We start from the raw sequence: 144,179 nt of genomic DNA, 5'->3' as shown, positions 1-144,179 counted from the left end.
ACCGGCACAGTACGACTCTGCGGGCGGGTGCCGTCCCAACCGCCAGGGTCGGACCTGGCGGGAGGAATGGCACCCGCCGCAGAGTTTCACGGAAGCACCGGCACCGTTGTACATGGTGCTGGTGCTTCCATGGTCCCCATTGCCATGGAGTTCTATGGGATTCCATGGAATGAGGACTTACATATTTACCGGTGGCTGACTTCCTGGCCCGCCGGGGTCGTAATACCCCGGTGTTACCGGGAAGTCAGGGGCTAGTAACATTTGCAAGTCCGGCAGCAACCTGATGGTTTTACTTGCATGGTTACCGCCGGACTTGTGATGAGGCCCATAGCGTTTCAGTGTTTCTTTGGACCATATGTGTATTACAATTTCTTTGTACTGATTCTACAGCCCTCTCTCCTGCCTAAGATAAGCCTGGCTGCTCTGTCTACGCTACCCTGAACTCGGGTGGTACAGCTTTACACTAAGAGTGGAGTTTTGTACTGTCTCCAGTGGTCAAAGAGTATGCAAATAAGTAATGGAACAATGTTCCCTGCTGACCTGCACCCGCTCCCCACAAACCCTATTAGCACGACCCTCCAACGCGCAATCCAAACATCCAAACAAACACACCTGCTGTTAAAGGGAATGTTGAGTGCACTGCACTGAAGTTCAAGTTTTAGCTTCTTTCTGCACTTTTATTTTAAAACTAAACCATTACAGAACGGTTTCTTTTTAAAATAAAAGTATTTTAAAAAGTAGAGGAGCACCGCTCCCGCCCAATTTGACCACTGACTGTCTTACTAAACCCTTAGTTGGACTTCAGACAAACTGTCCTAACACTGCCTGTCGGGAAACATATGGGCATTAAGAGCTCTAGGCAAGTCAGAGTGGCCAGGAGGAGAGAAGCAGGAGGAGACGGAAGAGGAGGAGAAAAGCAGGATAATGGGAGAACACAAGAGGGGGAACAAGAGGATGAATAGGTGATGAAAGCAAAGGATGGCAGAGGAGGATGAACCTCTCAGGAGGAGGAGGGGACTGAGAAGCAAGGAATGAAAAGATGGTTGGAGGAACATCAAAGATGGAGAAAAAAGGAAGAGGTGCCAGAGATACATAGAGAGGAGGAGGAGGAGGAGGCGGAGGAGGAGAGAACATCAATGAGAGAGAAATTGGTATAAGTGGTAAAGGTGTAAATTAGGAGGGGAAGAGAACAACGAAGAAAGAGAGAGGAGAAACTAGCAGAGGAGCCAAGTTAAGTGTCTGTAGGGTGGATAGTGGAGAGAGTGAAAAAGAGGAGACAAGTGAGGTGCAGAAGAACATCAAAGAGGAGGTAGAAAGAAGCGAGGAGCAGAGGGGAATGAAGAGAAAGCGACAGAGTAGCGAAATGGGGAGAGATGAAATTCACTCTAGAGTGTGGTGAATTGTTTAGGAAAGGATGGAGACCGTCCGTAGTGACAAAGATGGTGTAGAGAGAAGAGGGCTGGTTCGGAGCTGAGTTTGTGAGAAGACTCCTACGCTAATGGAGGAGGCTGAGTTCAGAGGGTCTGTGACAGGCCAAGAAGGTATTAAGACCAATAATCCAAAGGCCCAATGCGTTCCTGAGAAGGATCTTAAAAGATTGGATGAATGGTCCAGTCCTGACAATGCAAGGCTCAACAGTGGGGGGTGTCCAACGTTTGGAGAGAAGTAGACTAAAGTCATCCTTAAAAGAAAACATTTCAGCCAAGAAGAAAGTGCGGGGCACGTAAAGACCCAGAGAATGAGTGACTTTATTTCACGCCATGGAGGTGAAGTCTGAAAAAGAGTCGTAATGAGGACCAACGTTCTTAAAGGATTTTTGATTTGTGTTGTTCCAACACAGAGGTAGGTGTGCCAAGTTTGTTTTTTTCTGCACCAAAGAATCCCAGTCAGGCCTAATCCCTTAGGTTTCTGTTTTCTGGCTTAGAAGTGTCTGTTGATCCTTATTCAGGGAAACCAGCTTCACTCCTAACATTCTACATTTCATCACATTACAGGTTCATTTCAAAGGCATCCTTCTTCAATACGTCCAAGACAAGACACAACAGCTCCTTTCACAGACATGCAGGACAGGACATCACATCTCCTCTCATCCTACATGCAGGACAGCACAAATTGCTGTATCTGCCAAAACATTTAACGCATGAACAAGAATGTGTGAGGCCCAGTGCAATTAAATGTCCATTGTTGTAATATCTATTCGGCAAAACGTGTGCCTTTCTCCAGCATGATCATATTTCCATAAAGCATGTGCAATAAATGTCTCTGTAATGATGTATATCTATAAAGTTAGCTACTTTGATTTATTAAAACATTTGCCTCATTCAAAGAGTACATCCACTATTTCACACGCAAATGAGACATTCGGACAACAACCACACTTCAAACGTGCCATACAATATATGTTACGTACACACTTTTAACAAATTGCTTAAGATACATTTTACTTATAACAAGACATAAAGGGAAAAGACGAAGACAAAAGGGTGGCAAAATGCAGAATACATTTAGGATTAATTATTTTGCTTTAGGCTGTCCCGTCTTCTTGCACATTGCTCTCAATACATTCCATTGGTGGAATGCAATATGGGAACTCTACATTGTATTGCATCATAAAACACTGCTGCATTCTCTGTACCTGGCCCAGACATCACTCTGTCACGGAGATGGAAACAGATCAGCTCGAATCATCCTGAGAAGATTCATAAAAACAAGGTACTTCTGAAATCCACAAACATTGTATTACTTTAAACATATGTTCTGCGTGCTATTTTAATGTTTAGTTATTGTTTTGAACATGGAACATGGTTCTTTGCAGCAACGAGAGCACTCAGCGCTGCAAGAGCAGGAACCGTCCAATTTCTTTTCTTTTTTTTGTTGTATATGGTTAAAGCAATTTCAACCTTTATAACAATATAAAATCATTAATAGTGTTAATACAAATTATTACAATTTCCACAGATAACATGATAAAATCAACAGCATTAATTCTTATTTTCTTTCTATTAGCCTTCCATGCTGTATACATTTGAAATGTTTAGGAAATCTAATACCGCTAAACAGACTGAAGTGGGTTGACCACTCAAACGTCTTAACCATAAAGAATCAGTCATTTGACATATCTTTAGGTACCAATTTCCTGAAATATAAAGTGTGAGGTGCGTTAAGTGGATTGCAGTGAACCAGCAGGTGCTTTAACGTTTTGAACTCCTTATTAATTTTACAGAAATGACAAAAGGCACATTCCTCAGATCAATTTGTGCCTCAACAGTATCTCCCTAGTAGGAAAGAGATTCCACCAAAACAAATAAATTCTTCTCGGGAATAGCGATTAGGACAAATATTCAGGTACGGTGCGACACATATCCAAGCTTTTTATGTTCATGATTCAGGTGGGACAGAGAGACATACCCATGAAACACATCACTAGTGTTGTACCAGTCTCGTTGATAAAGAGCTGTTTTAAGACTCCCAGGGGGCTCCCAAAGATCTATTAATTCTTCCCACATTCTAGAAACAAGCGTTCGCACTGTTCCCTGAACATTGATAGTGAGAGCTCTGTTCAAATTCATAGCACCCGCCAAAAGGGAAAGCTATGCTTTGGAAAAAAAATAACCTTCTCTTTACTCTCACCTAGAGAGACTGGAATAATACCATTACTGCACCACCAGAACTGCAACTCTCTTTGGTGCAACTCTCTATAGTGTAAAAGGGATCAAAATAAAGTCTGCATTTTCGAGGTTGCATTAATGGTGGTCGTAGTAATGATAGATTTGAGATACTTAAGTCCCAACTTGTATCGTATGGCTGACACCGGAACTGCATTTGATACTTTGAAAGCTTTATGCCAAACTAGCGCTTCCAATTTGTCCAAATGTTCCAGGGACGTAACAATTCTACTCCATAGATTAATACAGGAATTGCTTTTTCTTCATAAAAACGTGATAATGGCTTCAGAGAGAACCTTCCATACTTTCGATTCACTCTGACCGTCTGATTAGCAATGGCTTTTGCTTTAAAACTCAAAACAGCACTAATCTCTACATTCTGGGGTTGGCAACAAATGGTATTTCCCAAATAAGCCAAGCTGTCTACTGGCACCAGGTTATCATTCTCCAAGCACCACTTAAATGTAGACTTTCTTTTACTCTTGGAGAATCTTATTCTTTCCAGTATTAATGACCAGGGTGTTATGCAAAACTTGAGAATGCACAAAAGAGTCTCTGAATGCCAATTGGGGTGCTGTCACATAATAAAAGCTCATCAGTGTAAGCCAAGCATATAATACTCAGCTGGCCCAGTTTTGTTGGCACAAATGAGACCAGGTCTACATATTCCCACACATCGCAGACATATAAATTAAAAAGGAAAGGGGCCAAAACGCACCCCTGCCTCAGACTGGACCTTGTTTCTATTTAGCGGGAAAGAGCCTTCATGGTTCAGATAAACTTGTATTGCAGAATGTTCGTGTAAACCAATAATTAGCCTCACTAGACCATCCAGAATATCCCTTCTCACTAACTTGGACCATAAATGATGTCTTTTGACTCTGTCAAAGGCGGCAGAAAGATCGATCTAGGCCACATAGATCGAAGAATACTTTTTAGACCAAGCCATTTCTTGCAAACTGTTGACAACAAAGCCTTTGGCATTGGTACTGTGGCTTCTTCTGAATCCAGTTTGGTAATGGTTCAGCCTACCCACACTTTGAGCCCAATTTTCGAGCATACGCATCCATGATGGAAATTAGTTGATAGTTCTTAGGATCGGTCCTTGCACCCCCTCATATATCAGAATAACATAACCATTTCTTTAAATAATATGGAAAGCATGGTGGCCCGGGAGATGGGGTCTCCTTTAACCTATTTGAGAGCAAATTTGGACATGGGGCCCTGGAATTACTGATTGAATTAGTCACCTCCCAGACTACCTCCAGATGGATTTCTATTTCCCAATGCGAAACATCTCCCAAAGGCCTACAACACAAACTCTTGTTTGACAGGACTAGTTGAATACAAAGCCTCAAAGTGGGCAATCCAGTCGGCCTCTGCCACTGAGTTCATTTGGGTGGATATTTGCCAAGATTCAAGAGCATTACCTCCCAAAAGCTACTGATGTTCTTTTTTTCTGAGGATCCCAGACATAAGTTCTGCATCCTTTCGAAGCAAAATGGAGCATTGTTGCTTTTTCCAGTTGATATAACCTTGCTTAATCTTCTTATCTGCTGTATTTTAGCATCCACACTTATTCCCAACCCATTAATGTCCCTTACTTTAGAGCGCTTCCTTTTAGCTAAGGCAATTTCATGATCATAAGAATGTTGATGGGGCCTTGCCTTAACCTTCAACTTGTGATTTACCTTTTCTCTTTAAAACACTTCTCTTATATCTGCCTTATATTTCTTGTAACAGAGGACCGGGGGTTCGCACCACAAATCACAATTTAGCAGAGTACCCAGGGCCAATCGAACCCTCCTCTGGCAATGACGGCGGACTGAGCCATGGGGCAAAGCAGAACTTTCTTTTATTTTCCAAACAGACAGGGATCATACAAGAAATATCTCTAACCCTTCCCCAGAAACCTAAGAGCACGCTCTATTAGGTAAATCGGGTAATAACACAAATACGTCAAGACACACTTATTTAACTTGGAATAATTTCCTGACCCATTTCTCCTTTTTCCACTTTTCTTGTTTGTCCTCGCCTTGTTTTTGTTCTGTGTGCGCCCTGAGGCCCATGGGCATGTTGGCGCGTTACAAAAATTAAAATAAATAAATAAATAAATATGGATATCCTTTATATGATTTGTCTAACTGGTCCTTCCATGTCAGGTGTGGTTCCCTAAGACTTCCCCAAAAACTATCTGTCACATTGTTGCAGGACTACCATTGGCCCTTGCCCCATTACACAACACCCCAGGATTTGTGCCCCCTCATTGGCTGGAGCAGCTCTCCTCAGGCCTGGGACCCTGCTCTGTTCACAGCGCTCAGTGTTCCTTTTCAAAGTAATGAGAAAGACTGTCTCTCCCTTTTGTTGCCACTGGTATAGCCACCTAGCCTGGGAGAGTGCCTACAGGTTGCAGTGTTCAGTGGGCAACACATGTAACAATTATGTCTGTCTTTGCTGGAAATCGCTTCTCTTCCCACCGCAGGTAAATGGCCATTGTTTGGCTAGGCTGAGTCATATGAGTGAGGACTGCAAAACTGGGCTATTCGGTCTGCAATTAGTGAGGATTTATTCTGTTACTTTGCAGGTGGCTCCCTGCACCGGGAGCCAGGAATGTTCCACCCGCCCTTGTCCTTGGCTGCGAGCACTGGCCCTGTGCTTCGCGCTGCAGAATCTGCATCTCTTTGTCCCTTATTCTGAGGCTGTGGCTTCATGTGAATCACTAGTGTCATTCTATGATTTTCCTACATATATATAATGTATTATTCTCCTTAGGGGTTAGTAATATTTGGCTCTTCCAGGTTCCTTATGTCCCTGTACTTTCATATGGTTAGTTGCAATAAAGCGATTGCAAGCCTGCTCTGTGTTAATTTTGCTTTCTTGAATTTCTGCATTTGGCTAGTGAAAAGGAAAGGCTTCTAATAGTATGTATATGTATCTGTCCTCTATTTACGAGCTGTGTATGCATGTTCTTTGTGTGTGCATGTGTGTGTCTCCATAGCTTCGTCGAGGGATGCGAGTTTACTTTGTGACTAACGTTACTATGTAGTGTTGTCGCTAATGACGTCGGCACAGCTGGATATTTATCATTAGTCAACCTGGTCCAGTGATGGGGCACCTCTATCCGCGACGACATCAGCTGGATAGGGTTTGAACGGTTGACTAAGAGAATATCTGCTTACATACGTGGAATTAACCGGTCCACCTGGGGGTTGGCCAAACAGCGACTGGCATCTGTCATTTCCCGTGTAACGCTCACCTGATTCCCGTAGAGGCGCCGGTCTTGACTGGGCGTATACCGTATCTTCAAAGGTGATGTGTAACACACGGCTGGCTCTTTGGGCTGGACCTCTGTGCACTGTATGTCTGACTCGAAGGGTAAGATGTCTGCAGATAGAAAATATGGGATTAAGGAACTGGGTTATTGAATGTCTCTCTCTTCTTCCCTTTCTCTTCTCCTGTAGAACCCCAAAGGTTAACGCTCTCACCTTAGGTAAGTGAACGCCGTGCTCTCCATCTGCCTCGGGGTAGGGTGCTGTAACCAGTTTCTTCACTGGATAAGGGGAGCAGGCCTCTTGACTTCAGAGGACTGCTGTCCGTCGTTTACTGCACGAACGGTAAGTTTCGAGTAATTCTAATGTCTTTAAAGTCTTTAGTAATGATGTTTCTTGTTTTGCAGGGTTCCGGCGATGGCGGATGACGGGCTGAAGTGAGTTGAAGATGGAGCCCGTGTGATGAATAGAAGCGCCTGGAAGCACGTAAGTAAGCGCTTGTTGCCTGCTTCACGATGCGCTCTAACTGTCTTTTTATTTTGCAGGTACAAGTTCGGAGCGGCTGCAGGGTGCCGGAATACCCACTGGGTTAGATGTGGAAAGGAGTAATGGCACGTGAGTATTAAAGTTCCCCAATGTCTTTAAACGCACCTTGTTTTGTCTTTCAGATGCGGGATGCAGCGCCGAAGGCCTCCGGAGCGTGCGAAGAGTTGGTAAGCTTTTGTCTTTCAGATGCCGGAATGCAGTGTGAAGACCTCCGGAGCGCACGAAGAGTTGGTAAGCTTTTGTCTTTCAGATGCCGGAATGCAGCGCGAGGCGTTGGTGACAGCCGATGGACCAGGTAAGTGAAGAGCTGTCACTGAAGACCGTAATGCTAACCTGTTCTTTCTTGTCTTTATAGGTGTTGCTGAAGACTGGATTCAGGATGGTAAGCCTTTTTCCTTAGGCCCAGGATCAGATGCAGAAGACACGATGAGCGTTCTGCTGCAGAGGATGCAGAATAACGCAAAGCAAGATTCATCCATCGGGTGTGGTTTAAATAGCCTCCTGTAGTGCTTAGGTGTCTCCTTCCACAGCCACGCCTAGGTAAGAAAAGAGTTCCTGCTTTCCAGAAGAGTTCCAGTGTTCTGAATCTAGGGAGTGGCTCCTGCCCCACCCAAGAGGAAAAGTAGTTCCAAACAGAAGAGGATCAGAGGCTCAACTGGCAGGCAAATAAGCAGCATGGTCTGCTGCAGGTAAGTCCACCCAAGCATTATGAGCCCGGCGCTTCCAGCGCTGGGACTGGGCATATTTATGAGCCTGGTGCCACTGGCGCCAGGACTGGGTCCAAAAGGTCCCAATTGGGACTGGTTGGCACTCGGAACCTGGGTTATGGATCTGCTTCCAAGGGAGTTGGGAAAACCCTGACCTTTTGGAAGCAGAGATCATGACATCCCGTCCTTTGGACAGTTATGCGAATAGGGGACATGAGGGCCATTCCAGGGACCCTCTCTTCAGTCCCCCCTCTGGTCGACCTGTCGACCACTTCTCCAAACCTTTTCACCTTTGCCCTTGACAGCCAAATCTTCATCACTCCTGTCAGGTGTCCATAGAACCTTCATGATCATCTAAACTCCATGTCATGTAACAGTAGTCTACTTCCAAGTTGCGCCATGCCCATTTTCCCCAGCATTCCTTGTAGTTATTGGGATCTTCAAACACTATTCCAGTCGGGAACAGTAGTAGTACTATCTTATCTTCTTCAGCAGTTGTTCTACTAATACCTTCATCCCCACAGTTTTCTCTGTCGTCTTTCGGCATTGTGTGATGCATATTCTGATGACACACAGCATCAGTAGTACTGGTATTAGTGCTGCTAGCAAGAATATGTATGACAGCCAACCTTCATCTTTACCTGCACCTGTTGCTTCTTCCTCCATTTTGACATGCATTTGCAACAATCTGGTGACTGCCTCAGTAAGAGTCCTGTTATCTTCATTGTTTTCTGGAATGAAAGTACAGCAAGATGATCTGATCTTGGCGCAAACTCCTCCTTCCACTGCTGTGACGAGGTCTAGCACATACCTGTTCTGGTGGGCCATCGCCCTTACTGCTTAGAGATCTTCTTTTATGGTGTTGAAGCCGTTGACAGTTGAGTTTGTTTGCATCAGCTCCCACCTCGTAATCTCGAGCCATTTTGCATTTGTGTATGTCTGGAACTACAGATGCGAAGAACATCTCTGTTCTGCTGAACAAGCGGTTCTCAGGTGGTATGTCGTCCAGAGAATCTTCCATTGTTAATGAAATGCAGTTCCCTCTCTTCACCCTAGTTAATTCTACTGACCCCTTCTTTCTTCTGTCAGAATCCATTTTAGGGAAGCCGTCTGTTTTGATGTCTTTCTGTGGAGCTACTATTGCTGGCATGTGCCAGTGAACATACTCCTCCACAGTTGGGTGGCAGCTTCTCGTATGCCTTGGATTTGCAGGCTCAGTAATGATCCATTAATACTGCTGTCCCAACCTTCATGCCTGGAACCTTTACTCTCTGCTTACATTCTTTTTCTCCAACTTTTACTGCTGCGTCATTCTGAAAACATAATGCTGCTTTCTTCAGTGGTATCATGGGCATTGGTCCAGCTTCATTCTACACCCAGGTCAGTAACTTCGCACTTGCTTTCCATTCCTTTAGGCATTCCTCATTTTTTTCTTGAACTGTACGACTGGAACTGTTAGGAGCGTGTGCACCTTGCTCCCCACTACTCCTTCTTTTCATCCTTCGGCTGTGTTTACTTGACCATATACACGCATTTGTGGGCTTTCCCAGCATCCTGGTTCTCCTCCCATCTCTATTCGCCCTTCCTTAGGACATTGTCATTCTTTCAATGTTGTTGTTTTTGTCTCTCCTTTCTCTGGGCTGTCAGTAATATATTGTATAGCCTGGTCTTTCTTCCAATAACTGTCCATCATGGGAACATTTTCTGAACCAGGAATTTTGCTGCCCTAATAGCATCAGGATGGGAACAGGGACCGGCTTTGATCCACCAGGAAAATGGGCACACAACCACTATCATGTAGCGGTAGCCCTTGCATACTTGGAGCATTTCCACATAATCAACATGAAGGTGTTGGAATGGACCCATTGGTTGAATTATGGCCCCTCTCACTACCCTTCGAGTATGGCCTGCTGTAAATTGCTTGAAATGAGGCAATTACTCATACGGGACGTGGCACATCCCCATCTCAACCATAATTACTTTTCTTCTTTAGGCGCTCCCTGCAATTCTATTATTTGTCTTACTGGTAGTCTTAAACCCTCCTTCAACACCATTGTTCGTATATGGTTACGTGCCTTGGATGGGGTGTCCATTTCTAAGATGTCATTAAAATATGCGGCACATTTTGCTTCCGTGCCTGCTGCCTCATTGCCCCTGGAGATGGGGTCGTCCCCTCTCGTGTGGGCTTGGCACTTCGCAATCTCTATGCACAGTTGGAGTGCTTCTGTCAGTCTGCCCAATAGGAGTGTGTGCTGCACTGGTGACCTGTCAGCATGTCCAAAGCCCCTCTTTAGCCGGCATGACAGCCCACAATACACTGTAGACGTCACGTAGGCTGAGTCTGAATGTATTGTCACTTCCTGGTTCTTCCTTCGCACCAGCGCCAGTATTAGAGCTACTAACTCAGCAGCTTGTGCTGAAAAATATGACGGTAAGCATGCGCTTACTACCACCTCACTTGTTCCGTCCTCTTTTGGCTTCACTACTGCCATCCCATTATGTCTTTCTCCTGTGGTCTGGTCTATTGTGAATGACCCGTCAATATAAAGTACTCCTCCCCCCTCAAGTGCATCCTCCTTTACATTTGGGATGTCGTCATAGCTTTCTATGTTTGTGGTGCAGTCGTGTACATAGTCGCCCTCTATGGGCTCGGTGATGAACATCGGCGGGTTCACAAGTCGGCACCGCACTACCTTGATAGTTGGATTTGACAGTATCACCTCATATCCAGAAGCCCTTTGTGTTCTCAGTGTACTTTTTGGTTGCTCTAGTTTTGTGAAGAGAGCATGCGCCACAAAAAGAGTTGTGCTGCATCCCATAGTAATACCTGCTGATTTCTCCACTGCAAATGCGGTAGCAGCTAGTACCTGCTTGCAAGCATATTGCACTCTCATTAGTGGGTCTAATTTACCACTGTAGTATGCTAATGGTTTGTGACCCATGGTTGTTTTCTTCGTCAGTGCTGCAGTCATCACTACTCCGGTGGAGTGTGGTGTGAGAAACCAGAAGGTGTCTCACCCGCTAGTCCCCGGGGATCTCTCATCCAGGTGGCCAGGATACGGCCACTGCTTTTGGATCCAGCTCCTGTGGGTGGACCAGTGCGGGAGAATCACCTGGAGTGGGACACCGGATGGTGAGACACGGTATCCCATTCCCTCTACCCTCCTCCCCTTTACAACACAAACACTTTCTCATGGACAGCCCGCTATGAGAAAAAACGGACTAACACCCAAGCCATGTACCTGACATGTCCCAATACTATGGTCAGGTAATTATCGACTATCACTTACCCCTACTTCCATTATGCTTCCCCACAATGATAAAAGGCGGAGCACAAGAGCACACTCTGAGCGAGGCAAAGCACATGAGGAAACAGCAGTTCCAAGATGGCAGTTTAACAAGAGGAGAAAGATGGCAAAACAGAAGGGGATCGCAAGGAGGGAAGTTCTGTTGACTTTTCGACAAGGAACCATTGCTTTCATGAGCCCTCGAGATTGGAAAGTGTAAGACCAGGAGAACAGGCTGAAGAATCCTGCATTGTGTGCCGGAGATACCGGGGCCCTCGCGCGTCAATAATCAAGGTAGGAAGAATCACCAGCTGTCGTGGTTCTGTCCTTGGCTCCAAGAACAAAGCACTGTCGGTGAAATCAACACAGCCGGTGAGTTGGGGAGACCGAAACAAGACTGGTCTGTGTTGAAGCCAAGGTTGTAACCGGCAACATTGTATGGCGAGCTTTGAAATGAACATTGTTTGAATACGTGTGTTAAAACGCAAGTAAAGTTGAACTGCTGATGAGTGATTGATCTTTGAAACCAAGATACAAGACCTTTCACAGAGTGGTCCGGCACCGCATATGCGCTCAATCGAAGGTCTCTGTAAGGTTTCGAGCTGAAAAGTGAAAGAATGTACAGAATTGTGAATCGAATGGTCCTGCAACAGGTCAAGCAAAATCCTGCACGCAATCGAAAGTCTTCGATGTTGATAGAGTAAAGACAGTTTGCGGCAAAGTAGATAAAGTTGGTCCAAGCCCGGCAGAGGGAGATCAATTAAAAGCTTTGTATTAAAGTGGGTATGAGCCCAGTGGAGGGGGGCCCGGGGTGAAGTGAAAATCACCCAAGAATTTGTATGTGTGAAATCCTAAGAAGAAAGTAACTTTGATGTTTGTCGGGTTGCATCAGGTCCTCTGAAAAAGAGACTTTGTATGGCAAAGAGACTTTTGCACAGAAGGCCATGATGCTGAAGTTTTGAATTTCCCCCTCATGCTAGAGAAGCCAGAGACTGTGCGAAGCTCGAGTGTGCCGCCTTGGCACGTGCTGAAAACTTGAGGAAGGGAAGCCAACAGCTTGAATATCCTGATATATAATTTCTTGAACACTTTTCTTTTGCATAACTTTATTTCCCACACTATTTGTATTTAGAAGTGAGGATTGGTAATAGGTAAGTATAGGCCCTTTTTTTTCACAGACAACACTAGGACTGTGTTATTATTTGATGGTTTTAGCTTGCTCCCATATTAAGATTCAGATAGGCGGTTTTCAAACCCAATTGGAGTTCAATAAACACCCTTGAACTGTGATCACTTGTCTGTGTTACTGTTTGATACCATTCCTTCCTTACAGTGAGAATAAGTAACATTTGCTTCGATAATCTGGAATCCCTATTACTGGAGCTGTGCATATTGCCATTTTCAACTCCTCTAATCCCCCAGTCATTTCTTCTGTCCATTGCAATGTACCATCCCCTCTTTGTGCTTCTTCCACTGCGCTCAACAAGGGTCTGGTGTATGTTCTGTAGTTGAACACCCATGCCCTGCAGTAATTACAGAGTCCTAGAAATTGCTGCATTTGTCTTATGGTCGTGGGTTTTAGGGTTTTATGAATTGCCTCTACCCTTTGTGGTGTCATTTTACGTCCCTCTTGTGGTATCAGTTGCCCAATGTATACTACGTGTTCCTGGCAATGTTGTTGTTGGCCTGGTCTACCTTGTACCCCTTTTATGCTAATGCAGTCAACATGTGCACTGAGTAATTTCTACACCGTGCTTCTGTTTTGCTGCAAATCAAGATGTTGTCTACGTATTATATAACAACACTTTCTAACTGCACGTTGCATAGGTCCATCTGGAGGACCCTATTGAATATAGACAGGGACTCGCAGTACCCTTGTGAAAGAAGTGTGTTTCCACTTCTTTCTGTATAGGAATGAAGTCAAGTCTGGATGAAGTGGCATAGAGAAGGCATTTTTCAAATCTATAACCGTGAAATGGGTAGCTTTCGTAGCATTTACCCCTTCCATTGCATACTTGGACAACTTCTTCTGCACTAACGTTGGCTTCCTTTCCTCATTCTTTTTCCTCGCCTTTTCTTACATTAGCAGGCAATAGTGTACTATAGTCAGTTGAATTCTGACCACGGTTTTGCCTCTATCCCCACTAACCTCTTGAGTTGCTTTTGCACCTGCTCCGGCAACCCTTCACATAATATATGGTAAAATAATGCCACTGTTTTGTCCCATGGTTCTCACATTTCAAGTCTCCATTTCTCTTGAATGGCTTGAATATACTGCAAGTAGTCTTCGTCTTCCCTCATTTGAATGCCATGATCGTGCTAATGTCTGAAGCGTCTGGTTACTGCACTTGTAGAGAGCGCTCCACAAGGCCACTTGGGAGTTGTTAAACAACGACCTGTCGTGCGCCCTGTTCTGGGCGGTTACTCCTGGGTAGCCAGCACTTTTCCATATATCATCGGCAACCTCTCCGAGAATTGCCAAAAGTAAACCTTTCATGTCCCCCACTGCTAGTGTTGTGCCTGCTGTTAGTCTTCCTATCTCATATATCCATTACCCTGCACCCACAGTTGACAAAGTTAACTTACACCTCAAGTTGTCTTTGCCAATCTGTTGCCATGGTATGTATTAAGGTTGCTCCCCTCCCTTTTCCAATCAGGCGAATCGCGTCATTACACTCTTCCCACCCTGTCTCCCTGTGTCCTTGGTGGTGGTGAACGCTCTTGCCAATTCTCCCCTCCTCCCTGAGCCTCTGGGTATATGGAGTAACGATATCTGCACTGCACGATAAAGCACTAGAGCGATGTATCCTCTCATCCTTGTCACCCCGTAGTTCACCCATGTCCATGTCAGTTTCCCATATCGTGTCTCAGTCTGAGCTCTTCCCTGTAGACCGCTGAGCAGGTCGCCCCACCTCCTCGTCCTCACTCCCTACTAAGTCACCGTCTGACCCAGTGTCTCCACCATCGCTATCAATGTTATCTTGGAAGCTTAGCCTTCTTAACACTGCGCCTGCCCGCTGCCCTTCTCCTAAGTCCATCACGCTCCTGCACTCCCCCCTCACAGAGGGCCCTGTGTTGTCTCTGTCTGGCAGCGTGGCTGCCCTACCATCTCCCGTACCTTGGTCTCGCTCTCCTTGCTCCTCATTGTCACAAAAACATACTAAACCCAACTTTACTCGTACTTCCCTCACAGCAAGCTCATCCTCTTACCCGCGCTGTCGCTCTCTAATGAGCCATTCCACTTCTAACTTCTTCTTTTGAAGTTGCTTTTTCCTCTCTTCTGCCCTTTTCCTTGTCATATCCTCGATCTCTCTGCCGCACGCTTCTGCCTTCTGTTTTTCCTTTGCATTCTTTCGCTTTTCTCCTTTTCTTGTTCTTCTACTTCTTCCATTATCGCTGTCCACTTCTTTGCTTCACTGGTGTCCTTACAACCCATTGCTTCCTTATTGGGACCTCCAGCTTCTCCCACTACCTTCCCATCTAGTTTAAGCAGTATTTGTCTGCCTACCCATTCTCTGGTCCTTCCCGTCTCCCTTCCCTCCGATGTTACTCCCTTTTATGTGTGTCTGGATCTCGCTGTGCTCTTTTTTTGCATCCTGCAATTCCTGCTCCCTCTACTACCTGTCCAGCCTCGCTCTGCCCCTCCCTCCTGCTGTAAGCTGGAGGTGCAAATATTGGATTTGTGTACCCTGACGCTGCTTTCAATTCCCTCGCTGAGTATTACCCCTGGACTCCCACTGTTGCGCCTTTGCCTTCCGGTTCAGGAGGAGGAGGGGTGGGGGCCGAGGGGTTTTCGCCCGCAGTCTCCTGTTGGTTCAGCATCCCGTGATGCTGCGCCATATCTCCTCCATCGTCCTGGAACATTTTCCACAAATCGAATATTGCCATTCGGGTATTCAATTTCTTCCCCTTGTAAGCGTTGTGTCTATGTGCATGTAATGGTTGCTGCACACATTTGGAGAAGCGCCCACCTTTTGGCCATGGATTAAGCAGTTTGCATTCTGTGCTTCGTATCCATGCTGCACTATATTTACAAATGTTGTCCTGATAACGTGAAAGGGACCTGCACAGATGCTGTAGAGGTGTGTCCCCCACATTGCACCCATGATACATTACTTTGATACTTATTTGACCCCAACTCTGGGCTTTCAACGCTTCTGCTGTTATGAAACAAATGCACTTTACTTTATGTCAACATCAACTTTTCCAATAACTGTTCAATATACAAAGTCACATGCCTCTTTGGCTCTCAATCATTGTTCCCGGAGTGCTCAGTGCACCACCCTTCTGCAATTCTCCACCTTCTTAGCCACACCCACCAATCTTGCACATGCGCCTTCCACGCACTGCCTCAAAAATCACGTCTTCAGACCTTGATCGTCAAACAAAGTTCTGCACCACCTCATGCTTTCAGAGTCCTATACACAAACCTCCCTGGTGACGTCACCTCTATAATGTGTAAGTGAAGAACACACAAATCGCTGATACCGCCTGCTCACAACATTGCCCAAAACATTTCCCAATGACAGAGACTTTGACAAATACAAAAAACATATATCCACGTCCATCTTCCTGCCTAACAGTCGATACCATTATTTCACGTGCTCAATCTGTGCTTATTACGTCGCCTTGTAGATAAAACGCCTCCATGAGACTTAACCTTAAGAACACCTTCCGTAATTGAAGCTAGCTTCAGTTGCTAAGCCCTATACACGGGGATACCATCATCTATGACCTGAGCTACAACGCCCAACTCACAGGAAATCCAATATTTATATAACTTCTGTTATCCGTACCCTTGAGTTGATTGTCTAAGCCACCTGCCGCAACTATCACCTCGAGATCGAATGTCCCCTAAACATAGATAACTAACATCCATCTCTGCTTTGTACCACCCAATGCTCAACAATACTTCAACAATGCTCAACGATACTCAACACCACCCCGCACCCAATTGTTATTCGCCACTTCCCTTATTTGCTGTATGGCTGAGTCAATACTTACATACCGGGAACCACTGATGCCGCTCAGCTACCGGCTCTCCCCAAATCTGCCACTCTGCCCTTCTGGTCTGCTGGGTGTCCCACAGACTGTGGGCAGGATTTTCTCCAAGGCGACTCCTTCACGGGGTGCACTCTCCTTGTGATCCTTGTTTTCCGTGGCTCACCTCACAGCCCTGTAGGCGTTGCAACGAAAGACGGCTCTGTGCCGATCGAATTTAGCGACCCGCCTCTGCTACCAATTTGTAAGGCAGTCCAGAGGACAGGGGGTTCGCACCACAAATCACAGCTTAGCAGAATACTCTGGGCTCATCAAACCCTCCACTGGCAATGACAGAGGACTCAGCCATGGGGCAAAGCAGACTGTCTTTTATTTTCCAAACAGATAGGGATCATACAGTAAACACAAAAATCTCCAGCAATCGCAGCTCCTGAGCCTGTGTCAAAAGCTTCTATCCCGTTATGACGTCACAATCTCTAACCCTTCACCAAAAACCTAACAGCCCGCTTTATTGGGTAGCTCGGGTAATAACACCTATGGATGTCCCTTATGTGATTTGTCTCGCTGGTCCTTCCATGTTAGGTGGGTACACCTGAGACTTCCCCAAAAATGATCTATTACACTTTTGCAAGGTCGCAGGACTACCATTGGCACTTGCCCCATTACACACCACCCCAGGATTTGTGCTCCCTGATTGAATGGAGCGGGTACCCTCAGGCCTGGGACTCTGCTCTGTTCACAGCGCTCAGTGTACCATTTCAAGGTAATGAGGAAGAAAAGACTGTGTGTCACTATTGTTGTCACTAGTATGGCCACCTAACCTGGGAGAGTACCTGCAGGTTGCAATGTGCGGTGGAAAACATATGTAACAATTCTGTCTGTCTTTGCTGGGAACTGCTTCACTTCCCACCACGGGTAAATGGCCATTGTTCGGCTTGGCTGAGTCACGTGATGAGGACTGCAAAACTGAGCTTTTCGGTCTGCAATTAGTGAGGATTTATTCTGTTATTTTGCAGGTGACTCCCTGCCCCAGGAGCTAGGAATGTTCCACCCCCGCCCCCTCAACTTGTCCTTGGCTGCGAGCACTGGCCCTGTGCTTCGTGCTGCAGAATGTGCATCTCTTCGTCCCTTATTCTGAGGCCTGGGGCTTCATGTGAATTCACTACAGTCATTCTATAGTTTCACTACATATATATCTACATATATACTGTATTATTCTCCTTAGAGGTTAGTAGTATTCGACTCTTCAAGGTTCCTTATATGTCCCTGTAGTTCCATATGGATAGTTGTAATAAAGCGGTTGCAAGCCTGCTCTTTGTGACTTTTACTTTCTTGCATGTCTGCATTTGGCTAGTGAAAAGGAAAGGCTTCTAACAGTATGTATTTGTATATGTCCTCTATCTGCAGAGCGGTGTATACATGTTCTTCATGTGTGCACATGTGTGTCTGCGTAGCTTCGTGCAGGGATGCGAGGTTTCTTCGTGACTAACGTTACTATGTCGTTTTGTCGCTAATGACACCAACACAGCTGGATCTTTATCATTAGCCAACCTAGTCCAGTGATGGGGCCCATGTATGCGCAAACACATCAGATGAATAGAATTTGGACCGTTGCCCAAAAGAATATCTGCTTACATAGGTGGAATGGACCGGTCCATCTGGGGGTTGGCCATACAGCGACTGGAATCTATAATTTCTCGTCCTTCGGGCAGTCATGCGAATAGGGGACACAAGGGCCATTCCAGAGACCCTCTCTTCATTCTCATAGTTACATAAGTTGAAGGTAAGCATCTTCCATTCGTAAGTAGTTTGATCTGATAAAGCTGCTACTTTCTCATTAAAGCGGATACCAGTCTCATTTTTCCATGTTGATCTGGATCTACCTGAATTGATGAGACTTGTTGGTGCCCCTTCTTCAGATGTTCACATATACATTCGCATTCAGTATGTAATGATCACTCAAGGACGTTTTCTCAACCTGCATTTGAGTACAACGCTCAAATAAGAGCTGGTCAGTGTAAATATAATCTAACATGGATGCACAGGTCCCTCTATGCTATGTAAATTGGCTCAGGGAATCCCCTGGTATGGCACTGTAGCCCATTGCCCCATGGGGCCCGGTTAGTGCAGCTACATGCTTGTCCTTGGAGAGAATACATAGGAAGAAAGACGCAGACACCAGGGTAATAAAGGTTTATTTAAAATTATGCAGTGTAGGTTTTAGTTATGTGTTCTGTGTGCATCTTTGTTTGGGAGAAACCATACAGCCCACCATGGGGCTGGATGAAATGTCAGTAGAAGATAAAGAATAAAAGAACAATAGGCAAGAACTCCTCTGGCCAAGAATGGACTGGGCAGGGGAGAGAAGAATCCAAAGAGGATTTAAAAAAAAAAGGCCAGTTTGAAAAAAAGAAAGCAGGGAGAGAGAGTGGAGAGGCGGAGAGACCTGGGGGGGTCGCTGCCTCGAGTGGCCCCCTGGGGCCTGAATTCCCTGATTAGCCTCAGGCAGTGAATGGGGGAGCCCCTAGAGACTGTTTCCAATGGGACTGAGCTGCTGTGCCAGGGGCAGTTCAGCTGTCCTGGGGCTGTGATGCCTTTCGGACACCCGGGGCCCAGACCAGGTGGGCCCAGAGACATGTGTGGCCGAAGCAGCGTGACGGTGGCTACCTGGGCCCATTAAGAACAACCCAGCCAGGGCTGCGTGTGGTGTGCAGCCCCGTCCTGGCTACCTGGCCATGCCCCAAAGCCCACCTCGTGGCCAGCAAGACGGGCCCATCATCAGTAAAGTCCTCCGGGGTTTTGTGTGCCAGGAGCAGCACGGTAGGTGAAGCAGAGTGGCACAGCGGAAGCCTGCTCCACCCCATAGGGTGGATCGCTGAAGATCTAAGTCCCGGGTTGGTCTTGGCAGCCAACCCGGGAGAAGAGGAGGCGGTGAAGTCCTGGGTCACTCCATTGAGCGGGCCGGGTGAAGAAAGCCCCAGGACTGCCCAGCGGTGCGGCCCAGGTGAAGACACATCCTGCCCCTGCGTTCCACAATGCTTTGCTGAGGGAGGCGGACCAGGAGGAAGCTGCAAAGTGTGGCGATGAGTGTGTCGGTGTCCCCACAGCAACGGGTACGCCACCTTAATGCGGCAGTCATGTCGGGTGGGCCACCCAGCCAATGGGGCCCACCCTGAAGGTAAAGAAAGGGAAGCGGGTTGCACAATGAACATGGGTGGTTCCCCATGCACGCAGGGGGCCGCCCAGGACTAGTTGCAAGCGTGGCTGTGCAGTGAGTGTGGGGGCCGCACATGGCGGATGGGCCACCCTGAAAGCATATGAGGGACCAGGCCCCAGGCAACCACTATGGAATAAAGCCTCAGCCTCCAGCAAGACCTTCCAGTCAGCCGTGCCCTGAGGAGCAGCCCTGTACCCTTGCTCAGTGCCAGCCCCCATGGACAGACCTCAGGGTACTGTGAAGGGGTGACAACCTGTAGCAGTCACCCCACTGTGATATAGCATTTTATGTTGTATATATGTTGTGAGTCTACATATATATGTATAAGTTGTTAGGTTTATATATTTATGTCATTAATACTATGTAGGGTAAATGTTAAGAAGTGGGAAGTAGAGCGTTCGGTTGTTAGGGGGTATGTTAAGTAGAGTAAAAGTTAAGTAGCGGTAGGTTGTAAAGATGGCCATGGATTTGAGTATGGGGCAGAGGGGAGGTACTCTGGCGTGAGGTAGCGGGATAGAGCGGCGGCCTGCCTAGAAAGATGGGATCACCCACAGAGGCCATCCTCTGGTCTCACTCTCCATGTGGGTGGTGCCAGAGGTTCGGAAGGGGATTGGTTGTGGCAGGCTCATCTTAAGGGTCACTAAGGGAACCAGTACAAAAGGAGTTGGTGTTTTATTTAATCAAAAGGGGTGCCCCTTGGGACCCCTTTAAAAAAATGTACTCTGGTGTCTGCCAATTAGTCATCTAAGAACTCCGGGTGTAGCCCATCTCCTGTAAACAGCCATTTTTATTTGGCAGGTGCAGCGCCCCTGCCTATCGAGGTGGAATGGTGGATGGAGGCAGTGGTATTCATAGGAACTGTCCCTGCTCCGGGAAGGGGTTGGGGGGGGTACACCCTTGCATGGACCAGGTCCGGGTAACAATTTCTACAGTACCATTTAGCATTTACAGTCCCCTAAAGGATAGACAAGATGACCATTTCGTGCCATTTACATCTTTAACTACTTTGCTTTCAGAGCAGAGAACAAGGCATAGATCTTCATCCAACCCCACTGCATGACATTGTGAATTAAGATCCCCAGCCAATAACACTGATCCTTTATCATACTTTTCCCAGCCCAGGTAAACTTTGACAATTCGTCCAAGATAATATCAATATCACAAATACCACTGTGCCAGTATACATTTACTAAGAGAACATGTCTTAAAAGATTCAGCCCTCCTATGTCACATCCACCAACAGAACTCCAGCAAGAGAGACCTTCACACTATTAACTATGATGCCCACACCAGACTTAATAGCAGACAGCAAGCCGCCAGAAGTGCAGTGTCGTGGCCTGCATAGTTTTGTTTATGTTCAGTGAGTGGGCTGAGAGGCTGCATGGAATGGTACGATGCATGTGGAACGCAGTGTGCTGAAGTGACTGTTGGTACACTTGGAGAGAGACAGAGGAACCTGCATCTGAGCTACACCTGTAACCAAGACTTAATAAAGAAACATTTCTTTTGTACTATCCTGGTCTGGAGTGGTTCCTTCTTCATCTATTGCTTACCGTAAGAAAGAGGAAATAGAGTGTCATAGTGATTTCTGCACGTTTAAGTATTTTAAAATGTTTGAGATACATATCTGAATTAAATGACATTTTTTACATGTCTATAGTGCAGGTTGAACAACCCTTAATGATAACATCTTTAAGCATACAAGGACATTTAAGTCAAAGCGTAGCATGTTAAAGTTTTTGCACTGCGAAATGGAGGGTTCAGCGGGGTTAAACCGCCCTGTTTAAGAATACGATGTGCAGGAGAGGGTGGGGTGGGGATCACCTTGCGGGCTGCAAGAAAGTGATATTTCTGCATTTTAAAGCCAACACAAAAACAGCCGAAATAAATCGTTCTTTATTTTGTTCGGTCTTTAAAATGCAGAAATATCACAGAACCGAACTATACATTGGGATGAATTATGGATTACATGTTTAATGACAACTGGTGCATACGAATGGATGTGAAACGTACAGTTAGTGGTGCATACATTTGAGTTATTGATTTGTTATTTTGAATCTTTGGAAATGGCCAACCCAATAATAAGAAATTAAAATACCTAAATTGTTCCAGTGTTAAGGTGATAAGGAAGTCTGGAATGATAGTACAATTATTCCAGCATTTAAGGTGAATGGAAAGGGTAGCACATTTAGGCGATAAAGAAGTCTGGAAAGAGAAGTGCAGTTAATGTATGTGTTCCAGCATTGAAAGTTTTATAATGGGCAGACGAACGCTCAATTTGGGATAATGGTCAATGCAGTGGGAGAAGCGGACTGGGTATCCTACTTTGAAGCACTGTACGCCCGAGTTGAATCCACCATGTCAAGTCTTAGAGGCCGATTCATGGAATGAATGTGCGCTGACATTTTCGGCACAAGCGTGCGAATCGCAGTGCATGTGCGAAAATCACAGCAAAACCCACGCACAGCGATTCATGATAGTCCGTGCGCGTGTAAATCCCTGGATGTGTGCCAAAATTCAGCGTGGCGCATGCGTCTCCAAACAGCGTGCGCTAAGCACATATAGCGCTAAGCACACAACAAAAGTAGGCGGAACAGGGGTCGTAACACGCGGAATGGGGAACAACGCGTGAAAATGTGGGGAAGTACAGGAGGCAAATGCGCGGAAGGCCCACACGCGCGTCTACAACACGTATTCATGGAATTGAACGGGGCTACTGCGTGTGCCAAAAAAGACGCGCTAATACGGAAACACGTACGCCAGCAGGAAGCAGGCGTACGTGGACCCGCGCAGCATGAAAGTGCGCGCAAACAACAAACAAGCCCAGGCGCCAAGATGAATATACCGTTCCTAACAGCAGTGGTCGTGGGATACCGCAGGAGGAGGAGGATAGTCAGGTCCAGAATTTTTACACCCAGAACCAGCCTTTTTGGGATGCCTGATGATCAGGTGTATGGGAGGTACAGGTTTCCACCTCACATAATACTCGACCTGGTGAGTGAGTGGGAGGATGACCTCACATCACCCACCCTGTGCTCCCAAGCACTCAGCCCCCTGGAGAAGGTCCTCGATGTACTGCACTTCTTGGCCACTGGATCATTTCAGCGGACAAGTGCTATAGTGGGGGGGGTGGGGTGTCACAGGCCACGCAGTCACGCTGCCTACACCAGGTGTTGGGCATCATGACTGCACGCCCATCAGTCCACAGGCACATATACCTGCCCAGAACACCTTCAGAAAGGCAGGCTGCCGTACAGGATTTCTATGGGGTGGCACAATTCCCCAAAGTGCTAGGTGCCAATGATTGCACCCATGTGGCTCTACGTCCCCCCAGGGCATCTGAGCACATCTATATAAACTGCAAGCATTGGCATTCCATCAACGTGCAGGTAGTATGTGATGCCAAGGGAATCATCACCTCAGTATATGCCAACTATCCAGGGTCCACCCATGACAGTTTCATTTACAGAATGTCAACCCTAAACCGGGACCTAGAAGCTGGGCGGCGTGGCGATACATGGCTGCTTGGTGAGTATAAATGCCACTGCACATGCATGCATGCATGTCAGATACTGAGTAATGTCACAACCCCACTAATGATACCCATCACCACCTCCCCAGGGGACAGTGCCTACCCTCTGAGCACCCACATGATGACGCCAATTCGGATCCCCACCACGCCACCCGAGGTAAGATACAACACAGCCTATATTGCAACCCGGGGCATAGTGGAGCGCACATTCGGAGTGCTCAAGTCACGCTTTCGCTCCCTTGACCGCTCTGGTGGGCAGCTGTTATATGCTCCCCCAGTAGTGTGCAGGATCATAGTGGCAGCATGTGTCCTGCACAACGTTGCAACACGCCGGGGCCTGCCGGTGGACATGGTGGTGCCCCCACATCGCCAACCACATGCACGTCCGCAGCCCATGGAAGGGGAAAGGGCATGTGGTGAGGCAGCCCGTACGCAGCTGGTGGCTAATTACTTCACCTAAAATCACACCCCTGTGGAGTGCACACAGCCCTGGCACATACCAGCTGACAATCAATGATGATGACATAAGGGACACTCAACTGTCACAACCATACCATCCTGAGATTGGTCACCTGGAAGTGTTACATTGTGTGCATCCCTACCTACCCAAACACCACCATGCTGTATCATCAAAAGACATACATCTATGCTGCGAAATTCATTACCCCCTTGCTAAATACAACATGAGAACAGCGCCATGTCACCCAACCCCTCCACCAAACACACCATGGCATGCACAAGACCTGACACAAGTGTCACAAAGTACACTGTCCCTAATGGGAACTGCCCACACACAATATGCTCCCAATAATGTATAACTAACAGCACACATTACCAAATACTTAACACCAACACAATGCTGCAACACACCATGGAAAAATGCAAAAACATGACAGTACTAAGTTCAAGTAGTGGTAGTCTTACAACCTGAATACGCCAGCACATCGACCCCTTACAATTGTAGAGTGTTGCTGCCATGCAAATGTCTGTGTACTGCATACAACATGAACTGCATCTGCAAAGTAGACGGCCTTGTGAAGACATGAGGAAGGAACCTGCAGATTAGGAGGAAGACATGGATGCACAAGCACATATCAATACACCATGCAGTGTACAATACTACAACAATATCCACTAGGGATGTCTAAACAGTATTGACTACAGACTGCCCACACAGCTCATGGGAGCCCAACGTCACTGTGTAATTCACTGTCGGTTGGTCACACCCTTTGCAAGCCCATCGAAACGGGAAGCAGGAGGGGTGTGTGTCTCACGAACCCAAGCATCTAACCCAAACTCAGGACAAGCCTGCATGTGCCCAGCCGGAATACAGTGGATGCCCACGGGAGCCAGGCAACACACTGTAAAAAAAAAATCAAAAATGGACATGTGGGGGCCAGAGGGGGTGGCGGAGGCCACCCAGGAGGTTGGAGGACAGGGTGCACACCAACACCCACCTGCGTGGAAGTTACGGAAAAAAAATACCTCCTTGGGCTCATGGCCTGCACGGCTATGCCATTGTGGGAGAACTGCTGTCGCTCTGCTCATCCTCTGCTGCTGCATCAGGAGGCGGTGGCACTATGGGAGGCAGCCCATGCAAAGCCCTGGTATGGTCCTCCATGGCAGCAAGCATGCGGTCTGGAAGGTCTGATTCTGGAGGATTAAAGTGTGGAGATCCCCATGCAGCACATCACGGGTTGTCTGCATTTCTGCATGCATGGCCTCGCGTGATGCCCGGATCTCCTCACGTGTTGTATGCAGCTCAGCTGAGAGCGAACGTGTGAGCTGCTCCAGCTGCTGTTCTGCCCTAACATTTCGGGAAGCCTCAAGTTCAAGCAGACTCTGCCTGAGGTTATGGAGTTCTACCCTCAGCTCTTCCCTGTGGCCCTGGGACTCTATTGATATGGATTCGCGCAGAGTCTCCAGTGCTGCCCGTCGGTCCCTGTTGGACGCCAACATGTCTTCCCTGTGTGATTGGCAAATGGAGTCTGTTGCCTGCTGTTGTTGCTCCATCTGCCTTTCAGGGGGGATAATGGAAGTGGCCACCCTCTCCATTGCCTGAGCCATCATTTCTACTGATGCTGCCTGTTGGGTTGCCATACCGTACATGGAGTTTTCCCATACAGTATTGCCTGGTGGCGCACGGCCACCGCATCGACGGGCACCACACCTGTTTGGGGCAAGGCGATCTGCACCTTGCTGTGCTGGCACTGCCTGAGGCTGCAGGACTGCATTCTCCCTCTGATCTGCTGGCCCAGGAACAGGATCAGATGCTGTGGAGTGTGACCATGCATCCGTAACCGCCAAAGGCGGACCTACCAACACTGACATCCCCATAGAGGGTTCTACCCCTGGTCCAGGTGGGTTGGACAGAACAGAATCCCTGCCAGAAACACTTACCTACAACTGCACATAAGTCTCATCATCCGACTCAGCACCTGAATAGAGGTCTGGGGAGGTGCGCCCAGAGGCACCCCTGGACAGTATGGTCTGCAGTAACATTGGGTTTTCACCCACCACCACACCACGTCCCCCACTGGTGCCCGGTCGTGCCTGAGATTCCTCCTGGGTCTGCACCATCTCCTCAACCTCAACAGCACCAAGTGCGTCATCGCCTGCAAAAACATGAAAGACAACAAATGGAAACAGGCATGAGCACCATATCACACACACAGGCCGTGACAAGCCAGAGATCCAGTACATGAATTACACATGTCCCACATTACTATAACCCTGCCATGCATGCACTGTCAAAGAGTTGGAAGTGGAGTCAAAAAGGCAGACGCTGGGGAGAGCAAGATGGATATGCAACACATTTGCAGCATGTTGGGTAGCACTGGCATCACACATCAGGCTGTGAGTGGCATGTCCAATACACATACATGACACATGCCACCACACAGATGTCATGTAGCATAGCCACGGTAAATTACAAAACTACAGCAATATGTCAGTGAATGAGAACTGTCACACATCCATGTCACATCGACATGATGCGAAGATTGATGCTGAATAGTGTTGCAAAATATGCATGTGCCACACACTGAAACACATCCAATGTCCAATAACACAGTCATTGTGGGCTGATCAATGGTTGGTCACTTTAACATTACAGGAAACACATGTCATCTTCCACATGCAAACGGGCCATAATAAAAACTTTCTGCAGCCCAATACTCCATCGGCCTGAATGGTGTAATCATTAACATAACCAGGTAAAAGTAGTAGCCCAGTGTGGGCTGTAAACAATGACCGAAGCATATCACATATGTTGCAATAGGGCAGAATAATGTGTACTAAAAATGGGAGAGTGGAAACAATCGGCCTGAATGAACACTTACTAAATCTGACCAATGTAGTTGCAAGATGACAGTTCAAGGTAAAGTGCACTAATCTGGGCGTAATTGGCAACTGTGGGCAGAAGGGATACAGTCCTACCCAAATCCAAGGCACGTGAATGTATGGGAGGATGCAAATGGGTTCATCATTGAACTACTTAAACTCATCTTACATAATAGCTACTTTCGATTCCAAAAGACCTTCTACAATCAAATATCCGGCACATCCATGGGCTCTGCTATGGCACCTATCTATGCAAACTCATTTATGTATAGATTTGAAACAGAACACGTCTTAGATAATCAAATATGGTAATGTAATCATACTGTGGAAACGATTCATAGACGATATATTTGGAATCTGGTGCGGCACAAGAACTGAATTGGACGAGTTTTTACTCTACATGAACACAGTACACCCAAAAATCAAATTCACGATGGACGTTGGAGAACCAGACCTCCACTTTTTAGATGTCAGCTTGAAGATCTATGAAGGAAAGGTAGTGACCACCATTTATCACAAACCCAGAGATACCAATAATCTCCTACACTTTACCAGCTTTCACCCGAAACCCATGCTAAAAAGTCTCCCTTACAGTCAGATATTGAGACTAAAAAGAATCATATCAGACCCAGCTGGCCTTGACATTGAATGCACTCAACTAATTGAGCGATTTGAGAAACGAGGATATCCTCAGGCCATTCTACAAGAAGCCAACGATAGATCGAACCATCTAACACAGAAAGACCTGTTAGCACCTAAGTCCAGAACTAATCCTACTCCATTGATGTATATTTCCAAATATTCACGTCAAAGTTTCCAGATTGGCAAATCTATAAGAAAGCACTGGTCTTTACTACAAAGTGATGAACATCTGAAAGAACTCTTCCCAAGAGTACCAATGATGGCATTTAGAAGGGGCCGCAACCTTAGGGACAGACTCGTGAAAGCTGAAAGACCAAATAAGGATAAACAGATGCTTTTACAGACTAAAAAAATGGGCACTTTTCCATGTCTTAATTGTACCAACTGCAACAATGTAATTAAGGGTAATACCATCTCTCACCCATCAACAGGTAAAAAGATAAAGATCAGAAGCTTCGCCACCTGTATAACAGCAGGCGTCATATACGCTCTGAAATGCCCTTGTGGCAAATTATACATTGGACAGACTACGAGGTCTTTGAAAGAACGAATATCAGAGCACAAGTCCACCATCCGGTGCCAAAACCAGAAATCACCAGTAGCCAGACATTTTATGGAAGCAAAACATAACATCAGTCAATTAAGATTCCAGGTCGTTGAAGTTGTAAGCAAACCACAGCGAGGTGGCAACTACATAAGACTATTGGCACAAAGAGAAAAATATTGGATATACCTTTTAGACACCAAATACCCAAGGGGTCTCAACGAGGAGACATCCTTGAACTGCTTCATTTAGATACGTTTTACTTTTTAGATATTTCTGTCCTGTAGACCCTGCACTCTCTACCATGCACCAATAATTCACTATGCTTTTGGATATGGGAAGGCAGCAACGTCCCCACAACTGACTGTCTAGTGAATGGGATAATTAATATCACAAGGGCACCCTATTGAAATAACTAGACATTTGATAGATCAGCAGCACTAATCAAGTGGTAATAGCCATTGAAGAACAGTCTTCACGCCACAGTACATATTATACATATTTTAATGCATTATTGCATGCTAGGACTTAGTATTGTTAGTCCTAGTATATGATGGAATTTACAGCAATGTACATTTGCCACTTGTAATATTGATCAAGTAAACAGTGTGCATAACCAAGAATGTGAGGACATCTGGTACCATGTATCAGATTGTCCAGCAAATTAGATAAAGGGATGTAAATGGACATATTGTGATGTTTGGATACACTCGAACGATACAGAAGTGCCATACGCATAAGTAGCACCACGTGTAGAAAATGTTTGGTAAAATAACTGTCTTTCGACCGCTGCTGTTATCATATTGTTCAAACTTATGCTACTCTTAATAGAATTTTGATTATGTTGTCAGAAGATGACTTGCAGAATTTTACACACGTAACCACCTTTACTAACAGGGTCCTTTTACATAGCTAAAGATGGCCGCCACATTCCCCGAACATCGGGTTAGTCCGTTGTTGATCTCTACCCCCAGAATCTAGCCCGCTAAATACTAGGCTGTTTGAACATGGTCCCTCGTTTCCATGGGCACCGTGCAAACAACGAGCAGAGAGAAGCACAACTGGATGTACATAGAGGCTGTACAGGTACGTGCTATGTATAGAATACTGTACACGTTTTTGACCGTGTGATCAATGATCCATATGATCTTGAATACTCACTAGCACCACACTGTCCTCCACAGAAAGCATTCGCACTTACGAGTTCCCGGATCTATCTGCACCCGTTCTTCCTGCAACGTTAGATGCAACACAGAGGAATCCTGCACGTCCGCCGTACATTGAACCCTGCCGCAACATACCCGCGTGCTCTACCGCACGAATTATAGCAGGTATATGGTCATTTCCTCACTAACGAACGCATTATTGTACTTGTGAATAGATATTTAGTCACACACAGTGACCCGTACATTAACATTGCTATCCACAGAGATTACCGGAAGTATTGAAGTACCTTTCTGTACCAAGAAAAAACCTAAATCGAGGTCTTGGCACTGCAAGCATGTCCACTTGGACTTATTTTTCGCCATAGATGGATTTTCTGCTACAACATTAAACCTCAATAGGTTAGTACTTTTTTTATGTAAAATATCCTCTTTGTGAAAAAAACCCTTCTTTGGTGTGTAGTTTGTATTTACCATGCTTAACAGTAAACCTACACTGGTTGAATATGCCCTTAAAATCGAATATGTTTCATTTGTTGAATTGAATTTTAGAAGCCTTCATTATAGCTTCCATTTTTAGATTACTAATGATATTCTATTTGGTTGGATTCCCATTAGAGGTGCACGGGATTATACTAGACAGTGTTTTGAATTTTTAAAAAAAACATGGCCAGATAGTTACTCTGGTCAAACTAAATTAAATGTTTGCACTGTTTAGCACACTACATGTAGATACTTAATTTGAATGAAGTAATGCTGCTTGTTGTTTATTTGGTTGACGAACTTACAAGTATACCTTCTGTTGATTTTTTTCCCTAAATGCATTTTGATTAGACAGTAGATCCACAGAGGCTTCTGAAGAAGAGGTATCATCTCGAAACGCGTCAAGCCATTGAGAGTGGAATTTCCATCAACTTTTGATTATGTTGACATTATAATGTTGTTATGCAATTTCTCCTGTCTTCACTACATTTTTATGTATAAATAAATGTGTTCACTTCATCCCTGTACACCTAAAATGCAGAAACCATTGTTCCTCTGTTTGATAATATAAATTTTGTCGAATCAATTCTCTAAAGAGTGCTTAAAAACGAATATTGCTAACTATATCCTTAAGAATCTATGCCCTTGTTGCGTAGTCCAAGAGTGTGCAGGGGACGGGAGGACTCGAACTTTGGGTCCTCTTCCCTTGCTCTTGTTTGCTATAGGGTTTTTGTGCCAAAACCCTCTTTTCCTCCTCTGCACCTCATAAAAGTATCGACACCACTCCTTGTGGTTTTCAAAATAATATTTTCAAACATCTCCTCTATGTGGGTGTGCACTCACTCCACCACTATACCAGGAAGCAAATGGGTGACCCATAACAATCAGGAGTACACACCCTCACCTGGCACCCAATCGGAACCCGTCACCCAAACAACATACACATGGATTACACACACACACCCATGGGCACTCTCCGGACAATGCCTCGTAATCAGGTAGTTCTCCCACACCTTGGATCTGTTCCTCTGTAACGAAGGTCCCAGCAACAGACTCATGTTCAGTGAGTTCGTTGTCCTCTTGTGGAGACCCACCGCCAGTCACCAGAGTAGCAGCATGATTTGAGGCCAGCTTGTTCTTTGCTGTGCGTTTCAGGTCATTCCACCGCTTGTAGCAATCATCAGCTGTGCGCCTCACAAATCCAAGGGCACGTATGCGGTCCGCGATGCTCTGCCAGTGTGCCCTACGTTGACCAAGTGTGGTCTTGCACCCTGCAGTCACCAACATTTCGTGGCTATGTGCCGACACATAGGTCACAAGTGCATCAAGTTCCGGGTCATTAAAGCTAGGCTTCCTTGACGTGCCGGAGTGTGTTGCCGTGTCTAGGGTCTCAGCCTGTTGTGCCAGAGCACCCTTCTTCCTCTTTTTCAAAGGTGGAGCGGAGCCTGAGTGGCTTAAGCCGCTCTGGTCAGTAGGGGCAGAAGCACCGGTGGACTGGGTAGTAGGAGTGTGTGAATGTACAATGACCACAGGCCTTGCTAAAGGCATTGGCAGAAGTGTGATGTTGGCAGGGGGAATGTCAGTTTGATGGACCTGAACCGACGCTGTCCTGGCTGGGAGACTCAGAGCTGTGGTGGATGGAGCTGCAGCTGCCCCTGCAGCCTCACCACCCTGCCTACTTGGGGCAGCAGATGACATAGCTGCCCCAGATCCACGTGGCTTGGTGACACCAACTTGCACCGCCACACGTGGCCTAGACTTGCTGACCTGGAAGTCAGCCTGGCAGTCATCCTGTGCCAGGTCAGGTGCCACAATGGGCTGGTCCAACAAGGGCTGAGCTGGGATGGTGTCGACCACGTTTCCCTCAACCATGGGGTGGGGGGGCATGGGTGTCCCTGATTGGTCCTCCACACATGGGGGTCTAGGGGCACCTTGCAAATCCCGGCCATGTCCCCTACCGCGCCCACCAATCCCACCTTTTGAAGGTCGGACACCTTTGCCTCCCTTACCGCTTGGCCGCCTCCCAACCATGGCACTGATGTTGTTGTGCGTATGGGAGTAGCAGTAAGCTATTGTCCTGGGCAATTGGGGGTGAAAGGGGTAGGGTACTCGATGGAATTCGTACCCTAGTGCTCTAATAAGGCTGTCTGTGACCCCTGGGGGAAGATGACGGGTCACACAACGCACAGGCAGCCCAAAATCAAAAAATAACGTGCACGCAACCCCTCGTAGACCACGTGCGTGAAAAAATGAACCCGCACTACGCTGTGGCACCCAGAAACACAAAAATAAGCGTACGCGTAATACATGCAGCCTACAATGACCTCTGAAGGGGGTATGCAACACACGGGGCAAGCACAGTTGGTAAATACGTGCACGACTCACCGTCTGCCTGGAAAAAGAACGTGAAAAAGACGCGCGTGTGCGCGTTGGCAACACCCCGCCGAAAGAAGAATTGTGAGGGGTCTGAAGAGACAGGATAAAAGAAGAAGTGAACGCTGTTTGAGGAAACGGGCCCAAAAAGAATGAAGAACGCTGTCAGAGGTAACAGGGAGTACGAACTTGAAACGCTGTGAAGTAATCGCATGTGAACTGACAAGAAGTACAGAATTCACCTACTCGCTCTCCACGAAAAGCACATACAAGGGAATGGGGTCCTACACGTACCTTTTAAAGCGGCCCACACGTACAGCGTCACTTATGCGTGTACGCGCTAAGGCCCTTTCCTCCAATTACACGAGCTGACACTCGGACATGCAGTTTTTGGACGTGTACGATGAACATGCACCCCTGTTGATGGAAACGCGCGCGTCACGTCACTTACCTGCGTAGGCCCTTTCCCTCGGATCACACGCATCCACACGCGGACGTGCAGTTTTTCCACACGCGCTGCCACATCACGAGGGAAACGCCGGCGCAAGTCACATCACAGAAGCGCTTACGCGCTAAGGGCCTTTGGTCCAATGAAACCGTACGTGTGCTGACGCGCGAAGGGCCTTTCCTCGAATTACACGCTGACGTGCAAGATTTTCATGTGCCAAATCACTCCGTATCAAGCTGGCCACACAACAACACACGGAAGACCACGCTCCTGCCCAGAAGGCCGAATTACTGCCCCCCCCAGAACCCCAAGCACGCTCCCACCTGCCATCTGCTACTGCCTGCTGCCCACGTGCCCTGCTATTTGCTGCCTGCACGTCAGCCAGGGGTGCAGTTGCTGTGACCACCCCTGCTGGAACCGAAGACAGCCGACTGGGATACCATTGCTCCACAGCCCAGCCCCAGGACCCAGTTGCCCACCCACTCCTGCCTCTGGGGTTGCCATGTCGGGCACAACACCATCTGGCACCACTGGCAACCCCAAGCCAGAGAGGCAGAGGGCCACCAGCTTCAGTGCTAGGGAAGTTCGTGTCCTGGTGGAGCAAGTCCTGGGGCAGTATGATGCCCTCTTTGGAAGTTCGCGCGCCCACAATGACGGATGGACCAGGATCTGGATGGACATCGGGACTGCCATCAACGTGGAGGGGGTGGCAGTCCGCGACTTACACCATGTCAAGAAGCGCTGGGAGGACTTCAGGTCCAGGACCCTAAACAAGGCCCGGCGCCTCTTGAAGGCAGCGGATGCCAAGGGGCGCCGGGGCCACCTGTCCGACCACCAGATGAGGGTCCTGGAACACGTATGCCCAGCGCTCCACGTCCAGGTCCTTGAGAGGCAGACCCGTCTGGAGTCGAGCAGTAAGTGTACATGCATACTGATTGGACGCTATGCGTGTGGTGGTGTGCCAGTAGTGTGCAGGTTGCACATGTGTTTTCGTAGGGCCAGGTAGGGATGTGTATGAACAGGGGCGTGAGGCTGCCACATGTGAGTCCTCTTAGGTGTGAGACACATCGATGGTGTATGTGTTGGTAAGCATGCTGTGCAAATGCAGGTGTGGTAGCACACATGTTTGAATTTCTGTGTATGTACGTTGGCATGGTTGTGGTGTCACACATGGATGGTGGTTCCTGCTGCATGTATCGACACTGTGTACATGTGCATGTATTTGACAAGTGTGCAACTGTGATGCAACATGGATGCACGTGACACTGATATGTAGAAGGCTGAATGCCAGATGTGACATGTATGGCGATCGCATCACTGCGACAGTTGGAGGAGATGTAGACATGCATGTAAGTGTGGTGGCGTGTGTGCGTGTCTAGTGCACTCCCTGTTTCTCATGGGATGTCAGGCTCACCTTCGGCTGTTCATGCTGTTGTATGTGTATGGATGTTGCTGCCTGATGCAATATTGCTGTGGAAATGCTCATGTGTGTGAGTTGAAATGACATGTGTGTCGTGGAGTGTGATGCCATGTCTGAAGTTTAACACTGCCACTCATGTGCAACTGTCATGTGTGTATCAGTCCATTGTACAGTGCCCTGATGTTTGTGTTTTATCTCTCCCTGTCTGCAGCGTCAACTGATGAAGAGGGCGGAGAGGTTTCTGTGGAGCACAGCGGCAGGGATCGCACCACCAGCCGGAGACAAAAGGCCCGGCTCCCCTCCCAGATTGTCATCTCGTCGGGGAGTGAGGAGTCTGGTGCCGCATCCCAGGCCGCAGCTGCCGAGGGTAGGTCCAAGAGGCAGAGGTCGGAGGTGGACTCCTCGGCAGCAGAAGGGGCAGCTGAGACCCCACAGGGTCCAATGGAGGAAGATAGCACAGAGTCATCCAGGTTGGTGGGGGGGTTTGGTGGAGGAGGAGGCCGCGGAAGGGACACACACGGGGTCTGGAGGTGGGGATTCCACTGGTGCTAGTGGTGCAGTGCAGGGGCAGGGACAGGAGGCAGCTCAGGCCGCCGCAGAGGTGCCTGTGTGTAATCCTGTCCCTGATCCTGTCACTGCATCATCTGGCACCAGCAGGGATGCCTACGTCCAGACCCGTTTTCAGGGAGGGGGTGAGCGCACAACAACTGGCCTTCCTCTCCCTGCAGACGTGGCTATCCGGGACCGTGTTGAGCCTATCCTGAGTGGGATAGCGTTGCGTCAACGGGGCATGCGAGGTGACCTGCAGTCTTTTCGTGGAGAGACTGCACGTCGTCTCGCATGCCTCTTAGACCACGTTGACCTACTGGGACGTGTCACCGGTGCTGGATTCCTCTGTGTGCTGGACCTTCTTGCGACCCCCCTCCTCACCTGAACCCCCTATGCGCCAGTCGTCCTCCATGCCATCTTCCCACCCATGTGTCACCTGGGTACCCTGTGGGGCTGCCCCTGACCCAGCGGCCAGGCTGGTGGAGGACACATCCCTGCCACAGTCGGGAGTCGGACGTCCAGCAGGGGTGGCCACCACGACAACTGCACCCCAGCCGGAGGAGGACGTGCAGGCAGCAAGAGCCAGGGCGCAGGCACAGGCACAGCAGCAGCAACATGGTGGGAGCAATGATGGCTCGGGGCCTTCAACCTCGGAGGGACAGGCATCGCCCATAGGGCAGAAGGACCCCGGATTTCAAATGTCTTCCGTGTGGCAGCGGTAGGACCACGCCATAGTTGCGGAGCGGCAGCGGGCGGAAGAGGCACGGCTCACAATGGTCAGGGCGGAGAACTCCAGGCGTAGGGCCCTGAGCCGGGCCGAGTGCCTCGAGGCAATTCACAGGGAGTTGGAGGTGAACATGTCGTTGTCCCTGCGAACCCTCAGGGCCATGGAAGAGGTGAGCCGTCGGACTAGCCGCTGCCATTGTAAATAGTTAGTGTTAGGTTTCCTTTCTGTTTTTGTTTATTTTGGGGCGATTGGACAATGCACCACGTTTTTGCATACAGTTCTTTATTAGGCAGTCTTTTTTGTAGGTTTCATTTCATTTGTTGGGCTCATGCACCCTGGATTGGTGATTTGTATATAGTTGAACAGTGGATTTTCTTTTTTTTTCTTTTCATTTCACCATGGAGCAATGGATTTCACTTATTTTTTTCCCTTGGATTTGCTTTGTTGGACTGAGACTTTGGACACATTTTCATTTGGATTTCTTTGGATTCTGATTTCATATTTTTCATTATTTTCTGGACATGCTGTGTTTTATTTCTTCTTCACATTATTGTGTTTTCTTTTCATTACATTCATTTTGGATTCAATACATTTTTGTTTCATACTTTGGTGTGTGGTATTCTCTCATTGATTTCATGCATGTCATGATGTGGTTTTCACATTCACTTGCACCCATTGTGTGTCTGTGACGGACATGTGTTCATTTACATACTTGCCATTCGGGTTGTATCATGTAATGGGCATTTCTATGTGGGTGGATGCAATACTTGGTTGGGTCTTTGGGCTGGGGTGGCATGGGGTGTGATGTGGCTGGCCATTAGGCCCATGATTGAGGATCGTCATGACGTGGGGGCAGGAGGACATGAGTGGGACATGAGTGGGGGCCTGCTGGCAGGTGCCCCTGACTGCTGGGGGGTGGGGGTGCTGGGGGACATGAGTGGGGGCCTGCTGGCAGGTGCCCCTGACTGCTGGGGGGTGGGGGTGCTGGGGGACATGAGTGGGACATGAGTGGGGGCCTGCTGGCAGGTGCCCCTGACTGCTGGGGGGTGTGGGTGCTGGGGGACATGAGTGGGGGCCCCTGACTGCTGGGGGTGGGGGTGCTGTCGGACATGAGTAGGGGCCTGCTGGCAGGTGCCCCTGACTGCTGGGGGGTGGGGGTGCTGGTGGACATGAGTGGGGGCCTGCTGGCAGGTGCCACTGACTGCTGGCTGGTGGGGGTGCTGGGGGACATGAGTGGGGGCCTGCTGGCAGGTGCCCCTGACTGCTGGGGGTGTGTGCAGGGGGACATGAGTGGGGGCCTGCTGGCAGGTGCCCCTGACTGCTGGCTGGTGGGGTGCTGGGGGACATGAGTGGGGGCCTGCTGGCAGGTGCCCCTGACTGCTGGGGGTGGGTGTGCAGGGGGACATGAGTGGGGGCCTGCTGGCAGGTGCCCCTGACTGCTGGGGGGTGGGGATGCTGGAGGACATGAGTGGGGGCCTGCTGGCAGGTGCCCCTGACTGCTGGGGGTGGTGGGGGACATGAGTGGGGGCCTGCTGGCAGGTGCCCCTGACTGCTGGGGGATGGGGGTGCTGGGGGATATGCGTGCGGGCCTGCTGGCAGTTGCCCCTGACTTCTGGAGGGCGGGGGTGCTGGGGGACATGAGTAGGGGCCTGCTGGCAGGTGCCCCTGACTGCTGGGGGTGCTGGGGGACATGAGTGGGACATAAGTGGGGGCCTGCTGGCAGGTGCCCCGACTGCTGGGGGTGCTGGGGGACATGAGTGGGACATGAGTGGGGGCCTGCTGGCAGGTGCCCCTGACTGCTGGGGGATATGCGTGGGGGCCTTCTGGCAGTTGCCCCTGACTTCTGGAGGGCGGGGGTGCTGGGGGACATGAGAAGGGGCCTGCTGGCAGGTGCCCCTGACTGCTGGGGGTGCTGTGGGACATGAGTGGGGCCTGCTGGCAGGTGCCCCTGACTGCTGGGGGGTGGGGGTGCTGGAGAACATGAGTGGGGGCCTGCTGGCAGGTGCCCCTGACTGCTGGGGGATGGGGGTACTGGGGGATATGCGTGCGGGCCTGCTGGCAGTTGCCCCTGACTTCTGGAGGGCGGGGGTGCTGGGGGACATGAGTAGGGGCCTGCTGGCAGGTGCCCCTGACTGCTGGGGGGTGCGGGTGCTGGGGGACATGAGTGGGGGCCTGCTGGCAGGTGCCCCTGACTGCTGGGGGTGCTGGGGGACATGAGTGGGACATGAGTGGGGGCCTGCTGGCAGGTGCCCCTGACTGCTGGGGGATATGCGTGGGGGCCTTCTGGCAGTTGCCCCTGACTTCTGGAGGGCGGGGGTGCTGGGGGACATGAGTAGGGGCCTGCTGGCAGGTGCCCCTGACTGCTGGGGGTGCTGTGGGACATGAGTGGGGCCTGCTGGCAGGTGCCCCTGACTGCTGGGGGGTGGGGGTGCTGGAGAACATGAGTGGGGGCCTGCTGGCAGGTGCCCCTGACTGCTGGCGTGTGGGGGTGCTGGTGGACATGAGTGGGACATGAGTGGGGGCCTGCTGGCAGGTGCCCCTGACTGCTAGGGAGTGGGGGTGCTGGTGGACATGAGTGGGTGCCTGCTGGCAGGTGCCCCTGACTGCTGGGGGTGCTGGGGGACATGAGTGGGGGCCTGCTGGCAGGTGCCACTGACTGCTGGGGGGTGGGGGTGCTGGGGGACATGAGTGGGGGCCTGCTGGCAGGTGCCCCTGACTGCTGGAGGGTGGGGGTGCTGGGGGACATGAGTTGGTGATCAGTAGTGCAAGGTGACGTGACTTGGCTGGGGGGCATGCCCATGGTGGATGGGCTGCCTGCGGGACATGAGCAGGGGTGCAGGGTAGTCCCCTGTGGTGTGGGCTGCCTGCAGGGGCCGTGGAGGGTGTAGAGGGAACACCTGGGAGGACCCACACTGCCAATTCACGGGTAGGACTCCCCGCGCATCCTGAAATTCACGTACCCCACTCTGACCGCAAAATCGCGTGTGAAACTTACTGCGCACCCCAGGAATACACGTACCCCACTCGCACAGGGCCAATCGCGTGTGGAACTTCCCGCGCACCCCCGATTTACACGTACCCCGCTCCAATCGCGTGTGAAACTTCCCGCGCACCCCAGGAATACACGTACCCCACTCGCACAGGGCCTATCGCTTGTGAAACGTCCCGCACACCCCAGGAATACACGTACCCCACTCGCACAGGGCCAATCACGTGTGAAACTTCCCGCGCACCCCAGGAATACACGTACCCCACTCGCACAGGGCCAATCGCGTGTGAAACTTCCCGCGCACCCAAGGAATACACGCACCCCACTCGCACAGGGCCAATCACGTGTGTAACTTCCCGTGCACCCCAGTTATAAACATACCCCACTCGCACAGGGCCTATCGCGTGTGAAACTTCCTGTGCAACCCCGATTTACACATACCCCGCTCCGATCGCGTGTGAAACCTCCCGCGCACCCCAGTTATACACGTAGCCCAATCGCACAGGGCCAATCGCATGTGAAACTTCCCGCGCACCCCCGAAATACACGTTACCCGCTTGCCGTGTGCGGCCCTGTATACTGGTACAGTGTTAGCGCAGCCCTTTGCGCTGGATTGAGGATTTCGATGGCTTTTCCTTGCGCGGGGTGTTCTTGGGGGCATAACTGGCGCTGCTGCAGGGTCGCTGCTCCACTGTGTCCCACGGCTGGTTTTGGTAGCTAAAATCCATGAATACGCTGTGCGCGGAAATGGATTTTAGCGCACGCGGCTGGCGCAGAAAGTCGCACGCGCACACTGTGCGCCAGCCGCGTGCGCCACTTGTGCGCTGAATTCGATGAATTACCCTGTTAGTCTTGGTAAACGTCCCCCAAAGGAGGAGGGGAAATAGAATTTAACCTTGAAGTTGTTCAGAAGGTCATCTTGGGTCTGAGCTCCTGGGCCTAACAAATAGTTTCATTTCAATCCAAGGCTGTGGTCTGAGGTACTTGCAGCCTGGTTTTTTGACATCAGGCTCACGTAATTCCAACATATATAAAAAGGGTGCAAGATCATCTCCCTGTAATTATCGCACAATTGTGTTGATGTATGCTGATTCCAAAGTATTTGCTTCTGTCCTCTTAGGGCATTTGGAGTAGTGGGGCACATCCACTGGGATCCTCGGCAAATGGCAAAAAGGATTCCGCCGGGTGATGGTACAATTTTGAAATGCATTCAGCATGAGCCAAAAGATGGAAATCCAGTTTATGTAGCCTCGGTTGACCGGACACATTCAATTGTCCATTGCTTTGGCAAAAACTGCAGTCGTGGGGCATTCCTGAGGGCCTGCTAAGATTGCTGGTAGGTTTGCATGAAGACTCCACTATTCAGGTGTGTTTAGATCGGCAAGACAAACTGTCCAGGCCCATAAGAATGGCCAGTGGCATTCTGCAAGGTTGTGTACTGGCTCTGTCTCTCTATAATTTATATATGCCAGACATTAACCGACATCTGCAACCTAGGGCCATGGTAACTTCAAAATTGCATCACCTTCAGCCCGTCTGGCTGTCCTATGCCAATGACTTTCTAATAATCAACAATACACTTATAGGTTTGCAACACCTACTAGAGAGTTTTCTTGATTTCGTGGAGGCACACACGCTAACTATTAGTGGTCCAAAGAGATCCAGTTTTCTAATACTAGGAAAAGATCTTCCTTCTTTTGGCATGCTCGAGGGTGCAGGGGGTGGATGCCCTTCTATATCTGTGCTTCCAGATTAACTCCCAAAAATTGGGCACAACTACCAAGAAATTGCTTCAATCTAAAGCTGCAGGGCTGGCTGATCAATTACAGGGAATAGACTCAACATTTGGGAAATTGTCTACTGCCCCTTGCATTCGTTTTTACGACTCAAAAATCGTCCTGAAAATCCTGTATGAGATTGAAGTCTAATTCTTAGTTATTTGCCAGTCCTGGAGGGACAGATGTGGAGGGGTGTCTTCCGACTGCCGCTCGCTTTTCCCCTGGCCATGGTCCGATATGATTTGGGCTTGACTTCTGTGTTGGCAAGAGCCCAATCGAAGCACCTGACATATCGGATGATTTTGGTTACGAAAGGTGCCTCACTTTATCCTGATCACAACTTGGTTATTCAGAACAAAGGCTCAAAAATCCTGACAAGGTGGGCAGACTACTGTAGCCAGCTTCTCTTAGACATGGGAAGTTCTCTGCAAGAGCTGGAAGGAATTCATTACCGGGTCAAGAAATCCTTGCTCAATTGGGATTGGATTCAAACAATTAATGCCTTTCATGGGTACCCCCCCATGACGCATGTCCTTGATTATCACAAGAAATGGGGCATTTTGGGCCCTTTGCTGGGGGATCTATCCTGACGGAGGAGTGCAGAACCAGTTTTCGCTGGAATATCTTGCATACCAAAGAACCTTACTATGTTATGTCCTCAAGAATACTGAAAATCTTTATTGTAGATTCTGTCAAATAAGGTCGCAGAGGGAAACATTAAAACACCTGCTGATAGAATGTGCAGTGTTAGGAAAACGGGCCAAGGCCTTCAGGAATCACATTGTTTGTTTTCAGAGAACAGGTACCGCGCATTTGTTGGCACTGTGTTTGGCTGGCCGTACTACTTCCATTGTGATAGCTGTGGTGAATTTTGTAAATGTTTTGAATTTATGAAAATGGATATGCCAAAAGGATATGAACTCATTAACAGTTGTGGGATAGCGAGGGTTTAACTTACGTAAGAAGTCTTGCATTCCTTTGTGTTATGTTTTGCTTTCTTTTGTTTTTTCTCTTTCTTGACTTTTTCCTTAGCTAATTGTTTTAGTAGTTTTGCTGCCAATTTTTATTTTTTTGCTACTGTTAATAACAAATTTGTTTTAGTCTATTGTTCAAGGTTATTTTCCTTGACCAATAAAACACTTAAAATAAATAGAACGTTTTTTTTTGCATTCTTTTTTATTAAAATGATGTGGTTCAAGCATTAAAACTTTCATCTTTAGTACATGCAGTATTTGGATTCGAACAAAAGTAAAAAATAAATGATTATTCTCTTTCTTTTTTTTCTGGTTTCTTCTAAAATCATGTTTAGAAAGCAAACAATAGTGAAGATTTCTTTCTTTGTTCCACCCTGAAGAAATTTGGCCCATCGATCTTCGGTTGGAAGTTGGGTTGCTGAAGATAAATACATATCTCTGACACGCAACTTTGTGTTAGTCAGGGCTGGGCAAGAGATGATAATATGCTGTAGAGTTTCAAGCTCATTTTCTTGTTTGCAGAATCTGCAGTAGGCCATGTCCTTTGATACGAATTTCCTAGTTAACAGTAGTTCTCGAATTGGTATCAAATTTAGCTGGAAGCGTAAAAAAAGTGTCTCTGACATGAGCAGTTGAGAAATGTTGTAGATATGATGGAAGGCAGTTTAATGGATGAGTATCAAATTTGCATTCTTGGTTAAGTTTTAATTGCGCTTTGGCCTCAATAGTCGCTATCCAATCGCTTTGGGCAATTTCTTTTTTTGCTTTTGCTGGACGATGAGTTAGCAATTCTGTTGAAATATTTGCCAAAATTCTAATGGCTTCCATATGTTTTTTCCAAGTCATCAGAGTAGTTGCGTGTATTGTAGGATCTTTTCCTTGGAATATGTGTAACGCCGGGGTATGGAGATCGGTGGTAATTTTCCTGTATAAATCTAGTTTTCACCATGTGTAAAGTGATTTCAGCGATTGGAGTGCCAGTTCATATCTAAGGCGGTTCATTGGGAAAGACTGAGGTAACAATCTAACTTTACTCCAAAACAGGCCTTCTAGATGCAGCCATATTGTTCCATCCATGTTGATCATAGATTCACTTCCTTAGAGGAGGATTGCTACAACTTTTTACCTATAAAATGTTATGATACGCTGCACTGAAAATGTCCCATATTTTTGATGTAGGAAACAACCTTGGCGGGCTAATTATAAGGTGTTCGTTAGCAAATGGCTGCTCCAGTCGGTTTCTGTGGGCATTTGATTCACCCAGATCCCCAGATATTTAACAGTTGTCACTTAGGCGAGGGGTTGTTTTCTGTTTTTTCTTATGGGTTGGAGCTAACAGCATCACTTTTGATTTTTGAGTGTTTATTTCTAGATGATTTACCTTCATATAGGCCTCTAATTTTAACAGGGCTGTTTGAAGTCCTCTTGGAGTTTGTGAGCACAGAACAATGTCATCTGCATACATAATGCATGCGATAGTTGTTGCATTTAGCTTTGGCGGATTTGTCAGCGGCGAGTTGGTCTCAGTTTCATAAGCAGCGTGAATAGATTAAATAACGTTGCTGCTAATGGGCAGCCTTGCTTGAGTCCATTGGATGTGGGGAGGGTATCTGAATCTGTACCATCTTTTGAAAGCCTAACTCTAATAGAGGTATTTTCATAGAGTAGCTTTATTGGCTCCAATATGTCCTCCGGGCTACCCCATCGATGTAGTTTAGAACAGAGCTGTGTTCTATTGACAAGTCAAATGTGAGTTTGAGATCAATAAATGCTGTGTACATTTGTCTTTTGTTGTCGATTGCCTCCTGTTTTAGCAGATTAAATAGAAATAAATTGATGTTCGTACCAACGTGCTTCACAAAACCTCTTTGTCTTGTTGCGAATATCTGATTCGCTTTGGCCCAGGTGTTTAATTTATCCAGAAGGATGTTAGCAAACATTTTTCCTAGAGGGTCTAGGAGGGCGATGGGTCTATAGTTACATGGATCTTTTGCATCGCCTTTTTTGTAGATTGGCAACAGTACCGCTGTTTTCCATGATGGTGGAATGGTCTTGGTTTTGGCAATTGTCCTAAAGATTTGAGAGGAGATGTCTACCCAAATGGTTTTATTCGCTTTGATGACTTCGTTTGAAAGACTGTCAGGGCCGGGTGCCTGTGAGGGGTTCAAATTGGTGATTGCTCTCTCAATGTCTTCAACCTGCCAAGAAAAGGACCAGGGGTGTCGTTGTCGGTTTCTGACTTGATTGTCTGCATTACTGGTACTCTTGTAGAGCTTCAGGAAATGTGTTTTCCATCCCTGTTCTTCTACATCTATTGACATTTTGTCTGTCGATGTTGATTGGGGGTTCAATATTTTCCACAAATCCCTTGTGTTGTGTTTGTTTAGGGCGTGCGCATTTTTTCGGCATCATTTTGACTTTTCAGTGCTCTATTGGACCTCATCCAAATTTTATACTGTTGTTTGAGTAGTTTTATTTTTTTGTAATTTATTTACGGCAGTCAGTGTATCTTTTTAACTTCACGTCTCAATTTCTTTCTTTTGTTCGCAATTATGCTTGAGTAAGCATGTATATGAGAGTGATTCTTTTGATTACCCGATGTTCTGAGATGCTTGAACGTATTCAGTAGTTGTGGATAATTCAGCCGTCTCGTGTCTGACAGAGAAGTACTATTAAATAGGTCAGACAGTTTTCTCAGATCAACATGAGAGATTTTCAGTCTATTCAAATCCAAGTTTAGTGTTAGTTGAGGAAGGTGGAGCTTTACCTTCAGGGGGTTATGCATTTGCCACAAAATAGTCAGTATGGTGTGATCACTGTTGTCAGATTTCACATTTCCAACTTGTAGAAGTTTTGATCGGATCTGTTTAGATAGAAAAATGTAGTCAATGATGGCTCCGGAGGAGCCTGGAATCCACGTGTGCAATGGTTTATTTGTGACTTCATCCAAGAAATGCACTCTAGAGAGACCCCTGGTTGACATTTCTTTGAGCCATGGTTGTGCCCGTGTAGACACATTTTTTGTTCTAACAGCATTCCTGCACGATCGTACAAGTGCAGGTTCAGATCCCTTCATAATATTAAGTGGATCTTTGGATATCTTAACGTGATTTCGTCAATAAAGGTGCATACTTTATATGTTTCGTCGGCGATGGCCATCGAGTTCCAATAGTTATTAACGATGCCGAGTAGTTCAGGGTTGTTGTTCGAATCTACCTTAAGTGTGCTGAGTATAGTGATTTGGATCCACTCGTTTATATTAGTTGATTCCACAATTGTGAGGTTGCTGTCCACTTTGATTAGGGTCAGCAGACCTGCAGATGGTCGCCCTTTTTTACTCTTTATTGCAGGTAACATCATGATCATGTAGCCATCACAGATCGGCTGAGTTATGATCCATGATTCTTGGATACAAATGATGTCATATTCGGTCAGATCATGAGTCTGTTTGCTAAAGAAATGGCTGTTTCCTTGTGTATTCCAAGAACATAATGACATTTTGGAATCGGTTGGTTGCAGTGGTGGTTATTGAGTAATGTCTGTACTCTCCGGATATACTGTTTGTGACCAGTCCATTATCCTCCATATATGGTGGTCATTGTAATCAGATTGTTTTCTGTAGTCCAGCCATTTCTGTGCGAGATTTCATCTCTTGTTCTTCTATGATGATTGTCTATCCGGTTATCTTGTTTTAACAGGTGTAACCCTTTCTTTCTAAAGTTTTTTCCATTTGGACTTCTTTTTGTGGTTCACCATTTTGTACTTCAAATCCAACCAGATTAAAGTTGCTCTTTCGCTCAATAATGAGCTGTTTTATATTGGTAGATGTAAGAAGTAACTGAATTTGATCTAAATGACTCTCATCCGTAAAGTCTATTGTCAAAATATCTTGTGCAGTGATGTTTTGTAGGTTGGGGATTGCTTTGAATAGACGCAGAACATTTGTTCGGTTAAGAATCAGTTCATCTGCATTAGTTTGTGTTCTTTTCAAGAGTAGAGCGCGAGAGGTTGTGATTTTCCACAGGTTAACGAAAGTTGGTTCTGTTATTGCAGTGGTTGGTGTTTTATTTGGCAAAGGTAATGGATGGGTATGAGGAGCGTCAGTTCCAGTAACAATTGGATGAGCTCAATCTGGGTCTAAAGTAGTGTTAGATAAATCTTCACACGACAGAGTCAATTGCGATTCTTGTCGAGAGTCAGATGGCTGGTATTCATCCACGATCATGAGTGAAGTATCACGTGGCTGTATCTGTGCTTCTTCTGAGATGTCAAGTTCTTCGTCGAAATGCTGTGTTTGGTTTAGTAGCATATCTAGCTGCTCATCCTCAGTCAGTTCTTCAGTCTGCACATTTCCCTGAGTCGTCGATCATCTATTTCCTGACAAATTTGATGATTGGGAGAGAGAGGAATGGTTGTTCCTAGTGAGTTTTTCATAAGTGCCTTTTGTGATGTTGGTTTGGGCATCGTCAAATTTCTGAGAAAGGCCCTAGAGCCAACTTGTGGTTTTTTTGTTTTACTTTGACCTATTGCATTTGGCGCAGAGGGCATAAAGATGACATAATTACTTCCCGAAGGATGTAGTTTGTTTTTGTTGTTTTTGGTCTGAGGATTCAAGTCCTTTGGACAATCAATGGGGTTTGAATCCATGGTCGGCTGAAAGTTACTGGTGGGGTTTTCAGAGCTTATATATGTATTTGCTGTGTCTTTGTTCATTTGGGGATGACCATGCTGTATCTCAGTAGGTAGCTGAGTGTTTGTTCGATTAATGAAGGTCATCATAGTTATTAAGGCTGTAGTAAGCTGTGTGTTATCAGCTCAGTCATTTCTGGCGATATCTGAGAGTCGTGATTGCCACAAATAGAACGTTTTATAAGGAAGTCTGGATTTTGGGAAATACAGTGCAGTTAGTGTATTGTTCCAGCATTAAAGTTTATGTATTGTTTCAGCATTTAAGGTTATAATGGATATGGAAATAAGGTAGCACGGCTGGTGTACCTGTCCAGCAGTTATAAGGAAGTCTGGATATTGGGAATCGTTATAAGGAAGTCTTGATATGGAAATAAGGTAGAGATTCTCCGATATATAATAGCAGTTTTTTGAGAGTTAAGGTTAATGAAACACATAGGGTGTACTGTCTAGTAAAGGTGAAACAAGAATGAGACTACAAGAACAACTTTTATCTAAATTAGATGGTTAACATGGGGACGAAAGGCGTAGCTAACCTATTGTTCATGTGTGTATCTGTTTCCTTCACGCAATGCTTCCTTCTGTTGCAGTTTTCTTTTATGTGATCTTTGTGGTGTCAGCATCTTTTCTATTTTTTCCTACTTTTATGTGGTGGTTTATGAGTTTGTCTTCATATGTATAAGGATTTCTTTGTATTCAGGTGTGTTTTTGTTTAGACAAGATATTGATTATTAGAGTAGTTTTCTTCACTGTTAGGTTAAGAGTAAGTTTGTGCTTAAATGTGAGAGGCTTATTGTTAGGATGTGGCAGATCGTGACATATAGTGCAAAGTTTGTTTGATTGTTACGTTAGTTAGGAAACGATTTATGCTCTTTTTTTTTATAACCCTGTTTATTGTTTTTTTTTTGTTGATGATTTAGTTTATTTGTAAACTTTTTCATCATTTCAGTTATCTGTAGATGGTAAGAGCTAATGATTTAAATTGTTTCTCATGGTTTATTGTGTTTTACAAAAACAAAACAATATGTGAACTTGAATAGGAATAAGAAGCAGCAAGGTCAGAAGATCTATAATACATATTACCAATCATAAGCATTTCTTGATAGCACCGAGATCCTCAGGCGTTGGAAGGGGGGGTGTATAGGGGGGAAGGGTGGAGAGAAGGGTGGTGGAGGAAGAGGGGGGATAATATTCACCCATCCATTTCCCTCATATTTACTGAAATGTTTTGGGGCAACGCCGCGCTTTGTAGATTCGTTGTTCCATGGATGCACACCTGCTTACTTCGTTGGACCATCGGTTTATGCACAATGTCTCTGCAGAGCCCCAGGTTGCAGCAGTCAATCATTTCCCCACCCTTAGTGCCACTGCAAGGAATGATCTTTCATATTTGGTAAAGTCCACCTCTGCCCAGATCCCTAACAATATCAATTTCTGGTTTCTGGGAACTGGGGTCCCACTATCCTAGAAATCCTGCTGCTGCATTCCTCCAAGAAGGTCTGTAAAACTTTGCAGTCCCAGATCATGTGGAAAATGGTACCATCTTCTCTCTTGCACCAAAGACAGACCCCACCATCCGTCCCGCCCCATTTGGCCAGCATAGTTTGAGAGTAGTATGACTGGTGTAGTATTCTGAGCTGTATCAGCCTTAACTTAGTGTCAATACCTATATCTCGGGGAAACATCAATGCGTCCACCCATTCCTCTGATACCAGCCTGCCCAGGTCCCTTTCACATTTTTCTTTCAACCTAGTGAGTTCCTTGGTGCCAATGGAATTAAGGGCCTGGTAAAGTGTGGAGGTAACCTTTGAGGGGATGAGATCCGGGAGAAAATTGGTTTCCAGAGGGGAGCAGGCAGGTATATCGGCCAGGTTTGGGAATTGGGCGTTCATTGCGTGAGTGAGTTGCGTGTGCCTAAAACGGTTCATGGGCTGTAACCCATATTTTCCCTTCAGGGTTTCAATATCCAGAAGGAGCCCCCCTTCGACTACATGCGCCAATGTGCATTTGCCTTGTTTCACCCAATTTCCAAAACATCCCATTGTTTTTTTCCTGCAAGGTATACGTTGTACCATAGGGGTTGGGTAAGTGTCGGTTTTCTCCACCTCCAATGTGTCGGTGTGCATCCCTACAGATATGACGATATGGATTGTCATTCTTGGTATTCCTGACACACACTATTGTCATCGTATAGAGCCTCGAGGGGAGAGACGGAGTTCATGGTGCCTGGTTCATGCAGATATGTAGGAGTGTAGGGTCGCCGTGTAGCCAATCATTCACCACCCCCGTTTTTGCGGCCAAGTAGTATGTGCAAATGCATGGTAGTCCTATGCCTCCCTCCCATACTGAGCGCTGTAGTGTTGTAAGAGCGATTCTGCGTTGTTTCCCACCCGAAAGCAGTGTCCGTATGGTCTTGTCTCTTGTTGCAAAGGTTTTGAGGGGGATGTGGAGCGGAGCATTCTGTAGGACGTACAAGAGCCTTGGAAGCATCATCATTTTAAACATTGCCGCTCTGCCCATTGACAGTGGAAGGGACTGCCAGTGAGAGACGTCTTTGGCAAATCTATCTACCCCTGGTTGTAGGTTGAGCCGGAGGAATTCGTCCAGAGTTGGACTAATACGTATACCTAAATATGTGAAGCCCAGGATTGAAACATGATATGGACAAGGTTCAGGGATTGCCGCATCACCCCCTTGGATCGGGAAGTACACAGTTTTATGGTTATTTACTCTGAGGAGTTTGGGACCCAATCGGGCAGGAGACCATAGGGTTGCTAAGGTAAATGAGGAGATCATCCGCGTATAGCGAAATTGTATCCTCCCCACCTCCTGGCCAGGTGAATCCAGACATATTGTTGTCCATTCTAAGTTTGATCACCAGTGGTTCCATAGCAAGAAGGAACAGTAGGGGGGGGGAGAGAGGCCAGCCCTGTCTGGTTCCACGACCCAGTGGGAACTTTCTGGATGACCTACCATTCACTCTCATAGTCGCTTCTGGGGATTCATAGAGAAGCTTAACCCAAGACATGAAAACTTGCCCATAGTTCATCTGCCTCATAATTTCCCACAGGGCCTCCCACCCAACCGAGTCAAACGCATTTTTGAAATCTACAGCTAACAGGGCTAGTGGACCTGGTAACTCGGGGCGCGGTCTACGGCAAGTTGATTTCTACGTAGGTTCATGCGAGTTGATTTGTTAGGCATAAATCCACACTGGTCCGGTTGAACAAGGGATTCAATGACCCCCAGTAGTCTATTAGCCAGAACTGGCGCAAGCATTTTCGCCTCTCCATTTATCAGCGATATAGGCCTATAGGAGGCACGCTCTTCCGGGAGTTTCCCTGGTTTGGGAATTACCACTATGCATGTTCTCCTGAGGTCCAGGAGAAGTTCCCCATGTTCCTTGCTCCGGAGAAACATACGGTGCATGTGTCGAGTTAATGTGCCACCTAGGCGTTTCCACTGGAAAGCCATTGGGCCCCGGAGTCTTCCTTATTTGAAGCTGAGCCAAATCGTCCTGCACCTCGTTCCCTGTGATCTCAGAATCGAGCTGTTCAGCCGGCTGTTCAGAGAGTCTAGGGATTGCAATTTTCTGAAATTGGAGTGGCCGGGGCATGGGGTCCACTGCTGGTTGGAAGTAGAGTTGTCGTAATAGTCAGCCCGCCAAACCTGGGTCGTACACTGTTGATAATAAGCCAACTTGCGGTGCCATAGGCATCAGTAGCCATATTGGAGTAACTTGGCTTGATACGATTCTTGGCCACTGTTGCAGGCATCTCTAGCTGGACAGCATTGTTCTCCGCTGCATGCACATAAGTACTGCATATTGCAAGGCTTCACTTTTTTCTAGCTCTAACCACCCAGTGCTTCTTGAAACCAGGCGTATTTCCCAATATTTTCAGCTAGCTCACATAGCCTGGGGCATACAATTACTAACTTGCCGTGCCACCAGCTTTAGCAGCTAAATTGGAGCACTTTAGCTCCACACGGCCTTCGGTCACTATAGCAATGCATCAATGCCCAGGATACTTTTGACGTTCCTTCATGACGCTGCTATTTATTTGTATGGTTGTCATACCAATGGTTTGACACAGCCGAGTTATAGACGCCCGCTATGACTACAGTCACACCATTACAGGTATGTGAACTCGCAGCTTCTACACTCGCTAACTTTGGAGAGATGAATTGTTTGTTTTTATAAACCGCGCTAGATATTTTCTGAGCGCATTTAAAGCATAGCTTTTCCCTTTTCTCTCCATACAGACCGCTGCATGCAGTGCTGTGTGTTTCATCCATGCTCACTATCCCGGCCATTTATCTGCCAGAGCGCGATTGCATGACTAAAGTGACAGCATCCTACCTACAGGTAGGTAGGAAACCTTTTATTGAACTAAGTTTTAGGCGTTAACTTATACGGTTTGCTGACCAAGTAGCAGCACAACTACATTTATAAAGACAGTTTTGCTTTCTGTTATTTTAAGCGCTCAAATAAAACTGAGTCCATGTACCAACGACCTTAGATGCACATATAATCCAAGTGTCCTCTACAAGATCTATGGATTATCCAATCCACACTATCGGGCGTTTCTTATCCACAACCCAAGTACCCTCTGTAACCTTTATTAGCAACCACTACATTAGCAACCACTACATGGGTTGACCGGAGTGTTTTAAAACTCATTGGACATTATTGTTGGTTACTATTGTTCGCGTGCTGAAACAAGTGACTGATTCAGGGCACCTCCTTTCTCTCTCTCCTTGATTCACTCTTATAGTTGCTGTTAAGATGGATTTCTGAACTCGGACCTGGAGGGGCAGATGTTCTGAAGGCCAGCCTAGTTTCTTGGAACAGGGTAACCTCTGGACAAGCCAGACCAATCAGGGTAGCGATGGCGGCGGTCAAGACTAAGTCTCAAGAGGGTGACTGAAAGCCCGCAATGAGCACACAAAGCAAGGACACTTATAAATTACTCCAGATAGGTGTTATATTAAAAATATAGACACATTTATTACAAGACCTTTGTAACATCGACCATAGCAAAGAATCACGATAATACTAAAGTAAACCAACACATCACAATCAATCCAATATATATACAAGACCGTGGGGTCTAAGGAGTTAGGAGCACGTAATATGTAGACCACCTAGATGGGGAGGAAAACAGGCAGTGCAAGTAATCATTAGCCCCAGTTCGACATCCGAAATACACCTAACTAGGAGGAAGTCCGAGCCCTACGAAGAGAGGAGCCTTGTGCTCAAAAGTACCTGCATGCGCTGGTGCCAATGGACAAAAGAGGGCCTCTTCAAGGATATCAGGCAGTTCAGGAAGGTGAATGGAGTGATGCAGAACAAGTCCCCACTACTCAAGCAGGGTCTCCACTTGTGGGTAGAGGCAGGGTGAGAGTGCAGGAGAGAGTGGCTATTTCGCAACAGCGGTAGAAAAGAAATGGGCTCCTGCGTGAGGAGCCACCGGTTGGGGTATGGACTACTCACCGGTCCCTGACACAGGCAGACCCAGACTTCTCCAGTTCAGTTCACGTTGCTGGCAGGTTCAGCTGCGATGATCAGGACGTCTCGACACCGTGTACATTCTGCGTAGCAGGATGCAGGGTCGAGGGTGTCCCAAATGCAGCGGACGTGCACCGGTTGTTACCACAGCAGGGCAACACGGCAACCGCGTTTACTCTGGTCCGGGCGCACTCGTCTCACTTCAGACCTGGGAATACCAAGTGTACGAAATTCGGTGTGAGGGTGCCGTGGACGCAGAGCAAGCAGTAAACCAAGTTTTGATGGCTTCTCCGAAACGGCGGCGGTGACAGAGCAAAGCGTCCTGCGTAAACTGGTCAGCCCACTGGTTGGCCCAGGGACACTTCCGAAGAGGCTTACTTGCAGGGTTTGATGAAGGTGCCGGGAACTATTCCAATGGGTCGAAGCGCCTTCGCAGACCTTCTACGACGATCAGATGCAGAGGGGTCTCGCAGGACGACAGCAATTCAGGGTGCCAAACCTTCAGCCTATCACCAGCGGTTCCTCGACTCAGCTTCTTGTTGCAGGATACTTGGCTCCTTATCCCTTGTTCGGTGTGAACTCAGGAGATCAACATGGTAGTGGTGTTTTCAGCCACCTCTTATCCAAAGTTCCCTTCGCTCCAAAACGGAGAGGACCCATTGGGAGATCTGCTCACACACTCACACCATACGTGGACCTATCACGGACTACGGTGGTCCCAGGCATTCAGGACACTCCAGACTCTCTGGCACCCAGGATGTGTTTTGGAACCAGACATCCCAGCCCACATCCTGGAGGCACACACAAGGCATGCAGAAGCCCGCGAAAGCGTTGTGTTTCGTGGGAAAGTGCATGACCAAATAAGGACTGCCCCGGGTCGGCTCGACCTAGGGGAAGGTGAGGGGGCAAGACGGTCAGCGGACAGGACAAAGAACCTCGTGGCATGGCCATTTTGGAAGCCAGGCCACCTATTCGTGCCAAACGCGGTAAGCGCGGATAACATGGCAAAAAAGGGTTCAAAACACAAGAGAAACAATAGCTGCCACCAGTCCCGTCCGTGACACACTTGCACAGATCATAATAAGTCCAGCAAGAGTTTCTAGGGCCTTTGGAATGACTAGAGACCCAAGAGCGTGGTAATGTAAGTTACGGTGCACTCTTGTTTCATGTTGCACAAAAGCTGCAACATGAGGAAAGGACTAAGGGAAACGAAGTCTCCAAGTACTGACTGTCTTAAGGGCATGTCAGTTTCCCCATAAGAATTGAACGAAAGCCCAGAGGAGTGCGGCGGAAGGCTGCGCTTCTCTGGCAAAGTCTAGATCAGGGTGTCAAACAGCAGCAAAAAGTTTGGGGGTTGACACATGGAGGGAAAATTACATACAATTATGAAATCTTTCCTAACATTTGCTTTGAGCACTAGTCCGGGCACACCCAATGGTCCAATCACAGGTGGTCCTACACACAACATAAGGACTTCCGTCTTGTCAGGAGAAAGTACCACACATCCCTCACACCCCTGTCTACTATGCAGGGTAAGTACTCTCTGGGACTGTTTGAATTAGGATAAGCAGTAGATAATACTAAAATGGAGCGTATTAAAGTATTGGGATTTGCCGATACATATATTCTTCTCTGCCCTCTAGGATCTATAGCCATACCTGTCCTGATGAAGGCTTGACATGGATGCCACAACTAGCGGCACGCCGTCACGTGTACCAATGCTTGGCTAACCATTACCACGTAGGCAGATATATGTTTATTGATTCATCATGTTAGATAAAAAACTCTTCAGGGTAATTTTTGAAACGCCCTGTTGTAGTTTTTGAACATTTTTTAGTTTACTTTGTAAAATCACACAAATCTTGTGAGAACTGTCAATGTATTCATTTGGTTCTCTTAATTATTTGTGTACTATCTGTATGTATGCACTCTCTGTGAATATTATTTTTCATGTGTTAAAAAGAAAAAAAGAACAAAAGATAAAAGAAATATTATACTATTCATGTGTATTAAACAAACTTCATGCTCTAACATACTCCCTGTTCTGTGACTTTTCAGCACATAAGAATTCATTATGAAATAAGTATAAATGGTGACACCACTTTGCATGGTCAGGAGCGTGGGCTCTGTTTTTTTGCATTAAGAAAGCTTCCGCAATATCGGAGTCTGCCGATTTATGCTTTCTTGTGAGCAGTTGTGCTCGGGCACGGCGGGTCTGAGGTCCTGGGTGGCAGTCGGGACATAATGGTGCTATGACAATTTTGTGCAAGTTAATATCTGTCTAAAATCATATAGGCATTGTAGTTATGGCCTAGGATAGAGATTCATTTGTTTGTTTTAGGGAGGAGAATGTGTAGTGGCCTGCATATGTATGTTTATGTTCTGTTAGCTGAGAGGCTGCATGGAATGTACAGAATGGTATGTTGCTTGTTGAATGTAGTGTACTGAGAGTTCCTATAGTGACTGTTGGTACACTTGGAAAGAGACAGAGGAACCTGAAAGATGCTTACTTGCCGCTGTCCTACATCTGAGCTACACCTGTAACCAAGACTTAATAAAGAAGCATACATTTTTGTACTATCCTGGTATGGAGTGGTTTGTACTTCATTTATTACTTAGCTTAAAACTTGGAGAATACTTCAGGCGGCTCCTCTTACTCTTATGTACTAACTGAACAAGAACTGTAAAACCATCCAGAGCCGGGTACTCGACAAGCCATATCTCCTGCAACATAACCTCATAAGCTCCAATTTTGCCAGCAAACTCTGGGTTTGTAAACAGATGAATATTACCGTGAGTATTCCAAGAGTGCTGACAAATTATTATTTATACCAAAAACCTGATTGGCCCCTCTGACTTTGCTGCATTCCTGTACAATGCAGAGCTGCCGATACCCATGACCAGTCTCTTTGCTCCTGATTTACCGTATTATGAGCAAATAGAACTTCCCTATTAATGTCCCGAACACTATTTAATAGAAAAACAATATTGTTCTTCCCCTCGGGTGGATTAGTAAAATTCCTCTGTGGTTGAACATCTGAATATTCTAAGATATATCAAACACTAGCTGTCATAATGGTAACCCTTCTCTCAAGATGGTGTCATATACAATTTGTGAACCGATGTCCAATATTGCTCTATCTGTTCCGATCGGGACCAAGAAGTCTTCTATGTCAATGTCATTTGTGGTGGTTAATCTCAGATTAGGAACCTCCGCAAATAGTTTCAAACTATTGCACTAATTTAAGCACACACCCTTCTCTAAGGAGACTTTCCACTATCAACATATTATCCCTCACACCTTTGTTGGGGTTTGCTCTATGCAAAACCTTATTACCGGAACTGCAAAATGTAGAAAGTTTGATCTTAACACCTGTCTATTCAAGACGTGAGTTATTACCCATGTGCACATTCAAATGATTATATACCAATTTATTGTTACTCCCACGAACATATTTCATGCTGGAACCAGCGTCAGCTTGAGCCCCTATGACCCCCCCCTCAATATACTATAAACCTTGGATTTTAACTCGTCACCCACATCTTTTTCATTTCTAGTAGGCCGATCAACCTCATCCTTAGCTAACACCAGTTTTGAATCCTTAGCCCACACAATTTCAGTGCTCATCGTTGCCTGCACACAGACATTAACACACTTGCCCTACACAATGTCAAATACAATAGACCTCCTAACCTTACTTTTCCCCGCATGTGTATTCTTTAATAACAAACCATCCATATCCATTTGCAAAGCTATGTTCACATATTGCTTATCTATGATCAAAATAGATGGGACTGAGGTTTCTAAGTCTGACATGGCATATGATCACCCACGCAGTCCTCTTGACCAGCCTCCAGCAACAACATATTAATATTTTGTACATGCAAAAGTACAGGGCCACCATTGTCCTCTTGGTTCACTTTCTTCTGCTTACTCAGGGATTCTTGGACAGTCAAGTTTCGTAGACCTGAGATGATGCGTGCGCTCATTCCTGTCCACCTTTTTTTTTAGTTTCAAACAGCTCTGTAGGATAGAGGTACCCTCGAACAGGTCCTCATTCACACCAGAAGGCACTCCATTAGTCCGAAGCAGTTGTGCTGATATAGTTAGAACAGTCAATTCCGAAAGCTCTTCAAGGCCAATTTCCGCTCAAGTACAGCATGGAGTGGGTCTGTAAGGGAGCGTTACCAGCACTGATCTGGTCACACTACAAACCACTCCAGAGACCTCCCTGCTCACTCACACAATGCTTATTAACACACAGGACACGTTGGGAATCCCCAATGCTAGATACACCACTTACAACGACATTAGACTGAATATCTGGAGTAGTTAAAAACTGTTTAGGAACACATGAGGGAGACGGAGAAGATTGCCTTGAAATTCTAATTTTACATTAATCTCACTCAGGATGAGTGTATGCGTCCTCACCTCATACCTAATATTGTCATATAATTCAACAAGTGCACCAAGCACTAAATGTAGTGCTGATATAGGTGAAGTGGGCTGAATCCTTTCATCAGTCTCCCGAATGTGTAGGGTAACTGGGCTTTTATTAGACTGCTCCAGCGAATAAATACTATTCTTGGAAATAAATTTGGTTAAAACCTTTGGTGTCCCGGGCAGGAAATCGCATGTTTAGGAGAATTCCCCTGGATAGGCGATACCGGTGCAATATGAGATTATCAAAACCTGTCCTGGAACCCCCATTATCGTCGTGCACCGATGTTAATGAAAGGTTCTCTGCCAACTCAATCATGCTTTTATCATTAATGATTGACTGGTTCACAAACATGTGTACGGGGCTGGGTTTAAGGTGTCGGACTTCCGTATTGAAACCAGACAGGCGGAATAAATCTGTAATTTTCATACTTCCTGCAGGAGTCAGTAACACAGTTTTCCCAAGCACTGTCTTTCCCACTTGCCGAATCACTAAGGCGTTACTCTTTTTGACCTAGTGGAGCAGCTTGTGCAACCGACAAAACAGCAGCAGTAACAGAGGTTAATGGGTCGCCCAAGCTGTCGAGGATCTCCGAAACCAAAGTCTCTTTCAAGACACTAGACCCCATTTGATAAATTACCTGTACTTCAGGGATTTTTATTCGCAGGCCCGGCTGAGACATTTGCGATCAAAGGAGCCGCACAGTCCGGGTCCAAAGCAGCACAAGCAGATTGGCTGGGCAACGGGTAGGCAGACTTGCCTGTCATTCTAATATAGGCTGGATATCGCTTTGCACACAAGGCAGACTGCATTTAACAATGCAGTGCAGGGCCGTCACTCAGTCCAGGCGGCGTCTAAGCCTGGTTCGCCGAACTGTCCAACTGCAAGACTTCCTCGCAGCTTCTTTTTTTTTAAAATTATGTGCTTTTAAAGAGTGGTTGGCTCAAAGGGCTTAATGCAGCAGTCACCGCCACTCTTTGTATACAGCTGCTATTTATTGATTATTAAGCACCGCCTCCTAGCGGCCCAATAACCTTAGCAACAATAGAAATCAGAGAAACAAACGTGAGCCTATTTCAACTGCAAACCCTAAGAACAGTCACAGGAACAATGGCCATTGCTGCAACAAAGAAGGCACTATGGCAAATCCACATCTCTACAATTGGAGCCACCAAGCCGCCAAGGACCGCCATACAATCCTCTGTACCTAAGGTGGGGATTTTGTTCTCTCAGGATTGGCTCACACAGACTCCAGCTTCCAGACTTCTACCATTTTCACAAAGCAAGCCCGAATCCTAAAGGTTTAACGAAAGGACCTAGCAATGAGCGAACAGTGAGCAACGAGCAATGTTCGTCAAGCCACACCAGCCACAGGAAAAAAAAACAATAAGGCCTGGGTCTTATGGGTGGTCCCTTGGATTCTGTGCTCAGGTGGCAATGTTTTGTGGTGGTTGTGCTTGCCTTATGCTTTGTAACCCCTTGTTGTCCTGTACAGTTGCTGCAATCAAGAGGAAAGGTGGCACTTGTACCATGGTCAGGTTGGTCTGAGCATTTATCCGGATAAGTGGACCAGAGACACTTTTGAGACAGACCCTTGGTAAGGGCACAGCAGTGTCAACGAGCGCTGGGAGTTTCTCATTGTTTTTATGAAAGCGACACCCAAATACATATTCATGGAGCTTAATATCGTTTGAATGTTAGCACAAAATCCGTGGACGAGCTGGACGTCTACTATACTGTTTATATGCTTTCCAAGGTGCAATAGGGGTCTATGACTGCAAATGACCCTATGCTCCAAGGTGGAGTGCAATACCATGCTCTTTAGCTTTTGTAGTACACTGCCAGGGTGATTTCCTATAAAGAAACGTCCACATTCCTCCCTTAACATTTAGATTTAGTCACCCCTATTCCAACTTAGTTCAAGTTAGTGCTTGCATTCTGATTTATTTGAGCTGAGCCAAGCACCAGAAGAAAGTCAAACACTGTCCCTAGACTATGGCTGTTGTCACCTGTCGGGAATCATATTTCTGGCCACATCCATCAGTAAACTCCTTTGCAATTCCATTGCTCTGTCAGTGAAATTCTCATACATCCCCCATATAATGGCAAACCGGGATGTGTGAATATGTTCTACAATTTAAGTATCCGCTACTGTTATTCCAAGGTCGAAGATTACTGTATATTATCTACTAAGTTAAAGTCAAGCAATTTTTTACTTATAAGTCATCTGATATACTTTTTAAAATGTCCTTGAGCATGATTTTTTTTCACTCAAACCTCTAGACCTATACAACAATGTATTAGAGAACGTATGGCGGATGTCCGTAACAAACATTTGAAATCATCATTCGCTAGAGATTTCTGCAAAGCAAGGCACAATTCAACTGAAATTTCAAAATGTGTAAAATATTCCTAATCTGCTTTTAGGACAAAACTGCATAAAAAGGCAACTGGCTTTCTACCAAAGACAAAATATTCCTCAAATCGGTTTCCCTGACCCACAAATGCCTCCACCAAGCAGCCCCTCAATACCTCATCACTAGATTCACCAGACCTACTTCCTCTCGCCCCTCTAGAATGGCCAATTCCAATCTCCTCCTGGTGCCCAAGTTTAAACGATCTATGTCGGGTGGGAACAGCTTTCCTGTTAAAGCAGCACAATACTGGAACTCCCTTCCACCTCCTTGCAGGGAGGACCTCCCCTACCGCCTATTCAGAATTAAGACTATCCACTGGCTCAAGATTCACGACACATAACGACCTCTTGCTCTCCTGCTGCCCTGATGTTCCACCACTATGATTGTATATATGTACATTTAGGCTGTCAATTGCTCAGTGTAGATACCTTTTCATGAGACAACTGATTTATTGTATATAGTATTGCTTATATTGTATATTTATGTAACCCATGCCTCATTGGCGTGCATTGCTTCTTTTTGACGCCTCCAGCACTGTAACCACGGCTGGACTTCATTCTTTGCATGTAACCAAGCTTTGCAATCCTCTTGTTGCCTCTGCGCCTTGCTATCCCGCTAGGGGTTAGGTGCGCAATACAAATAAATACAAATACAAATACCCTGGGGAGAAATGATTTGGATTTGTTTTATTTTTGCAGTCTTTACCTGGATGGAATCGATGAAAAGTGTGATCTCAATAGTTTTTGTAACACAAAATACCTATTAGCGGTTGACTAAAAGAGTGGTATTCATTTAAGGATAGGGTTTGAGATTTTTCCTTCCAAAGAAAGGACAAATGGAGTATTACAGTGGAAGTAAATTTAAGAACTCAAAGTAAACATTTGGAATCAATATGAGCATATTGTAAACAGTGTTATTTTTTCCTTTTTCTCCAGCATGGGATCTGACATGGATTCACATGCTCATGAATATTCCCCGATGTCAGGCTGGGAATCCTCTGTAAAAAAGAAAGCAGTTTTGCATTAACCTGAAAAGTGCTGTTCGAATGGATTGTCCTCCAACGTATTCCACATCTTTGACATGTTATGTCCACAGCTGTGCTGCTTTGGAAATGTTTCGGCAGAGGGCGTCCTGCGTCGATGGCATTGGGTCGATGTCCCTCGAAGGCTTCTGTCGAGGGTGACGTCATCAGAGGTTATAAGTAGCACGCACGAAGCCTGTAGCCTCAGTTCTGTTTTTTTGGAGAACTCGAAGCGCCTTGTGTCATCTTCTTCAAGAAAATGTTTTCGTCTTCTATCCCACCGACTCCGCTGTCTGGTTTTAAGACATGCTGGGACTGTAAGTCCAAAATGTCCATCACGGACCCACACCATATCTGCTTGTGGTGTCTGGGCGAAAGCCATGATACCGACGACTGCTCAAAGTGCCAGTCGTTGACTGCCAAGGCCTTGCGGGAGCGTAAGGGGAAACCAAAAAGTCTTGGGTATTTCCACAGACGACTCGAGGGGTGACTCTCCCTGTCGGAATGAATCCTGGGGATCTAGGTCCCGGAGTGGTTCCCTCCACTCGTCCTCGTCGAGGCACTCCCGGAAGCGGAATCACCGGTTGCCTTCCCCGTTCTCGTCAGGTGATGGTTCCGTGAAGAAAGGGGCTTGTCCCACGAAATCCTCTACTCTGGAGGAATGGGAGGCATTCAGGGAGCAAATGCTGGCGATTTTTCAATCCCAGGGCACAGTTCCGTCCGCGCCTTCGATGAAAGCCAGCAGGGAATGGTCTCGGTCCGATGCTCACGCGCCTTCGGGCCTGGGCACTTGGCGCGATAAACGTCGGTAACCTTTGAGGTCCCGTTCGGACAAGACTCGGGTGGATCGCCAGAGATGTGCTAAGATCTAGATCGCGGTCTTCATCCCCAACGAAACCGCAGAAATCTGGAAAGGACTCGAGGATGGCGTCGACACCATCGGCGCCCTGTCTATCGAGTGAGACTGTCGGGCTTTGCCTTCGGGCCGACTCTCGGAGCCTTTGGCGCCATTGTCGACACCGAGATCGTTGGCATCCTCGATGCCATCGGGACCTAATGGCCGGAATTTGTCATTGGACGCTCCTGTGACTGTGGATCCTCCGAAAAAGGCTCCAACTAAGACTGTGAGGTCTGTTGTTGCATCCAGGACCACTCCTGTCCCTAGGAAGTAGTTCTTTCATGCTTTACAGGACATTTATTAGGATGAGGAGAGGTCTGAGAAGTTGGAGCCCTTTGATACTCCTGGGGTAACACCTGAGGCTTCTGACATGGTCTTTTCTGAGGACAGTCAGTTGGAGGATCTGCGTCAGTCTCTACATGATGCCAGTGGCCTTGAAACATCTCCTGAGATGTAGTTTGGTAGGCCGCACCATGGGGCTCATGCTGAATCCTCCTATAGGAGGTTGATGTCAAGGGTTACAGAGTACCTAGGGTGGCCCTGCGCTCCAGTTGAATTTGATCAGAATGACCTGACTGATATTTTAGATCAGGGTCCATCCGCTGACCCAGTGTTGCCTTTTTACATGGCTTTGCAGAAAACGGTGGCTGCTACTTGGCAGACCCCGGAGGCTCTTCCGGCGGTGAACAAGTCCTTGACTAAGAAATATCGCCCATCCAGTAGCAACCCGGGCTATCTTTCCACTCACCCCACTCCTGAGAGTTTGGTGGTTCAGGCGGCCACGGCCATCTCGAGGCAGGTTTCGTACCCTACCATCCCTCCTGATAGGGACAACAAGCGCTTCGATGCTTGGGCACGCAAGGTATTTTCAGTTGGGAGTATGGCACTGAAATCAGCCAACTCCACCTGTGCCTTGGCAACATTTTCGCACACTCTGGAATTGTGTCTCTCTTGTGGCTGAGCATATTCCCAAAGAGGAAGAAAGGGATGGGTTTCTTGCTATCATGCAGTATGGCAAGGATGCCATGTGTGAATCCCTTCAGTCGGGGTTGGATACGGTTGATGGTGTTAGCTGGTCCATGGCTGCGAGTACAGTGATACGCAGGTTTCCGTGGTTGCTGAAGTCGGCTTTTGCTCCGGATGTGCAGGTCTTCTCGACATGCTCTTTTTTTGCGGTTTTCATTTGTTTGGTAGCAAGGCCAGCAAGAGCATTGAGAGGTTGCAGACCTCCAAAGCAGCTGCTAAATCTTTGGTTGCAGCTGTGCATCAAACTCTGCCTTTTCATCCTAGGGACTAGCAGTGGAGGGGCCTCTTTGTCTTCAGGCGCTGCCCCAGCTGCTCCAAAACAGCCCTGAGGCCAGGTCCCATTGCTCGCTGGTTGGGGACAGACTGTCTCAGCATCTCGAAGAGTGGCGAGCCATTACTTCAGATGCATGGGTTCTGGAAACAATAGCCCACGGCTACTGCCTGCCCTTCCTACGTCGGCCTCGCGACAATCCACCCACGAAGCTCTCTTTGAAGATTCCGGATCCACTCCTTGCGCACAAAATTTTGACCCTGCTAGAGAAAGGCACTATGGAACTGGTGCCTGTGGCAGAGAGGAACAAGGGCTGGTATTCCCCATATTTTTTTATTCCCAAGAAAGACGGAGGACTGAGACCCATCTTGGACTTAGGTTGTTTGAACAAGTTCCTCAGGAAGGACAAGTTCAAGATGGTCACTCTTTCTCAGGTCCTTCAGGCCCTTCGATTTCAGGATTGGTTGGTGTCTCTGGACCTACAGGATGCTTATTTTCATGTGCTGATCCATCCAAAGCACAGAAAATACCTGAGGTTTGCGGCTGGGAACTCGCACTTTCAGTTTTGGGTCCTGCCATTCGGATTGACCTCCGCCCCAAGCTCATGGTGGTGGTGGCAGCGTATCTCAGGAGAGGGGGGTTCACGTCTACCCCTAGCTGGACGACTGGCTGATCCGAGCGCATTCTCCCAAACAAACCTTGGATCATCTCGGTCTCACCTGCCTCTCCCTTCACAATCTGGGCTTCTCCCTCCATTTCAAGAAGTCGCATTTAACACCTTGCCAACAGCTCCAGTACATCGGCACTGTGTTGGACACATCCTTGGGGGAAGTGCTCGCCTCCCAATGTCAGGGCTCACCCCATTGTACATATGGTCCACAAATTTCAACATGCCCAGAGTCTTCTGGCTTGCGAATTCCTAAGGTTGCTTGGCCTCATGGCATTCTGCATTTTTCTGGTGTCAGAAGCCAGACTGCGGATGAGAACCCTGCAATGGGCTCTCAAGAGACAGTGGTCGCAGTGCTCAGGCAATCTGTCAGATCCCATTCAGATTCCGCTCAGGGTCTCACAGGATCCTCCTTTGTGGGCCAGCGATGGGAATCTGATGAAGGGGGAACCGTTTTGGCAACCGTGGCCGGAGGTGACGGTAGTGACTACGCTACCCTCACAGGATGGGGGGCTTGCGCGAACAAGCTGACCACCAGTGATCATTGGTCTCCGTCTGAGGAGTCCAGACTCCACATAAATCTTTTAGAACTGAGGGCCGTCAGGCTAGCTCTGAAGGCTTTTCTGCGGTCTGTGCCAGGGAAGAGTGTCCTGATCATGATGGACAACACAGTGGCTATGCATTACATCAACAAAAAAGGGGGGTTTTGGTCACTCCCGCTGTACAGAGAGGCAATGCAGCTCTGGTTCTGGGCGATACAGCAGTTAATCTAGCTGGAGAGGAGAATGCAGCGGCGAACGCTCTGAGGAGGCAGAGCACGATCTCCCACGAGTGGGACTTGGCTCAGGAAGTCCTTCTGGAGATCTTTGCACCTTGGAGAACCCCTCAAGTGGATCTGTTCGCGACCGGTGCCAACCGAAAGTGCGAGAGATTTTGCTCAAGAGAATTTCTCTCCAAGAGGAGCCTTAGGGGGATGCATTTGTTGTGGATTGGTCATTCCCACTTCTGTACTCGTTTCCTCCGGTCCCCGTCATTCCTGAGGTTCTACAGAGGTTGCAGTGGTTCGGTACCCCCATGATCCTAATTGCTCCGGATTGGGCCAGGAGGGCGTAGTAACCGGACCTTCTGGAAATGTCAATCTGTCTTCCACACCGTCTTCCCTACAGAGCGGATCTTCTCTCGCGCGAGGACGGGCGGTGCACGCGCACGTCGCATTCTCCATCCAGAGGTCAAGACTCTCAACCTTCATGCTTGTTTTCTGAAAGGTTGAGATATACGGATTGGGACCTCCCGGGTGATGTGATGGAGGTGTTGCTTTCGGCCAGGCGGCCAGCAACCAAATCCCTGTACCATTGTTGTTGGCGTAAGTTTTGTGACTGGTGCAGAGGAGGCAATGTCGATCCTTTTCCCATGGCTCTTGCTTTCTTGCTTTCTTTGGCCCACAAGGGTCTTCAAGTGGGTACCATTAAAGGGTACCTGGCAGCGCTGTCTATTTTCAAGCGCTTGTCTTAAGAATGTTCTTATTTTAAGATTCCTTTGATTTCCCAGTTTCTGAAGGGACTTACTAATGTGTTCCCGCCGACCCCTTTTCAGGTGCCGGTTTGGGATCTGAATTTAGTCTTAAAATTCCTGATGGGCGCTCCATTTGAACCTTTGCACTCTTGTCCCTTGAGAGTGTTGACCTTTAAGATGGTTTTCTTGGTTGCAGTTACATCTGCTTGCAGAGTGAGCGAGTTGCAGGCACTTTCATCTAAGCCACCCTTTACTGTGTTTCATAAGGATAGGGTTGTACTGCGAGTACGTCTGTCCTTCCTACCTAAGGTAGTGTGAGTTTCATTTGAGCTAGAAGGTGGTGCTTCCTCCTTTCCATCCTCCTCATCCTGATAAGGCGGAGGAGAGAATCCATAGGTTGGACCCTAGGAGAGCTTTGAGCTTTTATATTTCTAGGATGTCCAGGGTCAGAGTGGACGACCAGCTTTTTGTGGGGTACACTGGACATCGGTTGGGCCAGGCTGTTACCAAACAGACCTTGTTCAGGTGGATTATCCTCACCATTACTGAATTTTACAGATTGGCTGGCAAGGACCCTCCTGAGGGTTTGCGAGCTCATTCCTCCAGGGGCGTGGTTAATTCCACAGCCCTGCAACAGGGAGTTCCTATTAAGAACACTTGTGATGCTGCAACGTGGTCTTCCATCCACACTTATGTCAAGCATTACTCCCTGGATACTTTCCATGTTCAAGATGTGGCCTTTGGTAAAGCAGTGCTTTATTCTGCCATCTGATTGGGTATATCTAAATTCGTCACCCTCCTCCGATCACTAATACTGCTTTGGGAGTCTGTTAAAGCTGTGGAATACGTTGGAGGACACAAACCATTCGAAGTACAAGTTACTTACCAACTGGTAACGTTCTTTCGACTGGATGTTCCTCCAACGTATTCCACATCGCCCTCCCAGCCTGCCACTCTGAAGGATTTCCTTTACCATTGCAGCTTGCGCTCCCTCAAGGCTATGTGCAGTCAAGCAGGCATTGTGTACGAGTATGTCACACGTTGTGGAGGGGAAAAAACATGAACTGAGGCTATGGGCGTTGTGCATGCTACTTATAACCTCTGATGACATCACCCTCGACGGAAGCCTTTGAGGGACATCGACTCCACGCTATCGACGCAGGACACCCTCTGCCAAAATATTTCCGAAGCAGCACAGCCGTGGACATAACATGTCAAAGATGTGGAATACGTTGGAGGAACATCCATTCGAAAGAACGTTCCAGTTGGTAAGTAAATTGTTTGTCTCCTCCATAACCAATCACTGTCTTTGGGTCATACGGCCCCCAGCCAATGACGGTCTCACTAAGCTCCACCCCTGGGCCCATCTTCAGATTATTACCGCACATTTCAGTGTTGGGATCCTATCACATTTCTCCTTCAGAATAGTGATTTATTTCGATAGTTTTTTTGATAGCTATAGATAATGTCTTCCTCAATCCTTTCATCGTCGACCGTCGTGGTTGACTGCCGGCAGCGGGGACCCATTGTCGGCAAAGATCGAGTTCCATCATCCAATCTTCTCTCCAAGTTTCGGCAGAGCCCAGGCTTGGGCCTACTTCACACCTCGACGATGTCTGACCTGGGTAGGAGAAGTCTCTTCAGGGTCTGCAAGAAATGTGACCCGAAGAACATTTCACCTATAGAGGCACCTCAAGTCCCTCTATTGTCTGCATCTGGACCACAATGAAGACGGATGTGAAATCTGCTGTGGGTTCCCGGTGAAGACCAAGCGGGATCACTATTGCAGATTTGGTGGCTTGGCTCAAAGAGGAGAAAGGCCTCCGACACGGCCCCCTGGGGCAGTCATGCCTTGTTGAGGACCGGCCGGTCCCATGAGCGTGCTCCCTCTGAGAAAAAGAGGTGGAGGTCCTTTGAGGATGCCCCTTCCCAGGGTATCCGAAAGAAGGTGAACCACCATGGAGCTGATCCCACAAATTTTGCCGCTGCCGTGGGAACTGGTTCGGGAAGGGCCTGCTCCCTGTCTCTCTTTCCGTCTACAGTGATCCTGCCGGTTGGTGGGGTGCCTTCTGCGAGGAACTCCCTTACCCCCTCCAAACACAAGTCCTCTTCCAAGGCCAAGTCTTTGAGGTAGAGGCCTGCTAGAGACCCATCAATGGCTTACTTGCCTTCGTCCGCTCCCGCAAAGACCCCGTCGACAACGCCATCTTCTACGCAGACCACTATCTCGTTGATGACTACTTCGCCGGCCAAGATTTCTGCACCGTCGATGGTCACCCCATCGATGACAATGACGAAAAGTCAAGCGATGACCGTCGTTTCTATGATCACGACAATAACAATGCCATGGGTGGCTCTGCTTCCACAGCCTCTGCCTGCGGCTGTACCGAACATGACTTCAGCGGGGGCGATGCCTACTGTGCAGGTGCCCATCATCACCTCATTCCCAAACGATTCAGGTAGGTCGATGGAGTTGCTCCCATCAACAAACTTCCTATAGACTCATGTGGGTGTCTCCCCCAGTGCTTGGGCAGGGGCCCTGAGGAAATACCCTGACATTTATTGTAGCTCTTGAGGATGAGCATCTAACTGAGCGTTATTACTGGGACCTTGAAGGGGGCCCATGTCCCAGAAGGGATCTCCACACCAGGAGCCAGATCGGCCATTCGCCCCTCCAAGGCGTGTCATCCCTGATCTGTTTCCAGCTGTTCCATTCGCACCTCAACCAGCATCCAGGGACATGTCACTGGACATCCTCACTACCCTTCAAACCTTGGTGTTGGAAATCAAACAGAGACTACCTGCTGCCCTGGTGCCAGGCCCAGTCTGCAGCCCTCCAAGGGCCCTGACAAGGAGTCCTCCCAGGTTAAGCGTCTGCCTAGCCCCTACCAGGTCGAATGCATCAGCCTTGCACATCCGGGCCAAAACGCCAGCTGACGCCACCCCATAGGGCTTTGACACCAGTGGAAGAGGAGTCGCTATGTACCAACACGATTACCATGGCTACCCATACGGACGATTATGAGGACTGTCCTTGCTAACGTTGAACCTCTGGGCACCGTGAAGCCCACGAGGGTGTCGCCGCCAGATGCGATTGGCTAATTCCATGCCATGATCTCAAGAGCGTCCAAGCTCTTCAGTCTGGTGCCGGAGGTGAAGAAGAAAGCAGGGTTTATCATTTGAATGCGTGAGTCCTCGAGGAAGACTGTCATGTCGGTTCTGCTGTTGGACGACGTTTGGGAGGAAGGTTTGGCGCTGATGAAGACACCAAGTACCACAGCCTCCAAGAGCTACAGACTGGAGAAGAAGTAAAGGGTCCTGGGCTCGGCTCCCAGATGCCTGAGGTCACAGCCTTCTCTGGACTCTGTGGTGTCGGCCACTGCCAGGAAACGCTTGTCCAGCCCATTATCATGCTCCCCGGATCAGGAAGGAAAGAAGTTGGATGTGTTGGGCAAACGCATCATCTACACTGCGTCTTCCACAGTCAAAGCCGCCAATGCCCTTGCCATCCTGCCCTGCTACGATAGGGAGCTTTGGTATAAGCTTGGACCAATATTGGACTTCCTGCCAGAAGACAAGAAGGCTGAAGCCCTGACCCTGTTCCAGGAGGGCAAGGTGGCCTCGGACCACGCCATCACAGTGGTGCTGGACATAGCAGACTAAGGATTCTGCCACATGGGCAATGGGGTGGCCAACCAGCACCATGGTTGGCTAAAGGTCACGAACTTCAGGGCAAGCCTGCAGTCCAAGGTGGTGGACTTGCCCTTTGATGGGGACAATTAGTTTGGTAAGGCGTTGGACAAGATGCTCCAAGTGATTAAAACAGATACAGAGACGGAATGCTTGCTGGGGACGCCGTAGCAGAGGAGATAGTTGTCCTTTTGATCCTCAAAAGGGAAGTCCAGCAGATACCCCAAGGGGTACACTACCCCCTATTGTCTGCCCTTCCACACGACGACCCAGGAAGCCTACAGAGGCCAGTCACAGGCCTACGGCAGCGGAGGCCAGCGTTGTCGGCCCGCAGACCCGGACACAGATGCCCAAGCAGGCCCGAACCGGCCGTGCACCCGGAACCCCAGTTTCGTACCCCAGTGGGAGGCTGGCTAGCAAACTTGGTTGATAAGTGGAAGCCATCACCGCAGACAAATGAGTGCTGGACGTTCTTTATCAAGGGAACATCTTGGAATTCCTCCTGTGGTTTTTCAAGAACTATACATGGATCAGTTGTTGCAGAAGGTTCAGGCCATGTTAAGCAAAGGAGTGATAAAGCATGTCCCTCAGTGGCTCTGAGGCTCCAGAGTGTACTCCAGATACTTTCTGGTACGAAAAAGTCAGGTGAGTGGCAGCCGATCCTAGACTTAAGACGCCTCAACAAGTACTTGAAGTCCCAGAAGTTCAAGATGGTAATGTTGCCGCATGTGCTCGACCAGCTGGAAGAAGGGGACTTTATGTCAACCTTGGACATGGAGGACGCCTACTTTCACATCCCCATTCACCTGAAACATCGGATGTTCCTGTGGTTTGTGAACCAGGGACGGCACTATCAGTTCAAGGCCCTACCTTACGACCTCGGTACCAAGGGTGTTCACAAAGTGCTTGGCCCCGGTGGCGGCACATCTACGCCCAAAGGTGTTCACGTATACCCATAGCTGGACGACAGGCTCATCCGCTCCCGCTTTCACACACTGGCAAACCAGCACACAGTGGAGACCATACACCTTCTGATGGAGCTCGGATTCTCCATCAATTATCCAAAGTACAGCGTGGAGCCATCGCATTATGCTCTGTCTGTGGGCGCACATGTTTCAACGCGGTCACATGCCTGGCTTCCCCCTCAGAGGGGAGGGCGATGGCCATCCTGGGGAAGGGGAAGGTGAAGCACCTGTCATTGGCGTAATCAGCAACAGGTCACTGCATCAAGTTGCTGTTGGGCATGATGTCCTCCTGCATCCAGCTTGTTCCCTTTTGCAGGCTCCAGATGAGGCCTCTTCAAGAGTTTCTGTACGCAAGGTGGCTGCAGGTCACGTGCTTGGATGGACAAGATCGCCCTCACTCTGGAGTTCCGACAAGCTCTACGTTGATGGGGAGTACGCACGCATCTCGTGTTATGAGCTCCCTTTTAAACTCCACTGTACCAGGCCATGGTCACCACGAATGCCTCACTGGAAGGGTGGGGGCCCACACTGGGCAGTCGCACGCCAGAGGTCTCTGACTCCCGGAAGAGAAGGACCTCCACATCAACGTCCTGGAGCTCTGGGCACTCTTCTGGGCCCTCAATGTTAGGGAGAATTCTCTGTAGAGGCTAATTTCCCAAACCTAGTGAGTCCCCCAGCAGCTTTGCTGGATTTTTGGGGTTTATTTGTTTCTCCTGCTAAGAGTGAGACTCTTTTTTTTCCCCCCACTCTTAGACATGATTTGAGATATCCTTTGACTTTGCAATGTGTTTTATGGGTTATGGGGTCTTTTACTCTATAGGGCTTCATGTGGTTTTGGTATGTGTTACACAGCACCCTCAGTGCAGTAACACAGGGGTGTCATAGGGACCCCCAAACATAGACTCCGCACCCTGGGACTGACTACTGTCTCCCAGGGCATGTAAAGTCATCATTGGCTTTACTAGTCCTAAATTGTGAACAGAACCAGTACAAACCATCATATTGTGGACGTACTGGTAGGGGCAATCCCTTGGTCTGTTGTTCGAATGGGCACTGTCCAGTCCCCCCTGATCGAGTTTTGGCTGGTGGCAGTGGATACTACTTTATATTCGACCGCAAATATATTCCTATGGGATTTTCACATTGTTCGAGGCTACCATTTTTAGCATAGCCTCAAACATACCGCTGGTTTATTAAATTAATATTAATTCACTGGTTGGGATTTTTTGCCACAACTTGGTGCCAAAATGGCGTCTGTGTTTGCTTTTGTAACTCTAACCCAAGTCGAGCCCTTTGTTCCACTTTTTGGCGGGCTTCTGCACAGAAGCCTCCAAAAGTGGTGCCACTCTGTTTGGGTCTACAGGATGTGTGGGAGGAGGGTTTAGGCACCCTGGACTGAGTTGCCTCGTCAACTCAAGTCGCACTCTTGTGTGATTGGCCCAGTGGTGAGCTGCCCGCCTCACCACTTAGCATGTTTGAGTGACAGCTAGGACTGATGAATGGGGGTTTTCTGCATAAAAGGAGGGCTTTGGGCACTGGAACTTCAGAAGTCGCCACAGGACCAAAGAATCCGTAGAGGGCGAAGCTGAGCCGACCTGCAACGATGACACCACCGGTGGAGCCCTGCTGAACCGCCTCACCACTTCCCGACGACAGAGAAGATCTTCATCCCGGAGAGTCTTCTTCCTCTGAACTGGTGGGGATAACCAGTTTGCCCTCTTTTCACCTTCCTGGATCGTCTCGTGGTCGAATCGCCCGTGCCAAGCACTCCGGCAGCCGGATAGCCACACTTCACCAGTACCGCGAATAAAAGGGTGGTACCTTTTTTAACCGGGAAACTCCGTGGCTGGTTTCTTCCCTGGCAGTGCAACGACCTCCAGCTTTCCTCCACGTCGAGATATTCTCTTCCCCTGGATGAAGCACCGACTTGCACCCGCTGCCAGGAACAACTGCCCCCGCTGGAGCTTTTTCACCATTTCAGGTACTGTGTCCCCCCTGGTTCTCCTTGCAACAGACTGTTCAAGGTGTCCCGTAAATCCTTGACTCTCTATCCTGGGGTGACCTGGGACCTGTTAACTAACTTTCTCTGAACTGATCCAACTCTTTTTGAACTATCTGCAAAGACTTTTTAAAGTATAATTCAACTGTGTGATCTTGGACACATTCCGCCTTGCTCTCTCCAAGAGTGGGCCTGGCCTATGAACTTTCTTGCTCAACAGTAGACTCTGCCTTTCCTGACTTGCTGTGGTTCTTTTAAAAGTGTTGGTATTGTGTACTTTCCTAATTCTGCCTTTTCCATCCCTTTTTACCTAACTTATTGGAGTTGCCATCTTAGGTTAAGCGCTCACCTCTGTCTGCAAATAAGTGGTGTTTTAACTAAGCCTTGTTCAATAAGTAATCAGGGATGTATATATATTGATAGTGACTGTGTTTGAACTTGCTTGCCATATTAGTGTTAGTGTATTTTACAAGTGTGTTTTAAAATAAATAAGTATATACTTTTATACCAAAGCTCTGGTCAGTGTTTGCTTGTGCTACTGTATCTTTTGTACCTATTTTGTATACTCTATATACTGTCTAACTCTTCTTGAGATAATTCTGGCTGCTCAGCCACAGCTACCAGGTAAATCTGGGTGGTACAGACTGCTACCAATTGGGTTTACTGCCAACACCTGTAGTCCTAAGCCTTTTGCAGTGGTTCCTAAGGGAACTGCACAGGTTTCTGCCTAACACTCAAATCATTCCAACCTCAGCTGCGGGGGAAGGTGGTGCGGATCTTCACGGACCACACCACCACCATGTTCTACATATGGAAGCAGGGTGGGATGCACTCCCCTGCTCTCTCCCTGGAAGCCCAGACCCTCTAGCACTGGGCCATTCTTCAGTAAATGTTCCTCATCCCTTTTCAGCTGCCGGGGGCCACGAACAACAGTGCAGTTTCGCTCCGCAGGGAGCTACGGTCCTGCCACGAGTGGGAACTTCATCAGGCGCAAGTGTCCCTGCTCTTCCGCAAATGGGATCAACCCCAAATAGACCACTTTCACGACGCAAGCCATCCTAAGTGCCAGAGATATCTATCTGGCTGCCTCCAGTCCCTATCTTCTCTCTCTCTTTCTCTGTCGAGAGAGAGTGAGAAAACAAAACGATCCTGCACCATGACCCAGCATCCCACAGCCTCATGGCCGGGCTCCTGCAGCCCTATAGTTGAGACAGTATTCCCTGCCGCTGGAATGCAAGAAGATCCTGGCCAAAGCCAGAGCTTCCTCTATGCTGTCCTGCTATGGCCATAAAAGGAAGTGCTTCATGGTGTGGTGCAGGACTCAGAAGATTACCCCTCTGCGTATCATGTCTTTGCAGCTCCTCCCATACCTGCTTTTGCTGGCCAAGGCTGGCCTGGTTCATGCTTCTTTCGAAGTACATCTAGCTGCCATATCACGGTACACCCGGGCGCCTGGTAAGCCCTCCCTGTGGTCGTACAGGCTCGTCAAGGAGTTCCCTAAAGGCCTCTTCAGGAAATTTCAACCAGTGAAGGCTCCTCCTCCGGCTTTGGAGCTCAATGTGGTTTTGTCTAAGCCCAGGGGACCTCCATTTCAACCGATACATCAAGTCGCTCTGCAGTTTCTCTCGTGGAAGACTGCTTTCCTAGTGGCCATCACCTCAGCCAGGCGAGTCGGGGAAATCCAGGCCCTCTCCTGCAAGCAGCCGTACTTGTCCATCCATGCTACAAGGCTGATGTTCTGAACCCCCCCCCCTTTATCACAAAGGTCCTCCCATGGTTCCATCTCAACGAGCCCTTGGTTCTATCAGTGTTCTTTCCGAACCCTCTATGCCTGCTGAAAGGGTGTTTCATTCACTGGATGCTGCTTGTGCCTTGAAGTTTTATGTGGCACACACAAATTATTTTCAGAAGGCTTCCCAATTGTTCATCAATTTTGGACCTGTGAATCACGGGAAGGCCTTGTCCAAGGCTTCCATCTCCAGTTGTCTCTCTGTCTGTATCATGCACTGTCATCGTCTGGCCAACAGAGCTCGTCCAAACTGGCTGAGAGCCCATTCCACCAGAGCCATCGCACCAACAACGGCGTTTCTCTGTGATGTTTCCCCTTCTCGACATCTGCAGGGCTGCTAAGTGGAGGTCCATCCACACCTTCACGAGATTTTACTGCGTCGACAGGAATTCCAGGGAGGAGTGTGTCGGCCAAGCTGTGTTAGGCAACCTGTTTACTTGAGGTGAGTATGTTCCTGTTTGTGTATTGATTCTGTTGAGCCTTGCCACCTCCTGTGGTTGTGTATGTGTACTGCTGTGTAATCATATTAATGAGCATGTGAATCCTTGCCCGACCTCATGCTGGAGAAGGAACAAGTTACTTACTTGTAACTCCTGTTATCCAGCATGGGTCCGGCATGGATTCACATGCAAACCCTCCCTCCTTCGCCTCTGTGGCTCTTCTTGGTTCATACTGCCACTTTACGTGCTCTACCAAATCGGAAGATGGCCACTAGGGGTGCAGCGTAGGGAGACAATTGTCATTGGCTGGGGGCAGTATGACCCAAAGGACAGTGATTGGTTATAGAGGAGAACAGCAGTTTTCTGGGTAAAGCGAAACTGCTTTCTTTTTTACTAAGGATTCCCAGCCTGGCGATGGGGTATATTCATGAGCATGTGAATTCATGCCAGACCCCATGCTGGAGAACAGGAATTAGTCAAGTAACATGTTCCTTTACCTCGTTTGTTCAGTGATTATATTTTTCTTAGGTTTATCTGATAAAAAGTGGAGCTGGAACCATAATTTCCTGAGCAAGATGTATTGTGTGACCCCCCCACTCAACAAATAGCCAATACTTGCAATGAGCAATACACTTTGTCAGGCCACATGTAGATGCTACTCCTCTGTATAAAGTCATGCATTTTAAATCCGAACAAGCGGAACTCAAGCTGTTCAAAAAAACAAAAAAAACACCATAAGTGTGAAAGAGGAAAAAGTAAGCAGCTTAATTAAGTTGGCTTGCAAAACACATTTTAGTGGGCACTCTGTTAATGTGCATCTTGGGTACCTTGATGTGTAAAATCATAGAAATGTGCTGGCTTCAAAACGAAATGTTAATAATACAAGTAAGGCTGTTTTAATCCATAAAGAGCTGGATCCAGCTAAAAAGTCATTGGGCCTCATTACGACCCTGCCGGTCTGGAAAGAACGGTGGTGGTAAACCGGCCACCACTGTTCTTTCCGGACCGGCTGATTAAGAGTCCTGCAGGCGGGAGGCGTCGCTCCCGCCAGGTCTGACCTGGTGGGTTTAACACCACCCACCTGCAGGCGGACATGGAAACACCGACATTCCCATAGAGTCCTATTCAACTCCATGGGAATGGCGATTTACCGAATTCCGCCTCCAGAATAACAGGGTCACCGGGGTTGTAATGCCCCAGTGATTCCGGGAATCACAGAGGCGGAATGGTAATGGTTTTTCCGGCTCGGTTACCGCCAGACTCGTAATGAGGCCTATTGTATCATATGTGATGCAGGACATCATTCTCTTCATTCTTAATCACAAGCATAATATTCACAGGAAACATCTATAGTAAAGTTCATGCTTTTAGGTCATAAAACGTCATTGGAAGCATTAGAATATCAGAGGCAAGCACAGATAAGAAATGGACCCAATGTGAAAAGACACTACAAAATCGAATAGGTTAGACCATCGAAAATAAGAAAAACAATGGTGTGCTGAATTAAAGCTAATGGTAACATACTGAACAGCAGGAGGGTTCGGAATCCACCCTAGAGTGGAATGGCAACGTGAGCATCAGAAAGGAAGCCCTTGGTGAAGAATGGGTTCTATGTGATTGTAACGAATAAAACAAAAGAATTAAACTTTAACGAAACAACCAAAAGATATCAACTTTCTTTCTTTTGGGCCCCCCCCATAACTCCCGTTTCCCCATGTCCCCCCCAAACTCCCGTTTCCCCATGTTTAAAATCTCTCCCAAGACCCTCCCCACCAGGTTTAACCCCTTTCCCCACATATGTTTTTTTTAAATCTTTATTTTGTTCTTGCTTTTTATTCGTTTAAATTCCATTCTTTATTTTGTATTCGTTATAATCACTGGATACCGAAGAATGTTCAATATAAAGCAAACAAAATGTTTCCCACATTGTCAGATTATAAAAAAAGAAAGGAAGACTAAATCATCAAGGTGTAATGTTAAAACAAAGTAACATCAAAAGGGTATGTGGAAGCTAGTGACATTTTTATTTTTTATTTTTTTTTATTTTGTACTTTATTTAACCCGAAGGTTTTTAAAGGTTTTGTGTTTCATTGTTAATCTTGTCCATTGAACCTTAGTCTGTGTTTTCTTTATCTGCGTTTGCCAGGATCAAATCCATAATTTTCACTCTGGCAGTTACCCAGGTGGTTCGTCCACCCCCAATTAATGTTGACTACCAGACGTCTTCGTCAAAAATGTGGGCTGTGGCCAAAACTGGCTTCAAGTATGGTTTTCTGATGTATTCGACTCCCGGACATGTTAAGAGGAGGTGCCTCACTGTTTCAATTGCGGATGGATCTTTACAGAATCTGCATTTCATTGAAAGTGCCAAGCCGCGTATCTTCAGGATTTCATTTGTGTGTGACAGGTTGAGGCGTGCTCTTAAAAAAGTACTCCCCAACTTCCGGTTTGGATATTTTTCAACAAATGGTTGAAGAACGTGAAGTTTATAGTGCATGGGCGGCAGATGAAGAACCAACTTGTATGATGCAGCTTTATCACAGGTTCTAGCCTAATCCATTTCATTTAGCTTTTTGTGGATTTTTGTTGGATTCTCCATTAGCTCTTTTTTGGAGCACGTGATCAATTTCAATTTTAGTTCTTGTTCCTCATACCACTGGTTTAGGGCAAGACATCGGCCTCCCTCAACCTCGTTTAACGCTTCAAGTAACTTTGAGCAGTTCTCCAACAGGAGCTTCCTAAACAGCATCATTGTATTTCTTTCCCCTATTGCTAATAGTGAGAGTTGGCTCAGTTTGCGTCTTATAAGGACGATTGGGGTGGTATTGGGTAGATTCAGTACTTCTCTTTCCAGCTTAAGCCAAGTTTTTTTTGGTATCCCTGGCATGGCTTCAGCACCATAAACCAGTGACAGAACGACTTTGGCTTTGTAGAAGTCCACGATGGGAGTTAGAGAAAACCGACCAAACTTCTTGTCTATCACTTTTGCCTGCGAGGTTAGGCTCTTTACTTTGATCAGCAGCTGTTTTTGCATGGCATCTTCATGTTTAGTGTTATCGATCGATATGCCTAGGTATTTGAACTCGGCGACCTTCTCAATGCCTTCACCTCCAAGGTTCCAGGCAAAGTTGTCGCTTTTTTCTCTCCCCTTTCCAAAGAATAAGATTTTTGTTTTGGACTTGTTGATTTCCAGACAGTTTTCAGAGATGTATTTAGCAAAGTTGTTAAGCTGGCACTGTAGTCCTGTTGCTGTTTGATCAACAAGGATTACGTCATCTGCATACAGGATTCTTGAAATTTTTATATTTCCCAGATGAGACGGAAAATCTCTGACCAAATGCTCTGTGTCCTTGTAATCTCCTATAAAGCCAAAAAAAAAGCGCTGGGGCCAATGGGCATCCTTGCTTGACCCCGCGATGTGTTGTGATCTCTTCAGATAGGGTTCCTTGATGGTCGAGCCTAACCTGTATTCTGGTACTCGTATGGAGGGCGATGAGTGGCTGTAATAAGGCCGCTGGGCAATTCCACTTTCTCAGCTTGTTCCAAAGTCTTTGCCTATCCACTTGGTCAAATGCTTGACTTAAGTCGATGAAGGCCATGTATATTCTGGGCCCCCCTGCTTGCGACTTGCTTTTTAGGACGCTCAGTGTTAAGATGTTGATGTTTGTCCCCACGTTTTTTTTAAAGCCAGATTGGAACGGGTCATTGCAAGGCGCCCCACTCGCCCAACTTTGGAAATGGCGGGGAAGCAGAGATCTAGATACTTTGCCTATCACATTTAAAAGTGTGATCGGTTGGAAGTTCGTAGGGTTGTCTCTCTTTCCTCTCTTGTAGATCGGCACTACTACTGCGGTGGTCCAGGATGTAGGTAATGCCTTCACTAGTGTTGATCTTCGGAAAACTTCACTGATAAACCTCGCCCATGCTTCAGGGTGCTGTTTTAGGTGCATATTTGTCAGGTCGTCCGGTCCCGGGGCCCTTGATTTTTTTCAGTTTTTTCAGAATGTCCACAATGTCTTCCTGGTCGTGAAGCTCAATCCAGGGCTGGGCACTGTGTTCCTGTATGATGGTAGATGGTACGGTTGGGTCATAGAAGACCTTTTTGAAGTGAATTGTCCAAGTGTCTTCTCCAATGCCATTGATTAATGAGTCTGTGGTGGTTCTTTCTGTTGAATTAATCAGTGCCCAGAAATCAGTTTTGTCCTCAGTGGTGTTAGAGATGTTTGAAGAACATGACTTCTCCAAGTCGATGCAGATTGTGTGGAGCCTTCCTCTGTTTCTTTAGGGGTTGTACTGTTTGGGCTTGCAGTTATCCTTCGTGCGCCGTTCCACTCCTCCTTCCTGCCTGCATGAGGCGCCAGACCCTTGTCTGACACTGATAGGCAGAAGACTAGTTGCTTTACACTGCTAGCTGTTGAGGCGCTGGCTGGTTTGCAATCGGCAAATATGGAAAAGTCTTTGTTTGTCGAAGAATCCGTTCCCTTCTTCTGTGGTTTTTTCAAATCAATTGAAAGTATTTGATCATTGTCTTCACATACATAGTTGTGAAGCTTCTTCCCCCCCTGGCAAGCGGCAGCCGCTGCCCCTCACTTGGTTTTTGCTCGGGGGCTGTTACGCTCACCTGGCGCCACCCAACAGTTGGGGTTCAGATGTCCCTCCTTGCGATGCCCAGATGCGACCAGCGGAAGAGTCTTGCCTGGAATACAGGTAAGCTATGTTCAGGATTGGGCAACCGGGGTAAAGAGCCTCCCACCTCCCTATAGGTCTGCGACCCTTCTGGACTTCTCCTCACCTTGTTTTAGATGTTGGTGGGTTCTCTGTCCTGCTGTCTTGGCAGGGGCGCGTTGAGCTAGGGGGGCAATGGCGATCGAGTTGCTTCACTGATGCCAGCCCGTCTTGAGTCTTTCAGGTAAGTCTTATTGCTGTGAATATTGCTGTTCTTGCATGCCTTTTGAACAATGTCTTTTTCTTCCTAGGTACGCAGAAGTCCAATATGTGGGAAGGCGGAATCTGTGTTTCGCCGGTAAGTATGGGTGTTTTTGGAGTGCCTTGATGTGGTGAGTAGGCGCTATGCGTTGCGCTTAAGATGCCTTGCCTTTGCTAACCTGTTATCTTTTCCTCTCCACAGGTCGCGGTACTCAGCCGGAGTATGGAATTTCCATCGTGATGCTGATTGAGGAGCGGCCGGCGAGGCAAGCCTTTCGGCACAGTTCGTTAATTGTACAATCTCTAATGCCTTGTTTCTTCTCTTTTACAGGTCTGTTGATCCGGGGGAGCGCTGGTTCCAGGATGATGGTCGGAAGAGCTGCGGACCGCTGGCGATGAAGTTCAGGTAAGCTGCTGCCTTTTTCTCACAATGTCTTCTCCTTTCCTTTGCAGGTGCTGTCCTTACGAGGTTTGTGGCTGAAGCAGAACACGGTGAGCGTTACGTTGCAGTAATGCAAACTAACGCAAAGCGTGTCAGTCTATTCGGGTGTGGTTTAAATAGCTTCAAGAAAGAAGTCCAGGTAAATGAGTCCCCATGGTACCACACCCAAAAACACTACACTGCAAGCCTGGTTTCAAGGAGCCAGGTTATGAGGATGCCTCCACATGACTGGCATTAATGAAAAGTAGTTCCCAAGCACAAGTCCATATTCAAACATGAGCCTGGCGCCAAAGGCGCCAGGACTGGCGCCAAGAAGGCCTATGCTGCAATTTCTTGGGTTTAGTGGGGGCAGGAATCATGGCTCTCCCTGGCCCAAAGGTTGGCCAGGGGGTCTTCAGAGTGTGGGTCGTGACAGGGCCTATTGTTTTGCTTTGTCGTGTTCGCCGCGTCTTGTGGAGAAGAGCTAGACTTGTTGTGATTCATAGTGGCACTGTTTGACTTAGAAGATGGAGCGACGGTTTGCGAGCTTGACTTGTTGTAGTTCCTAGAGTCGCAGCTTGTCTTAGGAGATGGAGCTGCGGGTTGCGAGGAGGAGCTTGATTTTTTTGCCCGATTCTCAGGGCCGTCTGGTGATCTAGATGGTAGTAGACCAAATGTAAACTCCATAGTCTGGGTTTGACACGCTACGTTTATAATGGCTGCCGAAGTATTAGGTGCAAATTCCTCCTCCATACACACCCGGCAGTTTAGAGTGTTTTGTTCTCTGACTTTGTCTTTTTCTAAAGCAGTGATGTAGCCCTCTAGGTGTAGCAATTTAGAGTGCATCATTGCTGAGAGAGAACGGTGGTCTTTTAATGTATTTAATAGCCTCATACAGTTTTGCAAAAGGTGCGAGAGCCACGGTCACTGCTGACATGATTGTCAGAATATCCAACTTTTTCTTAGGTGAATGGGCAGAAGTGGCTTCTAGCAGTTCGCTGTGTTTCTATCCTTGAAAGGAGTTGATGCCATCGGAGGGCGTGTTTTTTTTTTTAGTGGATTTTGGCCGTATTGGCGTACTAGGTGTGGATGCGTCTTTCCCTGGATCTTTTCGGTCCTTGCGGGTCCCAAGTTCCTCATGTAGCCCCTCATGATTTTTGGCTGTATCGAGGTGCATATTGTCCAGGCTGGTAGTTCTGTTTGCGTCGCCTGTAGGTATGGACGAGGTTTCGGCTATGGCATCTTCATTGTGATTTCGTGGCCTAGATGGTCTATCCATCTCTTCAGGTGGAGATGCAGCCTCCAACTGGGTTGTGTCATTTTGACCGGAAGGGTCAGAGACGGTAGGGACCTTTGGTTCGTTGTTTTTGTGCCCCAGTGAGAACTCTGAGCAGAACATTACTTCTAGCATCTCGCTGTCGCTAATTTCACAAATGGTTTTGTATTTTCTTTTGCAACGCTTCCCAAAAAAGTCTTTCAGGGTTTGTGTGTGTGGAATGTTATTTTCAACTTGTCTTTTGTTTTCTTTTAATTTTATTATGCGCCTAGTAGTCCTTTTGCCCAGATGTTTTTTTGTGTTAGTGGCACCACATGGTTCATCGCCTTTGTTTCTTGGCGTCCCATTTGAATGGACAAGTTGTTCATCATACTGCTCATCAAACTGCTCATCAAACTGCAATAGGCGTGATTTGTTATTTTTTGGGATATGGACCTTCGTTGTTGGCAGCCATGTCTCTTTCTGGGGGGGGGGGGTCCTAAGGGTGGTTTTGCACATCAGGATCCGCCCCTTCTCCTGTTTGGTCCCACTCAATATTCGTATTTAGCTTATTGTTTTTGTCTTGGACCATATGAAGAGGGGACTGGCTTTCTTGAAGAGGTAGTGGGTGGATTTCAACGTCCACCCTAACCGATTTTCCTGTTGTGAAGCCGCCAGAATGAGCAGCTCCCAAATGGCCAGTTGAGTGAGCGATTTCATGCTGCTTGTTCGGCTGGCTGTCCATGGGATCACCCTCCAGGGTATCCAGTGCAAAATTCTGTCACTTTCCCATTCAACCCTGCCTTTGGGCTGTGAGATCCCGCGGAGGGGAGCACTGCGGCGCCAGGCGTTCCGCAGCCGTCTCCGGATCCGCCTCTTGCTCCTTCGAGCCAGCCCCTCCCCTCGCCGAGTGAATCGACGCCATCCGTCCTCTGACAGGCTGCGAAGAGGCCACGGCGTGGGGGGGCAGTCGGACTGGAAGGAGCCGCTGCTGGACAAAGCTGACAGATCAGGAGGATCCTGCTCGTTCCCAGGTGAGTCAAGATCCATCGCCATCGTGTGTGGGCAAGCTTGCTGGATAGGGGATCCTACAGCCGGCCGCTCGACCGCTCGATCACAGGTCGGCGGCGTGAGCAGGGGAAGAAAAGTTGATGTACAGATATTACGAGCCTTAGCTGGTACCTGTCCTTGAGTTTTGTTGGAGTTCTACGGGCGCCCCCACTATTAGCAGGGATCGATACTGGCAAGTCTTTGTGGAGCAGTACCCTCGATCCCCTAGCATCACGGTCGGGGGCGTCATCCACCGCTGTGTGTGCAAAATCCAAATTTTGAGTCTCTGAAAGCTGTTTCTTGTTGGTTTCGGCTCGCGAACGTGCGCGCGAGCTCCTCAGAGGGACCTCGTCCTGGGCTGCGGGGTTAAGCAGGGTAGCGTCCTCGGCGTCCATGGCTGCCATAGACTGCCTGAGACTGCTACTCTGCGGCCGCTCAGTGGTGGAATGGAGTTTTTGACTGCTCTCACACTGGTCACACTGGAAAACACTGAAGACAGACTAGGGTCTGTTTGCTGGAAGAAAGAGTAGCTGCAGTCACTGCCACTGCCTGAGACTGCTACTCTGCCGCCACTCCGCTCTACTCATTTTACTTTAGTTCTGTGGATGTACATAAGCCTCGGTTGGAGCAGAACGACTTCCATCATGGTGGCAATGACATAGGAGCTGCAGCCATGCTAGGGGAGGTTGCGCTGAATGAATATCGATTTGGTTGGTAAGTGCACGCATGTCCATAATTCTGTGCCAGAATGAAGTAAGCCACCTCCTGAGGCAGAGGTACCCTTACCAATACGCTGCGCATTAGCTCATGAAAGCGGGTTTAGATGCCCGAGAACTGTAGTTCGGACCATGAGTCCACAATATTTGTACCATTAGGTGCAGTGGAAAGCTTTCATAGAGTACGTGGGTCTGTGTCGCATGGATGGGCCGAGCAGTATTGTGTTGAGCTTGGATTGTCTTGCATAGCCATGCCCCAGAATATACTGTTAGGGATTACATTTTTATTAACAGAGTAAGTGTATCTTACTACATTTTCTGTCCGAGGTTCACTGTTTAAAACTGTATAAAAAGCCGGAGGTTTCTGTGCTTGTGGCACATTTTTAAGGCAGGGGTGCAATGGTGGTTTGCCGACCCAATTCTGCACTGCTGTATGGAAGTAAACCTCATCTCTACCTTGGCAGCCTGCCTTCCTATTAGATTTTTTGGTGATGTACTGCGGGTTCCTGTATTTGGTGCCATCACACCTCGGATTTGCCATACCTAGCTGAGATGGTAACAGGAGAAGCGGGATACTTCCCTCCAAACCCCTGTCAGCACAAAAGGGATGAGTAAGAGGCTCAGTGGAACTTGTAATGGGGTGTCCGAGGATAGCTACTCATGAAGGCTGGTGTTTCTCCTTGTGCTGCGCGAAAGGCACGATTCTTAGATAAGGCAGAGTGGGTAAGTATGAGATCTATAAGGAATATTTTTATAGGGGTATGTTTAAAAGAAAAGAAATAATGAGACTAAAACCAACATTTGAAACACAATGCAATGGATCAGAGAATAATGGACAAAATAAAAAAATGAGTAGATGGGAGTTAAGGGTGGGGCCATGGAAGAAAAGGTGCAGAGGGCGGAAGACAAAACGCCTCTATATGAGAACAAATGGCATGCCAATAGGTACAGGACATAAGAAAATGTAACACAAATGGAAAGAAACCAATCAAAAGAGTGGGAACCAACTGATGGAGAAATGCCAGCATATTACATGTTTATGAGCTAGAAACTACAAACGTGTAGATACCTAGAAAAATGGAACATACCCACAAAAGGGAATAGTGTCGACAATGTCCCATAGACTGGACATTCGACATAATAAACGTTAGAAGCGTTTTTAAAGACAAGGGTTCATCAATAAAACCAGCAGAATGGGAAATCTTTCTAAATTATTTTGCACAGGGCATAGAGATTAGGGAACTCAAGATCAATGTTTAAGGAACTCTAAGGATTCACCAAGCTGTACATGCGGGCAACCAATGCAAGCATAACCCTTGCAAGCCCTCTATCAAAGCTCAGCAAGCGCGCAACACTTGCCCGAAGACTGAAGGTGTGTGCACTGCCAGCCTCTTCTCTTACTCATGCTAGTGCAATTTGTCTTGCAGAGAATGCACAACACCAAGCCTGATTGAGACAGTTGTCAGGAGTGGGTGCTGATCGAACTGGTAGCCTGGCAATAGAACATGCCCTATGGGGATTTGAGGAATTTATGTGCATAGTTTCCAACTATTAGAGAGGAACTTGAGAAATTCAATGAAGTTACAATCAGTAATACAATGCTGTAATCCCTTGTGGGCGGATATGAATCAGCTCATGAGTATGGCTGCTGTAGTGCCCCAGCATTTGACTCAAGTGGCTAGACCACAGAGGACACAGAGAGAGCATGGTGATGCTTTTGTACAGAAAATTGCTGCACTGTGCCCACTCAGACCGATTGAGGCAATATTGCTAACTGACAGCGGTGGAACAATGAATCACCAGCTGACCTTTCTAGACCATTGCAGGCAATACTTGTAAGTAAATGAGACAGCAGAGGAAGCAATAGCAAGAGCGTTTTTGCAAGGGCTGCTGCCTAAGTGCTTCAGTAGCTTAAGGCGATGTGTACTGGATGGCAGACCCTTTTGCAGTTAATTTTGGTTGTGAAACATTGTGTTGCATGTCAAGAGCAAAAGGAAGACAATGAGGAGAAATTAATGACAAACGACAGGTTGGGGAGAGTAGCGTTTGTGACTATGGGAGTTGGGGCCAGTACCCGTACCTGGGGAAAGAGGCACCGGACGTGTCTGGTGAAGAGGCAGAGACGTGGAGGCTGTACTCTTTGCAAGAAGTAAATTGAAATAGATGAATGACTAGAAACACAGCTTTACACTATTGTAAACAGCAGGGGCATTTTGTGTAAGAATGCCCACATCGTAATGAACTCTAATTCCAAGGAGCATGAATTTTAGTTCCTACCCCTCTTTTTCCACACATGACGACTCCAGCAAGTTTGAAGACCCAACAGAATAATAGTTAGAATTTCCAAGGGAGAGATGATGCCATATTGTAAGCAGTAATACCACTAGAACAAGAAGGGCAGTAAGTTAATAACTAATGGTAAGGAAGTGCAATGTCTAATAGACACAGGAGTGAGTTATTCCACAAAGGCAAAAGACTTTAAGGATGCTAATTTTCCCTCTGAATATATGCGTGCAGTTGCCAATTCCGATAATCCAATATGCCACCCTGTGACCAAACCACTTAATGTTTATATTGGTCCTATTTCAGAGAAGCACGCTTTCCTGTTGAGCTCCCCAACCATAGTTAATCTGTTAGGGAGATATCTACTTTGCAAATTGAGATGGGCTATTTGTTGTACACGGAATGAGGTGTATTTAGATATTCACATTGGAAATGACAATGAGGTAAGCTCTGTGTTGCAAGACTGGCCAGAAAAAAACAAAAGCAATGAGTTACGTAGGCAAAGACAAGTATATGAATGAACTTCCAGCCGACAGAAGCGATAGCCCTAGCTCGTAAATTGACACGAAAGACACTGATGAACTGCCCGTGGTCTTGGGGTGGGTGGGAAGGGAGGGAGGGGAGGGAAATACTAGATCTATGATTGAGATGCCTTATTGATTTTATTGTGCCTTGTTTTTATTGTTTAAAACCAATAAAGTTATTTAAAAAAAAAGAACTTCCAGCTTGGTTGCTGCACCAATTGTGGTCTCAGCATGCCATGTAGATGTAGGTTTAATATATTGTGAAGCAGTATGAAACCAAACAGACTCAAGTAAACCCCTACCCAGGAAGCCTCAGTATTAAATGAACCCACAGGTGGGAGCAGGAATATTTATAGTAATACATTAATTAATGAATCAGGGAATACTGGCACCCAATAGTAGCCTTTGTAATACCAAAATGTTACCCAGTAAAACACCTGCACGAGATGTGTATAGGTTTTTTCATAATTTATGAGCAGTTAACGCAGTTGTTCCAAATCCTGAAACCATATTGCTATAAATATCGCCTACTACCATGTGGTCTACAGTGGTTGATCTATGACCAGTCTTCTTTTCAGTAACAATGCACCCTGACAGCCAATATTTGTTCACTTTTTCCCCCAGCTAGGTTGGTAAATGATGTGGACCCATCTCCCACAGGGATACACTGAAAGTCCAACCCTAATTACCAAGCTTTATTGAAAAATGTGGATGATATTACATTTCCGGGGAGGGTTGGGTCTACATTAGTACTTATGAGTCGCATCACCCACATCTGAAATGTGCAAGCAGGATATAGTTGTGTTATTAAAAGCCCTGGTTAAAAGGGGGCATAAGATAGCTAAACAAAAATTAGTTATGCAAAGAGAGAACATTGTTTCAGCCATGACATATCACCAGGTGAGCGAAATAGAACACAATCAAGCGTATATGCCATAAGGAAATTGCGCAAACAAGTAACAGTTGGCTAATTGAATTCCTTTTTAGGTGCCACTGGAAAGTACCCTCAAAGGATAATGGCCTATTCAAATATAGTGAAACCACTTCAAGAAATGACAGACCTGTATACCCCAGAACTACTCCAATTTACAGTGTATGGAAGTATAAGAATATGGGCACATTTATCCAACGTCCTGAAGGTGGTCATTCCCCATAAATGCATATCCCAAACTCAGAACCAATGGACACACCCCCGTTGGGAATGAGACCAGGAGAAAAATTGCAAGTCAAACAAAGGTTGTTTATCAGGTAAATGATGCATGCAGAGGACCCTACTGCTCTGAGAGCGCTCTGCCAAATGATACAGGAACAATAAGTTATAAGCACAAAAAACGTCATGATATACAGTTAGAAAATGTCCATGTTCATTGGTGGGCCCCTATGGACCAGTATGTTGCTGTATATGGTGCCAGACTCCAATTGGTTGCTGTAACGTAGGCGGTTTGTGGGGACGTGGTTCAGCTGGGCTCATCTCCATGGGATGACGGTCAGGCCGGTTCCACAAGATGGACCTGTTTCTAGCTAATCTAAACTGGGCAGTAACAAAAAGACATGCTAAGAGTAATGCACCACATAAAACTTATATCAGAATGAAGGGTTGCCTATAAATTAGGGACAAATATACACATTCTTAACCTAGGCCGTTGTGGGGCAGAGGTGGAGTGGTTCTTTTGCCCAAGTGTCTTATCTAGGGGTTGTGATCTGGGTGTTCTTCCTAGCGCCTTTCCGTTCAAACAAATAGATTGATGGGTGTTAATTCATACAGAATATAGGATCACACAGGATTAGGTTTATTGGGGAAACCTAAGGTGGTCTGCAGGGAAGGGTCCTACGACATGCTACATGAAAGGAGAATAGAGGGGCAAGAGCTTATGCTGGCAGTAATTTCTTAAGGTGGGGGTTGAAGGAGCTGGAGCAGGTTTGTGGAGAGGGATGATTATACAAGTCGAGACACGCCCCGGTCACACGCTGGGCAGTGAGCTCAGAGGAAGAGAGGAATACTGTATCAGGTTGCAACAATTCGCGTCTAGGCTTCCGTGAGAACAGAGCTGGTGTGGCACAGGCAGGGGAGGAGGTGGTGAGGGCTGTAAGCGCTGGCCCGTGCGCAGCGCTGGACGAGGGGAGAGGGGGCTCATCAGAGATCATTGTGCAGCCTACTACAAAAGATGGAGCCTGATGTGGCACAAAATGGAGTCTTAGTGTGGCGTTCCATGGCTTCTTTCCACTCTTGAGGGAAGGACAATGAGGATGTCTCACCACAATGGGACAAGCAAATTGACTTATTTTGTGCGGAATGTATGGGGGCCAAAAGGTATTTTCCTCCCTTACATTCCCCCCTTTCATTACTCCTTAAGTAATGAATAACCCTTGTTATGTGTGCCTAACTTCTTCCGCTTCCATTACCGCCGCATCCCAAGCAGGAGTCCCCTTTATTGGCATCCAGGCCCTGCACACAGTTCTTAAACTTTGACCCCTCCTTGCATATTCATCCGGAGTGCAGGTCATGTATATGCACCCTCCATCCCCAGCGAGATCCACCCACACCTCCTTATACCATTCTAGTTCACGAGGCTCCTTTATAGTTGTGTGGTACAGATTATCCACTCTATCCCCTGTATTATACACAACTGTCATACAGTATTTGGGCTCTTGGTTATCCCCTGTTTGAACCTGAGCATCTGTCATATTATGAAGCACTTTTGTTGGGCTGCCCATTGTCACCATCATCATTGCACTGCTGGGCATAGAGTCTGCACAGCATCGAACCCCTACCTGGCACACACACAACATTAGCAGCAAAAATACTATAATGGGTACCAGTATCTTCATTGCAGTCCCGAACCACTATGATACCCAGTCAAAAATAATGTCGAACCAGTCACTTTTCTGCTCACCGCCTGCCTTCTTCATCCTTTCACTGAGGTTGTGCACCGCTGTTATTACATGTGATAATGTCCCGTTATCAGCGTCTACAGAAGGTACACATGTGCAAAATGCACTCCTGATTTTTCAGCAAACACTGCCTTCCATTGCCATGAGGAGGTCCAGCACATATCTATTTTGCATAGTCATTAACCACAGGGCTCTGAGTTCCACCTTGATGACGATGAACCCTTCTTCAGTGTCATTTGCTAATTGGATCATCTCCCTCTGAACAATTTGCATCCACTTGGCGTTTGCTCGTGCCTGGATGCTTGGTATGAGTGATGCAAAAAATCTTCTCTGTGGAATTAGAGTTTAAATTGGTCGGGCACTTGTGCCAAAAGTTCAGCAGAGCCTTTAGAAGTATGGTTTGATGCCCTTCTTTTACGTGACACTCTCTTGCAGCTTATCCTCTGGCAGCACGTCATATGTGGGGGGGGTTCTTCGGTTGTTGACTGGGGGGCTGGAGACATTCTGGCAGGCACCCTTTCCCTCTGGACATGACTCTCTGGCATCGCCATCAGGGCCGAATGCAGCGTGGCCTAGGCACAAGTACCTCTCCATGACTGGGGAGGTGCAAGTACGCTTTTTTGCCGCATACCCAGTAATTGTCCATTAGAGCAGCCGTTCCCTTCTTCATGTCAGGGAGGATGAGTGTTTTGTTGCAATGTTTGTTTGATCCCATTTGCACCTTCCCTTCTCTGGTTCATATTGCACTTCGCGCTGGATCTTGATTGGTTTTTCGAGAGCTGTTACCCATGTGAGCTTGGCAATGTGCTGAGACCAGACCTGAGTGCATGTTTTCTTGATCCTTTGACATTTTACTTCCGACAGTCCCCGCAGTGCTTCTGCCTTGCACTTCACTGTTTCTTCTTGCCACTTGTTTTCCGCAAACATCGTCCCTTTTACAACAAAAAATGGTTCTTTAATGCAGACTACTCGTTGTGGCTTGCTGTGACAGGTTTTCTCGTTTTGGAGCAGTTCTAGTGCTAGCGTGTGTGCTTGGAAGGTACTCCGAATTCTACAAAGTGCCTGATGAATGAGACATTGGGCCTCTGCTATATGAGTTTCCTGGGGTATTAAAATCTTGGGTGTTCCCGATGCGTGAGGTATCAGGGTGCACACATTGCAACTTTCATTAGTTGCTTGTTTACCCTGGTGCTCATGTCAAAGTACCATTTGTTAGATTGGTCTGGGTTTGTCCTGCCCCCCCTTTCCTTCTGGTATTCCCCCTTGACCATTATGTAGCTTCATTAGTCGCTGATAACGAATAGGAAAAATGTCCAAAGTAATTGCATCATTTTGATCAATATTATCTTGTCAGTACTGTGTTGTAGGATGGGTGCGTGGGATGGAGGTTTGAGGCTTAAAGTGCATGTGATTGCTGCTTGAGATAGGATCAAAGGTTGTCTGTGGGCTAGCATTGAGCAGCATTAGTACATCAGAAAGTAAGTCATCTACATTGTAAACATTAAGCATATTTTCATCATCAGCATTTAGTATTGGGTATTCAATCAGTGGGGCTTTGATCGTTTTGTTTTTGTGCAGAGAGGTGAGGTTCGTGGAAACATTATGGGCCAATATTAGTTTCAACCCGTCCCATACTAAGTGGGTTCCTTCTTGCACAAGTTTTACCCCCTCCCCTCTTCTTCTATACTTTCAACAATAAAAGACACAGACCACTATAAATAATATAGTCGATAAGAGGATGGCTGTAAACGTGAGGCCGTACTTGTACGAATACCCTCTAGTAGCACAAACATTTCCCCTACTGCTAACTACATTTTCAGTGTCGCCATTGAGGGCCCTCGTTTCTGCCATGTTTGTACCTACAGAGTGAGATAGAATGGGTTAAGTACACTTCCAGTTATACAATGCAAACTTTTTCGTCCCTAAAAATAGAAGAGAGTTTTGTAATACAAGACAAGTAAATTCAGTGATGGCCGAAGAGGGACAGGGCGGAAGTGCATGATAGATGTAATGATAGAAGAAATGATAGAAGACTGTGAGTGAGGGGTAGAGAGAAAGTCGGTGAAGGGGAGGGAGGGAGGGAGAGAGAGAGAGCCTGAGTGAGATAAGTAGAATGATAGGATGATAGGGAGATAGAGAATAGGGGAGGAGAGATGGAGTGACAGATACAACGTAAGTAAGACAGATAGAGGGAGAGACGTAGCCATATTTAAAATATATATATATATATATATATATATATGCAATTAACCATTACTGTTTCTCAATTTGTTAGCTGTACTTGTATTTACATTTAGATATTTACATCCTTACACATTGCTGGTACTCTAAATATTTTAATTTCCTGCGGCTTGTTCCCAGCCACCCTTTGTGCACTTTGCTGTTCCCTTTCTAGTGCTATGCTGTCATGTGCTTTTCTAACATCTGAGAGGCGTATCCAGTATTTCAGGCCCTTAACCTTTACCGCTGAGGGGGTGCAATATACCACCTCATAAGGGCTGTGAAATCTTGGAGCGTTCCATCTCCTCACAAAGCTCTGTACGTACACCAACTCCCCCGGCATTAATTGTGTTGTTGGACTGTCTGTAGCTGCAGTATTTGTCTGTCTCGTTTTTCCTTGTGAAGGGCGGGGCTACCTGCTTAGCTATGCTCCTTACTGCCCATGTGAACTGTGTCAAATAGACCTTATATTCCCCACCTAGGATCGTGGCAGTCCTGTGTCCATCTGACGCTCTTCTTGCAGGGGACAATGAGGTTTGCATACTTCTGCCTGTTACTATCTCGTGCAGTGACAAGTGGTGGTCTTTGCTTGGCTGGGAGCGCAACTGGAACAATGCCAATACACCCAATTCATTTTAAGGGTGTGGCATAACTTTGACAGTCTACTTTTAAGGAGGCCATTGATCTTCGCGACCATGCCGTTTGCTTGCGTGTGGTAAATCGAACACAGCTTGTGTTTAATTCCTAACAGGGACGTTACTTCTTTTTTTTCCAATTTAAACATTTTATTAAAATATTCTGAGATGAATACACATTGACAACAGCATAGTATTTTGCAACATTACGATCACTTTAACTTGGCCAGAGGCAGAAGTACATGGTATAAGTCATTGTACCCTCCTCCCTCCCCTCAACCTTCAACGCAGCTCAGCCTTGTAGTCAACAGGTTAATGGAGGTCTTCTGGTGAGGCCCGGGTATTGTTCTGAATAGTCCATAAAGGGTGCCCAGGTATTCTGGAAGTAGTTCAGGTCCAAGTCCAGTGATTGCCTTTATGTGGTTTGTCACCTCCCTCCAGTATATGTCTGCTTTGGGACAGGACCACGCAAAATGGAATAGAGTGCCCTGGGATGAACACCCTCTCCAGCAATTTGGGGGAATTTCAGGGTTGGATTTATTCAGTTGGGCTGGGGTGACAAGGTACCTTTGACAGAGCATATATCCTCCTTCCCTGTTTGTGATACATTGCATGCTCTTGTGTAGTCTCCCCTAAATCTTTCCCCCAATCATCCACCTCAATCTCCCGGCCCAAGTCCCTCTCCCAGTCAAGCATGTACTTTTCTTTTTTCCCCCTGGTCCGTTCTGTCCAGGAGGTGATAGGGAGTTGAGATCCTGTCCCAAGGTGCTGCTGATGTTAAAATTATTTCCAGTGCAGTTAGGCCTCTAGCCCCGCTCTCCCTAACCATTTTATAGGAGACCCAGTGTCCGAGCTGGACGTAGTGGAACCGCTCTGCCTCCCCCACCCCTTATCTCTCCTTGCATCTTTCAAATGTTATGGGTGAGCCTCCTTCTAAAAAGTCTGACAGCTTTTCCAGACCACCCTCCTTACATGGCATGAAGCTGTGTGGGGGATTCCCTGTGGTAAATTCAGAGTTATACCAGATAGGAGTAAGTGGACCCCTAGAACCTCTACAGACCCATTTCTGCACTGCAGTCTTCCAGCAGCTAACAGTAACTGTTTTGGCCGTGAGGGGGGCCTGGTTTGGCTGGGCTCTAATGGAGGGCAGGTGGGGTAGCCCCAATTGGGGTGGGGGGGACACACCAGGCTTCTTCCAGGTGCCTCCGTAGTGGTTGGTGGATTGAGTCCAAGTGTATGCATGGGATAATCGTGCTGCAAGGGTGTATCTAGTTACATCTGGGACCCCCAGCCCTCCCATGACCCTCCCTCGAAACATAATCTTCCTTGGTATTCTGGGTTTCTCCCCCCCAATGAATTTCAGTATATTTCTCAGTAGAACGCACAGTTCGTTCACTGGGATGTTTACCGGGAGTGCCATGAATTGGTATAGAAATCTAGGAAGCAGGTCCATTTTTACAGCTGCAATTCACCCGAACCAGGAGATCACTTGGTTCTCCCTATGCTTTAGGTCTCTGCGGAATTCGTCGCATAGCTGAGGGAAGTTGCATCGGTACAGATGGGAGATGTCATTAGGGATCTGCACCCTGAGATATTCGATCTTAGACACTGCCCAGGGGACTGGTAAACAGGGGTCAAGCTCTGTCTTTTGCATTTTGGTGAGATTAATTGCCAGCGCCGATGATTTGCCCAGATTTTTCTGAAACCCAGAGACCTGCCCGAATTCCTCAATCTTCTCCCACAGGGGAGCCAGGGATGAGTTTGGTGTAGTCAAGGTTAATAATACATCGTCAGCGTATAATGCAATCTTATATTCATGCTTCCCCACTGTGAGCCGCTTTATCTTCAGGTTGCGCCGGATCCAATTCGCAAAGGGCTCCATTGATAAGGCAAAAACCATTGGTGATTGGGGGCAGCCGCACCTCATTCCCCTGGTTATTCTGATTGTCTCGGATCTGACGCCATTAACCCATAGTTGGTAGTGGGGTGCTGGTAGTTAGCCATTTTCCACTTTGTAAAGTTTGGCCCGAACCCAAAATGTGAAAGCACTACACCGATAAAACCCCAATCCACCAGATCAAAAGCTTTGTGTGCGTCCAAAGACAGAACCACCATGCTATCCCCCATCCTATGGGCGCTCTCTATAATATCTATGGTCCGTCTGATATTGTCTTGTGTCCTGCTCCCTGGGATGAAACCGGTCTGCTCGCAGGCTATAATGTCGGGGAGATACGCTTTCAGTCTGGTCGCTAGGACCTTTGAAAATATTTTCCTATTGCTGTTAATGAGGGTAATTGGTCTGTAGTAGGAAGCCTGCTCGGGATCTTTCCCCGGTTTGTGGACAAGAACGATTCCGCCTTTGACTTGGTGATTTGTAATGGCCACAGGCCACAGAACACGAAAACCACACCATCTAGTGATGGGGCAATGAGTCACTTGACTCACTTATGTCCTCTGGGACCTATAAACACAGAGGGGCCTTGGCTGGACTCAGCTCTGGTGCCTTTGTCGCCAGGCTCATATAGAGATGTGAGCAGGAACACTTTATTTCAGTGCAGGAGTGCTTTTACTTTATTTCAGTGCAGGAGTGGTTTTATTTTACAAGAACTTTCCAGGAGCTTAAAGCCTTTATTCCAGAAAACATCCTCATGTGCTGACTCATCGGGTGTGGCTCCCTAGGCCTGGTCTTCATGTGCTGACTCATCGGGTGTGGTAGTGTGTGGCAGACAGGCTGAACCTGGTGGGCGTGGCTTCAGAAGCTCAGCTGTATAAGCTGCTCCATCCTTAAGGCCGGTGCTTCACGTTACTGTGCACTCGCGTGCAACGGGATGCTCACCGCTCCTTGGACCAGTTTACTTACCTTTGAAACCAGGCGTTCTCCTGCATACTCACCTCCAGGAAACTGGTGCTTCATCGCTTCATCTGCAGACTCATCTCCTGACATCCAGTGATCTTGATCCCAACGCCGCAGCACCGCACTCTGCATCCACAAACTCGGACCCTGTGAAGAAGAAGAAAGACAAGGTTAGAACATCCGTCCTAGGCCGCGCCGCATTTGAACCCCGCGTGCCCCCTAGTTAACAACTTACCAGCTACTTTACCGCTGCAGCTTAGTTCCTCATTTCCTCCGGCTGTCGTCTCGAGCTCCGCAGCTTCTGCCGGGCCGGCAACATCAGCTGCAAGGGAAGATAGCAAAAGAGCAAACATAAGAAGTGGAACGGACAGCAATACAAGAAAGCAAACTTTACAATACAACAAAAACGGACGAGGAAAGACAAAGACAAACAGGAACACTTATCTGAAGTATAGTGGCTTAGTCGCAGCAGGACTGGGCTACCACGTGCAAGGGACCAGTGAAGGAACTCGGTCCAGATCATACAAGCGCTCCTGCCAGAAGCAGCAGGACGGAGTGCTTGCCAAAACAAATCAACAGTTGAGCTTTTCAGGGACAGCGCATCCCACGGGTACCATGGTTTGGGAGAATGGGTCTGGAAGGGGATCAGGCGCACAAGCTGGCATACTCACGCCCCCTATTCTCCACACAGGAGCAGTCCCAAGCAGCATCACCTATTACCACCAGTCACCACATAAGTGCTGAGGGTGAAGTCGGACCCGAGCGACCTCACCCCCGGGAGGGCTGCAACCGTGCCCCAACGCCTCCACAGAGACCAGGTGAGCGTAACATGATTGAGCCTGTCGATAGGAAAGAATTAAACAGGATAGAAAGTTGTGGGGCAAAGATTTGTGCATAGGTTTTATAGAATGTTGCGGTGAGCCCATCAGGCCCCGGTGCAGTACTCTTTACGGACTTAATGGCCTCGACTATTTCCTCTGCTGTGGTTGGATTTTCGAGGGCAGACAGATGGGATAAAGTTCGGGGGCCGCAGGAGAGCAAGTATAAGGGGAATTTTTCAGGGGCTGTAGGCGATTACAGCTTTGTGGTGATCCACCAGCTCTCCCAGCTTGTCTGCTTCTGTATATCGGGCTCTACCATCAGCACCTATAAGGCGCAATATGTTATTCCTGCTATTTATCTTTTTAAGCTTATATGCAAGTATTTGGTTCACTTTGTTGCCTTTACTATAGTAAAATTTCTTTGTGAAAGCTAGTGATTTGGCGGAGCGATCATCCCAGTGCATGTCGAGTGCACTTAGCTTTCACTAGGGCCCTCTCTTTCCGTGTCCTACAGGATTGTAATTCTTTTTCCAAGACTGTCACTTCTTCCTCTAATTTTGCAGCCTCCATTCTCAGCTCTGTTCCGCTCCTGTACTGATGAGTGGGCCTCTCACTACCGCTTTCATGGTGTCCCATATAGTAGCTACTGCTGTATATGAAGTGGTGTTTTCAGCGAAATAGTTAGTGGGCACCTCACTGATTTCTCTTCGGAGGCTATCATTCAATAAGATGGGGTCATAAAGTTTCCAAAACCGTTGTGGGGTTGAGTATAGCCTGTTATGCTGAGGGTTGCAGATACTGGGGCATGGTCCAAAATTGTTCAGGTGAGAATCTCCACATTGTCCAGGCATGGGTAGATATCGCTTGAGACAAGTAGGTCTATAGGTGAGAAAGCCCTGTGTGCGTGTGAGTAGTGAGTGTAGTCTCTCGCCCCGGCGCTGAACAATCTCCATGCGTCTACAGTTTCTGTTTCTCTAAGGAGCCTAGCGTAAAACAGTGCTTGGGTGTAGTCTGATTTAGTTGGGGAGAGAGTTTTGTCCAGTAGAGGATCCGGGAGCAGGTTAAAATCCCCACCTAAAATGAGAACCCCCCTCTGCGAAAGCGAGGATGGTCGGAATCAAGTCGGTTATTAACTTATCCTGGACAGAGTTGGGACAATAGATTGTGGCTATAGTAATAGGGCATTCTACCAACAGTCCCTTCACTAGAAGGTAATCTCCCATTGGGGTCTCTTCTGACTGTGATTCTAGATAGGGGGACCCTTTCACTCAGTAGGATAGCTACTCCCCTTTTCTTTGACCCGGATGCGGCAAAGAATGCCTTTTTGTATCCCTTGAATCTAATACACTTTTCGTCGGCTTGCAGCAAATGAGTCTCCTGAAGGAGGACCATATCCCCCAATAACAACCCTGGACATTCCATGAGAGGAGTTTGAGAGTACTTACATCATCCTGCCCCATGAGGTAAGGTAGTGAGTTTGGCTTTGGAAAGTGTCATACTGGCCACGTCGTGTGCTGCGGTGGGGTAAATGCCCTGGCTATGTGTTTATGGTTATAGATGTCAATGTGATATGTTTTTCCCCAACTTGAGAGAGGAGAGGCGGAGAAGCTGCCACCCAGATAGGTTTATCCCCAACCCTCTCCCCACCACCCTCCCTACCCCCAGGCCCCAATCTTATTATCCAACTTTCCCAACGGGGCAACTGGAAGAGCACAGCAAATGCCCTAAATAGCAGTGCGATGTAGAATTGCTAAGCGGTATATCTTTGCTACACTTCAGTCCGAGAACCGGATAGCGTCCAAAATTCTGCCCCACCCGCTTCTGTCTCCACTGGGGCTATGGATGACCTCAATAGGGGCAACATGCCCAACAATCTTACCCCAAACCAGGTAGGGCTCACCAGGGATCGACAACAGGCATAACGGCAGTACTGCCCAAAGTTCTTTGAAATTTCAGCTTGAGGTAACTTCTATTCAGTCTGGGTCAGGCTTTTTGCGGGGTGGGCCACGGTTCCAACGCTTTCTGCTGACCCTCGTCCATGTCACTGTAGATTGCCTCTTGGTGAGGTCCCGAGAGTGTACCTCTGAATCAGATTCCTCACTTGTTCCCCCGATGCCCATGAGCCTCTCGGCTTCCTTCAGTGAGTGAATCTGGTGCTGTGAACCCTCATAGGTGAATTTTATGGATGTTGGGAAACCCCAACGGTACAGAACCTTTCTTTCGCAAAGCCATTCAGTGAGCGGTTTGAGGGCTTTTCTTTTCTGAAGGGTGGAGTTTGCGGGGTCTTGGTATAAGAGGATATTGTATGCTCTGAAGGAGATTTGCTGCATTGATCTGGCTTCGCGCATGATTTCTTCTTTTATTCTAAAGGAGTGAACTCTGGCAAGGACGTCAGGAGGTGCTGTGGCAGACTCTCGGGATCGTCCTATGCACCCGGTCTATCTCCAGCGGGGATCCATCTGGGAGAATTATTATGAATCTGAATAAGTCCACTACATAACCTTCCAGGTCTGTGCTTGAAATAGATGATGGAATTCCTTTAAGGCGAATGTTATTTCTTCTCAATCTATTTTCCGCATCCTCCTGTTTTGCCTCAAGCGCTTCTCAACTCGCCTCTAGGGCCAATAGCCTCTCTTGTCCTTTCTACCATTCAAAAGTTTGCTCACATTGAGCATTTTCTACCTCAGCTGTACGATTCTCCACTGCTACAACCCTTTTATCAAGGGAGTTGATCTTCTTTGTTAGATTATCAGTTCCCTTTTGAATGTCTTTCGTCAGGGCTTCGTGTAGGTCCCTCAGGTCTGATTTCGTAGCTAGGTACTCTGAGTCTTGGGCTTCTTGGCTGGGATCAGAGTCTCCTGCTTGCTCCCCTGGAGGATCAACCTTCCGTTACTTCTCGGGGGCGTTGTTTCCCATCAATGTGGCAATGTCCGTTTGCTTAGTGGCTTTGCTACTCTTTACCATTGCAGCACAATGCTTAGGGAGGAGCGGTAAGCTGTGGGGTTTCTGCTTAGTTCCCCCCTTTGAGGATTTTGTTACCTCTGTTTACTCCCCCCGAGTCCTAGGTGCTCGGGGACCAACCTTCACGAAGATTGCCTAGCGATGTGAGCTCCGTCAGCTCCTTACTCCGCTGATTCTTCCTGGAATGCCTCGACATCGAGGGCCTTGGGTCAGGGCAGTCATGCTGGGTCGTGCACCCTAATTCAGCTCAGGGGGACTTGGTTGAGAGAACATCAGCACCTGCCAAGTGTTCATCCCTGCTGAAAGTAGAGATACGTGGGTAGATTCACGGTTTGCCCAGAGTCACTGCGTTGTTGGAAGCCTGAGCAGGGGGCAGGGAGACTCCTGGGTCTGAATTCGGGCAGTGTTGGGAAAGTCCATCAGTGGAGAGCTGCCGCCGGGGCTACCCCTACGCCAAAAGCATGATGGTGAGCTAGTGGGTCTGATGATGGTTCCGTGCAGGCCGCAGAACTTATTGGGGGGGGGGGGTATCTGCAGTCAGCGCATTGAAGATTTCAGGTGAAATGGTCCCCCAGCAGACCTGGAGAATCGTAGCTCAAGCCAGGCTGGTGGGTCCCCGGGGATGGCTGCTCCTCTGTAAGCCACCTGCCTGCATCTTATGGCAGCTCAGTCGCTTTGCTGTATTGAGAGGGGCTCAGTTTGCCGGTGTCTGCAGGGCACTCCCCCAGCTGGCCCGCCGTGCCTTTGTCTCGTGTCCCCAGGGTATTGTGGCATACAGGACGCGCTAGGGTGGCCATGCGAACATTATGCTGGAAGAGAGAGGAGGGGGGGACTCAATATTTCAGATTTCGAACTGTACTTCATGGCGGCACAATTGCAAGTGATGGCACAGTGGCAAACTGGGTCAGAAGGGGAACTGGCAGGGATACAGCCCAGAGAGTCAGGGAACTGAGCTACTGTGGGGAACCATAGGGGGCAAAGGGGACACAGAGGGCTTTAAAACGGTTCACACTGTGTGGACAAAGCTATTAAAGAAAATGTGAGCTAAACAGTTATATAGTAGGGGACTCCCAATTGGGTTCGATGCCACCATTAGAATGGCACTGCAAAGCGTGGGTCTCAAAGTATTGAGAGATAGGCAATGCACTACTCTGGGGGAGCTCTTTAAGGATGGTAAACTACTGACGTTGAGGAAAGGAGACAAACTATCAAGTAGCGAAGGGCCACTCCCTCACATACGCCAAGGTAGTAAAACGCATAGCAGCATTATGGGACGATATTCCGGAGGAACCAGAGGAGCACCCATTGATGCAGACACTACTAGAACTGGGGGAGGGTAGGGTAGAGTATCAAGGGTATATAGAGCATTGCAGTCAGCAAGGAAGGACAGGAAACTAACAGTTAAGGGTAAATGGGAAAGAGACTCGGGAGCACCTATTCCGGAAGAGCAGTGGACACGGATATGGGAACAGGTTAAGAAATCGTCCAGGAACACACTATTCCAGCTCACCCAATTTCACTACCGTCATAGAGTGTATCTGACGCCGGAAAAAATACATGCAATCAGTCACACGCGCTGCATGTTTGCACACAATGAGGAGGGGATCATGCTGGGTTTTGGCACATGGTCTGGAGCTGCCCAGTGGTGGCGAAATATTGGGGAGAGGTGGTACTGTCATGGCCACTAGTCATGGGTCCAGTCCTTCCTCATACTCGGGGTCCCATTGGACCCAGACCTGGCGCCTCTGGCACTAGGCTCATTTTACAGTGTTCTCTGCTGTAAGTGATTTCAACCCGGCACTCCACCTAAGTCAATGCCTAACGTGTGATGCACAGCTGGAACCCTTAATTATATATTTGTGTCTACGTTTTTTTATTTCTGAATGATGTACCCTTATATCACGCCCCTCTATTTGAATCCCCCCGGTATCACTGAACCAGGAAGCAGGCTGTTCTGCAAAGTTAAAAGATTTATTGTATGAATTTGAACAATATATATATATCACACTCTTAATATTTATACAATGATCACCATCGGGTGATATCACAACAATCAACAATCTTTTTTTTTTAAAGAATTTTTATTGATTTTATTTCAACACAAACCAAATTTACAGTGCATTTAATAATAGTTCAATATACATCATTTTAATCTATATGCACTGTTTCACCCCTTTGCCCCACACCCATCCGGGCCTACTCTCCTTCCCATACAGTTTCTTCGTCTTGCAGTAGGGATTCTTTATCACTGGTTTCTGTTGGATCCCGGTTACTTGACCCCTCATGCATGGGCCCAAATCAACAATCTCTTTAATCAGAATGAGTAGGGATAAGAAAAATAATGCAGCATGGAATAATACTTGATATGGATAGGAAAACAATGCAGCATAAAATAATACTTGATATGGGTTCAATCAAATGCAATGTCACTCTTCCCCCTGATGCTACTCAATCCCCCCTAATATGCAATATAGAGATGGAAGGAGAGAAAACAGGTTTCAGGAATATACAATCTCAACCAATACAGTTTCAATCCCAATTCCCCCCAGCAAGCATAGAGTGAAACAGGAATGATTTCAAAACAGGTCAAATGCTTCTAAATGTGGCTTATAATGAATGGGAAAAACACTGGAAAATGTATTTAATTCTCTAAATTGGATTCCAAACTAGTGGGAGCCACTTTGGATAGTTTCAGGTAAACACTAGCAATGATGATTGACCAACTAGCAGATTGAAAACAGAATTCTGAGGTCTGACGCAAAGAATAGCTATTTTACACGTGATAAAATTGAGCCAAATGCAAATTCGCAGCAAACTTCCGCGTGCGAGAAACGCGATTGCAGGAAAACTATAAGGAGTTGGAATGCCGTTTGAAAGCTGAGGATGTTAGCTTCAATTGATACTTCCATTTCATTTCTAGCATGTACGGTATGGAAGTTACAGAGGTTTTAGTAGAGGTCGATTTTTCTCAGAAAGAGTCAAGATTTACAAATGAAAGATGCGCTTTTGAATTACAAACAAGGATTTTCTTTACACTAGGGAGTCTATGAAGCCACAAGCTACACGACGCACAGCCAACGACCCAGTGACGCCTCCGGGTAGTTTCTACCTGCCGAGACGCTTGTCTTTCTTCAGCAAATATATTAGCGCAAAGATGAATTTATCACTACAATTAACAAAGGACTATATGGATGAGGGAAAGATTCAGAAAAGACAAATGAGATTCTAAAATGCAGTTCTGGATATGATAGAATGGTTTTGGATAGGATTACTCAAGGATAAGATACTGGCTATGGACAATTCTATGCTATAGATACTCACAACTATGCTTTGGAATAGGCCCGTCAAGATCTGGTCAAAGGGTTCTGGACTGGAATTCTGCTAGCCCATTGGATCTGACGGGTTGGTTCTGGGTTACAGCTATCTGGTTACAGCTCTGATCTACTGGTTTGGATCTCTGGGTTCTAGCAAGAGTTCTTGGCAAGAAAGCAGAAACAGCACAGCCAGGCTGTTCTTTTTGTTGTGCCCCTTGGAAGTCTGGGGTAAAATCAGGTTTAATGACTTTAAAAGGCCAGCTGAGCAGGGTTCAGCTTTGGAATGGGGCCTCTCTGCTTTCAAAGTTCTGGGGTCTTGGATCTGGGTTTTCACTGCAGAGCGCTTTGCCAGTAAATCAGTTGATGGGTGTAACTCTAGATCCTAAACTGTCCCTATTTATGTATTTCCCTAAGGGGTGGGGTAGGCTAAATTATACTAAGCACACCCTCTAGGAATCCTATTGGTTAGCGTCTGTTTTCTCTCCTGATTTGAGAAGGAACACATGGTTTCACGATGATGTGGCATTTTACAATCCATGTTTCAGTACAGTAAATCTGTTTTTCACATAAATCATATTTACAATATCACCAACTTGCTAATAATACACATTCACATCACAGATTTAGTAGAGCACGTATACATCCGAGTCCCAACTCAGTGAGAGCTTTGGTTCAAAATTGACAGTTTTTTGCACTTTTGGTTGGTTACCCAGTGTCAGATCCATCCACAATTTCTACAACATCAACATTTCGCTAGTCCTTTCTCCGAACATCGCACAGAGTTCAGAGTAGTCTCAAACTGTGAGCAGAATGTTCACATTAACAACCTATAAATTACAGATGTTTACAAGTTTTGCACAGTTCTCTGAGTCTTTTTCCAAAAAGATATTTTCTACAGTTTCAGATACACAAATCTGTCTGGTCCCGCCTCCATGGTTTGCTGGGCTCAGAGCAGTCCAGGGCTCTCTTCCTGCTGCAAGTTGGTTTCTGTTGACACCTGAATTTGCATTCCCTTTCAGTCCAGGAAGCCTATTGTCTCTCCCAGAGTAGCAGAGCAACATCCCCTCCTTCTTTCATTAGCATCTAAATGAAAGTTCCTGGGCAGAGAGCAAAACGGAAGGCACCTTTGTTTGGGGCAAACTGTGGAATGTGCCTTTGAAGTCCAGTATGGCTGGCCTCAGTTCACTGTAAAACACTTTGCTAAAATAAATCTTACATTTTCAACAAATATATACACAGATCTCTTAATTCCAGTCTTTTCAAAACTTAGAAATTGAATTGTAGCAACCTATATTGCTTTTGATGGCAAGTCTCCTCTTTTCCACAATTTGATCTTAATGTACAAGTTTAAACTACAGAGTAAGTAAATGACGGCTTTGACACAGGCGAGCGGCGTTACTGTACCCATACCTTTTTGAATGGGGATATTTTTGTGATGAAAGGTGCTTCTCCTGACATTGTGCTTAAATGAGGTGATGGTGAACACTCCACAAGGATGTTGGATCTTCTCTGTTGTTTTGGGAACATGATTTTGCAACAGCCAAGGAAAAACAGATTTTAAAGCACTTCTGGGTTTTCCTGGCAATGTAGCACTGTCTTTTCAAGCAGTTCTATTTTACTCTGTGGGCAGCCCAATGACAGGTTTTGGCAGTGTGGTCTCCTGTTTTACCACTGACATGGGCAAAATGGATTGGCAGCCTATTTTTCCGGTTTCCCTGCGCACTTCTCAGAGATTTTTAGCGCACATCAGGCTTTTTGGCGGCCATTCTGTTGTTTCTGATGAAAGCAGCACACAGTGATGTTACAGGACAGAGCCTAGTGGGTCAGAACATCCCACAAGCCCCCCCCTTGCAATTTGGTGTTGATCGTCCATCAATGGGAAGTCGCAAGACTGGGATGATCAGTCTCTTTTCTTTTGGGTCTAAAAATGGCAAAGTTCAAAATCTTTTCTTCCATATGGGGTGAATCGACCAGTTCTCCTCGCCCAGTCCTAATGTGAGTATGGAGCGATACCCCAGGCCCCTTGGGTCTTTGCTTCCGGTCCCTGGGTGGTCCTCCTTGGTTTTAGTCTCCATTGTTTCCAATCCTAGGATGACAAAGCAAAAACATATTTGTAGACATTTCCCCACCACTATTGATGTAGTGGGGCGGACACATACATTTTGACAAATCAAGACACATTGTTCTATTGGCAAGTTTATTGACTATATGGATGGAATATTTTATAGTGGGAATTCTAGGGAGCTGGAGTGACCCCCTCTGGGTTCCAGAAGACTCATCCAGTTGCTGCAGAGTGTGCCTAGGATGGCAACACATTAGTTGGTTAATATGGACCCACTTATCTTCTCCCTCTGCAAAACTGCCTTTGGAGATGCAGATTTTGTAGGTGACTGGTGAGATTTTATCTACAATTTTAAAAGGGCCCCTCCAGCTTGGCAAAAATGTGCGCTTTTTGGCCTGGTCCCTTTGGAAATTGTATAAGTAGACCCGGTCTCCTACATGGTATTCTTTTCTAGTAGTCTTTAAGTCATAGTAGTTCTTCATGCTGTCTGCAGATCTTTCTAGATTTCGCTGAGCATAGGCAAAAGCATGTTGAAGGTGTTTTCTTAAATTTTCAACATACTCATGATTTGTGGAGGCATTGATCAATGTCTGCTCTTGGGTTCTGTAGAGCAGATGCTGGGGAAGCCCCATCCTGCTTCCAGTCATCAGCTCAAACGGTGACATTTTAGTTGCAGATGAAGGGGTAGATCTGATGGCCATTAGGACAAGAGGTAATCGAATATCCCAACTTAGCCCAGAATCTGCCACAAACATTTTTAATATGCTCACAATAGTTTTGTTGTATCTCTCCACTAGATGCTAGCCAGTAGACAATGTGTAATTTCCTTTTGACCCCAAGTATCTCCCACATCTTTGTCATTACTTTGCTAGTGAAGTGGCTACCTCGGTCTGACTCGATCCTTTGGGGTAGTCCAAAATGCGAGAAGATGTGGTTGATCATCAGGGCAGCTGCTGTTTCTGCATTGCAATTTGGGTCCGGGAGACATTCCACCCACTTAGTAAACAAGCATGTCACGGTCAACATGCACTTATTTCCTCTAGAGGAGCGAATCACGGTCCCGATATAATCTACTTTCAAATCTGACCATGGCAGTGTCATCCCTCTCTTTTGGAGAGGCGCACAGTGTGTGAGGGATGTTGGCTGAAATTGTGCACACACAAGACACCCTTTCAAGTATTAGTCAAGGTCCTGCCCCATGTGTGGCCAGTATGAAACCTCTGTTAAGATTTCAAGTGTTGTATGAAACCCCCTATGGCCGGCTGTGGCCGCATCATGGGCGTGACTTAACATCAGGCTTCGGAATGAGGTAGGGACCACCCTCTGATCATGGCCAGCTAGGGATCTCCTTACCAACAAACCATCTTGGATTCGGAACATTTTTGGACATTTCATCAACACTCTGAGGTCCTCTTTCCCAATGTAATCGGTATCCGTCAGGGGAAAGTTCTCAGGGTCCTCAATGTGTTGATAAAACTTACCAATTATTGGATCCCCTTTTTGAGCCGTAATCAAATCAGCATCTGGGTCTCCTTACTCCATTGTGCAGTTGAGAGTTCATTGTGAGCATTTGTCTGGGACCTAGTGATAGCAGTGACCTGGATTTCCCCCAACAGGGACTCGATCTCAAGTATATCCCCTTGGATGCCTCCCATTTTGGCCAGCTGATCAGCTAGGTCGTTTCCAGTTTTGTCTGGTCCCTCTACTTTGGAATGACCTTTGATCTTTTTCCAGTAGATGGTCATCCCATTTGAGGTGACCAGACCATCAATATTTTGAATTAATTTCCCATGTTTCGAGGGTTTGTTATTAGCACATAGCATGCCTCTGGTTTTCCAGTTAACCAGGTGCTCCACAAACCTGTTCCGTACATAATCCGAATCAGTGATTATGACCAGTTCGTGGAGTTGGTGTTGGACAGCAGTGAGGATGGCTTGATGCACAGCCATCAACTCTGCCACTTGACTACTTCGGGGACCAGTCTTGTACCCGGTGGAGGGTTCTGGGGTCTCACTCACCCATGCATTCCCTACGCCGTCCACAAGTTCTTTTTCCCTGTTGTTGTCATTATGGTAGGAGCATCCATCCACATAGACAGTGGGCATTCCCTCACACTTGTCTTCTTCAAAGACTTTGTGTGGGGAATTGAGGTATGCCTCCATGTTGTCCTTGATATTTAGACTCTCGTCCTCGAGACAGTTTTACTCTGGCACAATCATGCAAGTCAGCCAGACATTGCGCGAGGGGACTCTTCTTGTTTTGGCCATATCTGACCTCCACAGGAAAGCCTGGCATTGACAGAATCTAGAAAGTAATTCAGGAATTACTCACATTTCCGGGCCGGATTCTGTCACTTTGGAGATATTGCAGAGGCTGGTGTGAAGTCTCCACTATGTGTTCCCCCTGAATGAACGGGCGGTAATTCTGCAATGCCCACACCGTTGCCAGGAGTGCCTTCTCACAATCGTTGAATTTTTCCTCCAGAGGATAAAGTTTTACTCGCATAGGAGATTACTTTATTGACCTTGTCATGCTTTTGATATAATACTGCAGTCAAGCATGTATTAGAGAACCCTGTCTCCAAGAAGAACTCCTTGTTTTTGACAGGGTAGGCTAGGCAAGGCGTTTGTGAGACACTTATTTTGAGTTGTTTTACTGCCTCCGATTGTTCTGGACCCCACTCCAACTTGACTCAAAAGATGTCATGATCTCTGCTTCCAAAAGGTCAGGGTTTTCCCAACTCCCTTGGAAGCAGATCCATAACCCAGGTTCCGAGTGCCAACCAGTCCCAATTGGGACCTTTTGGACCCAGTCCTGGCGCCAGTGGCACCAGGCTCATAAATATGCCCAGTCCCAGCGCTGGAAGCGCCGGGCTCATAATGCTTGGGTGGACTTACCTTCAGCAGACCATGCTGCTTACTTGCCTGCCAGTTGAGCCTCTGATCCTCTTCTGTTTGGAACTACTTTTCCTGTTGGGTGGGGCTGGAGCCACTCCCTAGATTCAGAACACTGGAACTCTTCTGGAAGGCAGGAACTCTTTTCTTACCAGGAACTCTTTTCTTACTTAGGCGTGGCTGTGGAAGGAGACACCTAAGCACTACAGGAGGCTATTTAAACCACACCCGGTGGATGAATCTTGCTTTGCGTTATTCTGCAACCTCTGCAGCAGAACGCTCATCGTGTCTTCTGCATCCGGTCCTGGGCCTAAGGAAAAAGGCTTACCATCCTGAATCCAGTCTTCAGCAACACCTATAAAGACAAGAAAGAACAGGTTAGCATTCCGGCATCTGAAAGGCAAAGGCTTACCATCCTGAATCCAGTCTTCAGCAACACCTATAAAGACAAGAAAGAACAGGTTAGCATTCCGGCATCTGAAAGGCAAGTTTACCAACTCTTCGCACGCTCCGGAGGCCTTCGGCGCTGCATCCCGCATCTGAAAGACAAAACAAGGTGCGTTTAAAGACATTGGGGAACTTTAATACTCACGTGCCATTACTCCTTTCCACATCTAATCCAGTGGGTATTCCGGCACCCTGCAGCCGCTCCGAACTCGTACCTGCAAAATAAAAAGACAGTTAGAGCGCATAGTGAAGCAGGCAACAAGCGCTTACTTACGTGCTTCCAGGCGCTTCTATTCATCACACGGGCTCCATCTTCAACTCACTTCAGCCCGTCATCCGCCATCGCCGGAACCCTGCAAAACAAGAGACATCATTACTAAAGACTTTAAAGACATTTGAATGACTCGAAACTTACCGTTCGTGCAGTAAACGACGGACAGCAGTCCTCTGAAGTCAAGAGGCCTGCGCTACCTATCCAGTGAAGAAACTGGTTACAGCACCCTGCCCCGAGGCAGATGGAGAGCTCGACATTCACTTACCTAAGGTGAGAGCGTTAACCTTTGGGGGTCTACAGGAGAGGAGAAGAGGAAAGAGATAGTGACACCCCAATAACCCCAGTTCATTAACCCCATATTTTCTATCTGCAGACATCTTACTCTACACGTCAGGCACAGAGGTCCAGCCCAAAGAGCCAACCGGGTGCTACACATCACCTTTGAAGATACGGTAGTCGCCCAGTCAAGACCGGCGCCTCTGCGAGAATCAGGTGAGCGTTACAGAACGCAAAGCCTACCGCAAAACTCTCGCCCAGGCGCTATGGAAACCTCGGATACTGACCCCCTAGCCCGGTTACTTGGGGAACTAAGGGCAGAAGTGCATGCAGCTCGTCAGGAAACGAATGCTCTAAGAAGGGAACTAATTATTTCCAAGGAGAGAACAGACAATCTTGCTAGACAAGTGCTACAGTCACAAGCCGGACAGACCCCGTTACCCGCATCAGGGGCAAATCTTCCTTCAACATCCTCTATGAATCCAGTGCAGATCAACCTACCTGGGAATGTACCTCTGGCTCCGCCCGAACGATTTTCTGGTGACCCAAAGAGGTTTGCAGTATTTATCAATCAGTGCCGGTTGCACTTCTTATGCCGGCCAGCAGCCTTTCCAACTGATCAAGCAAAAGTAGCTTTTGTACTTTCGTACCTTAGTGGCAATGCGGCAGACTGGTCGATCCCTCTAGTTAATCAAGATGATCCGGTTCTCCATGATTTTCAAGCCTTTCAGCTTAGTATGGAAAAACTGTTCGCAAGACATTCACAGGGGCAGGCCTTGGACAATGAGCTTCTTTCGTTGCAACAGGGTAATCAAGACCTTTTGGCTTATATTGCATCTTTCAATAGACTAATAGTGGAAACTCAATGGCCTGAGGACAAAAGGATTACGCTGTTTTATAGAGGTCTACGTGGAGAGCTCAAAGACGTTTTAGCCCAAGTAGTGAATCCCCCACAAGACTGTTCGGATTATATAGACTTGGTCGTTCAAATAGATCACAGGCTGCAGAACAGGAAGGCCGATCGTTCCAAGTTTGATGCTCGAGTATTTTCCAAACCGCCAACTCCTTCCAAAGGAGTAGACTCCGGGGAACCCATGCAAATAGGGGGTCTGAAAGGTCCTCTAACACAAAGGGAGCGGGAAAGGAGGAAACAGTTGCAATTATGCCTATATTGCGGAAACTCAGGGCACTTTCTTCGAGACTGTCCGGTGAAACCTGCCAAGAAGGCAGTAGGAGCTGCAGTTACCAAAGTTACAAACTCTGAGCAGGGAAACGACCTTGCTCGACAAGAATAGAGGTCCTCTTGCCGAGCGTAAAAACCAGTTCCGTGACCTCGCATTTCGTGATACCTATGGTCCTCATTAGCCCTGATAATCCGGATCGATTACATGCAATTGAAGCTTACGTCGACAGCGGTGCCATCGGCAATTATGTGGATCATGAAATGGTTTTGAGGATGAATCTAACTCTTTGTCCCAAGGCTGTAAAGGACGTCATTACTACGGTGGATGGTACGGAGATAGCCTCCGGGCCAGTAACGCATACCACTCAAGAGGTGACGCTAGTAAGTCAAGATGGACACCATGAGAAGATCGTGTTCGATGTGATCAAGGCCCCTCAGTTTCAGATTATTCTAGGAATACCTTGGTTAGAGAAACACAATCCTCTGATCGATTGGCGAGCAAGAACGGTCCAGTTTCCAGAATGTGTCTCTACTTGTCACCCTCCACCTGGTGTTGCACTGGCCGCAATTTCTTCAGAGACTCCCCAGTTACCTCCCGAATACCTAGAATACCAAGATGTTTTCCGGAAGGATCAGGCTAACTCTCTACCTCCTCATAGGTCTTATGACTGCCAGATAGACCTGATACCTGGATCTACTCCTCCTTGTAGTAGAATTTATGCCCTCACCGAGCCTGAGAACCTTCACCTTCGACAATACCTGGATCAATACCTGGCAAATGGGTTTATTCGTCCTTCCAAGTCCCCTGCTTCTTCAGCTTTGTTCTTCGTTCCAAAAAAGGAAGGAGACCTTAGAACATGTATCGATTATCGCTCCCTGAACCAGATCACCGTTAAGAATAGATATCCGTTACCTTTGATCCCTGAACTCCTGGACCAAGTCAGAAAAGCATGCATATATACAAAGCTGGATCTTAGAGGAGCTTACCACTTGGTACGAGTAAAAGAGGGCGATGAATGGAAGACGGCCTTCCGCACCAAGTATGGGCTATTTGAATATCAGGTCATGCCCTTCGGACTTTGCAATGCCCCGGCCGCCTTTCAATATTTTATGAACGATGTCCTCAGAGAGCTCATAGATGTATGTGTTGTTGTTTACATTGACGACATCCTCGTTTATTCTTCATCGGAATCTGAACATCGGAAACACGTGAAAATGGTCCTCGAAAGATTGCGTCAACACAAACTTTTCGCTAAGTTGGAAAAATGTGTTTTCAACGTGACTGAAGTTGAATTCTTGGGATTCATATTATCACCTGGCGGAGTGCGTATGGATTCAAAGAAGGTCGCTGCAGTTCTCAAATGGCCATCACCATCCTCCGTAAAAGGTGTGCAAAGCATGTTAGGCTTCGCTAACTTTTACCGCAGGTTTATCCCCGAATTCTCTCGAATAGTCCAGCCCATCACTGCCTTGTTAAAGAAAAACAAACGTTTTGAATGGTCTACCGAGGCGGAACAAGCTTTCCAGGATTTGAAGACTAAATTTATCTCTGCACCAATCTTAAAACACCCTCGCCCCGAACTACCCTACATCGTGGAAACTGATGCTTCAAGCCTTGCCATGGGGGCAGTTCTATCACAAAAGGACCCGGTAACCAATCAGTTGCATCCCGTGGCATTTTGGTCCCGCAAATTCTCGCCTCCTGAAATCAATTACACGATTACTGACAAGGAACTTCTGGCTATCAAGTCTGCCTTTAAGGCTTGGCGGCATTATCTGCTGGGGGCCCGACACACCGTTACTGTGATTACGGATCACCGAAACCTGCAATATTTGAAGACCGCAAAAGCCCAATCCTCTAGACAACTCCGTTGGGCATTATTCTTTGCCGAGTTTGACTTCATAATTACCTATCGACCTGGTACAAAGAACGGTAAAGCCGATGCCCTTTCTCGGATGGGAGTGGAAGAACACTTGGTCAACCCTAAACCTGTACCAATCATTCCCGAACAAAGAATTCTGGGTGTAATCGCCACAGAATCCATAGAGGAAGTTAAGGATAAAGCCAGGCAACTTGTAACTCCAGCAGACATACAGAATTGGCATCTGCAGGGAAAGGACTTTGCAGTAAAGGACAACTTATTGTATTTCCAAGAACGATTATACCTACCCAGCACAGATTTACAGAAAAAAGTAATCTCTTGTTATCATGACTCTTTAATGGAAGGTCATCCCGGTATAGCCAAGACCTCAGAAAAGATCAAGCGCTACTTCTGGTGGCCGTCTTGGAAAAAAGATATCAGAGACTTTATAATGTCCTGTGGAGTATGCGCCCAAAACAAGAGTCAAAAGGAAAGACCAGCAGGCCTCTTACGCCCTATTGACATCCCACCTCGCCCTTGGCATACGCTTTCTATGGACTTCATCACCGATCTACCTCCATGCTCCGGATACAATACGATTCTAGTAATCGTGGACTTATTCTCCAAGATGGCGCATTTCATTCCGCTCAAAGGCTTGCCAACAGCAGCAACTCTGGCCCGAGAATTTCTCGAAAACATCGTCCGACTGCACGGTTTTCCTTCGGTTCTAATTTCGGATCGAGGTAGTCAATTTATTTCTCATTTTTGGCGAAGTTGCTGTCGGTCGGCTCAAATTGATGTGAGACTATCGACCAGTCACCACCCTCAGACCGACGGACAAACCGAGAGGACCAATCAAACTCTGGAACAGTATTTACGCTGCATGCTGCAACAAACTGAAAAAACTTGGAAAGATATCCTTTGGATAGCCGAGTATGCCTACAATAACTCTGTCCATTCGGGAACTGGGAAAACCCCATTTTTTCTTTTGTACGGCAGTCACCCTCGAACCTCGGAGTTGGATCCCCTCCAAGATCTTGAAACACCAGCAGTAGACTACCTGCATTCTACAATCACCCAAGCCTTTAAGGAAGCTGTTTCTCACCTTCAAAGGGCTAAAGAACAATACAAGAAAGGAGCAGATCAACATCGGAAGGAAGCCCCTCACTATCAAGTAGGGGATCAAGTCTGGTTATCCACCAAATATCTATCTCTAAAAGGGCCACGCACATTCAACCCAAGATACCTTGGTCCCTATTCCATCACTACCATAGTAAACCCAGTAGCGGTCAAGTTGGACTTGCCCCCGCACATGAAGATACATCCGGTCTTCCACGTCTCTCTATTAAAACCCGTGCAACCTCAAACCCGACTAACCAAATCTCCAAAACCTATCCTAGTGGATGGAGAACTCGAGTTTGAAGTCAAAAGCATTCTGGACTCCAAGATCTCCAAATCTAAACTATTCTACCTAATTGACTGGAAAGGCTACGGCCCCCAAGAGAGATCCTGGGAACCTGCTGAATATGTCCACGCTCCTCGCCTAATCAAAAGATTTCACCGAACATTTCCTGACAAGCCAAAACCCCCGGAGAAGCCCGGTTTGGGAGGGGCCTTGAGGGGGGGTACTGTCATGATCTCTGCTTCCAAAAGGTCAGGGTTTTCCCAACTCCCTTGGAAGCAGATCCATAACCCAGGTTCCGAGTGCCAACCAGTCCCAATTGGGACCTTTTGGACCCAGTCCTGGCGCCAGTGGCACCAGGCTCATAAATATGCCCAGTCCCAGCGCTGGAAGCGCCGGGCTCATAATGCTTGGGTGGACTTACCTTCAGCAGACCATGCTGCTTACTTGCCTGCCAGTTGAGCCTCTGATCCTCTTCTGTTTGGAACTACTTTTCCTGTTGGGTGGGGCTGGAGCCACTCCCTAGATTCAGAACACTGGAACTCTTCTGGAAGGCAGGAACTCTTTTCTTACCAGGAACTCTTTTCTTACTTAGGCGTGGCTGTGGAAGGAGACACCCAAGCACTACAGGAGGCTATTTAAACCACACCCGGTGGATGAATCTTGCTTTGCGTTATTCTGCAACCTCTGCAGCAGAACGCTCATCGTGTCTTCTGCATCCGGTCCTGGGCCTAAGGAAAAAGGCTTACCATCCTGAATCCAGTCTTCAGCAACACCTATAAAGACAAGAAAGAACAGGTTAGCATTCCGGCATCTGAAAGGCAAAGGCTTACCATCCTGAATCCAGTCTTCAGCAACACCTATAAAGACAAGAAAGAACAGGTTAGCATTCCGGCATCTGAAAGGCAAGTTTACCAACTCTTCGCACGCTCCGGAGGCCTTCGGCGCTGCATCCCGCATCTGAAAGACAAAACAAGGTGCGTTTAAAGACATTGGGGAACTTTAATACTCACGTGCCATTACTCCTTTCCACATCTAATCCAGTGGGTATTCCGGCACCCTGCAGCCGCTCCGAACTCGTACCTGCAAAATAAAAAGACAGTTAGAGCGCATAGTGAAGCAGGCAACAAGCGCTTGCTTACGTGCTTCCAGGCGCTTCTATTCATCACACGGGCTCCATCTTCAACTCACTTCAGCCCGTCATCCGCCATCGCCGGAACCCTGCAAAACAAGAGACATCATTACTAAAGACTTTAAAGACATTTGAATGACTCGAAACTTACCGTTCGTGCAGTAAACGACGGACAGCAGTCCTCTGAAGTCAAGAGGCCTGCGCTACCTATCCAGTGAAGAAACTGGTTACAGCACCCTGCCCCGAGGCAGATGGAGAGCTCGGCATTCACTTACCTAAGGTGAGAGCGTTAACCTTTGGGGGTCTACAGGAGAGGAGAAGAGGAAAGAGATAGGGACACCCCAATAACCCCAGTTCATTAACCCCATATTTTCTATCTGCAGACATCTTACTCTACACGTCAGGCATACAGTGCACAGAGGTCCAGCCCAAAGAGCCAACCGGGTGCTACACATCACCTTTGAAGATACGGTAGTCGCCCAGTCAAGACCGGCGCCTCTGCGAGAATCAGGTGAGCGTTACAAAAGATGAATCAGGGGTCTTGTGATCTCTGCATAGTCCTCAATGAACTTTATGCTGTAATTAGTCAGTCCAAGGAGGCTCCTTAGTTCACGCAGAGTTGTGGGGCCTTTCAATTTCTGGAGTGCTTCCACTTTCTTTTCCTGGGGACAGAGACCCTGAGGAGTAATCTCATGCCCCAAGAAATTGACAAGGGTTCTACACCACTGTGCCTTTTAAAAGAAGAGTTTTGCTCTGGCGGTTCTCAACTGTGTCAGAACATAACGGATCTCCGCTATGTGTTCCTCCACAGTTGAGCTTTTGATGAAAACATCATCTACATAGGCCAAGTTACCCCTTTCACCCAGGTCGGGCATGGCCTTATGGAGAAAAATGTTGAATTCATTACCGGAGTTGATGTATTCGAAGGGAGTCCAGGTCCATGTGTACTGCTGCCCCCCGAAGGTAAAGGCCAGCTTGTATTGGTCCTCCCTACTGACAGGTACAGTCCAGTATCCATTGGTCAGGTCTATTGCAGTGAATACCTGTGACCCCTGGATCTGGGCTAGCCTCTGGTCAATCTAGGGAAGAGGCCATCGGGAAGTATGGACCCGTTTGTTGAGCTCCCTAAGGTTGGTGCAGAGTCTCCACTGGCCGTTTGGCTTCAAAATCCCCAGCACCGGATTATTGAAGGTGTTGTGGACTGAACGGATTATCCCACGGGACTCAAGGTTCTTAATTATTTCAGTAAGGGACTCCATTGATGCGAGAGGCAAGCAATATTGCTTCACAAACACTGGAGTCATGCCAGGATCCGTGGGAATTGTTGTTGTGTGGATGTCTGTGTGTCCACAGTCATATGAGTTCACCGCAAAGAGATCTTGAAAATCCAAGAAAACTTGTTTCAATTTTTGCTTCTGCTCCAGAGTCTCACAGGCATCAGCTAGGTTGGCTCTCTCTTCAACCATCTGCATGAAGCCTGGAAGGACTTCCAGTTTAGCTATCTCAGCGGCCTCCTCCAACTGGGTGAAGAAGTCCCAGGTCAAAGTGCCGATTTGGACTGGTGACTTCAGGTGGAGAAGGCAGTCCTCGCGGACTTGGACAATCACCTCATCCTTCCTGAAGTCACAGGTCACATCTTCCTTACCATAAGGGCAGGACGTGTACACCAGGAAGTTTCCCCCCTTGCCGGGTAAAGATCCTGTCTGGTGTTGTGTTGTCATCACTATCACTGTCAAAACAGTCCTTGGGGATTGGCCCTAACAGTTAATTACCTAAATCTATGGAAAAAAGTTGGTCATCAACCGCCATTCCAATAATGGTGCCTGCGGCTAGAGTGATACTCTTTAAGTCGCTGTTATCCACCTCTATTGGAATGGTGCCCTGTTCTATATTGACTACTGGTGTTGGGTTTACCCGCAACCCTTGCTGTTGGAAGTAAGCATTTAGATGAATATAGGCATCAGTGTTTTTCAATTTCTGTCCTCTTTTAACTTTCACTTCCAGGGAGAATTGGCGGGTCCTTTCTGGGATGGTGACTTCCTCTCCAATCTGAATTTCAACTGCATAAGGCAGCAGTTGAGCTGACCTAAATGCTTTCTCTGGGTCATCAAAGCCCATGGCATTATCCGCTAATCGGGACCAAGCTTTGAAGTTTATTAGGTCCAAACTAATGGCAAAGCGATTGAGAATGTCACTGCCTAAGTAAAAGGCAGCAGTGACGTCTCGCACGACCCAACAATTCTGGACTATGCTCTTGTTGCCTCTGAAGATTTTGAGCATACACCTGCTCGGCAGGAGATGTTTGGAATTGGGTGTTTCCAGGTCCATTTCCCATTTGTCTATCAGTTTAAATGTGGGAATGGCTGGATCTTTTGGGAGTTGGCTGAACATGGCCTCGCTGATGAAGCTCTTACCGTTGATCACACACACTCGGGCGAGAACAGAGTCCTTCCCTTCATTTAACTGAATTGGGATGAACAACTGCTCTCCAATTTGCTGAATATCAGCCAGGCTCTGAGCTGATATTGCATCTTTCTGGACTATAGGAGTGGGAATGCCTGATTGTGAATTTGTAAAGAATTTCAGAGTATTTCCTTCCAGTGTGGAATGCCACCTTAGACTGGAAAGAAGGTTGATTTTCAGAAATAGAGAGGACCCCCCATCACCAGTTTGTTGTCCTACTGCTATTACTGTCACATCTGGGATTTGATTGTTCTGGAAGTGTGTTAGGCAGAAACCTGTGCAGGTCCCTCTGGGACCACTGCAAAAGATTTAAGACTACAGGTTTGGCAGTAAACCCACTTGGTAGCAGTCTGTACCACACAGATTCACTTGGTAGCTGTGGCTGAGAAGTCAGACCTCCCTCAAGAAGAGTTAGGCAGTATGCAGAGTATTCACAATAGGTCAAGAGAACACAATAGAACAAGTAAACACTGACCAGGGCTTGGTGTAAAAGAGATATAATTATTTATTTAAAACCACATCTAGAAAAACACACAGGCACTAATAGTAAGCAATTTAAAAACACGGTCACTAAAAGATATACACTCCCTTAAAAGAATATTAGGCAAGTCTTAAGTAAAGCCCCACTTATTTTCAGACAGCGGTGAGCTCTTAACGTAGATGGCACTCTAATAATTCGTTTTAAAAAGGGAGAGAAGAGCAGAGAACAAGTTGAAACAGATCCCAACACTTTTATCAGAACATAACAAGATAGGAAGGCAAAGTAAAACCGTGAAGTTAGAGTTCAAGAGGCCGGATCCACTTTCAGAGTATCCAAACGAAATGTGTCCAAGGTCACACGGTTGCAGTGCACAAAAGTCTTGTAAAGGTTCAAAAAGGAGTTGGACCAAAGAAAGGGACCAGTTAGAGGGTCAAGGCGGCCAGCCCAGTCCAGAAGGATAAGGGGCTATTATTACCTTGTTGCAATCTTTAGAAAGGGAGGCCTGGCGGACACGGTACCTTAAAGTAGTGAGAACGCTCCAGCGGGGCAGTTGTTCCTGGCAGCGGATGCAAGTTGGTGCTTCGTCCGGGGGAAGAGAGGATCTCGTCGTGGAGGAAGACAGGAGTCCGTTGCACTGCCAGGGAAGAAACCAGCCGTGGAGTTTCTCAGGTACAAGGAGCGGTCCGGTGATTCGCGGTTCAGTGGTGAGTGGCTATCTGGCTGCCGGGGTGCTTGGCACAGGCAGTTTGACCACAAACAGGGCTGGGGTGCGAAGAAAGAAAGGAAAACTGGTTGTGCCCACCAGTCAGGGGAAGAAGCCTCTCCAGCCGGGAGATCTTCTCTGTCGTCGGGAAGTGGTGAGTCGGTTCTGCGTAGGCTAAATTATACTAAGCACACCCTCTAGGAATCCTATTGGTTAGGGTATGTCCTCTCTCCTGATTTGAGAAGGAACACATGGTTTCATGATGATGTGGCATTTTACAATCCAGGGAGTACCTCCCCTTTGTTTCAGTACAGTAAATCTGTTTTTCACATAAATCATATTTATAATATCACCAACTTGCTAGTAATACACATTCACATCACAGATTTAGTAGAGCACGTATCTGTCTGAGTCCCAATTCAGTGAGAGCTTTGGTTCAAAATTGACAGTTTTTCATGCTTTTGGTTGGTTACCCAGTGTCAGATCTGTCCACATTTTTCTCCATACATGTGCATGACATCTGGGCATAATCCTGTGAAGTTTCCTATTTCTAGCATTATCACAATTGCTACATCATCAACATTTCGGTAGTCCTGTCTCTGAACATCGCACAGAGTTCAGAGTAGTCTCAAACTGTGAGCAGAATTTTCATATTAACCTATAAATTACAGACTTTTACAAGTTTGTCACAGTTCTCTGAGTCTTTTTCCAAAAAGATATTTTCTACAGTTTCAGATACACAGATCTGTCTGGTCCCGCCTCCATGGTTTGCTGGGCCCAGAGCAATCCAGGGCTCTCTTCATGCTGGCAGTTGGTTTCTGTTGACACCTGAATTTGTATTCCCTTTCAGTTCAGGAAGCCTATTGTCTCTCCCAGAGGAGCAGCGCAACATCCCCTCCCTCTTTTATTATATCTAAATGATGGTTCCTGGGCAGAGAGCAAAAAGGAAGGCACCTTTGTTTGGGGCAAACTGTGGAATGTGCCTTTGAAGTCCAGTGTGGCTGGCCTCAGTTCACTGTAAAACACTTTGTTCAAAATTGTCTTTTTCTAAAATAAACCTTACATTTTCAACAAATATATACAACGATCTCTTAATTCCTGTCTTTTTAAAACATAGAAATTGAATTGTAGCAACCTATATTGCTTTTGATGGCAAGCCTCTTCTTTTCCACAATTTGATCTTAATGTACAAGTTTAAACTACAGGGTAAGTAAATGACAGCTTTGACACAGGCGAGCAGCGGTACTGCACCCATATCTGACAGTTTTTCCAGGCAAGCACCTTTTTGAATGGGGATATTTTTGTGATGAAAGGCGCTTCTCCTGACATTGTGCTTATGGGTATTCTTTAAATAAGGTGATGGTGAACACTCCACAAGGATGTTGGATCTTCTCTGTTGTTTGAGGAACATGATTTTGCAATTTCAACAGCCAAGGAAAAACATATTTTAAAGCACTTCTGGGTTTCCCTGACAATGCAGCACTGCCTTTTCAAGCAGTTCTATTTCACTCTGTGGGCAGCCCAATGACAGGTTTTGGCAGTGTGGGCTCCTGTTTTACCACTGACATAGGCAAAATGGATTGGCAGCCTATTTTCCGGTTTCCCTGCGCACTTCGCGGAGATTTTTAGCGCACATCAGGCTTTTTTGGTGGCCATTCTGTTGTTTCTGATGAAAGCAGCACACAGTGATGTTGCAGGGCAGAACCTAGTGGGTCAGAACATCCCACACTGCACTCTATAGGCCCAGGGCATGTGCAGCTGGGCCGGGCGTGGCCATGGATCAGAACTGGAAGGCACGTGCTACAGGCCCAAAGAAGGGCAAGGTGGGGTTGGTAGGTGGAGCTAATGGGAGGGGCCTGAACCAGCTGTAACGCTCACCTGGTATCCACGGGGACGTCACTCAGCCAGTTCTGACCTCTTATGACCTCAAACCCTTCCCTGGAGGCTATTCGACTGGAGACTGGGCCTGAAACACAGGATTGGTAGAGTTTACTCCCTATTGTCTCTGTGTGCTTGAACCCCTTCTTCCCCGGGGTCCAACCCTTCCCTTTGATCCACAGCTCACCTTGTTTTCTTGGATAGTGTGCTCTCCGTCCTGCTTTCAGTGCAGGGGCGCGTTGATTGATGCGGGCTCGTTGCTGCCTAGTTACTTCACTGGCAAGAGTCCAACAGGTAAGTATAATGAGTCTTTTGAACAGTTCTCTAACTGTGTTCCTTTCCTTCCTTAGATGATGGCCGACATCCGGGGATGGCGGCGTGCTGCTGAGATGAGTAGCGCTGAAGGTGAGTGAGAGCGCAATGCACCCCTTTCGTATTTGCATTTAACTGAATTCTTTTTCTGTGTCTTTTAGGTTCCGCGATGTTTTCAGCATGGATGCCTGTTATGAAGAACAAATGCGGTAGGTAAGCACGGTATGCGGCGCCTCTAGATGTTTCCACGCTAACCTGGAGTGTCTTTTCCCTCTTGCAGATGGATGAGAAGTTCCGGAGACAGAGTTCCCCCAGAGCGGCTGGGATTCAGGTAAGCGTTTGAAGCTCGTACAGTATTTAAAAATAAGCGAAGATTTGCAGAATGCTTACTAATGCCTTTTTTCTGTTCTTTTCCCTTTTCCTTAGGAAGCGGCGTGCCGGGATGGGAATGACACAGCCGAAGATGCCCGCAGAACAGAAGGAGCGAAGAATGATGGGCAGAAGCGCCACAAGGTAAGGCTGTTCCTAACTATGTTCTTGTTCTTGCAGGAGCTGAGCGCAGAAGAAAGATGCAGGCCTACTGGAGACCGATCCGAACACGGTGAGTGTCACGCTACAGGTGCAGAAAATGCAAAGCATGTTTCTCAGCCTGGGTGTGGCTTAAATAGTCTCTGGATATCCCAGGTGTCTCTGGGCTGAACCACACCCAAAAGACTAGCCTGCACATGCAGTTTTGGGAACCGAAATATGTGGGGGCATCCATCTTGTGCCCATCAATGCACTACAAGTGCAATCCCCAATGTTTTCCTATGGGAGTGAGTGAGTCTGATGCCACAAGTGCCAAGTCTGACTCCAAGTGGGTCTTTGGAGGGATGGAGAGGCCATTGAGGGCCATGAAGGTGGTCGTGGCCTGGCTCCAGCCTGACATCTTGGAGGGCTGGGGACATGAGGGGCAGGAATCATGACACCAGCCTATATAAGGCCAGCCAATACACGTGCCCTTCGCTTTGCGTTATTCTGCTTACAAGCAGCGTAACGCTCCAACTGTACTCACCGGTGCCTCTCTGGATGTTCTCAGCCTCATCCTGAAGATTCTTCCGAGAACACTTCTTACCTGCAGTCTTCCGTCCATCTCTGCAAGCGTCTTCCCTCCAGCTACTCCATCGCTGCAGACGCATCTTACCTGCTGACGTCTGCTCCATCTCCGGACACGCATCCTGCCTTTTACCAGCCTCAACATCGCAGAGCGCAGTGCAATTCCTACCTGTTGTCAACCGCTACATCGCTGAGAGCGCACATCTTACCTGTTGCTAGTCGCTACACCGCTGAGCGCTCCAGTCAATACACCGCAGAGCGCGCCTCTCACCTGCAACTCGTCATGGCCTGTGCCGGACTCTTCTTCTTGCCTCCATTCCATCACGATCAGAGTCGGAGACTTCCTCCTGCAATCTTCTTCGAGAAACCGGACACTATTCTTCGTTGGTGGCCGACATCTATGAGGAAACGAGAACAAACAGGTTAGGACTCATATGCATTTGCATGGACGCATAATACAAGAGACTAAAGCTCCCTTATAAAGACCATCTTACCTGTCACTGTTGGAACTCCCTCAGCCTCTAAGGTCTCCGTATTCTCTTCGATTCAGCTTCTATTCCTGCACCTATAGAAATGAAATGAGACATTGCAAGAATTACTTTTAAAATGGAATACAAACACTTTAATCGAACAAACTATAATTGTACCAAAGATTTACCTTATACGTGGATTGGTTGCAGCTGGTCTGGATCAACACCCCCATGGACCAGTGAAGTAACTTGGTACATTCTACGCGCCCCTGCTAAGGTAAGCAGGACGGATAGCTGTTCATCACAAAACTACAGGTGAGCGTCTATGGGAAAGTGCTTGCCCACCGCATTCTGGCACGAAAGGGCTGGGGGAAGTCACGATACCCCCACTCCATACTTATTGCATCTCCTCTTCACGCAGGGGCAACCAGAGCCGCAGGTCCAACCATTCTCAGAAGGGGAAGGTGATTTCGAGGATCCAGTTCGAGGGAGGGATCCAACTATGCCCCAGTGCCCCCACAGAAGCCAGGTGAGCGTACCAGAACACGAAGCCTTCCCAAACATCCGCTTGGACGTTATGGAAACTTCCAAAACTGACCAGTTAGCCCAGCTATTGGGAGAGTTGCGGGCCGAGATGCATGCCTCCAGACAAGAGACTAACTCCCTGAGGAGAGACCTTGTTATATCCCGAGAACGAACAGATGACCTGGCAAGACAAATGCTTCAGGCATACACAGGACAGGTCCCGTTACCTGGAATTACACCAATGCCGGCACCTCAACCCTCACCTCCAGTACAGGTGGTACTCGCAGGGGCGGTTCCACTTGCCCCACCCGAATGCTTTTTTGGCAACCCGAACAAATATGCGGTGTTGATGAACCAGTGCCGCCTCCACTTTTTGTGTCGACACAGAGCCTTCCCTAATGACAGTGCTAGGCTGGCCTTTGTGCTTTCTTATTTGGGAGGCTGCGCAGCGGATTGGTCCATACCATTAGTGGCCCAGGATGATGCAATACTTCAGAACTTTGCTGAATTGCAACGGGAATTGGAGAAACTGTTCGGCAGACACACTCAAGGGCAAGCGTTGGATAACGAACTACTGTCACTGAGAAAAGGAAACCATGACTTATTGACTTACATTGCCACCTTCATATGCCTCGTAGCACAGACCAACTGGCCGGAGGAGAAAAGGACCACCCTGTTTTACCGGGGGCTTCGTGGTGAGTTAAAGGATGTACTAGCTCAAGTTGTTAACCTACCTGAATGCTGTGCAGACTATATTAACCTAACCGTGCAGACCACCAGCTACAAGACCGAAAAATTGACTGCACAAGGGCAGAAGAACGATCAGTGTATGTAAGGCCTCAGGACACTCATACCAAGGGTCATGAAACCCCTGAACCTATGCAAATGGGGGATTCTAAGGCCGAAAGAGAAAAAGAAGAGAACAGCGGCTTTGTTTATATTTTGGAAAAGCTGGACTTTTCCTGCGGGACTGCCCCACAAAGCCCCCCAAGAAGGTGATAGGCGCCACGGGCACTGATAAGCAAGACTAGGAACAGGAGCCGGAAAACTCGCCCGCCCGGCAAGTGTAGAGGTCAACTTGTCGAGCGGAGTCAAGAGAGTTGTAACAACCTCACACCTGGTCATTCCAGTACTGATAATTCACCCCCAACAACCATCGAAAGTGCATGATTTAGAAGCCTACATCGATAGTGGGGTAGTGGGTAATTATATCGATCAGGGGTTGGCTGCACGGATAGGCCTTCCACTTCAGCAAAAATCGCACTCGGAAAAGGTCACAGCCGTGGATGGCTCTCAGCTGTCTTCGGGACCTGTGACTCAACATACCGACAAGGTACTGTTGACATGTCAAGATGATCCCCGGGAAAGCATTTCATTTGACCTCATAGGAGCTCCCCAGTTCCAAATGATTCTAGGAATGCCATAGCTGGAAACCCATAACTCAAGGATCGACTGGCGCACCAGAAGGCAGACCTTTCCTCAAGAATGCACCAAGAGTTGATATCTTAAGGATGTGAAGAGATTACAACACCAGGAGAAACCCATCTTGGGAATGTTAGGCTCATTGCCTACAGAATATCAAGACTTTGCGGATGTGTTTCAAAAGAAACAAGCCAACACCCTACCACCACACAGAACATACGATTGCCAAATCGATCTGGTCCCGGGAGCACAAGTTCCCTGCAGCAGGGTCTACGCCCTGACGGAGCAGGAAAATCAGCACCTACCAACATATCTTGATCAGTATCTAGCTAATGGATTCATCCTCCCATCCAAGTCTCTGGCCTCCTCAGCTCTCTTCTTCGTACTGAAGAAAGAAGGGGACCTCAGGACCTGCATAGATTATAGGACATTGAACCATATTACTGTAAAAAAATAGGTATCCGCTGCCACTCATTCCTGAATTACTCGACCAGGTAAAGAATGCCCAAATCCATACGAAACTGGATCTGCGGGGGGCTTACCATCTGGTCAGAGTGAAAAAGGGAGACGAATGGAAGACATCATTCTGGACCAAATATGGGCTCTTCGAGTATCCGGTTATGACCTTCGGGCTATGCAACGCACCAGCCACATTCCAGTTTTTTATGAGCGATGTACTCCACGAACTGCTAGACGTCTGTGTCCTTGTTTACATCGATGATATCCTTATTTACTCTGCATCCAAGGAAGAGCATGTGGGCCATGTAAGAGCCATATTAGAAAAACTCTGTAAGAACCACTTATTCGCCAAATTGGGAAAATGTTTTTTCCACGTTACAGAAGTCGAGTTCTTGGGCTTCATGCTTACCCCTCAAGGAGTACACATGGATACTCGAACAGTGGAAGCAGTCCTTCAATGGCCATCTGTGACATCAATCAAAGGGGTGCAGAGTGTACTCGGGTTTGCCAATTTCTATCAGCGGTTCATTCCAGGATTCTTGCAAATCGTCCATCCTATCACCTCTTTGCTAAAAAAGAATAAAAAGTTTTCTTGGACTTCCGATGCTGAAAAGGCTTTTCAAGAATTGAAATTGGCCTTCACTTTGGCCTCTATCCTCCGGCACCCTGGACCCGATCTACCTTATGTGGTTGAGACCGACGCCTCCATTGTGGACATGGGGGTGGTGTTATCACAGAAAGACCCTGATACCGGACAGTTACAACCTATAGCATTCTGGTCCTGCAAGTTTACAGCACCTGAGAACAATCACCGACAAGGAACTATTGGCAATCAAGGGAGCCTTTAAACACTGGAGGCATTACCTGCTGGGAGCTAGGCATACTGTCAGTTATCACGGACCATCGCAACTTGCAGTACTTAAAGACAGCCAAGGCCCAATCATCATATCAGCTTCGTTGGGCTCTCTTCGTCGCAGAGTACAATTTTATCACGTACCGGCCTGGGGTACGGAACGGAAAAGCTGACGCTCTGTTGTGAATGGGTAACATCCAGGACGCATTTATACCATCAGAACCTGTACCCATTATTCCGGAAGGAACGAATTCAGAACCAGATTGCAGTAACTTCCTGTTGGGAAGAATTAAACACCGACCTCCAATCTCAAATGGATCAGGCCGTCCAACAAGAATGGTTGAGTAAAGGAGATCAGTATTATGTCATGAACAACTTACCCTATTTTCAGGGAAGACTATACATTAAGGACAAAGAGATCCAAGACAAGATCATTGCCAACTACCACGACTCGCTAGTGGAAGGACACCCCAGGATTACTAAAACACGGGCCAAGATCAGAAAAAACTATTGATGGCCCACCTGGAGAAAAGATGTAGCCCAATTCATTGCAACTTGTGGAGTGTGCGCACAACAAAAATCTCAGAAGACTAACCCTGCAGGATTATTACGTGCCTTAAGCATACCACCGGTTCCCTCGCATACCTTGTCCATGGACTTCATTACAGGCTTACCCCCTTGTGAGGGTTTTAATACCATTCTAGTAGTGGTGGACTTATGTTCTAAAATGGCACACTTTATTCCGCTAAAAGTACTCCCTACGGCTGGAATCCTGGCCACCGTGTTCCTGGAGCAAATAGTCAAATTACATTTTTTCCCCACTATATTGATCACTGATCGTGGAACGCAATTTGTCTCAGCCTTCTGGAGGAGTTGCTGAAAAATAAGCAGATTGATCTCCGTCTTTCTACCAGTCACCATCCCCAGACCGATGGTCAAACCGAGAGGACTAACCAGACACTGGAACAGTGCCTGAGGTGCATGCTACAACAGACCGCGGGATCCTGGAAAGACGTTTTGTGGCTAACAAAATTTGCTTACAATAACTCTCTCCACACTAGCACAGGACAAACCCCATTCTTCATCATGAACGGTCGGCACCCCCGGACATCTTCCTTTGACCCACTTGACGAGCTGGAAATGCAGACAATTACCTTGCTGCATAAAACTATCACTCAAACCCTCAAGGAAGCAACTAAGAGCTTAACTAAAGCCAAAGAACAAAAGAAGTTTGGGGGCTGGCATAGAAGAGAAGCTCCACACTACCAAGTCGGAGATAAAGTATGGTTAGCAGCCAGAAACATCCCATTAAAAGGACCTTGGGTCTTCCACCCCAGGTATCTAGGGCCCTATCCCCTCAAGACCATCATCAACCCTGCCGCGGTAAAGCTAGGGTTACCAGACAACTTGCGAATCCATCCTGTATTTCACGTTTCTCTTTTAAAACCTGTGAAACCCGAAACAAGGATTACAAAACCACCGGAACCCGAGATTATCAACGGAGAACCTGAATATGAAGTTAGACATTTTGGATTCTAAAGTAGTGCGATCAAAACTGTACTACTTGATCGACTGGAAAGGTTATGGGCCCCAAGAGTGCACTTGGGAACCCGTTGAATTTATCCATGCGCCTTGGCTGATCAGGCGGTTTCATCGCAATAACCCAACCAAGCCTGGGCCAGGAGGAAGATCACACTTGAGAGGGGCCTTGTGGGGGAGTGCTGTCATGGCCACTAGTCATGGGGCCAGTCCTTCCTCATCCCCATTGGACCCAGTCCTGGCGGCACCTCTGGCGCTAGGTTCATCCTAAAGTGTGCATGTCCAGTTGGGCCGGGCGTGGCCATGGATCAGAACTGGAAGGCATGTGCTACAGGCCCAAAGAAGGGCAAGGTGGGGTTGGTAGGCAGAGCTAATGGGGGGGGGGCCTGAACCAGCATATATAAGGCCAGCCCATACACGTGCCCTTCGCTTTGCGTTATTCTGCTTCCAAGCAGTGTAACGCTCCCGCTGTACTCACCGGTGCCTCTCTGGATGTTCTCAGCCTCATCCTGAAGATTCTTCAGTGAACACTTCTTACCTGCAGTCTTCCGCCCATCTCTGCGAGTGTCTTCCCTCCAGCTACTCCATCGCTGCAGCTGCGTCTTACCTGCTGACGGCCGCTCCATCCCTGGACATGCATCCTGCCTTTTACCAGCCTCAACATCGCTGAGCGCAACACACTTCTTACCTGTTGTCAACCGCTACATCGCTGAGAGCGCATATCTTACCTGTTGCCAGCTGCTACACCGCTGAGCGCTCCAGTCACTACACCGCGGAGAGCGCCTCTCACCTGCAACTCATCGCGGCCTGTGCTGGACTCCTCTTCTTGCCTCCATTCCATCACGATCGGAGTTGGAGACTTCCTCCTGCAATCCTCTTCGAAGATCGGACACCATTCTTTGTCGGTGCCCGACATCTATTAGGAAACAAGAACAAACAGGTTAGGACTCATATGCATTTGCATGGCCGCATAATACAAGAGCCTAAAGCTCCCTTATAAAGACCATTTTACCTGTCACTGTTGGAACTCCACCAGCCTCTAATGTCTCCGGATTCTCTGCGATCCAGCTTTTATTCCCGCACCAATGGAAATTGAATGAGACATTGCAAGAATTACTTTTAAAATGGAATACAAACACTTTAATCGAACAAACTATAATCATACCAAAGACTTACCTTATACATGGATTGGTTGCAGCGGGTCTGGATCAACACCCCCACGGACCAGTGAAGTAACTTGGTCCATTCTACCCGCCCCTGCTAAGGAGAGCAGGACGGATAGCTGTTCATCACAAAACTACAGATGAGCGTCTATGGGAAAGTGCTTGCCCACTGTATTCTGGCACTAAAGGGCTGGGTGAAGTCACAATACCCCCACTCCATACTCATTGCATCTCCTCTTCACGCAGGGGCAACACCCAGCTCCAGAGACGCAGGTCCAACCATTCTCAGAAGGGGAAGGTGATTTCGAAGAACTAGTTCGAGGGAGAGCGTAACAGGTACACAAAGTGAATGCCATACTTGGGAATGCTCCCACGAGGTGGGCCTGTGGGGGCTCCTGCCGGGAGCAAAGAGGTATAAAAATTGGAACAAGATCTCACGGTTTCTACTAATATTGGCCAAGATGCAGTTCACTATATAATGGAAAAAGGTGACCGGTCCATCTATGTGGCTGTGGCTACACGAGGTACGTCGATGGGGCCTGGCCGAAGTGGAATACCTAAACAAACATAGGGACCCAGAGGGGAAAAACGCACTAGTAGTGCACTGGGGACAGTTACTGAATGAGTTGGCATCCACACAGGATCTAAAACCACCCTAAATACCCTAAATACATACTAGGTAGAAAGAACAGGAGGAAGAAAGGGTGAGATGAACTAGCTGAAGGGGGAGGTCTCCCTCACTCACAAAGTGTGGAGACAGGAAGCAGGGGGAAGGCACGGCACTCAGGGTTGTGGGGGAGTTTAGGGAAGTTGGGAAGGGGGATGAGGTGTGCAGAGGGGTTTGAAGGAACCTGAGGTTAAGGTTTCTGCCGCACAATGAGTTTTGACGACGCGCATATTGATCAGGGTCGGGGATGTCACCCAGAAAGGGTCATACTAGCACAACTGAGTGACCCACGGATTGACCGGGGACGGATAAATGCCAAGAAGACCTGTGAATCAGAATGAAATGCTAGGAACCAATCCTTAGCGAGGTGTGTTTGTGGTAACAGATCTGGGAAGGAAATAGGTATGGATCACAAGATCTGGGGAACGACACACTGAGACGGCTAGACCAACCCAATAGTTGTAGCAAATGAAGTAATGCGTATCGTGATGTTTGTCTTTTCCCCTGTTTTTGTTTTTGCTCATGTACATTCTTTGTTTTAAAAACCAATAAAAAGATTCTTTAAAAAATCTGCTAATGGCCCCGATTTTGTTAATGAAGTCTTTGAGCAAATAAGCTTGTTGCTTAGTATAAAGCACAACTTTTCATCGGCTTATCACCAGCAAGCAAACAGAACCTGTGAGAGACTCAACGGCCTGCTTAAAGAAATGATAGCCAAATTGAAGCTTACACTAAAAAAAGGATGCTTGCATTGCCTACCACTGGCATTGTATGCGTTCAGAAATCAACCAGTCTCTGACCACCATCTTAGGCCCCCATGAAATAGTGACAGGGAGGCAGATGAGAACACCCCTCACACCTCCATCTAGAACTAGAAGTGATGCCCAAACAACAGCAGAATTGTTAGGAAATGAGTTACATGCTTACTTAACGTGTATGACTACAAGTATCTCTGTCATTTCAGATCAGCTCAAGCGGAAGGGGTGCGGGGCAAAGAACACAGATGGAGACCATACAACAACAGGACTTAAGGATTACGTCTTCCCAAACTTTTCCCCTGCGATGAGATCTTGATCAGAAATTTCACTAGGAAGTGGCATGAGCCACGTTTCAATGGTCCATTTGTCGTAGAAGACGTGACACCGTCAGCAGTAAAGGTGCTAGGAAGACGTGCGTGGATATTTCTCAGAGATGTAAAGATTTGTGCTGGAGAACCGCCTTCACACCCACCCCTGTCGGAAGGCAGCATCAGGGAAGAACCTCAGCATGTGCAGACTGGATCCATGACGAGGAAGAAGGATGCAGAGACTGTCCAATAAAGACAGACAATCAGTACATTGGACTGTGGTTCTTTTCAAGACACTTTTAATTGCTAAAAAGGAGTGAAAGAAAGCTATTTGATCTTGAGCCACAGGAGCTTGTTCACATTGGACTGAGACACATTTAAGTCTTGATCGAGGAGGAAAGATGCTAGATTTGGATTTCCTTTTCGACGATTGGAAAAGGGATCAGTTCCCCGATTCCTTTCTCACCAAGTTTCTTTTCGGAGGTACCCATGGTAGTGTCTAATGGCCACATTTTCCGGATCGTTCTTACAGTTTTTCTCTTTATTCTACGTGCATGCCCTGCACTTGTGGGGAGAACTACTAGCGTTCATCTGTTTCTGCAAGATCCTAAAAATGGTCCAATCGTGAGGAGATTGCTTGCAGCTATAATAGAGCAAATACTCCAGCTTGCTGGGTACAGTTTGGAAAGTACACATGCCCCTATCTGATGATAATGCGCAAAGACTACTTGGCATAGTATTGTACTACTTGATTGAGGAGTGCCCTCATCTTGTTGGAAGACAAACTGATGTTCGCACTTTCTTGAGAGACCAGAGAAATACAGTGGCACTTAATGAATTGCTTTGTGACATTATCGAACAAGTCAATTTGTATTCTGAGAAAACACTGAGAACATCCTAAATGAGACTTTTGGAGGAAGAGATCCAGAGTTTGTCTATAATCTTCTATTTCTTGCTGGAGAAGCACCCACATTTCATCTGGCAAAAGAACGACTTCCTTTTGTACATCAGAAATCCTGTTAATCGTCCTGCAAGCTGCCAACTGTTTGAAGAGCTTATTGAGCAGCTCCAGATATTGGCAGAGTATTGTATGATATTACCCAAATACATTTTGATTTTTCCTTCCTTAAAAGGAATTGGTTATATCGACAGTGTTATAACTGTTAAGTCTAGACAAGTATTCTCGAAACCCTAGAATGCTTCCACAATCACACGGGAATCTGGATCAACAAAGACAAGTCCTGCCTCTACCCGTTAGCTGCACTATACAGAGAAGACTTCAGATCCCTGCCCCCCTTAGATCTTCAATGGCAGGTGACCTCCTTTAGATACCTGGGAATCACTATACACCGTAACCCTCACACGGAACACATCCTCAACACGATTAGAGCTAAAGACACCCTAGCAAAATCCATGGACTTCTGGGGGAAGCTTCCGCTTTCCATGGCCGGGAGAGCGGGTCTCCTCAAGATGGTAGCAATTCCCCGCCTACTACACAATTTCACCAATGTTCCCTTCAACATCCCCCCCTCCTTCTTCAGTGACATTAATAAGTTATGTAGGCAGTTCCTCTGGCAGGGGCGCAGGCACAGGGTGGCGCTGGAGACACTCCAAAGACCCTACGAAAGGGGAGGATTGAAAGTCCCCAACTTCGAACTGTACTACCTTGCATGCCAGCTAAGACACGTGATGCGATGGATGGCCAATGAGATCACTACAGATACCAGACTTCTCCAACCAGCTCTGACCGGCCTCTTACTCAGAAACCTACTCTGGGTCAAGGAGGGAACCCTAAGGCAGTACCCATACCTGGCGAAGCTCGGAACCTGGCTCTGGCTTGCAGAACATTGGGGTCCCCAGATCCATATTCCCCACAGATCCCCATAGCTGCCCTCATGGCCCATCGCCCATGGGGCCGTCTGGAAACGCGTGCACAATGGGAACCCTGCGGGGTGGCCACTCTTGGAGACCTGGTTCAGGACCAGGAAATCCTAACATTCTCCGACCTCAGCGAGACCACGGAGCTACCAGCAGGACAATTCCTGCTCCACAGAGCAGTGATCCAGGCTCTGAAGGATAGATGGCCTATGGCGGCCACCCTTGCAACAGTCAACGAGATTATAGAAACAATGTTAAACACCGCCGAAGGGGGCCACGAAACCTCGCGGCTCTACGAAGCCTTAATGTTAGGCACGACCAGGAATGAGCTCAGAAGTAGAGGAAAGTGGGAATACGAACTAGGCCTGGAATTCGACGATAAGGAGTGGGAAAGAGTCATCCTCTACCACAAGAAAATCTCCAGAATCGCCCGCTTACAACTTATCCAACTATACATCACCAACAGGGCTTACCTAACTCCCGAAACTATATCGAGTTTCAAGGGCGCCGCAATCCAGCTATGCCCTAAATGCAATGAGCCGAGGGCGGGAATGACTCACATGTTCTGGGGTTGCCCAGTGATACGCACCTTTTGGACACAAGTACGGGAAAGGGTGGCAAAAGCAGATATTGAACTAGAGGTGCATGACCCTGCGGCCTGCATCCTGGGTAGATACAGCCGTGACCACAAGAACAAGCCCCTAAACAGACTTAGAGACTTAATTTATATCACGGCGAAAAGACGCATAGCCATGGGTTGGAAGAGCCCCAGAGGCCCGATCGAAGCGCAATGGTGGGACGACCTCACAAAGTGGATAGCTGCCGAGAACGGAGCATGGGAAACCGCAATCCACGAACAGAGGCTAGACTCCAGTGCGGAATTACACCGCTGGGTGTCGCTGACCGTGCCATTACTCCACCCCAGAGCGGTGGACGACCCCTCAGAAGGATCGGCCAGCCCTGGCCTCTAAACTGGCTTGAAATAGGACGGTGGAGTTGACCGGGATCTTGGAGGTGGGGGAGGGGGCGGGGGGTGGTATTGGGGAAGTTGTGGACGTGTGGTATATATACAGTACTTGACAATATTGTGGTCTGTTAACCTGTTGAAAATCAATAAAGAAAGTTAAAAAAAAAAAAAAAAAAAAGTCTAGACAAGTATTAAACCCAATTCACAATGAAGATTTTGTTGAAATCAGAGGACCACCTAGCTGAGACTATGGTTATAGATGCAAATCCCTGAAGATTATAGCAATTCCCCTGTAAACCCTTCTGTGACCCCGCACAAAGGCAAGAGCAAGGAGAGGCCCCCAGGGAAACCCTCGTGGGGGAGAAAACCCTGTGGAGCGCTGCTAGGGTGTGCTGGCGCCGGTGTTGGCAGATGAGTACAAGTACGTTCCTCAGGTGTCAACGGACCCCTGGCTACAGCCCCCAACTGCATTGGCTCCTCTATTGGGGCGGCCCGGCTACTGCAGAGTCTGTAGAAGGTTGGGTTGTCCGTCCCTTCCTTCTTTCTAGCTGCCGCTCTTTCATACAGTAATCTATTTGCATGACCAAGGCAATACATTCGGTCAGTGAATGAGGACGTGGTACTCGTGAAACCTCGTCCTTAAGGTCCTCCGACAGTCCTCTTCTGAATATGGTGGTGCATCATCAGACCAATTGGTCTAACTGGCCATTTGTTTGAACTTCATGATATATTCAAGGATATCTTGGTTTCCTTGCATGAAATCCAAAAGGTGTTCTTGAGAGGCTACTGTGATCGCCTGTCTTCCGAACATACTATGTATACTGTTACAGAATGCGGTATGTGAGTCAAGAATGGGATTATTGGATGTTACTAAAGGCGTAGCCCATGCTAATGCGGGACCTGTCATCTGCGAAATCATATAGCCCACGCGGCCCCTATCCGTGTGGAAGTAAGCCCCTTTGAACGTGAATTGTATGGCACAGGAGTTTAGGAACCGGGCCGGACCTCGGAGCAATGTGGTGTACGACCAACCTGTTACCTTAATGAGACCTTTTCCTATTTCAGATGCTGTACCTCCGCAGTCAAAGACTGTACGGCAGATATCAAATTATGGATCTGCTGATCCATAGCAGGATCCTGTGTGTCCAACAGAAACACTGACCCTTCCCACAGGGGTTGCTAACTATTTAACTGTTATAACTGTTAAGTATAAATAAGTGTTAAACCCAATTCACAATGAAGATTCTGTTGAAATCAGAGGACCACCTACCTGAGGATATGGTTGTAGATGCAAATCCCTGAAGATTATAGAAATTCCCCCGTAAACCCTTCTGTGACCCCGCACAAAGGCAAGAGCAAGGAGAGGCCCCCAGGGAAAACCTTGTGGGGGGAAAAACCCTGTGGAGCGCTGCTAGGGTGCACTGGCTCTGGTGTTGTCAGATGGCAGATGGATAGGCACTAGGTCCCTCTGGCAGATGGGTGGAATAACGCTGGGACCTTCCTATATTGAATCACAGAAAAGATGGTTGAGAAAAAGATGCTAGCCAGAATTCCAGTAACTTTACTCCGGAATGAAATACCCTAGAGCTAGGTAACGCACCCGAATGTGGCAGGAATGGGCCTTTCTCTATAGGTTGCCTCGTATGGGGAGGCGAATGACCATAGAACTAAGTAGGTTAGACTAGACAAAAGAAAGAAAGGATTCGGTGTAGAAGACTCCAGCATGATAGAGATCAAGGAGGCGGTTGTTATCCTACCCCGTACCCGAAAAGGTGAGGTCTGATGACGAGTGACCTCTGTGTAGACTGGAATCCTGGGAACTGTAGTCCCCAAGGATACCTTGAGCGGTTCTTCACACCGTCCGTTAAAACACGCGATATTAACAGATCTGATACTTTTGTGAAGAAATACACCCCCAAACCTGATCACCTACCGAGGGGCTGAAATGGAAGACTCGGAACCGTGAAATTAGCGCGATAGGGGCAAAGATGAATGCGTTAAGTCCCCGATGCAGGCGGCAGAGGAGGAGAGCTGTAAGAATGTAGAGATTAGATCACAGGAAGACTGTAGGACTGAGAGAGAGTGGATACTCGAGCAGAAACAAACTTACAGAGCGTGTGAGCCCTCTTAGGAGAGTAGCAACGCGAGGTGTCTGTGGTGAATCATCTGAATAAGCCATTGCCATGTTAGTGGACGTGGCCAACCCCGGAAGAATCACAGTGCCAGATGCTAGACCATTACCAATGTCATCGCGGGTATCCATGTAGGCAGGATGACCGAAGGATGATGCTGCTAGTCAGTGCCACTGGCTCTGGACTCTCGTGCGACGCACAAAAGGAACTCTCATTACAGACAGCAACAGTAATGTTGCTAAAATTAGAGGCCACCACGACGAGCAAGGAACTACTGATGTGTTAAGTGGGCCTATTTGTATGTGATCTATACATGCATCTTGTTAATTGTGTTTCTTATTTCACTTTCAGTACGCACTGTATATTATTTGGATCCAAATAAAGTAAGGGTCCCTGTCTATCTTCCTATGCAGAGCGAGTGTACAGATGTGGCAATTACAAGGCAGCTGAGACCTTATGTGATTGTCCCTACACTAGAGACGCACGTAAAAACACCCAGTCCACTGACACATGTTTCTATGATTGGCCCTGTAAGGAGAAATTATGCTGAAGTGCTTCATGATATGAGTATAGAAGCTCATAAGAAATTAATGAGACCTAAAAGAAATACTAGGGAGAATGATCATGAGTTGAATGATTACCTGGATAGTAAAGCACATTTGGGGAATAACATGGTATCAGCATATGAAAAAGGTGGGAAGGAGGACCTCGAAGGAGGAAGGCTTTTTATGTGCACTCCTGCCTTATAGCATGGGGAAGTCTAAAATCTTCATAGCTATTGAAGTAGCCGTCCAGACAGCATATTTTCTATCATACTTAGCACTGTGCCGTACAACAGGTCAGTTATGGGCCAAACAGCCTATCTCAAATGGGCAACTGAATGGACAGATCAAGATGAACATGATTATGTGCAAGACTCAAAGACAAGAGACATGGTGCACACCTAGAATCATGTGATCAGCTATGAAATGCCTTGAGTAAAAGGAGCTGGAATCAGATGGGAAGTAAACAGAAGACTTGAGAGTCCAGGAAAATCTGCAGAAGAAGTTCATAGTTGGAAGAATAGAGGACAGATGCCGATCTGGGGATCAGTGCTTTCAGCAGATGGATGGGAAGAAGGAGTGGTCATCTGCAGAGCCTGGGTAAGAATTCAATTCTATGAACCAACTGTTAACCTTCTACAGAATGGATGCAAGTCTCTATAGCCGAAACTTGCAAAACTACTGACACGGGTCGAAGATAAAGGACGACCTTTTCAGATAGTACATTTGGAAAGTGCAAAACTGTGCTTCAGAAACAATGGCACAAGAAAAGTCGGAGAGAACCAGAACTGTGGTCAAATCTTTGATGTACCAGGAATGAAAATTGGAACAGCAGTGATAATGGATAACTACTGGGCTTGTGGGTCCAGAGCTTATATGAAGTTACCTGAAGACTGGGGAGGACGATGCTCAATAGTGAATGTTCATGTTCCAGCGTTGGTGATTCCTAAAGGAAGCTTAAACATTGACAGTTTTCAAAAAGCAGATGCTCCCCTGAGGAAGAGGAGATCTGTAGAGCTGATAAATCGAATGAAGAGAGAGAACTATTTATCAGCAAAATCAATAGAAGCCTTTGATGCCATTCTGTATGAACACAGATTGTTCAGGCAGACTTCGTCGATATTCACGATGATCTTCATGCCAAGGATCCAGACAGCAGCAAATACAAAATGGCTGCAGATGACCAGATGGGAGTTGCAGACAATCAACACTACCATAAAGGGATTCAATGCTATCAGAGAAGACATGAAGGATGATGGGAGAGTGGTTGATTAATCGCCCAGAGGGCGGAGTGTAAAGAAGGAGCCAAGTTCCCCCCCTCGCCCCTATTGCCTATATGTTGGGAACCAGAGTGTGAAACACGTGCAGTACCAGTGAGAATACCAATACCAAGGAGAATCCTGGAAGCAAGGTTCCCATTGAGAAAGCCATACCTGCATACAGGACAGTATGATGGCCATTTGAATGAAATCCCAGAAGAAACAGGACAAATGAACGAAAGAGCAGATTGGTGACGTCACATGAAACCAGACCAACGTACATAGAACAGATGCAGAGACAAGAGAATGCCGACATTCTATATGGCATCAAGAAAGCATCAAAGATAAGCACCATCTTGGGCTCGAGATGAAGAGGCTTATGCTACAGAAACAATGAACATATCAAGTAATTTTACACGTGTAAAGATGCAAAGAAACACAAGCAGACGAAGTATTCTTGAGGCTAACTATGTAGTGAATAGTTTGTGGCATGCGTCAAAGTATACATATATAGGAGCAAGTAAAGAATGGATGATACCACTATGTGTTATATCAGAGCTGGACCAGGAAAAGAAGGCCTTTCCTTTTTTCCAGTGTGTCGCAGTTGAAAAGCAATTGAAATACAGAAGTGAATCTCTGAAGGGCGAGGCTGAACCAGCCCCAAGAAGCCAAGGTTGTATCAAGCTAAGATGAGCCGAAAGTAGTTACAATCGTGTGAAAGAATGAAACTCCTGTTCAGAAGACATGCATGAAAACAAAGAAGACGTCAGAGGTTCATTAAATAATAGCATTTTAAATACACCCGAGCTCAAAAATGTGGTCTTCAGTCGCGTGGAGGGATGAAACTGGAGAAACATGAGAACCGCACCTACGCAGGGAGACAGAGCGTGTCTGCACACCCTCGTATTCCCCAGAGCTAATAACATTTCCAAGGCTGAGTTCAAAGCCTTAATTGACATGCAGACCACTGAGGTGATGATAGATGATATGCTAATTGGTGAGAGGCTGTGGTTATGACCAACTCATCAGCATCTGATTGTCCAGCCTGCGTGCTGCTAACATAGGTGGAAAAGTACTGACAGATGTATGAGTGCCAACCAATTGTAGGGGGCCACGTAATTAAGGGTCCTATAGTTTGTGTGACCAATGGGACGTTGTGTATTGAGTGACGTTCATAGTGACCTGTTTGAAGGGTGGGCTTAGCAGTCCCATCTGACACTGAAGAGCCTATCACTTTCTTAGACTAGTATGGAACGTATACCTAGATGTACTCTCTAAGCCTATCACATTTGACACTAGGTTTTTGTAGTTTGACAAGTAGGAGATACATGCCAACATTTTATGACCAAAAATCTGTAGGAATCTTAAAGTTTAAAAAATAGTAATTAGCATAATGATGACATCACAGGAAATGATGTCACGGGAACTGTGACCTCATGACATCACAGGAAATTACTTCAAGTGACGTTTGGCCTTGAAGAGATCACAGGAAAGGTCTGCCTGGTGTGGCCTATCCCAGATCCTCATGAAATAAGTGAGCTATGATCACTGTGACCAGCTTCTTACTCATTAACACATATTTCCCTCTTCAAACATACCTGCTGATTATCATGGGATGGCCAGCAAGCAGGCAGCTGAAACATGAACTACCCACTGAAAAGCTATATATCCTTATATTTCAACAAGTGCCTGCTAGGGAGGAACCAGTGTGAAATGTGACGCCCGCAAGGGCTCCTGCCAATATCTCTTTTTAAGGCAAGCCCCAGTACAAAAGTAATGTAGAGAGAAATATATTACTGTGTTATAAAACTGCTGACTGGCAAAACGGGCAGATGCTGGGGGCATCCCTGAGGCTCATGGCCATTTTCATCTGAAAAGTTGAAAGGCCCTGATGCCGTCCCTGCCCTTGACACATCACATATTTAAAAAAAAAAATAACTAAACCTGCCTCACCCCAAGGGAAGTGATGCCGCAATGGCTCTGGCAAATACAACTTGTAAGGCAAGCCTCAGAACAAAAGTAATATAGAGATAAATATATTGTAGTGTTATAAGACTGCTAAATGGCAACATGGGGCAGTTGCTGGGGGCCTCCCTGAATCGCTGCTTGGCTTTTTGGCTCTGTTTTTCTCCTGTCCCCTTGGTGCCTCCTGCCCTCCTTTCATCTTTCTTAGCCCTCTGGCTGTTTCTCCTGTCCCCTCGCTGCCTCCTGCCCTTATTTCATTATTCTCGTCCATCTGCCTGTTTTTCCTCCTGCCCCTTGGTGCCTCCTGCCTTCCTTTCATCTTTCGTATCCCTCTAGCTGTTTCACTTGTCCCCTTGGTGCCCCTGCCTTCCTTTCATCTTTCTCATGCTTTGCCTGACTTTTGGATGTCTTCTCCCCCCTCTATCGAGGCTTCTCTTGTCCCCTCCCTCGCTAACACTGCCTTCCTATCGACCCCCTGCTTACCTCTCCCTCCCGCCCCCTCCGTCTCCCCCATGTGTCCTCCTTCCAAGCCCTAGATTGCCTTGATCTGTTCCTTCAGTCAACCTTTTCCTGCTGGGAAAGTGCTCCGCGCCGCTGTCAGTTTCAATCTGCATTCTCACACCTAATGTTCAAGGCAAGGGATCACACTTCTCATTTTAGGGTTTAGGAGCAAAATGTCAGTTCTGCTTGGAACTCACACAGGATAGTGAATTGCCATTCATTAATTGTTGGTAGTATCACGAAAACATTTGGACATGTGGGTCAAACGGTCCATTTAACAGCACATTAGCTGCAGAATGCATAAACTCGTGAAACTGGCTCATTGCCTTTGCGTTGCCGGGCTCGTGCCCACAAGGTCGTCCGACCAAGTTTAGCAACATGTATCCATTCCTTTAAAATTAGAGCTGGCCTATTGCTGGACCGTTCCATTGTGTTATGCATTGTGCCAATAATGCCAAAACGTCCTGTATTTCGTTGCTTGTCAAACACAAAGCAAGCATTGTAAATTGTATAATACTTAGTTGGCATTTTCTTTCACAAATTAACCAATCAGCAGCTGTAAACTGTAGTGGGAGCATTACTTTAAAATGCATATAGTCCATCGCAGTTAGCAACTTCAACATTGTCGCTTATTGTGGAGATTTGCAACTTTTCAGGGTCACTGAAAGTTAATTTATCTGGCCATAGGCTGTTCCTGGGTCAACCAGCAGACTATGCCTGAGATACACAAAGAAATGTGCCTGAATCACCCATATGATTACTCCGAGAAACCAAGAGCGAGAAGCCCCAGGTACTGTGCTTGAGACACCCGATGTGGGGGTGAGGAGGGGATAGACACCTTGAATGCGCCCCTATGGCACCTAGTGGACAGCGCCTGTGAAACCCAGAGATGGTTTGACTGAGACACTGAACAACTCTTGTCTTTCACTTGCACTTACATGCCAATGAGACACTAATGTGAGAGAGAGCAGAAGTCCAAATATGAAGGTGTGTCTACAGCACGCACCTCAGAAGCACTGCAGACTTGAAACAACCCAGCCCTGGGATAGGGCCGTTAAGAAGTTGGTACTGTCAGGGAGCAAGTTAGAAATGTCACCAGGACCAGGAGGTTTACAGTTCCCACCAATAGGGTATTCTCTTAATTAAATGATTCCAGTTGTTTTCTGACATCCTTTATGTACGTTATTTTAGAAAGGTGCACCTATTGGGCGAAGGGGGTGACTGTGTGGAAGAAAAGCACTACATGCTTTCCTTAACATTTGTGAACTAGGCTCCGAAACTCCCGTGAGGGGACTGGGAGGGCTGACCGCGTCATGTGCTCGGTGTGAGACGTTTCATTCGACGGGGCAGGTGACGAGCATTATTAAACTTCTTCCCCAAAGACCTTACTGGCTTGCAAGTGAATTTCTTGTTCTGTCAACCACAGCTCTGCATTCTCTCAGAGAGGCCTTCTGCCAGGACGTTTATTTTTGTAAGCATAGTGCTGCGAAACTTGGTGCAGACTAAAGCAGATGTTACCCTCTTACGGGGGTCAGGAAGGAGGACGCACACACGGAGGGAGTGGAGGACAAACACAACCTTTAATCTTCCTAACAACAGGAAACTGGCGCTCTCGCGCCTTACCCAGAACTCCCCTTTCTTCCTCCCACTCCCCATAACATAGCTCCGCCTTCCCAACGGCGGGGGCCGCACTCCTTAACCCTTGAGTGCCTGGCAACACCACCCCCGAACAATATGTCCAAACATCAACCTCAACACTCTTCAACGAGTCTCACAGGCTTCTTGACGGCTCTCCGTGGTCTCTCGTCTTGGGCACCTGGCCCTAACAAGTCCGGAGTTCCCATTTCCAGGCATGTCCCTCCCGGGTCTCCTCCCGGAGGGATCCACAGGTCATCCCGCGATTCTTGCGGTTCTGGGGAACTCGATCGCTGAGGCAACTCTGCTCCCTCTCGCCTGATGTAGTGTCTAAATTGCTGACAGTTCCTGGTGACCGTTCTGATCCTCGGCTGTCACCATTGTGCCTTTCACTGCGGTCACCCTCATGGGGCTTGGGGCAAACCGCGGATCTGTCTTCCTGGGCATTGGTTGTTGGACAAGGACTTCGTCCCCTATGTGGAAGTCTGGTATCACCACTTGGCGGCGAGAATCAGTGTCTCGTCTTGCTCTCTCCTTGGCCTCTGCGTCCCTTTGGAGTACGTCCATGTCGGGCAGCTCCTCATAGGACGTATTGCGTGGTATGCGGGTTCGCACTTCGTAGCGAAGCATTAGCTCGGCAGGTGTTCTGTTCGTAGCTTCATGGGGTGTGTTTCTATAGTCCCGTAAAAGTCAGCACAGTGCCTGGTGCGGATCTGCTGCTTCTATTCTGGCTCTCTGTCTCGTCGTCTTAATCGACGCCATGAAGCGCTCAGCCATTCCGTTCGCTTGCGGGTGGCGAGGAGTTATCTTCATGTGTTTAAAGCCCAAGTGTTCCGCCAGTGTCCCAAACTCGTGTCCACAGAACGGTGGTCCGTTGTCGGATTTGACTGTTTTGGGAATTCCCCACTCGCTGAATACTTCCTCTAGTGCTGCTGCTACCTGGGGAAATGCGGTGGTGGTGACCGTTTTGACGATTGGAAATCTTGAATGTTCGTCTATTATTAGCAGGAGGTAGTCACCCGCTTCCGTGGGCCCATAGAAGTCCATGGCTACGCGCTCCCACGGCCGATCGGGTATCCGTGTGTACTGTAACGGGGGTGGATGTTCCGCAGGAGCCGTGCACTGGCAGGCATGACAGTTCTTCACCCATTCCTCAACCGCTGCGTCTAGAAATGGGAACCAGACATGGCACCTCAGTTGCTTTTTGGTATTTTCGGCTCCTCTGTGTCCCTCGTGGGCCGTTCCGACAACCTCGTTCCTTAGCGTGGTGGGGATGACAATCCTGCACCCTCGGAGGAGGATATTGTTGTCCTTGACAGCCAGTTCCCTATGTATCCTGGCCAGCCTCTCAATCTCCTGTTTGCACACCCCTGGGTGTGCCAGCATCGCTCTGTGGTAGTCTCTCCACTTGTTGGCCGACGTGAGGCTGATGGCGAGGGCTGTAGTGGGGTCAGCAGCTGACGCGGCGGCAACCCTCTCAAGGGATAGCGCCGGTGGCAATGAGTTGGATACTATGTACTGCACATAGGCGACGTCTCCTTTCCGGGTCAGCGGGGCCCCAACCGGGTGTCGTGACAAGTAGTCCGCGGGATTAAGGTCACCTCTGGGACGATGTATAATGTCATAGTTGTATTCCTGTAGGCGGATGCCCCACTGCTCAATTCTAGGGGGCATCTTGGTGTGAGGGTTCCCGAAGAGTGACAGCAGCGCCTGGTGGTCCGTTATTAAGGTGAACTTTTTTCCGATGATGAAGTTATGGAAATGCTCACAAGCCCAGACGGCAGCCAGACTCTTTTTTTCCGCCTGGGAGTAGGCCAGCTCAGGAGTGGACAACGCCCTACTTGCGTAGGCGACCACGTGTCTCGGGTGGACATCTGCGCCGCTGGTTTGAGCTAAAATGGCCCCGAGGCCCACTGGGCTTGCATCCACCACAATTTCAGTGTGCCATGAGGGGTTGAAGTATGCTAGGCGGTGAGCTTCTGTCAGGGCCTGCTTGATGTCGGAGAACGCCTGGCAGCACGCAGGGGTCCATTCAAAGACTGATTCCTTTTACAGGAATTTCCTCAGTGGGTCGGTAAGGGACGCATAGTGGGGTATGTATCTTGCGCAGTAGCCTGCCATTCCGAGGAAAGAACGGACATCAGCGACTTGCTGTGGCTCACCCAGGTTGGTGATCCTGTCGACCTTGTCAGGATCCGGCAGAATTCCATCACTGGAAAAGATGTGCCCGAAAAATTTCAGTTTTGTCTTGCTGAAATAACACTTGGTAATGTTGAGAGTGAGGCCCGCTTCCGGAAGTGCTGCACACGTGGCATGTAGGGCCTTGTCATGGGACTCCTTTGATGATCCAAAGACGAGGATATCGTCGCTGTAGTTCAGAGTGCCCTTGATGGGTCTGATCACCTGCCGTATGGCTTCCTGGAAAATTTCTGCGGCGGACGAGATCCCAAAGTTCAATCGCCGGTACCTGAAAAGTCCATCGTGCGTCGCAAACGTCGTAATGGGCCTGGACTCTGGGTGTAACTCCAGCTGATGGTAGCCTTGGATCAGGTCAAGTTTGGAGAACATCTGTGCGTTGTTCAGTTGTACGATCATGTCCTCAATGCACGGTCCCGGATGCCTCTCACGCTGAATAGCGGTGTTTGCCACCCTCATGTCTACGCACAACCGATCTTGCCTCCTTCCTTGGGCACAACTACAAGGGGGGATACCCATGGCGTCGGCCCCGTAGCTGGTTCGATGATGCCATCGGAAAGCAGTTGTTGGAGTGCTTCCGATACGGCTGCTTGCAGGTGAAAAACTACCCTCTGGGGATGTTGTGGCACTGGGCTCACCGAGGGATCTATGTGAAGTTGGATGGGAGGGGCCTTGAGTTTTCCCAGCCCAGTGCATAGGTTGGGGAAGTCCCTTGTGATGTCAGCCTGTGTGACAAGGTTTTGTGACTGGTGGCATGTTACGGTGCCAACCGAGTCCCTCAAGTTCAGCCCGCCTGAGGTCGCCGTGATGGTGTCTCCCGTCCTCACGTGTATCTCAATTAACCCCATGCGAGATGCCGTGTGGTAACTGAGTAGGCACCGACTTCTGGCGAGTGACCAGATGATGTGTATTGTTGTGTCAACTTGCCGACCATTCAGGAGGAAACGTTGTGTGAAACATCCCACTGTCTGTAGGGGGGTGGTGGCTCCCCACTGGAAGATCCTCGAGCGAGATTGTTCGAGTGCCGGCGGGTCCGGTATCTTGGCATAATTGTCATGATCTCTGCTTCCAAAAGGTCAGGGTTTTCCCAACTCCCTTGGAAGCAGATCCATAACCCAGGTTCCGAGTGCCAACCAGTCCCAATTGGGACCTTTTGGACCCAGTCCTGGCGCCAGTGGCACCAGGCTCATAAATATGCCCAGTCCCAGCGCTGGAAGCGCCGGGCTCATAATGCTTGGGTGGACTTACCTTCAGCAGACCATGCTGCTTACTTGCCTGCCAGTTGAGCCTCTGATCCTCTTCTGTTTGGAACTACTTTTCCTGTTGGGTGGGGCTGGAGCCACTCCCTAGATTCAGAACACTGGAACTCTTCTGGAAGGCAGGAACTCTTTTCTTACCAGGAACTCTTTTCTTACTTAGGCGTGGCTGTGGAAGGAGACACCTAAGCACTACAGGAGGCTATTTAAACCACACCCGGTGGATGAATCTTGCTTTGCGTTATTCTGCAACCTCTGCAGCAGAACGCTCATCGTGTCTTCTGCATCCTGACCTGGGCCTAAGGAAAAAGGCTTACCATCCTGAATCCAGTCTTCAGCAACACCTATAAAGACAAGAAAGAACAGGTTAGCTTTCCGGCATCTGAAAGGCAAAGGCTTACCATCCTGAATCCAGTCTTCAGCAACACCTATAAAGACAAGAAAGAACAGGTTATCATTCCGGCATCTGAAAGGCAAAGGCTTACCTACTCTTCGTGCGCTCCGGAGGTCTTCACACTGCATTCCGGCATCTGAAAGACAAAAGTTTACCAACTCTTCGCACGCTCCGGAGGCCTTCGGCGCTGCATCCCGCATCTGAAAGACAAAACAAGGTGCGTTTAAAGACATTGGGGAACTTTAATACTCACGTGCCATTACTCCTTTCCACATCTAATCCTGTGGGTATTCCGGCACCCTGCAGCTGCTCCGAACTCGTACCTGCAAAATAAAAAGACAGTTAGAGTGCATAGTGAAGCAGGCAACAAGCGCTTACTTACGTGCTTCCAGGCGCTTCTATTCATCACACGGGTTCCATCTTCAACTCACTTCAGCCCGTCATCCGCCATCGCCGGAACCCTGCAAAACAAGAGACATCATTACTAAAGACTTTAAAGACATTTGAATGACTCGAAACTTACCGTTCGTGCAGTAAACGACGGACAGCAGTCCTCTGAAGTCAAGAGGCCTGCGCTACCTATCCAGTGAAGAAACTGGTTACAGCACCCTGCCCCGAGGCAGATGGAGAGCTCGGCATTCACTTACCTAAGGTGAGAGCGTTAACCTTTGGGGGTCTACAGGAGAGGAGAAGAGGAAAGAGATAGGGACACCCCAATAACCCCAGTTCATTAACCCCATATTTTCTATCTGCAGACATCTTACTCTACATGTCAGGCATACAGTGCACAGAGGTCCAGCCCAAAGAGCCAACCGGGTGCTACACATCACCTTTGAAGATACGGTAGTCGCCCAGTCAAGACCGGCGCCTCTGCGAGAATCAGGTGAGCGTTACAATAATCCTGCTCGCCCATAATGTTGACAGTGGCGCCTGAGTCCATCATGAATTGGAATTGGCAGTTTCCCATTTTGATGGGGATTTTGGGGGCCTCTCTGGCCTCTTCTGTGTCAAGTATGAGATTGACAAACTCGTCCTGGTCGTATGGGTCATATGGCATGTTGTATGCAGCTTCCTGCTCGTCATGGTAGAAAGTCTCAGGCCTGTATTCTGTCGATGGATGGTCATACTCGTCCGTGAGATACCTGGTTTGGTCTGCCTGGTCTGGCTGCAGTGGGTACCCCTGTGGTTGGTACTCGTCAATGGCTCTGACATATCGCCTCTGTCCCTGCCCTTGTTGGTAGTATCTGGGTTGGTTATATGGCAGAGGCGGCGAGCGGAAAGGCGTCCTGGCAGGCGCTTGGGGCCTCATCGGAGGGAATGGAATGCCTTCTTGGCATACCGAGTGAAAGTGTCCCTCCCTTCCACAGTTTGTGCATCTTTGGGATAGAGCTGGGCATGACCCTGCATGTGGAAAGGACATCCCACAGCAATAGCATTGTCTCTGTTGGCGTGGAACTTGTGTGGTTTGTGCTCTGTATGGTTGTGACCCTCTGTCACCCGGACGAGATGGCTGTATGGCTGCGACAAGTTCAGCTGTGTCTTGTTTGGGGTTGCCTGGATTTCCCATGGATGTGGCTTGAGCGTCAACCCTCTCGTGTATGTGAGCAAGCTCGCTAACTTCTTGGATGGTGAGTGGTTTCTTCAGGAGCTGTTTTTTGAGAGCAGGGGATAGGCATCCTTCTATGACCCTCAATCTTATTGCTTCTTCTAATGAAAATGCGTCGAACTGGCAGTTTGCGCCCTTCACTCTTAGGCGGGTTATGAATTCGACTGTCTCTTGTGGCATTTGGGTGCACTTGTTGAACAAGTAACGTTCATAGTCACGGTTGACTTCTATGATGAGGAGTTTATCTAGAGCCTTGATCAAATTTTTGAAAGTGTTCTGTTCGGCTGCGGGAATGGTCTTCACCACGGTCTTTATCTCCCCCCCTACCAGGTTGAGGAAGATATCCCTGATATTGGGAGAGTCACCATCACCAGACCCTCTCACATAATGCTGGAGGTCCTCCATCCAGTCAGCCCATCTCGGCCCCTTCGTGGCTTGTGGGGTCATGGTGAATGGCGGGGGTAGTCGCAGCTGAATAGGCTGTGCTGCGCGGGCCGGTTGAGGTGATCCAGGGTTGGACCCTGGGTTGGAGCCCTGTCTGCTCATAACGCCTGGTAGTGGGAGCTTGTGGGTGCGCGCTCAGCCCGTGCGTGTTCACCAGTTGAGCGAGCGTGTGTTTCCACCCACCTGGGAGCCTGTTGCTGGGAGTGGGCAGGCGGCGTCCTTGGTGTTGCGGGGCGGGGGCGTCACCAGCTCCGTCAGGCCTTCGTGGCGAGCTCTGGTGACAGGAGGACACGGCAGACGTCCGTGTGAGGCTGCTGGAGGGCATGGGTGCAATCACCCAATTGTGCGCTTCCCAGTGCTTGCGCTGCCACGTGGGGACCTGGCAGACTGCCAGGACTCAGGATTGCACTTCCCAGTGAAGTGAGAACGGGGTGGAGTGTGGCGCGTGAATGCGCGCTTATGCGGTCAGCAGCCGAAACCAGACAGGAGGAGGAGGAGGCTCGGATGCAGCCTGAGTGCGGAAAATGGCGGATTGCCAGCAGAGCAAGCATCGGATGCGCGACCAGCGCGGAGGCGGCGGAATGACAGGAGGAGGAGGCTTGGAAGCGCTCCAGGCACGGAGGTGGCGGAATGCCACGGGAGGAGGACTCCGTTGCGCCTACGGAGCGGCCTCGTCGCCAGTGTTACCCTCTTACGGGGGTCAGGAAGGAGGACGCGCACACGGAGGGAGTGGAGGACAAACACAACCTTTAATCTTCCTAACAGGAAATTGGCGCTCTCGCGCCTTATCCAGAACTCCCCTTTCTTCCTCCCACTCCCCATAACATAGCTCCGCCTTCCCAACGGCGGGGGCCGCACTCCTTAACCCTTGAGTGCCTGGCAACAGCAGAGACACTCGACCAGGAAGCAAAACAATCTGAAGCATGCCCCAATCTGAAATGCTGCTCTCCAGTCTTTCCTAGTATGGTGTGCACTGAGCGTCACTTTGAAATATGGGCACGGATTGCATCTGCAGCAGGTCAAGCTCACCAAATAAGTGGTTCTATTATATTAGTGGGTGATTGCTGAAAGAATATGAAGCACTGCATTATGCTCCCAGTGAAGGTCATAAACATAAAACAAAAGATTACAACATGGACAGCTTTGTAACTTCTCACCTCCCGAAGACTCACCTCGCTTACAATCGAATCACAACTCAGCACACTCTGTACTGAGAAAACATGCAAAACCCCAGTACTCACTCTCTGCATCTCTAAAATGTGTGTTTAAAGAATGGAAGGCAAACCTATCCTGCACTACTGAGCGTAGGCAGACACTGCCCTTTCTGCAAGTGCCACACGTGTACGCTCAGAATTACAGTGTTGTCTGTCAAATAAATGATGTCAAACGACCACCCACCCGCCGAAATTTCACAGGTTTAACTCACATTTTGCAGCTCTTGCAGCTCTGTCTGAGCTCTGCAGCTACTGGCTCTGGGCCGGATCTCGCTCCGAGGCATCAGCATCTGGGGAGCCATAAAGCAACTTGACAGACACATTAAAGTGGTAGGATCAAACGCCCAAATCTGTAGGCGGTAGGAGTGCTTAAAAAGCAGTAGCCTACTGCCTAAATCGGTAGGGTTGCCAAGTATGGTAGGATGATGTTAGTAATACGCAGGTTAACGTCAGCTGTGACGAGTTTTTGCCATAAAAGAGATGTTTTTAATAAACTGCGTTGAGAGTATGCTGTGAGACGTCCGATGATGTCCGTTGTACTCCCTGATTTGTATTTGTATTTATTTAGATTTATATAGCGCTTTAAGCCAATGCTTTTTTAATGTTTTAGATAATTGACATTAAAACAGTTAAATTTGCTAACTTCCTGAGTCATTTTAATTATTGATGTTTGAGTATCTTCTGCATCCCCATTCATCTCAA

This window comes from Ambystoma mexicanum, chromosome 6q (assembly GCF_040938575.1).
Source record: "Ambystoma mexicanum isolate Mex_15411 chromosome 6q, UKY_AmexF1_1, whole genome shotgun sequence".
In the NCBI taxonomy this organism is placed as follows: domain Eukaryota; kingdom Metazoa; phylum Chordata; class Amphibia; order Caudata; family Ambystomatidae; genus Ambystoma; species Ambystoma mexicanum.
The sequence above is the reverse complement of the archived record's forward strand: the minus strand, read 5'-3'. Positions refer to the sequence as shown.